At 33.2% G+C, this 110,175-nt stretch overlaps 1 non-coding gene and 2 pseudogenes across 1 annotated transcript; 1 reads left to right on the top strand and 2 right to left on the bottom strand.

Annotated features, from left to right (window-relative positions):
- Positions 1-11,533: 11,533 nt before the first annotated feature.
- Positions 11,534-73,229, bottom strand: LOC125369573 (annotated as a pseudogene).
- Positions 29,193-29,297, top strand: LOC112536214. The gene has a single exon (XR_003080264.2). It is a non-coding gene; the product is annotated as a small nucleolar RNA R71 (small nucleolar RNA).
- Positions 73,230-76,845: 3,616 nt separating the features above from the next.
- On the bottom strand, positions 76,846-107,843 carry LOC8267088 (annotated as a pseudogene).
- Between the last annotated feature and the right edge of the window lie 2,332 nt (positions 107,844-110,175).

The raw sequence follows: 110,175 nt of genomic DNA, 5'->3' as shown, positions 1-110,175 counted from the left end.
TTAATTTAATTCTCTATTAACATGTTAGTTTCTAGGATTAATTAAATTCATCTCATTATAGCTATTGATTTTATTTCTTTATAAATAAGGGTGATAGTTCCACAAATAACTTTTGGCAAACCTTATAAGTATTGATCTTGGCATGTAATCTTCTCCCATAGAAGGTTTTACATGACATGGTGCTATTGATAAATTTTATAGACATGATGGATTTGTCAAGAAAAATGTCTATGTATTCCTATGTGTTCTATGCGTGAATTGCTTGTGAGAGAGTCACATGAAGATGGTTTGATAGGACACTTTGGTGTTCAAAAGACTTTAGATGTTTTGCATGATCATTTCTATTGGCCTAAGATGAAATCATGTGAATAGATTATGTGCTAACTATATTGTATGCAAGCAAGCTAAGTCTAAGTCACAACCTAATGGGTTGTACATGCCTTTGCCCATACCTAATTCTCCTTGGATTGACATATCTATGGATTTTGTGCTTGGATTACCTAGGTCTAAGTATGGGCATGATAGTATTTTGTTGTGGTGGATAGGTTTTCAAAGATGTCATACTTTATTGCATGTAGGAAACCGATGATGCACAACATGTCGCTGAATTGTTCTTTAGAGAAATTGTAAGTTTACATGGTATGCCTAGAACTATTGTTAGTGATAGGGACACCGGTTTTTGAGCTATTTTGGAAGACCTTATGGGGTAAATTGGGAACTAGATTGCTTTTTTCTACTACATGTCATCCCTAAATCGATGGTCAAACCGAGATAGTGAATAGAACTTTGTCACAATTATTTAGGACCATGGTTAAACGAAACTTGAGAACATGGGAAGATTGTTTGCCGCATCTTGAATTTGCATATAATCGTAGTATGCATTCTTCTACTCAATTTTGCCCATTTGAGATTGTTTGTGGCTTTATTCCTTTAAGTCCTTTAGATTTGATTGCTTTACCTTTGAGTGAACAAGTGAATTTAGATGGCGCAAGGAAGGCTGAATTTATGCTAGTTGCATGAACAAGTGCGTAAACTTGAAAGGCGCAATGAACAAATCACCAAACAACGCAATAAGGGTCGCAAAAGGGTGGTGTTTGAAGTTGGTGATTGGGTTTAGATGCATTTCAGAAGGAAAGGTTTCCCAATCAAAGGAAATTAAAGTTGATGCCACGTGGTGTTGGTCCATTTCATGATAGAGCGCATTAACAAGAATGCATACAAAGTTGACTTACCCGTGAGTATAATGTTGCTACTTTCAATGTTGCTGATTTGTCTCCTTTTATTTTGATGAAGGCATTGATTCGAGGTCGAATCCTTTCAAGAGGGCAGGAATGATGCAACCAAGGATGCATCTAAGTCAACTACCATGGATCTACTAGCCTATGGAGGACCAATGACACCAAGAAGGAGTAAGAAGTTCAAGCAAGCCTTAAATTCTTACTTGGAGCATGTTTTGAAGATGTGATGAGGACCTACAAACCGATCATCAATTGGCCAAGGATGACATGAACCAGAAAGTCAAGGATCCATTAACTATGTATAAAGGTCCAATCACACGTGTTAGAACTAAAAAGATGAAAGAGGCCTTAATCTCCTTCATAGATCGGGATTTGGTGTAAACAAAATATGCATGACTTGAACAAGCCAATTTCATGGAAGCAAGAAGAGTTAAAGCCGCTCAACATACTCAAGCAAGCCAAAGTCCAGTTGATGAATAAAAGCCCAATGGAATCAAATTTTGAAAAATAAAAAGCCTAATGGAATAAGTTTGGAGGTTAAAAGTTCAATCGGCCAAGAATATTTTTATTTTGTTAAAATTAGGTTTTAATCTTATTAAGATGCATAACAAAGGATAAAGGACAAATAAGCTTTAATGGTTAAAAAAAACATACTCCTTTATTAAGGCAAAGTAGTGGGCTATCTTTTAGGAGTTATGGAGTTGTCATTTAATGTAGGAGTTACATATGTGTTAGCTAATGGCCTTCTTTGTTCTCAGCCTTTGCCTATATAAAGAAGGCTTGAATCCTTTGTAAAAAGACACCATTGATATATATAAAAGTTATTTTGAGCACTTATGAGCGTTTTATTTTTAGTTCTTGTATGAACTATAGAACTTATCAAGCTATTCCCGCTTGTATGCCTTAAAATCCAAAATCTTTGTTTTTCATTCTTTACTTATCAAACTTTCTGTTTGTGGGCGTGTTGAGAAAATCAAAGTGTTGTTCTAATTATTTTATCACCATTCAATTGATAAAGTGATTGGAATAGTTAATCCGACTTCAATCTTGAAAGATCTAGGGTCGTTTCAAACTATTGAGGGTGTTAATTTGCATTCCATATGTATCATAACTCTTTAGCTAATGGGGTGTATGGTTGCTAAATTGGTGATTTCTATCATTTTGGTATCGAGCTTGCTTCAAGTTTGAGGTTTATGATCTTTAATTTTTGTTGATTTATCTTTCCATTACTTTAAAAAAAAAACAAAAGTAAATATTTTCCTTTCCTTCAATTTCGACTCTTGCCCTTCATTCACTATATTTGGCACTATTTCAAGTATAAAAAAAAGTGTAAAAAAAATAAATTTAGCATATCCTGATATTTCTTTTTTAGACCTACCCATTTTCACTCCATTGAATTGCTACAACAATTGTTTGGTTTGAGTACCTTAGTTTATCTAAGAACCAAAGAACAAAACAAGAGAGGTAAAAGGCAAGAGAGGTGAGACCAGTATCGTGAAAAGCCATTTAAAGTGTGAAACACGAGTGGAGCGAAATCATTGATTGTGTGAAACACGTGAGGGAGTTTGTGAAGCTGTTTTACCATTTTTCTATTGCAGATTTTCATTAAAAAAATGTCTAACATAGATAAAGAAACAAGCTCTTCGTCAAATGATCCTGTAATCAAAGCAATGCAACAGCAATTTGAACGAATGTTTACCATGATGGGAGATATCAGAGAACATCTAGAAAGACATGATACAACACTTGCCCAGTTACAAGATGGATCTCAACAAAGAAGAAGACAACCAGCCTTTGCTCGTGATGCTTATGATGGCGGAGTGGAAACAGATGATGACCAAGCCACCGTTGTTAGTTTAGATGCTAATCTTAGAAGACAAAATATGAGAGGGCGATTTGATAATGTGGATCAAAATATTGGTAGCATCAAAATGAAAATTCTTCCTTTTCAAGGGAAGAACAACCCAGATGCATATTTTGAGTGGGAAAGAAAGATGGAGATGATCTTTGAATGCCATAACTATTCTGATAAGAAAAAGGTAAAACTCGGTGCTGTTGAATTTTGTGATTATGCTATTGTTTGGTGGGATCAATTGTGTAAAGACAGGCGTCGAAATGGTGAAAGACCTGTTGAGACATGGCTGGAGATGAAACGAATAATGAGAAAGAGATTTGTCCCTGACCACTATTATAGGGATATGCACCATCGATAACAGACTTTGACACAAGGATCCATGAGCGTAGAATAATATCACGAAGAGATGGAAATAGCTATGATAAGGGCTAATATCGAGGAGTATCATGAGGCCACTATGGCTCGCTTCTTAAATGGATTAAATAAGAACATACCGACCTTGTAGAATTACAAAGACTATGTGGAGATTGAAGACATGGTGAATATAGCTATGAAAATTGAAAAGCAGCTCAAAAGCAAGGTTACAAGTAAGTATGATTCTAAACCTTATTCGAGTTCTTCTACTTCTTAGAATTCAAACTAGAGTAAAAAGGATGATAAACCCATTGTTAAGCCTAAATTTGAAGAGTCTAAGAATAAAAATGAAATAGGCAAAGTAAGGGTAAAGGTGAGAATCAAACTAGAGGAATTAAGTGCTTTAAGTGTCTAGGATTTGGTCATATGGCACGTGACTATCCTAACAAAAGGGTAATGTTGATGAGAGATAGGGATGTTGAGTCTGAAAGTAAAAATGAGAATGGAGATGAAATACCACCTTTAAAAGATGTTAGTGATGTTGAATATGCTAGGGGAGATGCTTTGGTTGTATAACGCAATCTTAGCTTGCAAAGTAAAAATGATGAGTTTGGCGAACAACGTGAAAACTGTTTCATACTCATTGTTTAACCGCTAATAAGTTGTGTAATATGATTATTGATAATGGAAGTTGTACTAATGTTGCTAGTACTTTGCTAATGAAAAACTGAAATTACCTACTATTAAACATCCAAAACCTTATAAATTGCAATGGTTGAATGATAGTAGTATTGTGAAGGTGACTCAACAAGTATTAGTTTCTATTTCTACTGGTAGATATAAGGATGAGGTATGGTGTGATGTTGTACCTATGTATGCTGGTCACATGTTGTTGGGAAGACCATGGCAATACGATAGGAAGGTGATTTATGATGGATTCAAGAACCGCTACTCTTTGACAATCAATGGGCGAAGTTTCAACTTGGACCTTTACTACCAAAGACAATTTTTGAAGATCAAATGCAAATAAAACATCAATATGAAGAGTTTACATCTTCACTGAGCAAAACTTTAGGGAGGGAACCAATAAGGGAGAGAAAAGAAAATGGAGAGTCGAGTGAAAAAAAGGAGAGCAACGGAAACACAAGGAGAGAGAAAACAAGTCAGATTTGAGTGAAAGAAAATGAGTGTGTATGCAAAAATTAGTGATGTGAAGGAAGCTTTGACAATGAGACAACAAGTACTTGTACTTTTGTGCAAGGATATTTTGATTATTTTTAACGATGTAACCAAAAATTTGCCTAGTGTTGTTGTTGAACTTTACGTAAAAATGAGGATCTATTTCCGAAGATGTACCTAATGGTTTACCACCAATAAAAGGTATTGAACATCAAATTGACTTCATTCCAGTGCAAGCATTCCAAATAGACCTCGCATATAGATGCAATCCCGGAGGAAACCAAAGAGATCCAAAAGCAAGTGTGTGAGCTTATGGAGAAAGGGTATGTTTGAGAAAGCATGAGCCCATGTGGCCGCTCCTCAGACATTAGTGCCTAAAAAGGATGGAACTTGGAGAATGTGCATTGATTGTCGTGCCATCAACAAAATCACAGTTGAAGTATAGACATCCTATTCCTAGGCTAGATGATATGTTGGATTAATTGCATGGTTCTTGTGTGTTTTCAAAAATTAATTTAAAATATGGATATCATCAAATAGGAATGCATGAAGGTGATGAATGGAAAACAGCTTTTAAAACTAAGCAAGGTCTATATGAGTGGTTGGTAATGCCTTTTGGTTTAACTAATGCACCTAGTACCTTCATGAGGCGTATGAACCATGTTTTGCTAAATTTTATCGGGAAGTTTATGATTGTCTATTTTGATGATATTTTGATTTACAAAGAAGAGTTTAGATGAGCATGTACAACATTTGAAATCTGTTTTGAAGTGCTTAGAATGGAAAAGTTGTATGCTAATCTAAAGAAATGCACATTTTGCTCTAATGAAATTACATTTCTTGGTTATATTGTTAATGACAAAGGAATACATGTTGATCAAGAAAAGGTGAAAGTAATTAGGAGTGGCCAAAACCCACTAATGTTAGTAATATAAGAAGTTTCCATGGCCTTGCTAGCTTTTATAGGAGATTCATCAAGGATTTTTCTACAATTGCCGCACCACTGACCGAATGCACTAAAAGAATGTGGGATTTAAGTGGAGTAAAGAACAAGATGAGGCTTTTAACTTGCTTAAAGATAAACTTAGCTCAACACCTTCCTAACTTTTCTAAACCTTTTGAAATTGAGTGTGATGCAAGTGGCATAGATATCGGTGGAGTTTTAATGCAAGAAAGCAATCCAATTGCGTTCTTTAGTGAGAAATTGAGTGGAGCAAGTTTAAACTACCCTACATATGATAAGGAGTTCTATGCGTTGGTAAGAGTCTTGCAAACATGGCAGCACTATCTCCGCTTACAAGGAATTCATTATCCACACCGACCATGAGTCCCTAAAATATCTCAAAGGACAAGGGAAGTTAAGTAGAAGACATGCAAAATGGGTGGAATTTATTAAATCATTTCCTACATCATCAAGTACAAACAAGGTAAGGAAAATGTGGTACCGATGTCTGCTCGTAAGGTATGCTCTAATTTCTAAACTTGATGCAAAATTATTAGGTTTTGAGTACATTAAAGATTTATATAACTCCGACCTTGGTTTTGCTAATGTTTACGGAGCATGTGAAAAGGGGGTTGATAAGTTCTATAAGCATGAAGGTTTTCTTTTTAAAGAAAATAAATTATGTATTCCTCAATGTTCAAATGAGAGAATTGCTAGTAAGGGAGGGACACAGTGGTGGGTTAGTGGGGCATTTTGGAGTTAGAAAAACATTGGATGTGTTGAGTGATAATTTCTCGGCCAAAAATGAAAAGAGATGTTGAGAGATTATGTGAGAAATGCATTACTTGCAAACAAGCCAAATCCAAAGTCATGCCCCATGGGTCAGAGTACTCCTTTGCCTATATCTAGTGAACCTTGGGTTGATATATTTATGGATTTTGTTTTGGGTTTAACTAGGTCCAAAGGGGGGAGAGGTTCTATATTTGTTGTTGTTGACAGTTTAGCAAGATGGCACATTTCATTCCTTACCACAAAACTAATGATGCAACACATGTTGTGGGACTGTTCTTCAAAATTGTGAGACTACATGGAATTCCAAAGACAATTGTGAGTGATAGAGATGTGAAGTTCCTAAGCTACTTTTGGAAAACACTTTGGGGTAAGATGGGTGCAAAGTTGTTATATTCAACTACTTGTCATCCACAAACCGATGGACAAATGTAAGTGGTCAACATAACTCTTTCCACACTTTTGAAAGCAATAATTCAAAGAAATTTGAAGAATTTGGAGGATTGTTTGCCTCATGTTGAGTTTGCTTACAATCACAGTGTACATGCCACAACAAACCATTCACCATTTGAAGTTGTATATGGATTTAATCCATTGACTCCTATGGATTTGCTGCCTTTACCAATTGAGAAAGCTAACTTGGATGGCAATCAAAAGGCTGAGTTTGTCAAAGCCTTACATGAAAGGGTGCGAACTCAAATTGAAAAGAAAACACTCCAATATGAAATGTACCACAACAAGAATCGTAAGAAGGTTATCTTTGAGCCTGGAGATTGGATTTGGGTACATTTCAGGAAGGAAAGATTCCCTAGTCAAAGGAAGTCTAAACTAATGCCAAGAGGGGATGGTCCTTTTCGAATCCTTCAAAGAATCAATGACAATGTATATAAGCTAGAATTACCAAGTGAGTATGGTAATGTTAGTGTAACTTTCAATGTCTCCGATTTGTCTTTTTGATGTAGGTGATGAAGGAGCGATTCGAGGGCTAATCCTTTCGAGGAAAGGAGGAATGATCAGGACCTACAAACCGATCATCAATTGGCCAATGATGACATGAACCAGAAAGTCGAGGATCCATTAACCATGTACAAAGGTCCAATCACACGTGCTAGGACTAAAAAGATGAAAGAGGCCTTAATCTCCTTCATAGATCAGATTTGGTGTAAACAAAATATGCATGACTTGAACAAGCCAATTTCATGGAAGCAAGAAGAGTTAAAGCTGTTCAACATACTTCAAGCAAGCCAAAGTCTAGGTTGATGAATAAAAGCCCAATGGAATCAACTTGAAAAATAAAAAGCCTAATGGAATAAGTTTGGAGGTTAAAAGTTCAATGGGCCAAGAATATTTTTGTTTTGTTAAAATTAGGTTTTAATCTTATTAAGATGCATAACAAAGGACAAAGGACAAATAAGCTTTAATGGTTAAAAAAAAAACGTACTCCTTTATTAAGGCAAAGTAGTGGGCTGTTTTTTAGGGGTTATGGAGTTGTCATTTAATTTAGGAGTTACATATGTGTTAGCTAATGACCTTCTTTGTTCTCAGCCTTTGCCTATATAAAGAAGGCTTGAATCCTTTGTAAAAAGACACCATTGATATATACAAAAGTTATTTTGAGCACTCATGAGCATTTTGTTTTTAGTTCTTGTATGAACTATAGAACTTATCAAGCTATTCCGCTTGTATGCTCTAAAATCCAAAATCTTTGTTTTCATTCTTTACTTATCAAACTTTCTTGTTTGTGGCGTGTTGAGAAAATCAAAGTGCTGTTCTAATTATTTTATCACCATTCAATTGATAAAGTGATTGGAATAGTTAATCTGCCTTCAAGCTTGAAAGATCTAGGGCTGTTTCAAACTATTGGAGGGTGTTAATTTGCATTCCATATGTATCATAACTCTTTAGCTAATGGGGTGTATGGTTGCTAAATTGGTGATTTTTATCAAGATGGCTAATGATGGTGCTTTTGATGATGATAACAATGCCTTGAAGATAGTGACAGTAATTGCTATTAATGAAAATTGAGGCAGAAGCTCATCTTTAATAAGGCGTGTCCACGCCTTACAACCTGTGAGCTACGCAAAATGGGGGCAGAAGATCAGTGTCAATAAGGCGTGACCACGCCTTACAATTTATGAGCTGCTAGAACCTGCAAAAAGAGCTTCGAATTTTTCAAGATAAATTCGTAGTGGACCTATTTTTAGTTAATTTCCTTTATTTTTGGAAGTATTGGATAAAGAGAACTTTCTCCCATGAATTTAGGATTTTAATTAGGGTTAGATTACTCTTTATCTTATCCTTCCTTATAAGGATAAGATTAGCCTCATATTAAGAGTCTTTTAGGGTTTGATTTTTATTCCTTATCTCTTAGTCCTTTTTAGGGTTAGAATCATTTCAAAACCCTACAAATAGAGCTATGTATTTCGGCCAAAGGGATAAGATCAATATATCATTTTTGAATGAAGTTTATTTTCCTTGAGTTGTTAACTCTTGAATTTCTTGAGATTAAATTAACTTGTTTAGTTTAGTTTCACATCTATATGTTTGATCAATCAATTAACTTTTTATTAGTTTCTCGAGTTATTTGAACATTCTTCATCTATTTAAAACTAAAGGGCTTAGTAGTTCTATTGCTAAGTTTGTTAGTTCCATAATCAATTGCAAACTTTCAAGTTAAATCTTGGGGCTTACAATTCAACTTATTAGTAAGGGTGCTTCCTCTTAAATAGGGAGAGCGCTTATCAGTTTGAGTTTCTCATCATTGCTCATCTTGGTGTTTGAACGTATCCTGCCCAAGTTCGATCAAATAGGGTTAGCATAAATTCTAGAGTTAAATTCTTTCAAAACATTATTAGAGTTTATATGCTCAAACATGGCTTACACATTATATTCTTATCCCAAGATTGGTTTACATAGCACTCATGAAAAGAGAAAGAAAAATTATATCCACAAAAACAAACAACAACGTCAAAAATAATAATAGACGCGCAAACTTCATTTGGCAATGGATATAAAATTTTAAATTTATCCCGAGACCTTAATCCGAATTCTATAGAACTCCCTCAATAGGTTCCATATTCCAATTTCAGAACTAGTAATAATAATAATAATATATTAGCCGGATTGAAAAGAGGTCTAATAAAAGAAGCTAAAATTATAATAATGTTAAGCCAAAAGATTTGAAATGTGTAGGTATAAGTCCTTATCTTGTATCACCACAACTAGTCCACTTTTCTTTATGATAGGTCTCTTTTTACACCTTAAACAAAAGATATGCCTTGCCACTATCAATCATAAACATGATGATCTTCCTTTCTTTAATAAATTTCTTCTTAGACAGTTATTTATAAAGATAGCTAGCTAGCTAGCTAATTCTTACTCGGGCATTTTTTGGAAGATAACCCTAAGCTATAAGCCCCATGCAATCGAATTGGAATGACCATACAAAGAATTTGCTTATTTTTATGTATAAATCTAAAAGTATGATGCATATGACTATGTAAGTTCTGATGATGCTGGAATCATTAAAGAGAAAGATGAATGAATTTAAAATGTTCTTTATTTCTGGCTATATGCATATTTTCCAATATAAAAAGAAAAATACTAATTCTGAACATAACTAATAAAAATAAATACTTCATTGCTTCTTTTTTTTTTAAAGGCAGATACATTTTGATACAATAAAGACAAGAATTACAAATGATCCTTTAAGCTTTCAAGGAGGTCCAATGACAAGATCCAAGTCCAAAAGGATGCAAGAAGCTTTGTTGGGCTTAATTAAAGATATATGGAGTGTTCAAACACAACAAGGCTCAGCCCAAGATTTAGGATTGCAAAAAGGATCCAAAATCATCAATTTAGTGCAATAAGTTTGGGCTGAACTCATAGGTCCAATAAGATTCATTCAAGCCTTTTTATTGTCATTTTTATTAGGTTTTTCTTAAGTTATGGTGTGATTAGTTGTCTTTTAGAGTTACAAAATGGATGCACATAATTAGTCATAATTTGGAGTCACAAAATGGATGCACATAACTAGTTGTCATTCTGGGAGTTACAAAATGAGTGACATCAATGTAAAAACAACCACTTTTAATAAATTTTAAGGGAATTAAAGGGAAAACGTGGGAAGCTCAAAAGACATCCATTTAGATTTCTTTGTCTTGTTTTGGCTATAAATATTAAAGCCAAATCCATTTGTCAACATAGAATTTTGAATGATAATCTTTATTTGCTCTTTGTGAGTGTTTTGCTTAAGTTCTTGCATGAACTTTGAACTTATCAAACTATTTTTAGTTTGTGGCGCTCTCTAACCAAAATGATAGGAAATCATCATCTTAGCAAACACACACCCCAATAACTAATGAGTCATGATATATATGGAACGCAAGAAAACACCTCCAATCAAGATGATTCCAAAACCCAAGGATCTCCTCAAGTGAAGTTAGGAAAAACTAGTTCCAACAATGAAGCTAGTACTTGAATTCAACTCCAAACGCCACAAACCAAGTATGATTTGATAAGTTATGAATCAAACACGAGATTTTGGTTAGAGAACGCCACAAACTAAAAATAGTTTGATAAGTTCAAAGTTCATGCAAGAACTTAAGCAAAAACACTCACAAAGAGCAAACAAAGATTATCATTCATCAATTCTATGTTATAAATGGATTTGGCTTTGATATTTATAGCCAAAACAAGACAAAGAAACCTAAATGGATGTCTTTTGAGCTTCCCCACGTTTTTCCCTTTAATTCCCCTTAAAACTTATTAAAAGTGGTCGCTTTTACATCGTCACACTCATTTTGTAACTCCCAAATGACAACTAATTATGTTCATCCATTTTGTAACTCCAAATTATGACTAATTATGTGCATCCATTTTATAACTCTAAAAGATAACTAATCACACCATAACTTAAGAAAAACCTAATAAAAATGACAATAAAAGGCTTCAAATGAATCTTATTGGACCTATGAGTTCAGCCCCAAACTTATTGCACTAAATTGATGATTTTGGATCCTTTTTGCAATCCTAAATCTTGGGCTGAGCCTTGTTGTTTTTTAACACTCCAAATGTCTTTAATTAAGCCCAACAAAGCTTCTTGCATCCTTTTGGACTTGGATCTTGTCATTGGACCTCCTTGAAATCTTAAAGGATCATTCGTAATTCTTGTCTTTATTGCATCATTCTCTCTCTCCTCGTAAGGATTTGTCCTCGAATCAGCCTCATTCTCAACTTCATCACCTACATTAAATAAAGAAAGATCAGCAACATTAAAAGAAGCACTCACATTGCCATACTCACTTGGCAAATCTATCTTGTAGGCATTGTCATTAATTCTTTCAAGGACTTGGAATGGCCCATCCCCTCTTGGCATTAATTTAGACTTCCTTTGGCTTGAAAATCTTTCCTTTCTCAAATGTACCCAAACCCACCACCAGTTCAAATATAACTTTCTTTCTCCCTTTATTGTGTTGCTTTTGATATTGTTGATTTCTTTTCTCTATTTGAGCACGCACCTTCTCATGTAAGCTTTTAACAAATTCAACTTTTTGCTTGCCTTCAAAATTAGCCTTATCAATGGGTAATGGCAGTAAATCCATTGGAGTTAATGGATTGAACCCATATACAATCTCAAAAGGTGAACAATTTGTTGTACCATGAATACTCCTATTGTATGCAAACTCAACATGTGGCAAACATTCTTCCCAATTCTTCAAATTTCTTTGAATTATTGCCCTCAATAGTTGTGAGAGAGTCTTATTAACCACCTCCGTTTGTCCATCCGTTTGTGGATGACAAGTTGTTGAGAATAGAAGCTTTTTTCCCAACTTGCTCCAAAGTGTCTTCCAAAAGTGGATAAGGAACTTGACATCTCTATCACTGACAATTATCCTTGGAACCCCATGTAATCTTACAATTTCTTTGAAGAATAACCCCGTAATATGAGTTGCATCGTCTGCCCTTGTGGCATGGAATGAAATGTGCCATTTTGCTAAACCCACAACAACAACAAAATAGAATCTTTCCCTCCCCTTGACCTAGGTAATATGATGTAAACCTTCTATGGAAGAGAAGATTACATGCCAAGATCGATACTTATAAGGTTTGCCAAAAGATGTTAGCGGAACTATTACCCTTATTTATAAAGAAATAAGATCAATAGCTATAATGAGATGAACTTAATTAATTCTAGAAACTAACAAGTTAATAGAATTAAATTAAGGTAGAAGTGAAATCAAAACCTAAACAATAAGCTTTAATCTCAAGAACACTTAAAGAAACTCTTTAAGTAAAAACTCTTTAAGCAAAAATAAGGTTTTCTATTCAATCAAAGATTATATATTTGCCGAATTACATAGCTCTATTTATAGAGTTTAAAACATATTAATCCTAATCCTAGAATGACTAGGATATGTGGCCAAGATTCCTAAATAAATAAAACTATGAATTAAAAGAAAAGAAAACTCCTATTTTAACTTGGACTTGTTAAAAGAAAACTCCTAGTTTGACATTGATTTTGATTTTGAATATTCAACCTTGGACTTCGGCTTTACGTTTGGGCTTGAATTCAACATAAATCAGAGTTGATCTTCATGTCTTTACGTTGGGCTTTAATCCATGAATGAAATACAATTAATCAAAGTTGAATCTTGATCTTCTAAGTCCAACTCGCTATCCTTGTTTCTTGAATGCATCTATCTATCACGTGGACCATGAAAGAACACAAGGCAGCCTTGAATCTCTTGCTTCTAGCTCTTGTGATTGGACCCTCATACTTCAATGGATCCATTCATGGCTTGCTTGGTGGTAAAGGATCAGCCTTGATTTCATCAGGACCTAGGATGAATCTCCAACCGTAGCATAGCCTTCTGATAGGAAATCATCTTAGCAACCACACACCCCAATAACTAATGATCTAGATCAAGTTGTTAGGTAAGGCCAAATTTATGAACACAAAGGTGTAAACTTTGAAAATAAAGAGTACTTAGAAGGAAAAAATTGAAACAAGAAGTATTCGGCACAAAAAAATAAAAAGATGAGAAACTTTAATAACACACAAAACACAAAGATAAGCAAACCTCAACTTAAAGCAAGCTCTGATACCAAATGATAGGAAATCATCATCTTAGCAACCACACACCCCACTAACTAATGAGTTATGATACATATGGAATGCAAGAAAACACCCTCCAATCAAGATGATTCCAAAACCCACGGATCTCCTCAAGTGAAGTTAGGAAAACTAGTTCCAACAAAGTGAAACTAGCACTTGAATTCAACTCCAAACGCCACAAACCAAGTATGATTTGATAAGTTATGAATCAAACATGAGATTTTGGTTAGAGAACGCTACAAACTAAAAATAGTTTGATAAGTTCAAAGTTCATGCAAGAACTTAAGCAAAAACACTCACAAAGAGCAAACAAAGATTATCATTCAAAATTCTATGTTTACAAATGGATTTGGCTTTGATATTTATAGCCAAAACAAGACAAAGAAACCTAAAGGGATGTCTTTTGAGCTTCCCCACGTTTTTTCCTTTAATTCCTCTTAAAACTTATTAAAAGTGGTTGTTTTTACATTGATGTCACTCATTTTGTAACCCAAATGACAACTAATTATGTGCATCCATTTTGTAACTCCAAATTATGACTAATTATGTGCATCCATTTTGTAACTCTAAAAGACAACTAATCACACCATAACTTAAGAAAAACCTAATAAAAATGGCAATAAAAAGGCTTCAAATGAATCTTATTGGATCTATGAGTTTAGCCCAAACTTATTGCACTAAATTGATGATTTTGGATCCTTTTTGCAATCCTAAATCTTGGGCTGAGCCTTGTTGTTTTTTAACACTCCAAATGTCTTTAATTAAGCCCAACAAAGCTTCTTGCATCCTTTTGGACTTGGATCTTGTCATTGGACCTCCTTAAAAGCTTAAAGGATCATTTGTAATTCTTGTCTTTATTACATCACAAAATCTTGTGTTTGATTCATAACTTATCAAATCATACTTGGTTTGTGGCTTTTGGAGTTGAATTCAAGTGCTAGTTTCATTGTTGGAACTAGTTTTTCCTAACTTCACTTGAGGAGATCCTTGGGTTTTGGAATCATCTTGATTGAAGGGTGTTTTCTTGCATTCCATATGGATCATAACTCATTAGTTATTGGGATGTGTGGTTGCTAAGATGATGATTTCCTATCATTTGGTATCAGAGCTTGCTTCAAGTTGAGGTTTGCTTATCTTTGTGTTTTGTGTGTTATTAAAGTTTCTCATCTTCTTTATTTTTTTGTGCCGAATTCTTCTTGTTTCAATTTTTTCCTTCTAAGTACTCTTTCTTTTCAAAGTTTACACCTTTGTGCTCATAAAGTAAAACTTCGTTGTCCCTTGCTAAAAAAAAAAATTGTGTTATTCATAATTTCTTTTCACTTATGTTATTATCATTAAAAAAAGAATCAAAAGATCAAAAAAAAAGAAAGTTTGGACGACATAGAAGTCCTATTCTATTATTTTATTTTATTACTTTCTTGTGTCTAGCTACTTTACATTTGTCCTTACCTAACAACTTGATCTAGCCCAACCTTTTTTTTTTCACTCCATTGAATTGCCATAATCTGATTTGGTTTGTTTAGGTGATTAGTTCATCTAAAAACCTAAAGCAAAAGCAAGAGAGGTAAAAGGCAATAGTGGTAAGACTAGCATCGAGAAAAGCCAAAACTTTGAGTGAAACACGAGCGGTGTGACACATTAATTGAGAAAAGCACATGAACGAGTGTTTTTGTGGGGCTATACTAACTTGTTTTACAGGTTTTGCGAATGTCAAAAGAACAAGTTTCAAGTAGTGTTGGAGCATCCATTGAGCAAACTTATGATGGGAATTGTAGATTTCATCAATTAACTCCCCAATAGTAAAAATACTATGATAAGTTGAATTAGAAGAAAACTAGAAATTACCAAATTAATCCACAAATTCGGATCGTTCTAAGATTGAAGTAAGAAGATGGATGCTACTTAACCCATTTACCAACAAGGATAAAGATACTAAGATAGACTTTGAATTTCCTCTTATGCCACAAACAAGAAAGTTTGATAAATAACAAGAAAACAAAGATTTAGATTTTGACACCACAAGCTAGAATAAAGCTTGATAAGTCACAAAGTTCAAGCAAGAAATTAAAGACAGAATTCCTCACAATAAAACTCAAACAAAGTTATAATTCATATATCAAATTCAATCATGCCCCAAAAGAAAGAAAAGGAATTGTTTATATAGAGTACAAGTCCATGCACACACTACTAAAATAGACTCACACACATAGGATTACTTTTACTCTTAAATGGCCTTAGTAACCACTACCCACAGTAATAGCCATTACTTGGTATTAATTACCCTATTAAGTTGTATATGGTAGCTACATGTAACCCTAATTGTTATTAACACAAAAACAAGTTAAATATTATTCCTTGGGCCTCTATGGATGCCTTATTGGGTTGAAATTCTTGGGCTTTTCAAATGTCCCTAATTAAACCCAATATGGCTTGTTATAGCTTCTTGGATTTGGACCTTATGATTGGGCCTTCTTGTACTATTAATAGATCTTGGATCTCTTTAAACTTTGAACTTGAATTCACATCATTCCCCCTTTCTTCAAAAGGATTTGTCCACAAATCAGCTCCATCATCTTCATCACCTACAACAAACAAAGACATGTCACTAACATTGAAAGTAGCACTAACATTGCCATACTCACTTGGAAGTTCTAGCTTGTAGGCATTGTTGTTAGTGCATTGAAGCACTCCAAAAGGACCATCTTCTCTTGGCATAAGCTTTAATTTTCTTTGTTTAGGAAATATTTCCTTCCTCAATCGCACCCACACCCAATCTCCCGAAATTTCAAAAATGACTTGCTTCCTCCCTTTGTTGTGTTGCTTTTCATATTGGAGTGTCTTCTTCTCAATGTTTCCATGCACCTTCTCATGCAAAGTCTTGATGAATTCAGCTTTTTGTTTCTCCTCTAAATTAGCTTTGTCCAACGGCAATGGTAGCAAATCTAATGGAGTCAATGGATTGAATCCATACACAACTTCAAAGGGTGAGTGAGCTTATGGATAATGGGTACGTGATGTGAATCCAAGTTCAAAGCTTAAAGAGATCCAAGATCCATTAATAGTACAAGAAGGCCCAATCACAAGTCCAAATCCAAGAAGCTACAACAAGCCATATTGGGTTTAATTATGGACATTTGGAAAGCCCAAGAATTTCAACCCAATAAGGCATCCATGGAGGCCTAAGGAATAATATTTAACTTGGTTTTATGTTAATAACAATTAGAGTTACATGTAGCCACCATATACAAGTTAATGGGATAATACCAAGTAATGGCTATTAGTGTGGGTAGTGGTTACTAAGGCCATTTAAGAGTAAAAGTAATCCTATGTGTGTGAGTCTATTTTAGTAGTGTGTGCATGGACTTGTACTCTATATAAACAAGTCCTTTTCTTTCTTTTGGAGGATGATTGAATTTGATATATGAATTTTAACTTTGTTTGAGTTTTATTGTGAGGAATTTTGTCTTTAATTTCTTGCTTGAACTTTGTGATTTATCAAGCTTTATTCTAGCTTGTGGTGTCAAAATCTAAATCTTTGTTTTCTTGTTATTTATCAAACTTTCTTATTTGTAGCATAAGAGGAAATTCAAAGTCTATCTTAGTATCTTTATCCTTATTGGTAGAGGGGTTAAGTAGCATTCATCTTCTTACTTCAATCTTTGAATGATCCGAATTTGTGGATTAAATTGGTAATTTCTAGTTTTCTTCTAATTCAACTTATTGTAGTATTTTGCTATTAGGGAGTTAATTGATGAAACCTACAATTCCCATCATAAGTGGTATCAGAGCATTGGCTCAAGATTGAGGTTCATGATCCAATACTATCTTTTAATTCTCAATATCTTGTGTTCATCTTATATTTTGCACCTTTGCCATCTATTGTTCTTGTTATTATTATTCTTTTTTATCCTTATTCTTCTTATCTCAAGATTTTGTTTGCATATATCAAAAAAAAAGAAAAAAGAAATTCGTTTATAAAAAAAATTTGTTATCTTTGATATTCTTGTGTTAGATCTCAGATTACATAAAAAAAAATTGACTCATATTCCATTGAGATCTATCTTTATAATTCTATATCTTTGTGTTCTTTGATGATCTATCTTTGTTTTTCATTTCTATTAGCCTATTTGCAACAAATTGTTCATTTCTTTAATCCTACCTTATTTTTTTCTTGTTAGCCTACCTTATTTTTTTTTTATCATTGATTACTAAATTCTTGAAATTTTGTTTGATTGAGAAACTTAGTTCATCTAAGAAATCAAAAGGCAAATTTGAGAGGTAAAAGGCAAGAGTATGAGATCATTAGAAAAAAAAAGCCAAAATTGAGTGTAAACACGAGTGGTATAATCAATTTTGAGTGAAACACGTGAGGGAGTGTTGTGAGATTATTTCTTTCTATTTTCTTTTGTTAAAATTTTAGGTTTTACAATCATGTAAAAAGACACAAGTTCTTCTTCTACAAATGATCATGTGATTCAAGCTATGCAACAACAATTCAAAAGAATGTTTAATATGATGGCGGGAGTCAATGAAAAATTGGAGAGGCATGATGGCATCCTTAATCAATTACAAGGAGAGCCTAGACGAAGGAGACTTCCACCAATTGACCAAGAAGAATATGAAGGAGATGATGTTTTGAATGATGATCAAGTCACCTTGGTGGGACAACAAATAATTCCTAGGAGACAAGCTAGGAGAGGACATCCAAATGATGATGTTGATCGCAACCTTGGAAGCATCAAAATGAAGATTCCTTCATTCCAAGGAAGAAATGATCCAGATGTGTACCTTGAATGGGAGCGGAAAATGAAACTCATCTTCGAATGTCATAATTATTCGGAGGAGAAAAAGGTAAAACTTGCTGCTGTTGAGTTTAATGATTATGTAATTATTGGTAGGATCAATTTTGCAAGGAAAGACATAGAAATGGAGAAAGACCCGTGGAGTCTTGGAGGGAAATGAAGCAAATCATGAGAAAGAGGTTTGTTCCAAGCCACTACTATAGAGAGCTTCATCAAAGGTTATAAACTCTAAGTCAAGGATCCATGAGTGTGGAGGAGTATCACAAAGAAATGGAGAAGGCTATGATTAGAGCAAATGTGGTACAAGATTGTGAAGCTACCATGGCAAGGTTCTTGAGAGGGCTAAACAAAAACATTGTTGATGTTGTTGATTTGCAACATTATGTGGAGATTGAAGATATGGTGAATTTTGCCATGAAAGTGGAAAGGCAATTGAAAAGAAAGAGGTATGATTCTAAACCAAATATGGGTTTGTTGGGCTCTTTATGCAACCTACACCTAAGGCAGTGAACCTACCGATGCAACCTAGCACTAGTGAGTATCAAGGTCGTATCCCCGAGATCGGGTGAACCTAGAGTTACTACTGCTTGCTATGTTATCTAGTCTGAAATAGGGTGTGAAAGTTCTAACATACCAGCTAATGGTTATGAGTGCAATTAAGTAAATGAAGGACAACAATGGACAATTAAAAGACAATTGTAAAGAGAGAAATAAATCCAAAAGGGAGCCTAAGTGATGGAATTCTAAAGATGAATTTTATGGATTGCCGATCTTGCTTACCCGTTGCCTAAATCCCCGAATTGAATCCCGGTTCCTCTCTCGAGCTTACCGGATTCCTAAACCTGCACTAACCTAATGGAATCTCTTCCTATCAGATTACTACAAATTAGCATTAAGTATGATTTAAGACTATTAAGAGTTGTTAGTTCTTAATCCGGCGAGTAAATCAACCTCATCTCTAAGTGTTAACTACCCTTACTATTCAAAATCCAAATTTGTAACAAGCATTTCTCAATGTCAAGAAACAACCTAATAAACAATTAATCCAACGTCTCAAATTAACTGCATCAAACTTTTATTACTGAATAGCAAGAAGATTGCAAGAATGATGATTATAAAAAACTAACAATTAAGCATAATCCATCAACAAAGGTGAACCCTAATGGATTCAAAAGATCTAGCTGCTCATGTTCATAGTCAAAGCAATTAAAGAACAAAATAAGGAAAAACAAATTAAAGGTATGCACACCCTTCTCTTTCAAGCTGAATGAGAAACCCTAAATTTGCAAATTCAAAATCTCAAACCCTAGTTGCCTCTTGAATACTCCCAAAGTTTGTCTTGATCTTCAATTCGATGTTGGAATAAGTGGAATCCCCCCTTCAATTGATGAAAATTGATCTCTCCAGTCTACAATTGAGGTATAGGAAATATTTGATTAAGTGTGTGTCTTAGAATTGAGTCCAAAAATCGTCCTCTTCAATTAGAATTCAAAATCGCCTATATAGTTGATTCAAGACGCACGAGTCCACGGCCGAGTCCACTGCGGAGTCTCGCGGCCGAGCCACCACAGCCGTGTTTGGCCGACTCCTTCCAAACCGTGCCTAAGGCGGCCGATCCACCACAGTCGCGGCCGGAGGCCGTGATGACTACCAAGTCGTATTGAAATGGCACAATTGGGGATAGCCTCTTGATAATTCAGCACGAGTCCAGCCGTGCTCAACCCTCGGGGTGCTTGTTCTCACCCAATTTGATGGATTTTGCTCCGTAATCACACGTGATTTCCTCGATTACTAATGGTGTCCTTCAAAACGACCTCAAACGAAAAGGGAAACAAAAGACAGTGATTCTAGCATAAAACGGGATAATCATGCATAAAAATGTGAACAATCGGGCATGAAAACATGTGTAGTATGATGCTTATCAAATTACCCCATGCTTAAACTTTTGCTTGTCCTCAAGTAATTTACAACTCACTCCTCAAAAGATATCAAATAACTCAATCAATCGCATTGCAGGAGGTTAGCTCAAAATAAATTTCAAAACTCCGTAATGATTTTTCCCAAAATCCCCAAATCACTAAATCCTTAAGAGAAAGAGCAAACTTAATAAAGTTGCTAAAGTTAAAATGATAAACCATCTAAATTAAGAAATTGAGAATCATGCCTCACAAGATATCACTCAAAACACACAAGTGTATATAGGTGAAAGAAGATCGCCAAGCTCTCAACGCAAAAATACGGGAAAAAGTGCTTACCATAGGCTTGCTTATGGATTCAATCTCCATTACTACGAAATAATCAATAATCATGATCAAAGGGTCTTGAGCCAGTTGTAATGGGGTTAAGGTAAGGTACGTATAAATATGGAAAGTAGGCTACAAGTTGGCCGGAAGTTAAGCAAGTAATGCAAGAAAGTAATGAAGGATCAAGTGTTTGTACCAAAATGAACACTAAGTTGCTCTAAAAATAAGATGATGCTCGAAATGAACTAAATTAATACTTTCTACTTTTTTTTTGGTTTTTTTATATATAAATATATATACTATGTATATATATTACAACAGCTTATGTAGGAGTTGTTGGTTATTGACACATACAATAATTGAAGGGAGCATCTATAAAAATCTAGCAACTTAGTGAAATATATGAATGCAGATTGATCCAAAGTAAAATGCAGCATAACTTATATAATTTCCAAAGCAACAATGGTAGAAATAATGGTCAAATGAATAGAAGTGATAAGATGAGTGTCACTGTTATTATTGTCACGAAAGGAATGGCTAAGGCTCAAAATTGGTTCACTAAGGGAAAAATAGGGTTAGGCTTTTTGGCCAAATTGTGTAAATCCTAAGTGCCCAAATCATCTCACGATCATTGACAATTCATGTAATTTCAACAGATATCGTAAAGCAAGTTCTAGAAACAGAGATTCTGTAAAATGCTCACTAATGAAAGAAAAGGGAGCATAATAGTGATGCACCAATTGGCTCAAAATCTCACCATTTGAGTGATTTAAAATTGCATGAATTCTCAACCCAAAGTTTAAACAGTCAATCATAATAATAAGCAGCAATATTAACAGTGTTCTATATCTATGATAAAGTAATATGGAAGAATTAAGGATACCAGTTTTACCTAGCTGGATTGTAGTTGAGAGATTTATTCATTGCCTTCTTCTGAACAAGGTTCGATAAAAGCTATAAGGGAATCCATTCAAAGGAGAAAAAAAAGTCATCAACTACTTAATTAAAACAAAACTCAAGATAGGCACAACATCGGTAGGTCCCTACCCCACATTTTAGTATAACACTGTCCACAGTGTTAGAGAGATTTAGACTGAGGAAGCATATGATTCACACATTATGGTTATGGAAGATCATGCTGATTTTTTTTTTTAATTAAAAAGGCATAGTATTCTACTTAACATAAACAATCAAGTGCAAGGAAATAACATAAAAGTAAACAAGCTATAAGCAAGAAAGTAAAAGGAGATAACAAATTGAAAGAAAATAAATAAAATAAAATAAAATAAAGAAAAAGGATGGAGGAAAATATCACAAATTTTTTTCTTTCCGCTAGGAGTCTACTGACGGTGTATCCTCACTGGTTGGATCTGCTGGAAGTTGGGGGGCTAGGAAGTTTGCTGACGGTGGTTGCGGTGGTGGATCAGGGTCTGTGAAGCATGTCGCCAAATCGAACTCCATATCATCAATGAGCCGTTGATTTTGTGCTCCAGCCTCTTGCATCTTTTGAATCTGCACTACTATGAAGTCTGTCTGGGTGGCCTGTCTTTCTAAACCACTCAGGAACTGTTGAAGTGTACCGCTCAAATCGCCCCAATTGTGCCTTCGTTTCTTCTTGAAACCGCACAAACTCAGTGTACTGCTGCTGCTGTAGATCGCAGACTCGATCTAGACGGTCGGCCAAAGCATTGATCTGGACGCTCGATGGCTCTACCGAATGAGAGGATGAGGCTCCAGATGAAGGCATAAACACTCTAGCTGGGTTAGGAATCCTAACATCCGGAATCCCACCGACGGATGTTGGGCTCCTCTAGCCACGCCTCTCAGCTTCCCTGACTATTGTGCTCACGAGCCTATATTCAATACCATGTGGATGTCTAGTGGTCGTGATCATCTGCATGTTGATCATTTGTCTGATCCCTAGTGGTGTCATGTCACCAATATTTGAAAGCTCCGGCTGCATACCGTCCAATACATCTAGTCTCTTAGCTAACCTAGTCACATACGGACCGGAAACAACAATGCATCTTCTTCCAAGGCCTACTATAAATGAACAGACTTGGCGAGCCAATAAATATCCCAAGTCTAGCTTCTTCCGATGTTGCATAGCCCAGAGAATAAAGACATCGATCATGTGATCGCCCCAAAACTGCCCCCTCACCGAATGGTGTAAGCTAGTAGGGTATGAATGTAGCGGAGATGGTCCCAGAGGCTAGATGCCTTAGACCACCCTTGGGTAGTATGTTTCCGGCCTCATTACCAATGAATCCCACATGGCGTCATATGAAATTGGGTGGATGTAGAGACAACCCCGATACTCCTCCCCCGAGATTTCTTGTTCAGTCCATAATCCCAAATGCATTCCAAATTGTGGGACCGACATCGAGAACTCCCTTCCCCAAGCCTAAAATAAATTGCATCAGCTGATGCCGGGATCCGCTGCAGGAAGAAGGTGCCGAGGAACTCGATCGTAAGCTCACGGTAGGTTGGCTCAATGATGTCAAAGAATCTCGCATATGGCGTAGTCTCGATCGTTGTGTGCACATCTTGAGCCAATCCCACTCTCTAGGGATGTGAAGTCTATGCAACGGCCCGCCATCACTTGCTTCCATCTCATGACTTGGAATCTACTTTCATTGTCGCATTAGGGAATGTCCACAATGGATGACGGCCAGTGTGGATGGATTCACAACAGTGCTCTCCGAGGTCGGACTATTTCTTTGTGGTGGTGGAGGTGGAAGTCATGGTCTTTGGTTCGGTGCTTTGTGGAGGAAAACGTTCCTTCACCACGCGATCGCTTCGGTAGCAGCGCTTCAGTTTGCTTTCTACGAGATTTATCGCGGTCCGTCATATCACCTAATGCAACGAATTATTAGTTTTTTGTAAAAATTCAAGTTAATGAAAGAAATAATCTACCGAATCAACAGCATAATGATTATACTTCGACTAACCAAAACTTGTACAAACTAATAAACCGATATATATCAATCTAATTTATCATGAACCAAAGAATTGCAATTTAAATCTAAACATTATTCATGCTGTAGGCACATTTTATTTCCACCAAAACCCCACACTTATCAATTTCATAACCAACTACACCACAAACACAACAACTAATGTAGATTAACCTAACCAAGGTCATATAGTTACAATATAGAGCCACTAAAATATCCTAGCATGTCCTAACAAAAGTATATGTCTAAAATAGAAGTGAAATCATAATAATAAATAAAAAATATATATAATGCAACAAATGAAGGGACTTACTTGAGTTCGCTTAGGAAAGTGAGAAGGGTGAGATAGGGGTATAAGAACAACACCTTTGAGCTAAGAAAAACAAAAGGGAAGCAAAATTTTCGGAGGCCTCCACTTCTTATAGGCACGGTTTCAGCACGGGTGAGGGTAAGGCCGTCGACGACGGCTAGGACTCAGCCCGTGCTGATCCTTTAACCTTCTTTGGATGCTCCTTGGCACGGGCATTGGCACAGCCGTGCTTCCCAAAGACGGCTAGGGTTGTGTCCCGTACGCCTTCAAGCCGTGACAATTACTCTTTATCCTTCAACACGGTCTTGACTCTAGTCGTGCTCATCAGCACGGCCTGGTGATACAGCCCGTGATGGACACAGAAACCGTGATGAAACGGAGTGTTTCTGGGTTTGCCTTTTGCAGACTCGAGTCGCCTTGCCCCCATACCTATAATTAACACATATGCATGTAATTAGATCATTAAACAAGTAGATATGGTCAAACGGAAGAGTTTGTCCTCTTCGATTCTATAAGTCCGAAAAATTAAAATTAACCTAATTATTCTTTAAGCAACTATAATAAAGTCAAATGAAAATAATGAAACAATCGCAACTAATTAAAAAACATGAAAGTATAATCCAAGTCGAATGTACAGAAGTGCTTATTTGTAGAGTCTTAAGCGTGACTTATTCGGATCACCCTTTCTGTGCATACAAAGCCAGGTCAACTCGTTGCTCACTATCCAACGAGTTACAATGATATCGCTTTAGCCGATGGCCGTTCACTTTGAAGTTCCCCTTCTCTAGATGATGCAACTCTATCACTCCATATGGAAAGACTTGTCCGATCTGAAATGGTCCAGACCAACGAGTCTGTAGCTTTCCGGGAAACAGACGAAGGCGAGAGTTGTAAAGCAACACTCGATCCCCAACCTGAAATTCCTTAGGCTCACGAATCCTTTGATCATGCCATTTCTTAGTCCTTGCTTTGTAAGTTGAGGAGTTTTCGTATGCCTGCTGGCGCCACTCATCTAGCTCACTCAGCTGCCATTGTCGCTTCTTACCTGCAGAATCAATATCAAAGTTACAAGTTCTAAGGGCCCAAAGTGCCCTATGCTCTAACTCAACAGGCAAATGACATGACTTTCCATAAACAAGGCGATAGGGCGTAAAACCTATAGATGTCCTCAAAGCAGTCCTAAACGCCTATAATGCATCATCTAACTTAAGAGTCCAGTCCTTCCTACTGGTACTAACGGTTCTCTCTAAAATACGTTTAATACCCCTATTAGTTACCTCAACCTGCCCACTAGTCTGAGGGTGATAGGGAGTAGAGAACCGATGAGTAACTCCGTACCGCTTAAGTACTTTCTCTAATTGGGTGTTGCAGAAATGTGTTCCTCTATCACTAATAAGCGCCCTAGGTATGCCAAACCTAGCAAACAATCGCTTAAGGAACCTGCAGACAACCCTAGCATCATCAGTGGCTACAGCCTGAGCTTCAGGCCACTTAGAGAAATATTCAACATCAACCATAATGTACTTATTACCATATGAAGAGGGAAAGGGTCCCATAAAGTCGATGCCCCAGACATCAAAAATCTCAACGACTTGCACACTGGTTTGGGGCATCTCATCACGAGAAGAGATATTACCTGTGCGCTGGCAAGGGTCACAAACCTTAACAAATTTCCGTGCATCTTGGAAGAGCGTAGGCTAATAGAATCCTGCCTCTAGCACCTTCCTCGCAGTATGGTTTGCTGCTTGATGACCTCCAGTGGGTCCCTCATGGCATTGCTTCAATATTTGGAGAGTCTCCTCGCCATATACACAACGGCGAATCACCCCGATCCGCATACTTTAAACAAAAGGGATCTTCCCAAATATAGTATTTCAAATCAAATAAGAATTTCTTCTTTTCGACACGTCATACCCTTTGGTAGAACCCTAGCAACCAAATAGTTAGCATAATCGGGAAAACCGGGGAGTATCGTTGTATACCGAGTGACATACAAATGTTCTTCCGGAAATCGATCATCTATGGTCGTCTCATCAAGTGCATCTAAGTGAGGATTTTCCAATCTCGATAAATGGTCCGCTACCGGATTCTCCGCCCTTCTTATCCTTGATCTCGACGTCAAATTCCTCAGAATAAAAGAATCCACCGAATCAATCTCAGTTTCGCATCATTTTTAAGAATAAGTACCTCAATGCCGAGTGGTCCGTGAAGACAATGGTTTTGGAGAGAACGAGGTATGATCTAAACTTGTCGAAGGCGTAAACAACCGCCAATAACTCCTTCTCCGTGGTGGTGTAGTGTTCCTGGGCTCCTATCAAGGTCTTGCTAGCGTAGTAAATGGGTTGAAACTTCTTTTCAATCCTCCGTCCAAGCACAGCCCAACTGCATAATCACTAGCATCGCACATCAGTTTAAAGGCGGCCCCCAATCAGAGAAACCATGATTGGGGTCGTAGTTAGAAGTTTCTTAAGTAACTCAAAAGTCGCCACGCATGCATCATCAAAAATAAAAGGTACATCCTTAACTAACAATTGAGTGAGGGCCTAGCAATCTTAGAAAAATCTCTAATAAATCTCCTATAAAACCCTGCATGGCCCGGAAAACTCCTAAATTTTAAGAACTAGGAGGAGGTAGCTTAGATATTACTTCTACCTTAGCTCTATCCACCTCCATCCCGACTGAGAGATCTTATGCCCTAAAACAATCCCCTCTCTCACCATGAAATGACATTTTTTCCAGTTTAGTACCAAGTTAGCCTCAATACATCTAGCTAACATGCGCTCAAGGTTTGCCAAACAAAGAGAGAAAGAATTACCAAAAATAGAGAAGTCATCCATAAATACCTCCATAGACTCCTCAATCATGTCCTCAAAATAGCCATCATGCACCAACGGGAAATGTAGGCCGGTGCATTGCATCCGAATGGCATCCGTCTATAAGCAAACGTCCCATAAGGGCGGTGAAGGTAGTCTTCTCTTGGTCCTCAGTGCAATAGGAATCGAAAGTAACTGAAAAGCCATCAAGAAAACAATAAAACATGTGACCTGCTAAACGTTCAATCATCTGATCAATGAAAGGAAGAGGAAAGTGGTCCTTTCGAGTTGCATCATTAAGCCTACGGTAATCAATGCAAACTCGGAAGCCTGTTACCGTCCGAGTCGGGATCAGCTCATCCTTCTCATTCCTTACCACTATGATGCCTCCTTTCTTGGGTACAACCTGCACAGGACTAACCCACGAACTGTCAGAAATGGGATATATCAAACCTGCATCAAGAAGTTTAATTACCTCCTTCTTTACCACTTCTTTCATGTTCGGATTGAGTCGTCTTTGAGGCTGAATGACCGGCCTGAAACTGTCCCCCAATGAAATCTTATGAGAGCAGAAACTTGGATTTATGCCCGGGATATCGGCTATATTGAAAGCAAAGGCCTTCTTGTACTTCCTTAGAACTTCCAACAGCATGGCTTGTTCTTCGGAGTTAGATCTACCGCTATGATTACTCGGTAAGCGCTTCTCTTCATCCAGGAAGGCATAAACCAAGTGGCTCGGTAACTCCTTCAGTTCTAAAACTGGTGGGTCCTCGAATGAAGTCTTTACTTTCCTCACCCTGCATCTGGCCAAGAAAAAGATAGGGATCAGTTGACAAGCTCGGCTTAGAAGCTAATAAAACAGCGAGTTGCTCCAACACTTGCTCGTTGGACAACTCCTCCTCATCCTCAGCTAATGCTACTTGCAAAGGGTCAGAACATAAAATTTCTTGTAAATGGGACTCAACCACATCATCAATCACATCAATAGAACATACGATTATCATAGTCCGGATCGCCCCATGGAAGTGGCCAGTCAAAGGTAATGGTCTCATCATTAACTCTAAGCTTAAGCTTTCCATCGCTTACATCGATAACAGCCCTCGATGTAGCTAGGAAAGGCCTACCCAGGATAAGAGGCACAGTGCTATCACCCTCCATATCCATTACCACAAAATCTACAGGAAAGATAAATTTATCTACCTTTACAAGTACATCTTCAACAATACCTCTAGGAATTTTAACAAGTCCTATCTCGCTAATTGAACACTCATCCTAGTAGGCTTTGGCTCATGCAACCCTAATTTGGCAAATAAACTAGTGGGCATTAAGTTAATCGGCTCCTAAATCAGCCAATGCACCACTAATTGATAAATCACCAATCATATAAGGGATAGTAAAACTCCCTGGATCTCGTCGCTTGAGTGGCAGTTTGTTCTGGAGAATAGCTGAACACTCCTCATTAAGCACCACCTGACCAAGATCCTCCAACTTCCTCTTGTTGCTCAAAATCTCCTTTAAGAACTTGGCGTATTTTATCCGTGAAATTGCCTCAACAAAAGGTAAGTTAATTTTCACCGCTTAAATAAGTCAAGAAACTTATCATATTGCTTGTCCACCATATCCCTGTCTCAACCTTGCAGGGATATGGTACCGGCCGATGCTCCCGCATGGCTCTTTGCCTGTCTTCTTTCTTTCTCTCATTCTCTACCATCTCAAGGTCCGGTCCTTCCTTAGCCCGGCTCGACCGCACGATTGTATTATCCTTATCGGCCTAAAGGCGAAGAACCGGTCAAATTCTTACCTCGAACGCAAGGTGATAGCTTTGCAATGCTCCCTGGGTTTGACTCATAGTGCTAGGGAGCGATCCTGAAGGTCTCTCCGAAAGCATCTTAGAAATTTGGCCAATTTGAGTCTCCAAGTTCGAATCGAGGCCCGCCGATTCCTAAGTGCACTATCACCGGAATCTTGTTTCCGATATGTCACAAACTTCATCATGAGCTCCTCTAAATTTGACTTCTTTTCTTGGGGAAGGAGCTTGTGCAGGCCCAGCTGGTTGTTACTGTGGCTGTTGATGACGTCTTTGGAAACCTAGCGGACCCTGGGCATTATTGTTCCTCCAACTAAAATTGGGGTGATTGCGCCATCCAGGGTTGTATGTATTGCTGTAGGGGTTATTCTGCCGTCTTGGGGCATTCCCCATATAATCAACTGTTCAACATCGGGAAGATATAGTAGAATTAGATGGAAAACTAATAGAAGATGAAGCAAATATACCTCCCGCGGTCGACCGTAATGCGGGCCACCACAAAACTCGCAGCCCAACGCTCACGCGTGAACCGCATTTGGAGTTGGTCGATCTTCTTGGCTAGAAGCTCTACTTGAGCTCGCCAAGGCTGTAGAGTCCACTTGGTTGACCACTCCTTGTCTTCCTGGTCGGCTCTAGAGGATTGCCACCGATAGTTGTTCATGGCCATTTCCTCTATCAAGTTCCCGAGCTTGCTCGCCCATCGCTTAGCGCCCTACCGCAGATCCACCATCGCCTCATTCGCGAGGTTCAACCCATCAGAAGGTCCGAACTGCATCCACACCGGCAATCCGTGATGTGGGCAGATCTCAAAAGATCTTTAAATCTCTCCCATGCATCGACATGCTTTCATCATCAAACTGCACAAAAGAAGATATGTCATTTCTAAGTTTAGCGGTTTAGCGGGAGGAAAATACTTATATAAAAATTTTCGGCCAACGCCTTCCAGGTAGTGATCGTCTGTTGTGGAAGAGATTGCAACCATCTCTTTGCTCTGTCCCTCAAGGAAAATGGAAAGATTTTCAGCCGAATGGCATCATCGGTTGTTCCATTTATTTTGAATGTGTCACAAATCTCTAAAAAGTTGGAGATATGTGCATTGGGATCCTCGCTGGGCAATCCTCCAAACTGCACACTTTGTTGGATCATCTGGATAACATTGGCCTTTATCTCAAAATTGTTGGCCGCTACAGCAGGTCTGACTATACTAGTTTTCGTCCCATCCAAAGATGGTTGAGCAAACTCGTACATCGTTCTCTAATCCTCATCGGCGTGGGGGTCATGGTTTTCCATCGTGTCTAGTCTATCCACAGGTACCTCAACCTCAATCTCCTCCTCTTCTAATTGCAACCTCTTCCTTAAGAGTCTGAGGGATTGTTCTGGATCAGATAGAGGCTCTATAAGATTCGAGTTTGAGCTCCTGGTCATAAACTACCTGAAACCGAAAGTTCACACAACCACCGATCAACAAAAATAATATAATAATAAATAATAATAAAATTAAAGAATAAATGAATAAAACAAATAATGACTAAATTAACACAAAAACAATTCACTCTAGTTCACCGTTACAAGTTCCCCGGCAATGGTGCCAAAAACTTGATGGGCTCTTTATGCAACCTACACCTAAGGCAGTGAACCTACCGATGCAGCCTAGCACTAGTGAGTATCAAGGTCGTATCCCTGGAGATCGGGTGAACCTAGAGTTACTACTACTTGCTATGTTATCTAGTCTGAAATAGGGTGTGAAAGTTCTAACATACCAGCTAATGGTTATGAGTGCAATTAAGTAAATGAAGGACAACAATGGACAATTAAAAGACAATTGTAAAGAGAGAAATAAATCCAAAAGGGAGCCTAAGTGATGGAATTCTAAAGATGAATTTTATGGATTGCCGATCTTGCTTACCCGTGCCTAAATCCTGAATTGAATCTCGGTTCCTCTCTCGAGCTTACCGGATTCCTAAACCTGCACTAACCTAATGGAATCTCTTCCTATCGGACACTACAAATTAGCATTAAGTATGATTTAAGACTATTAAGAGTTGTTAGTTCTTAATCCGTGAGTAAATCAACCTCATCTCTAAGTGTTAACTACCGGTCCTTACTATTCAAAATCCAGTTGTAACAAGCATTTCTCAATGTCAAGAAACAACCTAATAAACAATTAATCCAACGTCTCAAATTAACTGCATCAAACTTTTATTACTGAATAGCAAGAAGATTGCAAGAATGATAATTATAAAAAACTAACAATTAAGCATAATCCATCAACAAAGGTGAACCCTAATGGATTCAAAAGATCTAGCTGCTCATGTTCATAGTCAAAGCAATTAAAGAACAAAATAAGGAAAAACAAATTAAAGGTATGTACACCCTTCTCTTTCAAGCTGAATGAGAAACCCTAAATTTGCAAATTCAAAATCTCAAACCCTAGTTGCCTCTTGAATGCTCCCAAAGTTTGTCTTGATCTTCAATTCGATGTTGGAATAAGTGGAATCCCCCCTTCAATTGATGAAAATTGATCTCTCCAGGTCTACAATTGAGGTATAGGAAATATTTGATTAAGTGTGTGTCTTGGAATTGAGTCCAAAAATCGTCCTCTTCAATTAGAATTCAAAATCGCCCATATAGTTGATTCAAGACCACGAGTCCACTGTGATGATTCAAGACGGCCGAGTCCAGTGTCACGAATCTGTGGAGTCTGCCAGCCGAGCCACCACAAGCCGTGCCCAAGCCGGTGCTGACTCCTTCCAAACCGTGCCCAAGGCGGTGCTGATCCACCACAGGCCGTGCTGGAGGCCGTGATGACTACGGAAGTCGTGCTGAAATGGCACAATTGGGGATAGCCTCTTGATAATTCAGCACGGCCGGAGTCCAGGCCGTGCTCAACCCTCGGGGTGCTTGTTCTCACCCAATTTGATGGATTTTGCTCCGTAATCACACGTATTTCCCTCGATTACTGATGGTGTCCTTCGAAAACGACCTGAAACGAAAAGGGAAACAAAAGACAGGTGATTCTAGCATAAAACGGGATAATCATGCATAAAAATGTGAACAATCGGGCATGAAAACATGTGTAGTATGATGCTTATCAGGGTTCTTCTTCTTCTTGGAAAAATTCTTAGGGGAAAAAGGATGATATACCTTTTACTAAGTCAAAAGTGGAAGAAACTAAACCTAAAATTGACTTGGGTAATAAGGGAAAGGGTAAGAATCAACCAACCCAAACTAGGGGAATCAAATGTTTTAAGTGTTTGAGTCATGGGCACATTGCTAGGGAATGTCCAAATAAGAAAGGATAAATTTCTTAATATGAGAAAATAACCCCGTAATACGGGGATATCTATGAATCTGAAAAAATAACTCCGTAATTGCGGTATATTTATGAGTATGAGAAAACGACCTTTGAAATGGATAATTTTATAATACGAGAAAACAACCCCATAAAATTGGTTTATTGGTTAATATAAGAAAATAACCTCATAAAAAGTGCATATTTATGAATTTAAAAAAACAACTCCATAATAGTACTAATAATTTAATATGAGAAAATAACCCCGTAAAAATAGTGTAATTGCGAGTCTGAGATAATAGCCTAGTAGAAGGGGGTGAATGTTTTAATATGAGAAAACAACCCATAAGAGAGATATATTTATAAATATTTGAAAACCACCCCGTAATGCGGGGATATTTATCAATTGGAGAAAATAACCTTGTAATTTTGGTATATTTGTGAGAATGAGAAAATAACCCCTTAAATGGATTAATTCTATAATATGAGAAAACAACCCCGTAAAAGGGGTATATTTGTCAATATAAGAAAATAACCCCGTAAAATATTTATATTTATGAATTTGAGAAAACAACCCCATAATAGTGTTAAAAATTTAATATGAGAAAACGACTCCGTAAAAGCGGTATATTTATCAATATAAAAAAATAACATCATAAAACATGTATATTTATGAATCTGAGAAAACAACCCCGTCAAAGTAGTGTAATTGGGACTCTAAGAAAATAGCGTAGAAAGGGTAAATTTTTTAATATGAGAAAACAACCCCGTAATACGGGGATATTTTTCAACCGAAGAAAATAACCCCGTAATTTTGGTATATTTGTGAGTATGAGAAAACAACCACTATTCCCCAATAAATTCTTTTACCAACTCTTTCGTCACTTTCAAATATAGAATTTAATTCATATGCTCATATGGGGAGAAAATTAAATGACAAAAAATATAACTTATTTTTCAAGGAATTTACTTAATTGATTTCTTGAAAATCAAACTAATTAGATATAGAAAAATAACTCTCTTATTTTTATCTAGCATTGAAATTCTATTTTAAATCATCCCAATTAAATTAATTAAAAATAAAGTAATATTAATTTAAATAAAAACTCATTATAAATTATTTCTAATATTATTAATATTAAAAGAAAATTCCGGGTATTATACTCTCCGTCCTCGAATTTTAAAATAAAAGGCTCACACTAGGCTGAAACTAATGAGAGTAAGAACCTCTTATCTCCAGCTCGGCTTCTCGGGGTAGTTTCCTCGATAGAATAATTCAACCACTTTGACCATCGGCAAAAGTCAAGAGCAAAGTTGATGAACTTGGGAGTCCACGTCCTGGCTAACTGCTCCTCTAAAGTCAAATCTTCACTTACTTCCACACACCGAGGTTGCAACACAAGCGAAAGATCAAAAATATACTTCCTCTACATGGATATACGAAATACCGGATTGACCTGTGAGAAAATTTGGTGGCAAGTCCATCTTGCAGGCCATCTCACCAATCCCGCCGATAATTCTAAGGGTTCCACACAATAAGGGCTAACTCGCCTTTCTTACCAAACCGCATCACTTTTTGCATGAGAGACGCCTTATGAGTACATACTTCTCTAATACAAATCTCCACGCGCTCTTGCCTTCTGAAAGCTGTCTTCAGCCGCTCGTGAGTAAAAGGAATCTTCTCTCAAATGAATGATCCGAACCAACTCTAGTTCTACCATAATTCAATTAGCCAAATTCTTTCTTAATGACGCGTCCCTTAGGCATATAGAATATCCTTAACATCCACATCACATCATCCACACCACATCATCCATCTAGTTGTGATAACTGATACAAATCCATGCCATCCTGACATAAAATTCTTCCTCGACTAGAATCTAGAAAGTCTCCTCTATAATCCAACATAGTGCCTACTGTGCCAAAGATTCATCTCACAGCAACTAAGCTTGTCATCAAGAGAATCTCAAGTTAACACAATTTACTTTGAAAGACTTATTTATTTACTTTATAATCATCACTGATAAAAATTATTATTATCTTGAAAAATGCCTTTTTAAAAGTGTCAAATCTCTAGTCATTTTTTTATATAAAATTCTACAATATCGCACACCAGGGTGATGATACCCCCTATCACCAAGGGTTGCAATGCACGATGTATGATGCATGCCCTAAAAATGAGTTATGGAATTGTGCATGCCAAACAATGAAATGCCATAATGAGCTCTCGCGAGACTAGGCGCAATATTGTATTTTAAAACACATTGTTCTACATAGAACAATAATAGTGTTCGCTTAAGTTTCTCTGGATTACGAGAGTCCGAAAAATACACCAACCACCATTTTATGCTTCTTACAACCATAAAAATCAACCACACATGCTCTGACCTTTGCTCGACATTCCACAACTAACTTCGGTTCTACTCATTAAGGCGATATTTGATGTGATGACGAGGCAATTCATGACACAGAACTACTATCTGCACTAATTCTAAACTGTGATGGCCACCACCCTAAAAGGGGTATATTTGTCAATATAAGAAAATAATTCTGTAAAACGTGTATATTTATGAATTTGATAAAACCACCCCAGAATAGTGCTAATAATTTAATACGAGAAAATGACCCCGTAAAAGTGGTATACTTATTAATATAAGAAAATAACTCCGTAAAACGTGTATATTTATGAATATGAGAAAAACCCCCGTCAAAGTAATGTAATTGCCAGTCTAACCAAACAGCCTTGTAGAAGGGGTAATGATGTGAATTCAAGTTCAAAGCTTAAAGAGATCCAAGATCCATTAATAGTACAAGAAGGCCCAATCACAAGGTCCAAATCCAAGAAACTTCAACAAGCCATATTGGGTTTAATTAGGGACATTTGGAAAGCCCAAGAACTTCAACCCAATAAGGCATCCATGGAGGCCCAAGGAATAATATTTAACTTATTTTTATGTTAATAAAAATTAGGGTTACATGTAGCCACCATACACGTTAATGTGGTAATTAATACCAAGTAATGGCTATCAATGTAGGTAGTGGTTATTAAGAGCCACCATATACAAGTTAATGGGGTAATTAATACCAAGTAATGGCTATTAGTGTGGATAGTGGTTACTAAGGCCATTTAAGAGTAAAAGTAATCCTATGTGTGTGAGTCTGTTTTAGTAGTATGTGCATGGACTTGTACTCTATATAATCAAGTCCTTTTCTCTTTCTTTTAGAGCATGATTGAATTTGATATATGAAATTTTGTTTGAGTTTTATTGTGAGGAATTTTGTCTTTAATTTCTTGCTTGAACTTTGCGACTTATCAAGCTTTATTCTAGCTTGTGGTGTCAAAATCTAAATCTTTATTTTCTTATTATTTATCAAACTTTCTTGTTTGTGGCATAAGAGGAAATTCAAAGTCTATCTTAGTATCTTTATCCTTGTTGGTAAAGGGGTTAAGTAGCATCCATCTTCTTACTTCAATCTTTGAACGATCCGAATTTGTGGATTAAATTGGTAATTTCTAGTTTTCTTCTAATTCAACTTATCATAGTATTTTTGCTATTGGGGAGTTAATTGATGAAACCTACAATTCCCATCATAAGTGGTATCAGAGCATTGACTCGAGATTGAGGTTTGCGTATCCAATACTATCTTTTAATTCTCAATATCTTGTGTTCATCTTATATTTTGCACCTTTTGCCATCTATTGTTCTTGTTATTATTATTATTTTTATCTTTATTCTTCTTATCTCAAGATTTTGTTTGCATATATCAAAAAAAAAAATCATCCTAAAAGAAAAAAATTATTATCTTTAATATTCTTGTGTTAGATCTCAGATTACATAAAAAAAAATTGACTCTTCATATTTCATTGAGATCTATCTTTATAATTCTATATCTTTGTGTTCTTTGATGATCTATCTTTGTTTTTCATTTCTATTAGCCTATTTGCTACAAATTGTTCATTTCTTTAAGCCTACCTTATTATTTTCTTGTTAGCCTACCTTATTTTTTTTTCATTGATTACTACATTCTTGAAATTTTATTTGATTGAGAAACTTAGTTCATCTAAGAAATCAAAAGGCAAATTTGAGAGGTAAAAGGCAAGAGTGTGGATCATTAGAAAAAAAAAGAAGCCAAAATTGAGTGTAAACACAAGTGGTATACATCAATTTTGAGTGAAAACACGTGAGGGAGTGTTGTGAGATTGTTTCTTTCTATTTTCTTTTATTAAAATTTTAGGTTTTACAATCATGTCAAAAGACACAAGTTCTTCTACAAATGATCATGTGATTCAAGCTATGCAACAACAATTCGAAAGAATGTTTAGTATGATGGCGGGAGTCAATGAAAAATTAGAGAAGCATGATGGCATCCTTAACCAATTACATGGAGAGCCTAGACAAAGGAGACATCCACCAATTGACCAAGAGGACTATGAAGGAGAGGATGATTTGGATGATGATCAAGTCACCTTGTTGGGACAACGAATCAATCCTAGGAGACAAGCTAGGAGAAGACATCCAAATGATGATGTTGATCACAACCTTGGAAGCATCAAAATGAAGATTCCTTCATTCCAAGGAAGAAATGATCCAGATGTGTACCTTGAATGGGAGAGGAAAGTGGAACTCATCTTCGAATGTCATAATTATTCGGAGGAAAAAAAGGTAAAACTTGCCGCTGTTGAGTTTAGTGATTATGCAATTGTTTGGTGGGATCAATTTTGCAAGGAAAAGACGTAGATATGGAGAAAGACCCGTAGAGTCTTGGAGAGAAATGAAGCAAATCATGAGAAAAAGGTTTGTTCCAAGCCACTACTACAGAGAGCTTCATCAAAGATTACAAACTCTAATTCAAGGATCCATGAGTGTGGAGGAGTATCACAAAGAAATGGAGAAGGCTATGATTAGAGCAAATGTGATAGAAGATCGTGAAGCTACCATGGCAAAGTTCTTGAGAGGGCTAAACAAAGACATTGCTGATGTTGTTGATTTGCAACATTATGTGGAGATTGAAGATATGGTGAATTTGGCCATGAAAGTGGAAAGGCAACTGAAAAGAAAGAGGTATGATTCTAAACCAAATATAGGTTCTTCTTCTTCTTGGAAAAATTCTTAGGGGAAAAAGGATGATAAACCTTTTACTAAGTCAAAAGTGGAAGAAACTAAACCTAAAATTGACTTGGGTAATAAGGGAAAGGGCGAGAATCAACCAACCCAAACTAGGGGAATCAAATGTTTTAAGTGTTTAGGTCATGGGCACATTGCTAGGGAATGTCCAAATAAGAAAGTTATGATTCTAAGGGATGGTGATATTGAGTCGGAGAGTGAGGGTGATGCAATAAAGACAAGAATTACAAATGATCCTTTAAGCTTTCAAGGAGGTCCAATGACAAGATCCAAGTCCAAAAGTATGCAAGAAGCTTTGTTGGGCTTAATTAAAGACATTTGGAGTGTTCAAACACAACAAGGCTCAGTCCAAGATTTAGGATTGCAAAAAGGATCCAAAATCATCAATTTAGTGCAATAAGTTTGGGCTGAACTCATAGGTCCAAAAAGATTCATTTGAAGCCTTTTTTTATTTTCATTTTATTAGGTTTTTCTTAAGTTATGGTGTGATTAGTTGTCTTTTAGAGTTACAAAATAGATGCACACAATTAGTCATAATTTGGAGTTACAAAATGGATGCACATAATTAGTTGTCATTTGGGAGTTACAAAAATGAGTGACATCAATGTAAAAACAGCCACTTTTAATAAGTTTTAAGGGGAATTAAAGGGAAAAACGTGGGGAAGCTCAAAGAGGCATTGAGCACCAAATTGATTTCATACCCAGAGCAAGCATTCCAAATAGACCAGCATATAGATGTAATCCGGAGGAGACCAAGGAAATCGAAAAGCAAGTGAGTGAGCTTATGGAGAAGGGTTATGTTCGTGAAAGCATGAGTCCATGTGCCGTACCCGTCTTGTTAGTGCCTAAGAAAGATGGAACTTGGAGGATGTGTGTTGATTGTCGTGCCATCAACAAAATCACGGTGAAGTATAGACATCCCATTCCTAGGCTAGATGACATATTGGATGAATTGCATGGTTCATATTTGTTTTCAAAAATTGATTTGAAATCTGGTTATCATCAAATTAGAATGAGAGAAGGTGATGAATGGAAAACAGGTTTTTAAACTAAACATGGTTTATATGAGTGGTTAGTAATGCCTTTTGGTTTAACTAATGCACCAAGCACTTTCATGAGATTGATGAATCATGTTTTAAGAGCATTCATAGGCAAATTTGTTGTTGTCTATTTTGATGATATCTTGGTTTATAGCAAAAATCTAGATGAGCATGTACAACATTTGACTTGTGTTTTTGATGTGCTTAGAGAAGAGAAGTTGTATGCTAATCTAAAGAAATGTTATTTTTGCACTAATGAAATTACTTTTCTTGGATATATTGTCAATGACAAGGGTATTCATGTTGATCAAGTAAAGGTAAAAGTAATTAGAGAATGGCCAACACCCACAAGTGTAAGTGATGTAAGAAGCTTTCATGGTTTAGCTAGCTTTTATAGAAGGTTCATTAAGAATTTTTCTACCATAGCTGCACCTTTAACTAAATGCATAAAAAAGAATGTTGGTTTTAAGTAGGGAATTGAACAAGATGAGGCTTTTAACTTGCTCAAAGACAAATTAAGTTCTGCACCCTTGTTATCTTTGCCAAATTTTACTAAACCTTTTGAGATTGAGTGTGATGCAAGTGGCATAGGTATTGGAGGAGTTTTGATGCAAGAAGGCAAGCCCATAGCATTCTTTAGCGAAAAGCTAAGTGGAGCAAGTCTAAACTACCCTACATATGACAAGGAGTTCTATGCATTAGTGAGGGTTCTAAAGACATGGCAGCATTACCTTGGCTACAAAGAATTCATAATTCACACTGACCATGAGTCCTTAAAGTATCTCAAAGGACAAGGAAAGCTCAACAAGAGACATGCAAAATGGGTGGAATTCATTGAATCCTTTCCATACATCATTAGGTACAAGCAAGGGAAAGAAAATGTGGTGGCCGATGCATTGTCAAGAAGGTATGCCTTGATCTCTAAACTTGATGCAAAATTATTAGGATTTGAATACATAAAAGATCTGTATTCTAATGATCCTGATTTTGCTAATGTTTATGGGGTATGTGAGAAAGGGGGTTTTGATAAGTTCTATAAGTTTGATGGTTTTCTTTTTCGGGAAAACAAATTGTGTGTGCCACAAAGTTCTTTGAGAGAGTTACTTGTGAGAGAGGCACATAGTGGAGGTTTAATGGGACATTTTGGGATTAAGAAAACTTTGGATATGTTGGGTGACCATTTCTTTTGGCCACACATGAAAAGGGATGTTGAGAGAATTTGTGAGAAATGCATTACTTGCAAACAAGCCAAATCTAAAGCAATGCCTCATAGTTTGTATACACCTCTTCCCATACCAAATGAACCTTGGGTAGACATTTCTATGGACTTTGTTTTAGGATTACCTAGGTTCAAGGGAGGGAGAGATTCTATTTTTATTGTTGTGGACAGGTTTAGCAAAATGGCACATTTCATTCCATGTCACAAGACAGATGATGCAACCCATATTGCGAATCTATTCTTCAAGGAGATTGTAAGGCTGCATGGAGTGCCAAGGACCATTGTGAGTGATAGGGATGTCAAATTCCTAAGTCACTTTTGGAAGACTCTTTGGGGAAAGATGGGGATAAAGCTTTTGTATTCTACAACTTGTCATCCGCAAACGGATGGACAAACAGAAGTGGTCAATAGGACACTTGCAACACTTTTGAGGGCTCTCATCCAAAGAAATCTGAAGAATTGGGAAGAATGTTTGCCACATGTGGAATTTGCTTACTATTGAAGGAGCCAAGCTAAAGCTAAAGGATTTAAGCATATTAGCAACCCAAAAGCTGAAATTGGTAAGTTGTTACTTGAGTGTTATTAATTTGTCATTAGGGTTCTTGATTACAAATTGGAAAAACTTCATTTGATGCTCTCATTGATTAATTAAAGGTCTGATTATCATGAATTAGTAGAGTATTGAATGATTGCATAGAGATTAAGCTTGATTTAAGTTTAAGTATGTCAAGATAGAAAACTGTCAAAATTCCAGCAACCTTGATGTTTTGTATTTTAGGCATAACATGGGTTATATGAGTCCAAATTAAGCTTAATTGGTGTCTATGAAAATTTTGAAGAGTCCTCTATAACTTTGTAGTTTTGTGATTTCGCTATTTTTGCCGTTTTGGTTGCTTAAATTGAGCAAACAGATTTCTGCTCGGGTACAACTAGCTGTATGACCCTTGCTAAGTAATTTGAAAATAATTAAATCTATAGAAGTCGGAATTGAGTAATTCTTCTTGGAGATGAAACTAGATGCATAAATGGATATGTCTATTTAATATGAGATTTTTTATTAAGCCAATTTTGCCCAGCAATAAATATACCTTGGTACTAAATTCTGTCTAGAAAACAGAAATGTTGGAGATTAGTTTTATGCAATTTATTGATGTTAATTTGAGTTAAATTGGTATTTAACTAGATGGGAAATGTTTATAGGATATTAAAACAGTAATTGAGAGTCTTAGAGGAAGAGTTAGACCTATGAATTAGAGAGGGGATGATCTTGTAATGCATTAGAACTCGCATTTACATGAATATTTGTAATATGCATGAAATGTGAATTGATGAATGTGTTGACAGGTACTCAAAGGCCTGGAAAGGAAGTTGTGGAGAAAGGAGGTTCTTATATGCTAAAGGAATAAGTATATTTTGAGTAAGTAAATAGTTAATATTTGCTATGTTCATATATTTAATCAAATATTCGCGAAATGGTTGCGTTTGCTTAATATTGTTTATGTTTGAATGACCGAGATGGAAATGATTGGTGTTGAGTGGAACAATTGTTATTGCTGAAATATGATATAAGTGAAATGATTGAATTGTGATGTTAAGTGCATATGTGCATGTGAATGGTGGATTCCCCTGTGAAAAAAAAATATATATATATATAAAGCCTTGGGAGGCTAAAGCCTAGAGAGGCTATAAAAGTGTACAATGTGAGATGAGGCGGAGCAGCTTACGTGTGTGATATGTGAGGATGAGGCGGAGCAGCACATTAAAGGGGATCCACAAGCCGTGAGAACTAACCATAATTGTTGAATTGTATTTCTTCTATGATGGTTGTAATGAATTGAGTAGAATGGTATGACTTTATACCTAAACTATGAATATCATGGAAAGTTATGTGATTGGGTGGAAATTGTATTAAGTGTATGTGATATAGATTATGTTGATTATTTATTTACTGAGCTGGAGGCTCACCCCTCTCTAAAATTTTTCTTTCAGGTTTGTAAATAGTAGTGCATCCGTTGGTTGTATGCGAAGTCTAGCTTTTAGCAGTTCTGTCAAGTTGGGCCAGTTTTGTGAAGTCTCCTCCTGATGCATTTTGTATGCAGTTATGTGATGTATATAGAAGTGTGCCTTGTAAGGCATAAGAAGATGTTTTGAATACTTGTTAAATGATGTTTAAGTATAATCATATGTTTATATGTTAATAACCTTGTGTCTTGATTCTTAACAATCTGCATATTGACCTATCTACATGTAGTATATAGTCTACGACGCTTGTATGTTTTCTGGCTAATGTCTATTGGTTAGCATGTAATGGGGGTGTTACACTTGTACTCTATATAAACAAGTCCTTTTCTCTTTCTTTTAGAGCATGATTGAATTTGATATATGAAATTTTGTTTGAGTTTTATTGTGAGGAATTTTGTCTTTAATTTCTTGCTTGAACTTTGCGACTTATCAAGCTTTATTCTAGCTTGTGGTGTCAAAATCTAAATCTTTGTTTTCTTATTATTTATCAAACTTTCTTGTTTGTGGCATAAGAGGAAATTCAAAGTCTATCTTAGTATCTTTATCCTTGTTAGTAAAGGGGTTAAGTAGCATCCATCTTCTTACTTCAATCTTTGAACGATCCGAATTTGTGGATTAATTGGTAATTTCTAGTTTTCTTCTAATTCAACTTATCATAGTATTTTTGCTATTGAGGAGTTAATTGATGAAACCCACAATTCCCATCAGGTAAATTTTTTAATATGAGAAAACAACCCTGTAATACGGGGATATTTATGAATCTGAGAAAATAACCTCGTAATTGTGGTATATTTGTGAGTATGAGAACACAACCCCTTAAATAGGTCAATTTTATAATATGAGAAAATAACCCTGTAAAAGTGGTATATTTGTTAATATAAGATAATAACTACGTAAATCGTGTATACTTATGAATTTGAGAAAACAACCCCATAATAGTGCTAATAATTTAATATGAGACAACGACCCTGTAAAAGTGGTATATTTATCAATATAAGAAAGTAATCCCGTAAGACGTGTATTTATGAATCTGAGAAAATAACCCTATAATAGTGCTAATAATTTACTATGAGAGAACGATCCGTAAAAATGGTGTATTTATCAATATAAAAAAATAATCCCATAAAACGTGTATATTTATGAATCTGAGAAAACAACCCCGAAAAGAAGTATAATTATGAGTCTGATAAAACAGCCTCGTAGAAGGGGTAAATTTTTTAATATGAGAAAACAACCCCGTAAGAGGAGTATATTTATAAATATTAGAAAACAACGCAGCAATAGAGGGATATTTATGAATCAGAGAAAATAACCCATAAATTTAGTATATTTGTGAGTATGAGAAAATAACCCCTTAAATGGGTTAATTTTATAGTTTGAGAAAACAACTCCGTAAAAGGGGCATATTTGTCAATATAAAAAAATGACCTCGTAAAGTGGTATATTTATATATATATAAAAATAACCCATAAAACAGGTATATTTATGAATATGACAAAACAACCCTGTAAAAGTAGTGTAATTACTAGTCTAAGAAACGAGCCTAGTAGAAGTGTTAAATTTTTATATATGAAAAAAAAAACCCCGTAATACGGGAGTATTTATCAATCGGAGAAAATAATCCCTAATTTTGGTATATTTGTGAGTATGAGAAAACAGCCCCTTAAATGGGTTAATTTTATAATATAAGAAAACAACTCAGTAAAAGAGGTATATTTGTCCATATATGAAAATAACCTCGTAAAACGTGTATATTTATAAATTTGAGAAAATAACCCCAAAATAGTGCTAATAATTTAATATGAAAAATGACCTTGTAAAAGTTGTATATTTCTCAATATAAGAAAATGACCCTGTAAAGGTGGTATATTTCTCAATATAAGAAAATAACCCCGTAAAACGTGTATATTTATGAATCTGAGAAAACAATCTAGTAAAAGTAGAGTAATTGCGAGTATGAGATAACAGCCTCGTACAATGGATAAATTTTTTAATATGAGAAAATAACCCCTTAATATGAGGATATTTATCAACCAGAGAAAATAACCCCGTAATTTTGGTCTATTTGTGAATATAGGAAAAAAATTCCTTAAATGGGTTAATTTTATAATATGAGAAAACAACCCCGTAAAAGGGGTATATTTGTCAGTATAAGAAAATAATCCTGTAAAGTGGTATATTTATATGTAAACGAAAATAACCCCGTAAAACATATATATTTATGAATACAAGAAAACAACCCCTTAAAAGTAGTGTAATTGCGAGTTTGAGAAAACAGTCTTGTAGAAATGGTAAATTTTTTTGTATAAGAAAATAACCCCGTAATGCGAGAATATTAATGTAATTGTGAGAAAAATAACCCCTTAAATGGATTAATTTTATAAAATAACCTCGTAAAACGTGTATATTTATAAATTTGGGAAAACAACCCCATAATAGTGCCAATAATTTAATATGAGAAAATGACCCCGTAATAGTGGCATATTTATCAATATAAGAAAACAACCCCGTAAAATATGTATATTTATGAATCTGAGAAAATAACCCTGTAAAAGTAGTGTAATTGCGAGTATGAGAAAACAGCCTCCTAGAAGGGATAAATTTTTTAATATGAGAAAACAACCCCCTAAAACGGAAATATTTATCAGTCGTAGAAAATAACCCTGTAATTTTGGTCTATTTGTGAGTATGAGAAAACAACCCCTTAAATGGCTTAATTTTATAATATGAGAAAACAATCTCGTAAAAGTGGTATATTTATCAATAAAAGATAATAACCCCGTAAGACGTGTGTATTTATGAATATGAGAAAACAACACTGTAAAAGTAGTGTAATTGCGTGTCTAAGAAAACAACCTCGTATAACGGGTAAAGTTTTTAATATGAGAAAACGACCACATAGAAGGGGTAAATTTTTTAATACGAGAAAACAACCCCGTAAGAGGGATATTTATAAATATTAGAAAACAACCTCGTAAGAGGGATATTTATAAATATTAGAAAACAACCCCGTAATACGGGGATATTTATGAATCAGAGAAACTAACCCCGTAATTTTGGTATATTTGAGAGTATGAGAAAACAACCCCTTAAATGGGTTAATTTTATAATATGTAAAAATAACCTCGTAAAACGTGTATATTTTTATGAATATAAGAAAATGACCCAATAAACTTGTATATTTATGAATTTGAGAAAACAACCCCATAATAGTGTTAATAATTTAATATGAGAAAACGACCCCGTAAAAGTGGTATATTTATCAATACAAGAAAATAACCACGTAAAATGTATATATTTATGAATCTGAGAAAACAACCCCATAAAAAAATAGTGTAATTGCGAGTCTGAGAAAACAGCCTCGTAGAAGGGGTAAATTTTTAATATGGGAAAACAACCTCCTAACACGGGGATATTTATCAATCGGAGAAAATAACCCCGTAATTTTGATGTATTTGTGAGCATGAGAAAACAACCCTTTAAATGAGTTAATTTTTTAATAAGAGAAAACAATCCGTAAAAGGAGTATATTTGTCTATATAAGAAAATAACCCCGTAAAAAGTATATTTATGAATATGAGAAAATAACACCGTAAAAGTAGTGTAATTGCGATTATGAGAAAACATCCTCGTAAAAGGGGTAAAATTTTAATATGAGAAAACAATCTCATAATACGGGGATATTTATCAATCGGAGAAAATAACCCCGTAATTTTGGTCTATTTGTGAGTATGACAAAATAACCTTAAATGGGTTAATTTTATAATAAGAGAACACAATCCCGTAAAAGAGGTAGATTTATCGATATAAGAAAATAATCCCTTAAACTATGTATATTTATGAATATGAGAAAACCACCCCATAAAAATAGTGTAATTGCGAGTTTGAGAAAACAGCTTCGTAAAACAAGTAAATTTTTTAATATGAGAGAACAGCCTCGTAGAAGCGGTAAATTTTTTAATATGAGAAAACAACCTCGTAAGAGGGGTATATTTATAAATATTAGAAAACAACCCCGCAATACGAGGATATTTATCAATCGGAGAAAATAACCTTGTAATTTTGGTATATTTGTGAGTATGAGAAAACAACCCCTTAAATATGTTAATTTTATAATATGAGAAAACAACCCCGTAAAAGGGGTAGATTTGTCGATATAAGAAAATAAACTCGTAAAACGCGTATCTTTATGAATTTGAGAAAATAGTCCCATAATATTGCTAATAATTTAATATGAGAAAACGACCCAGAAAAAGTGGTATATTTATCAATAAAAGAAAATAACCTCGTAAAATATGTATATTTATGAATCTGAACAAACAACCCTGTAAAAATAGTATAATTGCGAGTCTGAGAAAACAGACTCGTAGAAAGGATAAATTTTTAATATGAGAAAACAACCCTATAATACGGGGATATTTATCAATTGAAGAAAATAACTCCGTAATTTTGGTATATTTGTGAGTATGAGAAAACAACCCCTTAAATGGGTTAATTTTATAATATGAAAAAACAACCGCGTAAAAAGGGTAAATTTGTCAATATAAGAAAATAACCCTGTAATGTTGTATATTTATATATATAAGAAAATAACCCATAAAACATGTATAATTATGGATATGATAAAAACAACCCCGTAAAAGTAGTGTAATTCTGAGAAAACAGCTTCGTAGAAGGGGTAAATTTTTTAACTTGAGAAAACAACCCCATAATACGGGGATATTTATCAATCAGAGAAAATAACCCCGTAATTTTGGTATATTTGTGAGTATAAATAAACAAACCCTTAATAGTGCTAATAATCTAATTTGAGAAAATGACCCCATAAAAGTGTATATTTTTGAATCTGAGAAAATAACCCCGTAAAAAAGTGTAATTACGAATATGAGAAAACAGCCTTGTAAAAGGGATAAATCTTTAATATGAGAAAACAACCCTCTAATACGGGGATATTAATCAATCGGAGAAAATAACCGCGTAATTTTTGTGTATTTGTGAGTATGAGAAAACAACCCCTTAAATGGGTTAATTTTATAATATGAGAAAGCAATCCCGCAAAAGGGGTAGATTTATTGATATAACAAAATAACCCCGTAAAACGTGGAATTTTATGAATTTGAGAAAACAACACTGTAAAAGTAATGTAATTGCGAGTCTGAGAGAATAGCCTCGTAAAAGGGATAAATTTTTTAATATAAGAAAACAACCCCCGTTAGAGGGGTATATTTATAAATATTAGAAAAAAACCACCGTAATATGGGGATAATTGTCAATCGAACAAAATAACCCCGTAATTTTTATATATTAGTGAGTATGAGAAAACAACCCCTTAAATGTATTAATTTTATAATATGAGAAAACAATCCCGTAAAAGGGGTATATTTGTCAATATAAGAAAATAACCCTGTAAAACGTGTATATTTATGAATTTGAGAAAACAACACCATAATAGTACTAATAATTTAATATGAGAAAATGACCTCGTAAATGTGGTATATTTATCAATATAAGAAAATAACTCTGTAAAACATGTATATTTATGAATCTGAGAAAATAACCCTGTAAAAATAGTGTAATTGCGAGTCTTATGAGAAAACAACCCTGTAATACGGGGATATTTATCAATCGGAGAAAATGACCCCGTAATTTTGGTATATTTGTGAGTATGAGAAAACAACCCCTTAAATGAGTTAATTTTATAATATGAGAAAAAAATATAGTAATAGGGGTATATTTATCAGTATAAGAAAATAAGCCCGTAAAGTAGTATATTTATTTATATAATAAAATAACAGCGTAAAACGTGTATATTTATGAGTATGAGAAAACAACCCCGTAAAAGTTGTGTAATTGCGAATCTTAGAAAATAGCCTCGTAGAAGGGGTAAATTTTTTTATAAAAGAAAACAACCCCGTGATACGGGGATATTTATCAATCAGAGAAAATGACCCCGTAATTTTGGTATATTTGTGAGTATGAGAAAACAACCCCTTAAATCGGTTAATTTTATAATATGAGAAAGCAACCCCGTAAAAGAGGTATATTTGTCTATATAAGAAAATAACCCCGTACAATGTGTATATTTATAAATTTGAGAAAAACAATCCAAGAATAGTGCTAATAATTTAATACGAAAAAATGACTCTGTAAAAAAGTGGTGTATTTCTCAGTATAAGAAAATGACCCCGTAAAAGTAATATATTTCTCAATATAAGAAAATAATCACGTAAAACATGTATATTTATGAGTATGAGAAAACAACAGCATAAAAGTAGTATAATTGCGAGTATGAGAAAACAGCCCAGTAGAAAGGGTAAATTTTTTAATATGAGAAAACAACCCTGTAAGAGGGGTATATTTATAAATATTAAATAACAACCCCGCAATACGGGGATATTTATGAATCGGAGAAAATAACCCCATAATTTTGGTATATTTGTGAGTATGAGAAAAAAACCCCTTAAATATGTTAATTTTATAATTTGAGAAAACAACCCCGTAAAAGGAGTATATTTATCGATATAAGAAAAATAACCCGTAAAATGTGTTATTTATGAATTTGAGAAAACAACCCCATAATAGTGCTAATAATTTAATATGAGAAAACGACCCCGTAAAACTGGTATATTTATCAATATAAGAAAATGACCCCGTAAAACGTGTATATTTACGAATCTGAGAAAATAACCTCGTAAAAATAGTGTAATTGTGAGTCTGAAGAAACAGCCTCGTAGAGGTGGTAAATTTTTTAATATGAGAAATCAACCCCGTAATACGGGGATATTTATCAATCGGAAAAAATAACCCCCTAATTTTGGTATACTTGTTAGCATGAGAAAACGACCCTTTAAATGGGTTAATTTTATAATATTATAAAACAACCCCGTAAAAGGGGTATATTTGTCAATATAAAAAAATAACCCTGTAAAACATGTATACTTATTAATGTAAGAAAATAACTCCCTAAAACGTGTATATTTATGAATTTGAGAAAACAACCCCATAATAGTGCTAATAATTTAATATAAGAAAACGACCCTGTAAAAGTGGTATATTTATCAATATAAGAAAATAAACCCTATAAAAGTAGTGTAATTGCGAGTCTGAGAAAACAACCTCGTAGAAGGGGTAAATTTTTAATATGAGAAAATAAACCCCTAATACGGGGATATTTATCAATCGGAGAAAATAACCCCATAATTTTGGAGTATTTGTGAGTATGAGAAAACAACCCCTTAAATAGGTTAATTTTATAATATGAGAAAACAATCCCGTAAAAGAGGTAGATTTGTCGATATAAGAAAATAACCCCGTAAAATGTGTATATTTATGAATATGAGAAAACAACATCGTAAAAGGGGTAAATTTTTTAATATGAGAAAACAACCCTATTAGAGGGATATATTTATAAAATGAAATCAACCTCGTAATACGGGGATAATTATCAATCGGAGAAAATAACCCCATAATTTTGGTACATTTGTGTGTATAAGAAAACAACCCCTTAAATGTGTTAATTTTATAATTTGAGAAAATAACCCCGTAAAAGAGGTATATTTGTCGATATAAGAAAATGATCCCGTAAAACGTGTATATTTATGAATTTGAGAAAATAACCCCATAATAGTCCTAATAAATTAATATGTGAAAACGACCATGTAAAATTAATATATTTATCAATATAAAAAAATAACCCCATAAAGCGTGTATATTTATGAATCTTAGAAAATAACCCCGTAAAAGTAGTGTAATTACGTGTTTGAGGAAAAGTAGAGGGGGTAAATTTTTTAATATGAGAAAACAATCCCATAATACGAAGATATTTATCAATCGGAGAAAATAACTCCGTAATTTTTGTGTATTTGTGAGTATGAGAAAACAACACCTTAAATTGGTTAATTTTATTATATGAGAAAACAACCCTGTAAAAGAGGTATATTTGTCAATATAGAATAATAACCCTGTAAAAAGTGTATATTTATTAATATAAGAAAATAACTCCATAAAACATGTATATTTATGAATTTGAGAAAACAACCTCATAATAGTGCTAATAATTTAATTTGAGAAAAAAACACCGTAAAAGTAGTATATTTATCAATATTTTTCTCATATTCATAAAAATACACATTTTACGGGGATATTTATCAATCAGAAAAATAACTCTGTGATTTTGGTGTATTTGTGAGTATGAGAAAATAATCTCTTAAATGGGATAATTTTATAATATAAGAAAACAACCTCGTAAAAGTGGTATATTTATCAATAAAAGATAATAAGGCATCCATAGAGGCCCAAGGAATAATATTTAACTTGTTTTTGTGTTAATAACAATTAGGGTTACATGTAGCCACCATATACAAGTTAATAGGGTAATTAATACCAAGTAATGGCTATCAATGTGGGTAGTGGTTATTAAGAGCCACCATATACAAGTTAATGGGGTAATTAATACCAAGTAATGACTATTAGTGTGGGTAGTGGTTACTAATGCCATTTAAGAGTAAAAGTAATCCTATGTGTGTGAGTCTATTTTAGTAGTGTGTGTATGGACTTGTACTCTATATAAACAAGTCCTTTTCTTTCTTTTGGGGCATAATTGTATTTGATATATGAATTATAACTTTGTTTGAGTTTTATTATGAGGAATTTTGTCTTTAATTTCTCGCTTGAACTTTGTGACTTATCAAGCTTTATTCTAACTTGTGGTGTCAAAATCTAAATCTTTATTTTCTTGTTATTTATCAAACTTTCTTGTTTGTGGCATAAGAGGAAATTCAAAGTCTATCTTAATATCTTTATCCTTGTTGGTAAAGGGGTTAAGTAGTATCCATCTTCTTACTTCAATCTTTGAACGATCCGAATTTGTGGATTAAATTGGTAATTTCTAGTTTTCTTCTAATTCAACTTATCATAGTATTCTTGCTATTGGGGAGTTAATTGATGAAATCTACAATTCCCATCATAAGTGGTATCAGAGCATTGGCTCAAGATTGAGGTTTGCGTATCCAATACTATCTTTTAATTCTCAATATATTGTGTTCATCTTATATTTTGCACCTTTTGCTATCTATTGTTCTTGTTATTATCTTTTTTTATCTTTATTCTTCTTATCTCAAGATTTTGTTTGCATATATCAAAAAAAAATTCGTCCTAAAAAAAAATGGTTATCTTTGATATTCTTGTGTTAGATCTCAGATTACATAAAAAATAGAAAAAAAGAAATTGACTCTTCATATTCCATTGAGATCTATCTTTATAATTCTATATCTTTGTTTTTCATTTTTATTAGCCTATTTGCTACAAATTGTTCATTTTTTAAGCCTACCTTATTATTTTCTTGTTAGCCTACCTTATTTTTTTTATCATTGATTACTACATTCTTAAAATTTTGTTTGATTGAGAAACTTAGTTCATCTAAGAAATGAAAAGGCAAATTTGAGAGGTAAAAGGCAAGAGTGTGAGATCATTAGAAAAAAAAAAGCCAAAATTGAGTGTAAACAGGAATGGTATACATCAATTTTGAGTGAAACACGTGAGGGAGTGTTGTGAGATTGTTTCTTTCTATTTTCTTTTGTTAAAATTTTAGGTTTTACAATCATGTCAAAAGACAAAAGTTTTTCTTCTACAAATGATCATGTGATTCAAGCTATGCAACAACAATTCGAAAGAATGTTTAATATGATGGCGGGAGTCAATGAAAAATTAGAGAGGCATGATGGCATCCTTAAATAATTACAAGGAGAGCCTAGACGAAGGAGACGTCCACCAATTGACCAAGAGGAATATGAAGGAGAGGATGTTTTGGATGATGATCAAGTCACCTTGGTGGGACAACAAATCAATCCTAGGAGACAAGCTAGGAGAGGACATCCAAATGATGATGTTGATCGCAACCTTAGAAGCATCAAAATGAAGATTCCTTCATTCCAAGGAAGAAATGATCCAGATGTGTACCTTGAATGGGAGTGGAAAATGGAACTCATCTTCGAATGTCATAATTATTCGGAAGAAAAAAAGGTAAAACTTACTGCTGTTGAGTTTAGTGATTATGCAATTATTTGGTGGGATCAACTTTGCAAGGAAAGACGTAGAAATGGAGAAAGACCCGTGGAGTCTTGGAGGGAAATGAAGCAAATCATGAGAAAGAGGTTTGTTCCAAGCCACTACTATAGAGAGCTTCATCAAAGGTTACAAACTCTAAATCAAGGATCCATGAGTATGGAGGAGTATCACAAATAAATGGAGAAGGCTATGATTAGAGCAAATGTGGTAGAAGATTGTGAAGCTACTATGGTAAGGTTCTTGAGAGGGCTAAACAAAAACATTGCTGATATTATTGATTTGCAACATTATGTGGAGATTGAAGATATGGTGAATTTGGCCATGAAAGTGGAAAGGCAATTGAAAAGAAAGAGGTATGATTCTAAACCAAATATGGGTTCTTCTTCTTCTTGGAAAAATTCTTGGGGGAAAAAGGATGATAAACCTTTTACTAAGTCAAAAGTGGAAGAAACTAAACCTAAAATTGACTTGGGTAATAAGGGAAAGGGTGAGAATCCACCAACCCAAACTAGAGGAATCAAATGTTTTAAGTGTTTGGGTCATGGGCACATTGCTAGGGAATGTCCAAATAAGAAAGCTATGATTCTAAGGGATCGTGATATTGAGTCAGAGAGTGAGGGGGATAGTGATGATGATATGCCTTCTTTAGAAGATTGTAGTGATGTTGAATGTGCTAAGGGAGATAATCTTGTTGTTCAAAGAACATTGAGTTTGCAAAATAAACATGATGTCCATAGGGAGCAAAGGGAAAATTTGTTTCATACTATTGTTTGATTTCTAACAAGTTGTGCAACATGATTGTGGATAGTGGAAGTTGTACCTATGTAGTAAGCACTTTGCTAGTGGAGAAATTGAAGTTGCCTACTACCAAGCACCCAAGACCATACAAGTTGCAATGGCTTAATGAAAGTGGAATTGTAAAGGTGAATAAGCAAGTTTTAGTTTCTTTTCAAATTGGTAGATATAAGGATGAGGTGTTGTGTGATGTGTTACCAATATTGGCCGGACATATGTTGTTGGAGAGACCTTGGCAATATGATAGAAGGGCTAGTCATGATGGATTCAAGAATATGTATACTTTGACTATGAATGGAAAAAGGTTTAACCTTGGACCATTAACTCCAAAACAGATTTTTTGAAGACCAAATGCGCATCAAGCAACAATATGAAGAAATGGGTTCTTCATTGGGAAATTCTTTGGGAAGGGAAACCTTTGAGAGTAAAGAAAAAGGTGAGATGAGTGAACCTAAAAATTCCAATTCTCTTGACCAAAATGGAAAACACATGGTGAGAGAAAACAAGGAAGGTTCAAATGAAAGAAAAAAAAGTGTTTATGCAAAAATGAGTGATGTAAAGGAAGCTATGCTTTTGAGACAACACATACTTGTACTTATGTAAAAGGAGATTTTGTATATTTCTAACTAAATAACCAATTGTTTGCCTAGTGTTATTGTTGATCTTTTGCAGGTTTATGAAGATTTATTTCCGGAATAAATTCCAAATGGTTTGCCACCTAAAAGAGGCATTGAGCACCAAATTGATTTCATACCAGGAGCGAGCATTCCAAATAGACTAGTATATAGATGTAATCCGCAGGAGACCAAGTAAATCAAAAAGCAAAGTGAGTGAGCTTATGGAGAAGGGTTATATTCGTGAAAGCATGAGTCCATGTGCCGTACCCGTCTTGTTAGTGCCTAAGAAAGATGGAACTTGAAGGATGTGTGTTGATTGTCGTGCCATCAACAAAATCACAATGAAGTATAGACATCCCATTCCTAGGCTAGATGACATGTTGGATGAATTGCATAGTTCATATTTGTTTTCAAAGATTGATTTAAAATCTGGTTATCATCAAATTAGAATGAGAGAAGGTGATGAATGGAAAACAAGTTTTAAAACTAAACATAATTTATATGAGTGGTTAGTAATGCCTTTTGGTTTAACTAATGCACCAAGCACTTTTATGAGATTGATGAATCATGTTTTAAAAGCATTCATAGGCAAATTTGTTGTTGTCTATTTTGATGATATCTTGGTTTATAACAAAAATTTAGATGAGCATGTACAACATTTGACTTGTGTTTTTTATGTGCTTAGAGAAGAGAAGTTGTATGCTAATCTAAAAAAATGTTGTTTCTGCACTAATGAAATTACTTTTCTTGGATATATTGTCAATGATAAGGGCATTCATGTTGATCAAGTAAAGGTAAAAGTGATTAGAGAATGGCCAACACCTACAAGTGTAAGTGATGTAAGAAGCTTTAATGGTTTAGCTAGCTTTTATAGAAGGTTCATTAAGAATTTTTCTACCATAACTGCACCTTTAACTGAATGCATAAAAAAGAATGTTGGTTTTAAGTGGGGAATTAAACAAGATGAGGCTTTTAACTTGCTAAAAGATAAATTAAGTTCTGCACCCTTGTTATCTTTGCTCAATTTTACTAAACCTTTTGACATTGAGTGTGATGCAAGTGGCATAGGTATTGGAGGAGTTTTGATGCAAGAAGGCAAGCCTATAGCATTCTTTAGCGAAAAGCTAAGTGGAGCAAGTCTAAACTACCCTACATATGACAAGGAGTTCTATGCATTGGTGAGGGTTCTAAAGACATGGCAGCATTACCTTGGCTACAAAGAATTCATAATTCACACTGACCATGAGTCCTTGAAGTATCTCAAAGGACAAGGAAAGCTCAATAAGAGACATGCAAAATGGGTGGAATTCATTGAATCCTTTCCGTACATCATTAAGTACAAGCAAGGGAAAGAAAATGTGGTGGCTGATGCATTGTCAAGAAGGTATGCCTTGATCTCTAAACTTGATGCAAAATTATTAGGATTTAAATATATAAAAGATCTTTATTCTAATGATCCTAATTTTGCTAATGTTTATGGGGTATGTGAGAAAGAGAGTTTTGATAAGTTCTATAAGTTTGATGGTTTTCTTTTTCGGGAAAACAAATTGTGTGTGCCATAAAGTTCTTTGAGAGAGAGGCACATAGTGGAGGTTTAATGGGACATTTTGGGATTAAGAAAACTTTGGATGTGTTGGGTGACCATTTCTTTTGGCCACACATGAAAAGGGATGTTGAGAGAATTTATGAGAAATGCATTACTTGCAAACAAGCCAAATCCAAAGAAATGCCTCATGGTTTATATACACCTCTTCCCATACCAAATGAACCTTGGGTAGACATTTCTATGGACTTTGTTTTAGGATTACCTAGGTCTAAGGGAGGGAGAGATTCTATTTTTATTGTTCTGGACAGGTTTAGCAAAATGGCACATTTCATTCCATGTCACAAGACGGATGATGCAACCCATATTGCCAATCTAGAGGGGAAACAAAAAGCTGAATTCATCAAGACTTTGCATGAGAAGGTGCATGCAAACATTGAGAAGAAGACACTCCTATATGAAAAGCAACACAACAAAGGGAGGAAGCAAGTCATTTTTGAGCCCGGAGATTGGGTGTGGGTGCACTTGAGGAAGGAAAGATTTCCTAACCAAAGGAAATCAAAGCTTATGCCAAGAGGAGATGGTCCTTTTAGAGTGCTTCAACGCATCAACAACAATGCCTACAAGCTAGAACTTCCAAGTAAGTATGGCAATGTTAGTGCTACTTTCAATGTTAGTGACTTGTCTTTATTTGATGTAGGTGATGAAGATGATAGAGCTGATTTGTGGACAAATCCTTTTGAAGAAAGGGGGAATGATGTGAATTCAAGTTCAAAGCTTAAAGAGATCCAAGATCCATTAATAGTACAAGAAGGCCCAATCACAAGGTCCAAATCCAAGAAGCTTCAACAAGCCATATTGGGTTTAATTAGAGACATTTGGAAAGCCCAAGAATTTCTACCCAATAAGGCATCCATGGAGGCCCAAGGAATAATATTTAACTTGTTTTTGTGTTAATAACAATTAGGGTTACATGTAGCCACCATATACAATTTAATGGGGTAATTAATACCAAGTAATGGCTATCAATGTGGGTAGTGGTTATTAAGAGTCACCATATACAAGTTAATGGGGTAATTAATACCAAGTAATGGCTATTAGTGTGGGTAGTGGTTACTAAGGCCATTTAAGAGTAAAAGTAATCCTATGTGTGTGAGTCTATTTTAGTAGTGTGTGCATGGACTTGTACTCTATATAAACAAGTCATTTTCTTTCTTTTTGGGCATGATTGAATTTGATATATGAATTATAACTTTGTTTGAGTTTTATTGTGAGGAATTTTGTTTTTAATTTCTTGCTTAAAGTTTGTGACTTATCAAGCTTTATTCTAGCTTGTGGTGTCAAAATCTAAATCTTTGTTTTTTTGTTATTTATCAAACTTTCTTGTTTGTGGTATAAGAGAAAATTCAAAGTCTATCTTAGTATCTTTATCCTTGTTGGTAAAGGGGTTAAATAGTATCCATCTTCTTACTTCAATCTTTGAACGATCCGAACTTGTGGATTAAATTGGTAATTTCTAGTTTTCTTCTAATTCAACTTATCATAGTATTTTTGCTATTGGGGAGTTAATTGATGAAACCTACAATTCCCATCAACCTCGTAAGAATTATATATTTATAAATATTAGAAAACAACCTCGTAATACGGGGATATTTATCAATTAGAGAAAATAACCTGTAATTTTAGTATATATGTGAGTATGAGAAAACAACTCCTTAAATGGGTTAATTTAATAATATGAGAAAATAACCCCGTAAAAGGAGTATATTTGTCAATATAAGAAAATAGTCCCGTAAAACGTGTATATTTATCAATATAAGAAAATAACCCTATAAAACGTGTATATTTATGAATTTTAAAAAACAACCCCATAATAGTGCTAATAATTTAATATGAGAAAATAACCCTGTAAAAGTAATATATTTATCAATATAAGAAATTAACCTCATAGAATGTGTATATTTACGAATCTGAGAAAAGTACCCCGTAAAAGTAGTGTAATTGCGATTCTGAGAAAACAGCCTCGTGGAAGTGGTAAATTTTTAAAATGAGAAAACAACCCCCTAATACGTGTATATTTATCAATATAAAAGAATAACCCCGTAAAATATTTACATTTATAAATTTGCGAAAACAACCCTAGAATAAATGAGTCTACGATCTCAGTGATGAGACTATATCTGATGTAATGTACTCATTTTGCATGGTCTTTGAAACTAAATCTTTTGTTCAAAGGAGCTTACTTAATTTTTAACTAACAAACTTGGTTGCTCCTGCTTAATTTTCTTTTCTTGGACATGACTTTACTCATTAAAATTTTTTTGTAGGTATATGTGGATACATTGGTAAAAAAAGCATATGACAGTTGGAATGAGGTTATGGAGTATGATGGCAAGTCTCTTCTGAACTTTAAGCAAAGTAAGAGGTCAAACACTTACCGAGATGAACCTCAGATAGGCCAAATAGGTTACCCTAGTGCTTCAAACCTCCAAATTCAATTGTCGAGGCTACCAGCTTCAGTTACTACTGAGTAGGCTTCTATGCATTCAGGCCTCCAAGTTGGAGGTAAGCCCTTATAGATATTCAGTAAGTAGTTAATAGGGGTACATTAATTTTAATATTTTCATCTTATTTGGGTTTTCTTGTCTTGTGTCAAGGTATAATGATAGTATGGGAGCAGGATTCTCGGCCCAATCCCAGCTTGTGAATCCAAATTCAAGTACCTAGTTTGACAGCACCTCAATCACAGTACACGAACCTTTGATCAACAACTCTCACCATACTCAAGGGATGAGAAATGATAACAATGTTGGCTAACTTTGGTCCTTTTTAGTCATTTCTAGCTCAGGGTTTCAAGCTCTTGGCTCTTCCATGCAACCATCTAGTCTCATAAGGAGGCATGCCATTGTAAATATACCTGAAGATGGATTCGCATTCCTACCTTATATGGCAACATCAGCAATGACAAACTATGACGGGAACGGCGTGCGTCCTAGTAAAGCTGTTGTTGGCTAGCTGAAGATCAAGGCGGCAATGAGATGGAGGTTCTTTATCAGGAAGAAAGCAACTGAAAGGCGAGCACAACTTGTTGAATTGGATGATGAATAGAAGTTGGAAGTTGTTGTTGTCAAAAGACTATTTACAGCATCAAAAAAGGTTGGTGAAGATGCCAAATGTCTTTCCTGGGCCAGCTATATATTCTTGGAGGACTTGGGACTACATGAAATTGTTTGTTTTGAAAGTCTCAAAAGACCTCTGTCACGACCCCACCCGTGGGCCCGTGACCGGCACTAGGGAATGGGTAGGCTTAAGGCCACCGAAATCCGTAGTAAGCCTGACACTCACTGATTTAAACAAATCTCATCTCAAATTAATATTATTAAAACCACAAATTATCTTAATAGTTACACTTTACAAAATTACTTCGGTCTACCAGAAAAAAACTAGGCGAGACCCGAAGCTCAGAAAATTTACAACTGATACATTTATTATTACTACTGCGGAGAATCTAAGATTTACCAATTTATATACCAAATCAAATACATCACCCGATGATGAAGGAGTCGGGTTACTGAATAAGAGTCGCGAGAGAACTAACACGAATCAAAATAAATATGAGATCCGGTCTCGAGAGTGAGTTAAAATCAAATAATCTAGAGACTATTGCTTATTCTCAGAAAACATAGATTATTCAAATCAGTATATCAAACCATACTATAATTATACCCTACTATTTCCTTCACATAAAAATATTAATCATTCGAATCAAAATATCAACCATGCACGTAAATACAATCCATATTATAATCATACCATAATAAATAAATAAATGAATAAATAAAAATATATTTTTACTTTTACGGGACGAGTGGCTCGGTAGAACCCTAAACCCCAAAATCTAACAGCCATTTTGGCTCTCTTAATCCAATAAGACTGGCGCCCAGAGAGCAAGCTCGATCAGGGTCCTTACCTCCAGCCTGAACACTTGAATTCCAAATAAGCCGGCGCCCAGAGAGCATCGCTCGATCAGGGATCTTAACTCCGACAATCAACTGAACTCAGCCCAGAGAGCAAGCTCGATCAGGGCAAACAAATCCATAATAACCTTATGTCCATGATCATTACCGGTGCATGCATGTTCTACAAGCCACATTTCCCAAATCGCAATCACCACATTTAATAAATATCATTGTATAATGAAATCATTCAACCATATCCAAATAACAATTAACAATTAAGAGTATGACATCAGGCAACTCATGTGAAAAACTGATAATATTCGGTATTATCATAACATTACTATAATAATACTTATATTATCTTCAATAATTAATAATTCAGTAAAATTAATTACGTTGAGATATTAATAACCATGTTATGCATGAACTTTCAAATTAGCATATTAAATCAGACTTAGCAATAGTGCAATGATTAAATGACTTTAACTCACAGAATTGGAGACCTCCTAGCTCTGCTCCGGTGCCTCGGTAGGAGCGAGCCGAACGAACTAACAATCTAATCACGGAAAATAATTTATCAATACGCTGAGACAATCCATCATTAATCCTAGGTCTAGACTCCCAGGACTGACTGTCTAAGAATCTCGACTCGGGAACTACCGAAAATTCGGCAGAACCTCCCCTACAACACGAACATTACCCCCCGTAAAAACGGGTCCAGGACCTGCCAGAAAAACACTCCAAATACTTAACGATTCAAACAATAGGAGTCGGGTCCCCAAACTTCACTATTTCCCGACTCCGCCACACAGCACAAAATACGAGGCAGGCAAACTGACAGACAATTATTTTTTACTCACAAAAATCATCAAATACTCAATATAATCCAATAGACACAATTAAACCAAGAATTTCTAAAATTAACGGGCCAAAGATAATTACCGAGACGCTCGATCGCTCGGTCGACTCGCCTCCAGCCGCCGGAGTCCGATCGACGATCCGAACACACCATCGAACTCACAACGACGCGCCGACGATGATTCCCGCTTCTGATTTTCCGATCTGACACCCGATCATCCGGAGAGATTTGCGGACGATCTCGACCGTCGATTTGCCAACGAAGCCCGATCGCCACGAAACCAGTGCCATCGCGAAGCTTGAGCAGAGGAGAGTCGGGATATGTCCTCCGATCATCCATCCTCCGCCGGAGCTCGCCGGAAAAGCCCAAAAACGCCAGCTGCCACCATTATCTCTCTCCACCGGATCTTCCGTCTCCCGGCCACCACAGCGCCGCCGGCCGCTAAAAGAAAGCTCTCGTCGAGAGGAGCCGATCGCCACCCAACTCGGCCAACACGAAACACGCCTGAAGCCGCCACAAGCGCGATTCTCGCTTCACGCTATCATTGGCCGCCATGCTCGCCCGGAGCTTCACCGACGCCGCCGCCGCCTTCCTCCCCTTCTTCTTCGGCCATCGCCCTCTCTCTCTCTCTCCCGATCTCCTTTCTCTCTCCCCGATTCCATTTCTTTCAATATCGACATTAGGCCCCCGAACTTTTTCTTATTACAATTTGGTCCCTCAACTTCCTTAATTACTTACAATTTCATCCTGCAGAATTCCAATTTGACCCCCAAACTTCTTTTTAGACTTTCAATTAAGCCCCTAACTATTTAATTTGGGCCAAAACCGAATTATTGAAAATACACAATTACAAAAATACCCCTGACCGACATATTTATTTACGAAAATACCAAACTCACAAATTTCCATTAAAACCCCATAAAAATAACATTATAATTTCAATCCTTATTCCAAAATAAATTTCCAATTTAGTCCTAACACAATTAAATTAAATAATCAAATTCCAACTTAAAATTTAATACTACTAATCAATTATAATACCAATTTTCCCAAAATTCTTTTATAAAACATCCTTTATAATTTCTTCCAAAATTTTTCAATATATAATTTTACTTATATAAATATGCATTTGGGAAAATTTTGAATAACCAAAATATAATCATTTCTCAAATAATTTACTTGAATAATTTCTTAAAATTTCAAACTAATTGGGTATAGAAAATAACTCATTTATTAAATATATAAAAAATAAAAAATTCCGGGTGTTACAACCTCTTAGTGTTTTGGGCATTTAAGTATCAAAAAAATCTCTTCTTGTACAGCTGTATAGTATGCTGTTCCTTCCTGTAGCTACTTTTTCTTAGAACTTAGCAAGAAGCTTCTCTTTAATTACTTCTATCATCGTTGGGGTGTATTTATAATAATCTATTTGAAAGATTTTTAAGGGATGAATTTGTCTTTCAGTTGATACTCCTCTCATTCTTGTTGACTGATTAGGGGAACCTTTTTCTAACAATTTCTAACAATAGCCAATAGATATCAACATGCAGGAAAACAAGTCTTCTTACCAAGAATACCATTGTCTCAGCAAAAAATGAAGGGTACCCAGTCCATTTTAAAAGAAAGCAATTCCCAATATGACTGTGTTTCGCAATGACAATTAACAAAGTTCAAGGAGAGAATTCCTAATGTTGGAGTATATTTACCACAAAATGTAATCTCTCATTGACAATTGTATGTGGCGCTATCACGGGGAATTTCAACTACTGTAACAAAAGTATTGATTAAAAGAGATGAGCCAAAAGTGCAAGAACAACCTTAATAAAAAATGTAGCGTACAAAGAACATGTGCATATATTATTAATAGTACATTCCAAGTAATGTATGCATAACTAATATATTTTTTTATAAATTTATGTAAGGAATAAATCTTTTGATATACGGATATATTGAACATTCGAGAGACTCAATATTTTTCAGATATCATTTAGTAGTAATAATACAGGAAAGAGAGTTTAGAACAAGTCTTATAGTTTTAAATTTTTTTCAAAAACAATACGACTATGTATTGAACATTTTGCATATTTTATAAATTTTCCTGGTGATTAATTGTTAATTAATGTACGATAATATTTCTATTAGCTTTGAATATTTATTATATGAAAAAAAATAAACTATATCTAAAATAGCAATTGTATAAAAAATGAAAATTAATCAAAGAAGTAATTATAAACATATACAATTACTTTAATTAAATTTTAAGAGCAAATTTCCAAAGACAATAAAAAATAGCAAATTATGTAAAACTAAAAAAATAATTTAAGATTTAAAATAAAATAAAATAAAATTTTATTAATAATAATGAGTCAAAAAACATATAATCACGAGCAATAAACATGAATAAAAAAACTAGTTGATTTAAGTCAGAATTTTCTTTATGCAGAGCTCTCGGAAACAATGCAAAAGATAAATTTTTTTGAGACTATTCTAAAAATAATTTTATTTTTATAAAATTTTAATTTTTGATAAATTTGATAGTCAATAATAGTTTAAGGATCAAATTAAATTTTTCCTCAATTAAATCCTTAGGCTAAAGTAGCTAATAAAAAAAGCAGATAAAAGAGGATAATGATTGATTGAAACAAACATTGACTAGTTATTTATTTACTTTAGACCTAAATTAATGTCTACCATAAAGCGGGTTATTTTAACAATAATAAAAAATCATATTATTATAAGTAAAAATATTAACTTTAAAATAACAACAAAATATTAAAATATTATCATCACTTTTGAATACAATCATTCTCAATAATCATTAATGAAATTGTTTTAATTATTATAAAAGTAAAAAAATATGAGATAAAATAAAATAAGAGCCAAAGAATGAATGATAATAAATATATGATCAATAAAAATAAAAAAATAATTATTTAATTGATAAGATAATTAATTCCTATGAGAATAGAAAAATTAGAAATAAAATTATAATAAAGAGTTTGAAAATAAAGAGGAAGATAAAAAGTTGTGCTTTAAAATGGCACTAAATATGATATTAAGTGTCATATGATCCTCATACAAATAAAAACGTTTTGAAAAGAATATAACAAAAGACTTTAAAAGGAGAACGAATATAAAAAATTTGTGCTTTCAAATAGCACTAAATAGGCTATTAAATTTAATTACTCTTATGAGTATAAATGTGATGATTAAAAAGAAAAAAATCATAAGTTAATAAGATAATTATTTCATGTATGCATCTATGTATGTATATATATGTATGTATGTATGTATATTTCAACAAATAATATTTTCATAAAAAATTTCACAAATCTTAGTATATTGGACTAAGAAGAAAGAAGAATAAGAGTGGAATAAAAAGAAAAAAAAAAGAAAACTTAATAATATCAACAATTAAATCCATATCAACAAAATAAAAATAGAGGAACAAAGAAATAAAGAAAACGAAAAACGCAATGAGATTCAAGATTTGACAAGAAAAAGGAAGAGAGTGACTTTAGTAATTTATGGGAAAAAAGAATCAACAGTTATTATCAAATTCTTAAAACAACAATTTAGTGGTATAGAAAGTGGAACTCTAACAATTTAGAGAATAGTGTCAAAAATCATATAATAATGCAAAATAAGAAAAAGAAAACAAGTGTTAAGACATTATTTTCATATATAGATGGATGTGTTCTTTCACTTGTTAAGAAATATGATTTGAGATGTAAATATAAGGTTAATAAACAACTGAAACCCACAAATAGAGGAAAAGAAACTTGTAACACCCAGAATTTTTATATATTTAATAATGAGTTTTTATTTAAGTTAATTTTAGCTTCATTATTATTGGGTTTAATTTGAAATGATTTAATGAAAAATTTAATATTAATCAAATAAATGAGTTATTTTCTATACCCAATTAGTTTGAAATTTTAAGAAATTATTCAAGTAAATTATTTGAGAAATGATTATATTTTGGTTATTCAAAATTTTCCCAAATGCATATTTATATAAGTAAAATTATATATTGAAAAATTTTGGAAGAAATTATAAAGGATGTTTTTATAAAAAAATTTTGGGAAAATTGATATTATAATTGATTAGTAGTATTAAATTTTGAGTTGGAAATTGATTATTTAATTTAATTGTGTATTTTCAATAATTTGGTTTTGGCCCAAATTAAATAGTTAGGGCTTAATTGAAAGGCTAAAAAGAAGTTTGGGGGTTAAATTGGAATTCTGCGGGATGAAATTGTAAGTAATTAAGAAAGTTGAGGGACCAAATTGCAATAAGGAAACGTTCGGGGGCCTAATGTCGATATTGAAAGGAATGGAAGTCGGGGAAGAAGAAGGGAGGAAGAGAGATGTCGGGGGAGAGAGAGGAGCGCGCGGAGGAAGGAGCTGCGGCGTCGGGGCCGTCTGTCGGCCGGCGACGGCAGCCTCGCGAGGAGGAAGATGGTCGAAGCTTCCTTGCCGCGCTTCCGGCCGATGGTCACGATCTTGGTGCCGATCGACTCCTCTCGGCCTCGGCTTTGTTTTGGCGGCGGCGGTGTCGACAGTGGTGGCCGGAAACGGAAGATCCGGTGGAGAGAGAAAATGGTGGCAGCCGGCGTTTTTGGATTTTTTCGGCGAGATCCGGCGGAGGATGGATGATCGGAGGACGTATCCCGATTTTCCTCAGCTCAAGCTTCGCGATGGCACTGGTTTCGTGGCGATCGGGCTTCGTTTGTGAATCGATGGTCGAGATCGTCCGCAAATCTCTCCGGATGATCGGGTGTCAGATCGGAAAATCGGAAGCGGAGATCGTCTTCAGCGCGTCGTTATGAGTTCGATGGTATGTTCGGATCGTCGATCGGACTCCGGCGGCCGGAGGCGAGTCGACCGAGCGATCGAGCGTCTCGGTAATTTTCTTTGGCCCGTTAATTTTAGAATTCTTGGTTTAATTGTGTCTATTGGATTATATTGAGTATTTGATGATATTTGTGAGTCAAAAATAATTGTCAGTTTGCTTGCCATAGTCGTATTTTGTGCTGTGTGGCGGAGTCGGGAAATAGTGAAGTTTGGGACCCGACTCCCGTTGTTTAAATTGTTGGATATTTGAAGTGTTCTTCTGGCAGGTCCTGGACCCGTTTTTACGGGGGGTAATGTTCATGTTGTAGGGGAGGTTCTGCCGGATTTTCGGTAGAATTCTCCCGAGTCGAGATTCTTAGAGTCTAGACCTAGGATTAATGATCGATTGTTTCAGCGTTTTGATAAATTGTTTTCCGTGATTAGATGATCTGTCTGTTCGGCTCGCTCCAACTGAGGCACCGGAGCAGAGCTAGGAGGTCGCCCAATTCTGTGAGTTAAAGTCATATATCGCTTATGCACGTGTCATGCATAAAATTTGATTTGCTACTGTGATTATTCATTTTCAATTTTAATTTTTCATTTAATTATTATCATTATTTTCATGATGCTTTTAATTACTATTTAAATATGTTTTTCCTTTATCACCAATTTTAATATTGCATGATGACTCAGGATGGGACGGCAGTAGAACATAGAAGTTGGATGAGTGTTCCAATATAATATGAGAGAGATAGGAAAAGGGTAAAGAGGTAAAAATTTTGAGAAAGAAAGATTAGGACCTGCCCTGGTCGAGCATCGCTCTCTAGGCTTAGTAGAGTGTGGTTGCCGGAGTAAAGGTCCCTGGTCGAGCATTGCTCTCTGGGCGCCGGCTTATTTGGAAATTTAAGTGACCAGACTGGAGGTAAGGTCCCTGGTCGAGCTATGCTCTCTGGGCGCCAGTCTTATTGGATAAGAGAGCCGAAAAGCTAAGGCTGAGAGTTAAGTGACCGGACTGGAGGTAAGGTCCCTGGTCGAGCTTTGCTCTCTGGGCGCCAGTCCTGTTGGAATGAGAGGTTTGAGATGTTAGAGTTGAGGTTAGTTGAGACATAAGTGTTGAAATAAATCGAGATGTTAGAGTTGGGATTAGGGTTATACTGAAGTACTCCGTCCTGTTGCATGTGGAATAATTTTTGTTTAAGCATGGCATGACACATATGTCTTAACATGACACGTATGGTTCGCGTGATTTATTAATTATTTTTAAAATTAAATAAATGTGATATTGAAATGTTTGAAACTGTTTTAGATATATGATTTTAGCTCACTCTCGAGACTGACAGTCTCATTTTTACTGTTTTTCAGATTCGTGACTGTTAGTCCTCTCGCGACTCTTATTCAGTAACCCGACTCCTTCATCATCGGGTGATGTATTTGATTTGGTATGTAAATTGGTAAATCTTAGATTCTCCGCAGTAGTAATAGTAGATGCATCAGTTGTAAATTTTCTGAGTTTCAGGTCTCGCCTAGTTTTTCTGGCAGACCGAAGTATTTATGTAGAATGTAGCTATTAAGATAATTTGAGATGAGATTTGTTTAAATCAGTGAGTGTCAGGCTTACTATGGGTTTCGGTGGCCTTAAGCCTACCCATTCCCTAGTGCCGGTCACGGGCCCACGGGTGGGGTCGTGACAAAACTGAAGAGCATAGAACAACAAATGTATATATTAGAACTCTAAAAGAAAATGAGAAGAAAAGTGAAACATCCAATATAAATCCGTCTTCACGAAGCCTCTCTTTGAATGATCAAACATTGGGTCAAAGAACAAAGAAAATAGAAATTTTATTTTATGCTTGTCGCTTCTTCTTCTTCTTCGATCGGTACTATAAGGAGAATAAAAAAGAAAAAGATGATGGAGGAGCTCAAGTGCTAAAGAGAATCCTCTCTCCAAGTTTCGTCAAAGACACTTGAACTCCTATGATTTATTTGTTTGATACTAATTTGTTTTTCAAATAATTGTATGGTGATGCATGTGTTGATCTAAGTCTAATATGTGATTTAAAAGAAAAGAAAACTGGAAGGACTTTTTTAAAATGGTTATTTTACTTTGAATTAAAAGCTAAATGCATGTGTTGACGTAAGTCTAATATTTGATTTTAGAAAGAAAAAAAACTGAAGGGACTCTTTTACTTTGAAAGATGGATGTCTTACTCTACATTAAATACTAGATACAAATAGAAAGTATTAAAAAGGAAAAGAATATAACAAAAAAACTAAAATATAAAAAAATAATTTTTGATTTAAGAAAAAAAAGGAACTGAAAGAACTCTTTTAAGATGGTGTCTTACTTTACATTAAAAGTTAATGCTTGTGTGATCTAAGCCTAATGTATGATTTAAAAAAAAAAACTGAAATGGCTCTTTTACTTTAAAAGATTGATTTTTACTTTATATTAAATGCTAGACACAAATAAAAAGCATTAAAAAGAAAAAATATAACAAAAATATCAAAATCCAAAGAAATAATTTCTGATTTAAAATAAAAAGAACTAAAACGACTTTTTTTAAGATGGTTGTTTTACAAAAAGATTGATTTTTACTTTATATTAAATGTTGGATACAAATAGAAAGCATAAAAAAGTAAAAAATATAACAGAAATATAAAAATACAAAGAAATAATTTCTTATTTAAAAAAGAAAACTAGAAAGGCTCTTTTAAGGTGGTTGTTTTACTTCACATTAAAAGCTAATGCATTTATTCTCTTAAGTCTAATATCTGATTGAAAAAAAAATATAGAAATTGCTCTTTTACTTTAAAAAATAAATATTTTACTTTACATTAAACGCTATATACAAATAGAAAGTATAAAACATTAAAGAATATAATAGAAATACCATAATATTAAAAAAAATAACTTTAAACAATTGAGTGATGCCACTTATTAAAAAAAGAAGCTATATGCCAAAACACTCTTTATATATATATATATATATATAGTGAAAATTATAAATTATGATAATATCAAAAAGTCACAGTAATTTCTCCTTTCTCTAAATGCAAAAATATAAGCTTAAAGGCACCATTAACAACCTTAACATGTATACCAACAAGTCTAAATGTCATAATCATAATATATATATATATATATATATATAAATGTGTGAAGGAGGGAGGACAGACAGATTTACTAAAATGGTTTTATTGATTATTTTAATTAATTAGGTTAATTATTAAATAATTTTATTAATAAAAATATTAATTTTTTATTAAATATAAGTCTAATTCTAGAAGTCTAACTCAGTTAAAATTATCAACATATTCATTTAATTGAATCATGACATATATATAAATGTGTGAAGGGGGAGGACAAAAAAATTTACTAAAATAGCCTTATTGATTATTTAATTAATTAGATCATTTATTAAATAATTTTATTATTAAAAATATTAATAATTTATTAAATATAAGTCTAATTGTAGAAGTTTAACTCTACTAAAATAAATTAACACATTCATTTAATTGAATATAATTCAACTTATAGTCATATGTGATTAGATATCTATTAATGAGTAACTAATAAAAAAAAAAATTTAAACCGATAAGTTAAAGCTTATGATTGTCACACCATACAAAGTGATCATGTTCTAACTTGAAGCTATTCTCCATCATTTTTGGTTCAAACTCCTGCACAATATCATATGCATAAATTTGAGTCTATATAAATAATATTTAAAACAATCTGGTTACTATGATTTTTTATTTTTTTAAAAAAAATAGATGATGAGTTTATCACTATATAGAGCCGATTTGGTTATACGTACAGCCAATCGACTCTGTGTACAGCCGAATCGACTCAATATATTTAAAATATATATACAAATATTATTATATAGAGAAATATTTTATTTTAAGATCGGACTTGATTCAAGTGATGATTAATGGCTAAAATAAAAACTAAGTAATTAGTTAATGTATAATTTAAGTTAAATTAATAAATAATTAAATGAAAATAACAAATTTGCAATATATATTCTAATTAAAAATTAATATTAAATATTTATTTCTTTCAAAAAAAAAAGTAAAAGAAGACTCATTGACCTCTTTTTTTCAAAGTGAATGAATTCCTAATATAACTCTAATTTTAAAATCCAACTTGTTAAGAACCTCCAAGGATTAGAACCACGAACCCTAATGATTATGAACCCGTGAATTACTATCTTAGAAACCCAAGAACAAATTGAGTTTCAAAACCCAAGAACCGCTTAAATCAGATTGCAAGGTATGGTTGATCAAGATCAGAACCTAAAGAAAACTAAGTTCTTTAAACCCTAACCCTTAACACGCCACAAGGATAGATCAATTCCTTGATAAGTGGTTTATGCATTCAACAAGAATTCAAGAATTCAAGCAAATATGCAAAGGAAACAACTACTATAATTTTATCAAAATTCAAATCCCCAAAATACAACTTAAGGGGCGTTTTTATAGCCACCTAACATAATAAACCCTAGTAAAACTATTAACCCTAGCTGCCACATAAGAAAAATAGGCAATAACATTGTTCTGAACTTAAAGAAGAGATTTCAACCCAAATATTAGCCCACATTAGTCTTCATGTATTTGGACTTGCAAAACATTAAATAAAGCCCATTCAGATGTGTCTTTACTTGGGCCTATCCTAGCATGACCAATTGGACTTCCTTGACTAGCCCGATCTTGCATATAGCCAATTAAGGCTTCTTGTAGCTTATTGGACCTTGACCTTGTAATTGGGCCTTGTAGCATGCTCAATGGATCCTTAGCTTTATCTTTGGTTTTCTTGTTGTCCTCTCCATCAAGTCCATCTTTAAGCTTGGCCATGTCCATATCATTCCCTCCTTCTTTAGGATGATTCGTCCTCGAATCAAGTTCATCACCTACATCAAAAGGACTCAAATCAGCTACATTAAATGTACCACTCACATTATACTCACCTTTCAAATCAATCTTGTAGGCATTGCCATTGATCCTCTCAAGGACTTGAAATGGACCATCACCCCTTGGACTTAGTTTAGACTTTCTTTGATTTGGGAACCTTTCTTTGCAAAAATGCACCCAAACCCAATCTTCAAGTTGGAATACCATTGGAATTCGTCCTTTATTAACCCTCTCGGCCACTTTTGCATTTTGCTTCTCAATTCTCTCTTTAACTTGTTTGTGTAGCTTTTTAACCAAATCTGCCTTAGAAGAACCTTCAACACTAACAAGCTTGTTAAGAGGTAAAGGAATCAAATCAATAGGAGTTAAAGGATTAAAACCATATACAATTTCAAATGGTGAAGTGTGTGTAGTGCTATGAACAGCTCTATTATATGCAAATTCAACATATGGCAACAAATCCTCCCAAGATTTTAAACTCCTAGAAATCAAAGCACGAAGCAATTGAATCAAAGTCCTATTCACAACTTCAGTTTGTCCATCTGTATGTGGATGGCAAGTAGTAGAATAAAGTAATTTAGTTCCTAACTTACCCCATAGCACACGCCAAAAGTGACTTAGAAATTTAACATCTCTATCACTAACAATGGTCTTAGGTACTCCATGCAAACGCACAACTTCTCTAAGAAACAAATCAGCAATATGGACAGCATCATCACTTTTATGGCAAGGGATAAAGTGAGCCATTTTACTAAACCTATCCACAACAACAAATATACTATCTCTACCTTTCCTAGATCTCGGCAAACCAAGCACAAAGTCCATAGACAAATCTGTCCAAGGAACATCAGGAATAGGTAAAGGTGTATATAACCCATGGGGTTGCAATTTGGACTTAGCTTTCAAACACACAATGCATTGACCACAAATTTTATGCACATCACGTTTCATGCATGGCCAATAAAAATGCTCAATCAGAATATCATAAGTCTTTTGCACCCCAAAATGACCCATTAAACCGCCCCCATGTGCTTCCCTAACCAATACAACAAAGAACAATTAGGAATACAAAAGCGATTTTTCTTGAAAGAAATCCCTCAAACACATAAAAATCAGCGAAGCCCCATTAGCACAAGTTGTAAACATGCCACGAAATCATTATCACTCACATACAACTCTTTTATGAACTCGAAGCCCAACAATTTAGAATCAAGAGTAGTAAGTAAAGCATACCTTGAGATAGTGCATCAAAGCAACCACATTCTCCTTACCTTTCTTGTATTTGATCACATATGGGAATGTCTCAATGAACTCCATCCACTTAGCATGTCTTCGGTTCAGTTTGTCTTGCCCCTTGAGATGCTTCAAACTCTCATGATCCGTGTGGATGACAAATTCTTTGGGCCATAAATAGTGTTGCCATGTTTGCAAGGCCCGAACCAAAGCATAGAGTTCTTTGTCATAGGTTGGGTACCGAAGGGCTGCTCCATTTAGTTTTTCACTAAAATAGCATATAGGTCTGCCTTATTGCATCAAAACAGCCCCAATCCCAATGCCTCTAGCATCACACTCAATCTCAAAGGTTTTGTCAAAGTTAGGTAAAACCAACAAAGGAGCAGCACACAACTTATCTTTAAGCATATTAAAAGCGTGTTCTTGTGCATCACCCCAAGTAAACCCAACGTTTTTCTTGACAATTTCATTCAAAGGTGCAGCTATACTACTAAAGTCCTTAATGAACCTCCTATAGAAACTAGCCAAGCCATGAAAACTCCTAACTTGGCTAATGTTTTTAGGTGTTGGCCACTCCCTAATTGCTTTCACTTTCTCCACATCAACCTCGAGCCCCTTTGAACTAACAACAAAACCAAGGAAATTTACTTTATTCATGCAAAAGGCACACTTTTTTAAATTGGCATACAATTTTTCTACCCTAAGAATGTCTAGAACCCTATGCACATGCATGACATGATCATCAATGGACTTGGAATAAACTAAGATATCATCAAAATACACAACCATAAATTTACCAAGACACTCACGCAAGACATGGTTCATCAACCTCATAAAAGTACTAGGTGCATTTGTAAGCCCAAACGGCATAACTAACCACTCATATAGACCATATTTAGTCTTAAAAGCCGTTTTCCACTCATCACCAGTTTTCATGCAAATTTGATAATAACCAGAACGCAAATCAATCTTAGTAAACAAACATGCACCATGCAACTCATCAAGCATATCATCTAACCTAGGAATGGGATGACGATACTTTACCGTTATTTTATTGATTGCACGGCAGTCCACACACATTCTCCATGTGCCATCCTTCTTTGGAACCAAAATCACTGGAACCGCACAAGGACTTAAGCTCTCACGCACATACCCTTTTGACATCAGTTCTTCCACTTGCCTTTGAAGCTCCTTTGTCTCCTCTGGATTACTTCTATAGGCTGGTCTATTTGGTATGGAAGCCCCGGGTATGAAGTCTATTTGATGTTCTATCCCTCTTTGAGGAGGTAATCCACTTGGCATTTCCTCGGAAAGACATCAGCAAATTCTAAAAGATTAGCAAACACACTCGGCAAGGAAAGATCAAGTTCGGTGAGTGTTCAAATATACATCTTTATAAGTAACAACAAATAACATCTGACTTGAATGAAATGCATGCCTAACTTCACTTTCCCTAGCCAAAAAACTACCCTTTGCCTTTGTTTTCTCTTTAGGCTGAATCTCACCCTTTGGGTTTTCATGCTCCTTTTTGTTATTTTCAGCCTCACGCCTCTCTCTTTCTAACTTACATTGGTCATCATACACTTCCTTAGGAGAAAGAGGTGTCAAAGTAACTTTTCTCCCATCCTTCACAAATGAGTACCTATTTAGAAAGCCATCATGGAAGGCCCTTGTATCAAATTCCCATGGCCTACCTAACAAGATATGGCCAGCATGCATTGGCACTACATCACATAGCGCCTCATCTGAATATCTACCAATTGTGAAAGGTACAACAACTTGCTTATTCACTTTGATCTCACCACAATTATTTAACCATAATAATTTATAAGGTCTAGGATGTGGAATTAGATTTAAACCCAATTTTTCAACCATTAAAGTGCTAGCAACATTTGTACAACTACCACCATCAATAATAACAAGACAAGTCTTACCTTGTACATGGCATCTTGTGTGGAAAATGTTGTCTCTTTGCTGCTCCAAGGTATCATCTTCCTTCATTTGAACACTTAGTGTGCGCCTAGCCACCAAGAGCTCACCTCCCATAGGACCCTCAATGCAATCATCACTGCCGTCTTCCAATTGTGGTATCTCATCATCATTATCACTCTCTTCACTTGTTGTTTCAATCTCCCCATGGTCTCTAGCCACCATTGCCCGCTTGTTTGGACATTGTGAAGCAATATGGCCACGCCCCAAGCATTTGAAACACTTGATGTCTCTATTCTTTTCTTTGTTAATTTCGGGTTTAGATGTGTCTTTGTTGCCTGAAATGCTTTTCCCTTTGTTGTCATTGGGAATAACCTTATCATCACCTTTCTTACCTCCTTTCCAAGAATTAGACCAATGTGGCCTCCCACTCGAAGTGCCCTTATATTCAAACCTTGCTGTCCCTCTAGGTTTTAGTTGCTTTTCCACCTTAATTGCAAGGTGAACTAACTCCTCAAGCTCCACATAATGTTACAACTCTACCCTATCAGCAATCTCCTTATTAAGCCCACCAATGAATCGTGCCATGGTAGCTTCTCTATCCTCATCCAAATCAGCCCTAGTCATGAGCGTTTCCATCTCCTTATAAAAATCCTCAACACTCCTTGTACCTTGCCTCAAAGATTGGAGTCTTTGATGTAACTCCCTATGGTAATGTTTGGGTACAAAACGCTTTCTCATGATAGTTTTGAGTGCAATCCAACTACCAATAGGCTCTTCCATGTTCCTCCTCCTACTAACCACCAACTGATCCCACCAAACTATAGCATAGTCACTAAATTGGGTAACCACCAATTTCACCTTTTTCTCCTCTGAAAAGTTATGGCAATCAAAGATAAGGTCAACTCGCTTTTCCCACTCCAAATATGCCTCCGGATCAGTTTTTCCCAAGAAGGTAGGAATACTAAGTTTGATACTACCTAAGTTCCTATCAACATCATCATAGTTCCCATAACCACCAAACTCACTACCAAAGTGTCCTCTACCTCTACCAAGATTTTGGTATCTCCTAGCTCCTCTACCCAGGCCTCTACCAACCCCACCATAGGTTGCATTATCATACTCCTCAAAACCCTCATCAAAGTCATCCTCATTCACCCCAATTGGCTGCCCATGATTACCTTGCACATTCCCCCCTTCATCAAGCCTATTTCCCAGACCTCGGGCAAGTGCATTAATTTGGTCCATAATGGCTTGTTGATTGGTTGCCATTTCCCTTCGTTGGGCTGCCATGTCAAGTTGCAACCTCTCCATTTGCTCATTCATATTTCTTATGCTTCGTTGCACCCTCTCATTTTCATGCATTTGTGCTGTGGGTATGTCGGTAGTTGGCACATTATTACCTCCACTAGAACCACTTGACATGCTGCAATAAGAGTTAGTATGCAATAAAAAAAAATCGAAGGAAATTAAGGACCTCACCAACACTCCCTCACGTGTTTACTCTCAATTAATGGGGATGGTCACTCGTGTTTCGCACAATCAAGAATGATCACACAAGGCTGAAAACTCACACCACTCAGCTTGTTTTCAAGGATTCTTATGTGAATCAATAACCACACAACAAGTTATTTCACTATGCTTGCAATGCACCAAGAATTATGATCTAAAAAGCTTAGTTAAGGCAAAACGCAAAAGTCAAGAAAATTAAACAATTAGTCACGCTTTCAATAAAATTAGGACTACAAACAAGCGAAAACTTCAAATGGATGCAAATGACATATGAAGAAACAATCTAGATGTAAGAAACAAGAAAGATGCAGTTCAGCTTGAAATAGGAAAAGAAGGAAAGGATTTAGGAAGCAAAAATCACAAAGAAGGTTGATCAAGAAGGAAGGTTACCTCTTTATGCTTTAAATGTGTCAAATCTGCCCAAACTCAAAAGACACACAAAGAGGAGAATAAATGAAGGACAAAAACGAATTTAGAGCTGAATCAATTCAAATAAGATGGTATGTATAGGGCTCAGGTCATTGGAATTTAATGTCCCTTTGAATCTTCCCAAACAGCCACCAAATCCTTATTTATGTAGGATTGTGAAAATCTCCCTAAACCTATTAACAACCCTAATATCTATGTAATCACCCCAAGAACAATGATTTCAACACCAAATACGTTTTTTTCCACTAACAAAGACAATCAAACCAATCAGACCTATTCCTTTTTTTTTTTTTGCTAATTCGGATATGATATTTTTCTTTTCTTGTTTCGTTTTTTTTTTTGAATCAGAATCAAAAACTACAAGAATCAAGAACTAAACAATGTAGATCTCAAGAATACCAAGAATACTTCAAGAACAATATCAAGAACTCAAGGAAAACAAACAATAACTTAAAGAAAAGGGATAAATAACCTGATTTAAGAGCCAAAGCTCTGATACCAAATGTTAAGAACCTCCAAGGATTAGAACCACGAACCCTAATGATTATAAACCCGTGAATTACTATCTTAGAAACCCAAGAACAAATTGAGTTTCAAAACCCAAGAACCGCTTAAATCAGATTGCAAGGTATGGTTGATCAAGATCAGAACCTAAAGAAAACTAAGTTCTTTAAACCCTAACCCTTAACACGCCACAAGGATAGATCAATTCCTTGATAAGTGGTTTATGCATTCAACAAGAATTCAAGAATTCAAGCAAATATGCAAAGGAAACAACTACTATAATTTTACCAAAATTCGAATCCCCAAAACACAACTTAAGGGGCGTTTTTATAGCCACCTAACATAATAAACCCTAGTAAAACTATTAACCCTAGCTGCCACATAAGAAAAATAGGGAATAACATTGTTCTGAACTTAAAGAAGAGATTTCAGCCCAAATATTAGCCCACATTAGTCTTCATGTATTTGGACTTGCAAAACATTAAATAAAGCCCATTCAGATGTGTCTTTACTTGGGCATATCCTAGCATGACCAATTAGGCTTCCTTGACTAGCCCGATCTTGCATATAGCCAATTAAGGCTTCTTGTAGCTTCTTGGACCTTGACCTTGTAATTGGGCCTTGTAGCATGTTCAATGGATCCTTAGCTTTATCTTTGATTTTCTTGTTGTCCTCTCCATCAAGTCCATCTTTAAGCTTGGCCATGTCCATATCACAACTTTATTAAAATTTTAAATCGATAATAATTCAAATTTAAGATATATTTATAATATTATATTAACTAATAAAATTATATTAGTTAATATAATCTAAATTTATGATTTAATCTTAAAAAATAGTATATCAATTATATATTTAATATTAATTATATTTATTTTATATTAATTTATTAAATAAATGATCAAATTAACTACTATTTTAAAATTATTTTATCTTTTATTATACAAATATATTATATTGTAAGAAAAGAATTATATTTAGTTATTATTTTATTTTAATAAACACTTAATATTATTATTTTATTTAATAACTTTAATATTTAATGATTATAAAAAGATAATAAATATGTAATAAATATATAGTAAATTAGTAGCATTATATAATTTTTAATGCTTTTATTATATTTAGTTATCATTTTATTTTAATAAATATTTAATAATATCATTTTATTTTATTAATATATAATAACATAATAAATTATTATATAACCACATCAAAGGTATATATTTTTGAAATTCTATATTATGTGACTTTATAATATATTATTAGGTGGAGTCTCATGAAAAATTTGATCTAATTTTTATATATATACTAGTAGTCTATCCATACATTACACGACCGTCATTATTATTTTAATTATAAAATCAGGTTGATAAATACAATTTGATAAAATTCTGAATGTTTATTATTAATTTATAAAATAATTACAAACTAATTACAAAATAATTATAAAAATTAGTATTTTTACTATTGAATACAAAAATTTAATTAGTGATTTTGCAACTCAAAAAAAGGCAAGAAAAATTATTTTAGATAATTTCTATAAAATATTTTTAGTATTGAAGAACCATCAAATAAACCCCTACTTATTGCCACAGATACTGTTTACCCTGAGATAGATTAGCATTAAACATTAGATCCAACTATATTACTTCAGCAAGTAGAAAGAAACCTTCTCCGTATAATGCATAAGGTGTAGACAATTTCTCAATACCTAACAACAAAATCCAAATTGACTCATAAAAAATGCAGCAGACACCAAAATAAATCCAGTATCCTTGACAGTGATAACAATATTTCAATAAACACTTATCTTTCCACATTTCAAGAACAAATGAATTCAACTTAACACACAAAAACGTAATTAAATACTCAAAATAGTACAATATAACACTACTCAACAATCAAACTTTGCACAACCAATTATAACAATTTATAGAACAGTATACTTATTCTGCTTTTTGTTTTTGGAAGAAGGAGGTGAAAAGAGATGTTAGGGCAGCATATTCCATCACCATTGCTCATAATATGCAATTTAGCTTGGAACCATGGGAACTAGGAAATCAAATAAGAACCTAATCCAAGAAATTTAGATTTTTCATATTAAAAAGAAAAAAAATATATAGAGAAGCTATCGCTTCTAGTTCTAGCTAATTGAGGAAGTTTCAAACCAATTTACTTTTGAATAGATATGTCAAATATTTTGATATGAACTGATGTACCATGAGAAGCAGATCTTACAACAAATTAATGAACCAAGGTATCATCGGAATATAAGATCTCAATTTTCACTAAAAAAATGAACATGCTAATAGTAGTAAACATAATATTACTTTGCAATGATTTGATCTTCCCTCTTTTTTCTCCCATTTATATTGGAGACAGAGTACATGCTTTCACTTTCTTAGTTATTGTGAAAATCAGCAGACAAACGTTCACTTTAGCCAAACCTTTTGGTTCTTAAAAAAGAAATCAATTAATATGGATATTAGAACTGTGGCATCTGGTGGTCAACAGTCAACTATATTATGTAGATGATGGATGACTACCTGCAAGAAAGAAACAAAAATTAAAAATATAATTTCCACATACCTCCCTAAGGATTCTTCGCTTCGAAATGATATTAGGGTTTGTGCTGGGATCTTTGAACCATTTAATGGATTTGGCGGCTGTTGTGCATCCCGTAGCATGAGCAGAGTAGGAGTGTCCATGCAAAAGGGCATTGAGCTACAACCAGAATCAAATGAATATTTTAAGTACATTTTTTATGCTTCAGGGATAAAAAATCAATTGCACCTCCAATAATCACGTTACATATTTGATGTAAAAAATCAAGTAACATAGTATAAGAGTATGTAAAAAGTGGATCCTGATCATGAATTTCTCTAAGAAACTATCTGAACACTGTGAGATATAATAGCATATGTAATACCAAATACTAATGATTCCCTTGCCTGGTTCTATAAGTAAAGTTCCAATATGGGCAATTCCTTTTAATCTTGAATATTGTGATAACAGTTGTGATATATATGATGAATAAAACCCATAAAGATCTGAGGAGTCCATGTTCCTATCAAAAAGTTCATCACGCGAGCCAAACGCTGTAGAAATCAGAAGATAGGAAACTATAGTGACAATAAAGATAGTAGCCAGAGTCAAAAGAAAGAATAGAAGACTTCATGTTTACTAACCCATGACTTTATTAGTTGCAGTTTCAGAATGCATTGCATCAGGTAAGGTTAGATTCCATATGCTGTTGCACATAAAGATTGTAGGAGGATCTAGAAAAAGGCCTCTTCTAGTGTACCTGTCAAATTACAGAGGGCAAATGATTGATCAAATTAAACCACTGATGGCTTCATTATTTTTCTACTACTAAAAATTGTACGCAACTAAATTTTGCATTAGTGCCAAATGTCATTCTGTATGACAAGAACATTACATTTTTAGGAATCAATAAAAATAAAACCATTTAATTTCCAAGTTAAAAAGCGTGTAAGAGCCAACACATTGACTGGCCTATAAGAATGCGCATACCATGCTAAACTGAAGAAGCTGTAAACCCTAGACTAAAAAATTTAAAACAGCAAAATTTTACATATGGACCTTATTTTACCTAATTTAACTTCAAGTAATACTTACTCTAGTTACCCCTTCGAGCAAACTAGATTGTTTCCAGTTTCGATCCAGCTAAATAAGCATGAAAAATGATAACATATTTTGATCCAAAAAGAGGTTGGGTTGTAAATGTTCCAACATGCAGTCACATTGCTGCAAAAATGGACTAGTACAGATCTTATGTAACAATCATGACCGCCACACACGTTTCAACTAGTGAATTAAATCTCTCACATTTTCTAGGATTCAACCTTAATGTTGAAATGCTAATGCTTTCAATGAGTTTGACAATTTCTAGTGGAATTAGTAAATTGTAAATCTTTCACTTATCATTGCCATATGACTTTCAACCAATATCATATCCTTTGCATTTGGAATGTATGTAATAAAGACTAAAATTAAATAAATACAATTAATAACATTGTGCAAGAGTGGTGAGCAATAGTTTTAGAAAGTTTTTCAAATAAAACTTTAAACCATGGGGTTGCACATTAGCCATCTCAATGCTGTACTAAGCACAAACACTTACAAGACAGTGTTACATATTCAAACTGACTTGATGTTCTAGCTTTAGTAATAAAAAATTATGCTTCTAGGACTAAAATAAGAATCCATACCATGGTTGCTGAAGGAAGCCTGTATGAGATGATGGCGCTTGTGCTTCCATAGCTCCTAATGTATCACCATGGTAAGACCCTTTAAGAGCTAATACCTGAAAGTAAACCACACCCAAGTCACCAGCAGTCAATAAAGATGCTCCATCACGGCTACATGAGCCTTTGCACTTTTAATCATAATACAAAGAAGAATGTGTAGAAGACATGCAAGCAACATTCAAGCCACTTCAACAATGTGGACCTGGTGCAGCCTAGGCATTGTCCACTCCCCTGTCTAGACAAGCCAACTGTACTTCTTAGCTACTACCTAGATTAACGGGTGTTTTATTTTGTATGAAACATTTTGATAATGAAGTAAAGACTAAATATTAGAGGGCATGGAATAAGAATATATTGGAATGTTAAAATAAACAGATATGAGATATAGCATTTAAGTGCACAATTGAAACTTAATTAGCAAGTCTACCATTAACCTAGCTCTATAATATGCAAGAACATGAATTTTTTGTCAAGTAGACTGCACAAAAATATTATGCAGTGTGATTATAACACTAGAAATCCTAAATAAATAAATGGTCCTATAAAAGAATTTCACTTATTCAATTGTCTCCACTTCTTTTAAGATTTTTGATATCATATGTGAACTTTAAGATCAATGATTCCAGTCACTCTGATTTCTCTCTTTAATTTTATGCCTTGTTGATATGGCCTGTTCATGTGGATTAATTTAATAACTTTTGAGCTAACCATGACAAAACTAAAGCTATTACGAATTTCTTGGAAACAACAAAAGATTTATTGATAAAACAAAGAATAAGTCCTTATATATAGAGTAACTAGACAACTATAAAACCAAGTAGAGTAATGCGCTGCAATCAAATTGGAAAAGAGTAAAAGAAACTACCTAAAAGCTCCAGAAGCCAAAAATTACTAACTTGTCTTGCAACAAACTAAAGGACAGACCTTGATTTTTGAAGACATGAGCATTTTTCTCCGTCCAAAGACTCCATGAATTTATAAAACAATTTCCTCTATATTTTAAGAATTTAAATTTGGCATTGGTATTTCATTTATCCTTTTTTTTTCAATTTGGATATAAGTCCAGATTGAAACTAAATTTATAGCACTACTTAGGAGACAATACCTGAGAGGTGCATAATCAAAGATAAACCTTTAAATCGATGCACCGTTCATTTGTATTGTTATTGGCTGAATCTAAAAGGATTTTATTATGAACAAAATATTTACGAAACGCCATCTTCAGGGCAATTTCAATCTTTGTTGACCCAATATCTGAAAAGTATCTCCTAGAAGCCCAGCCTGTCAAAGAAGAAATATGTACTCATAGTTCATAACCAACATAAATCAATAAAAGTCAGAAAAATGCTGAGACAATGTAACATGATGTACTAAAAGATTTAGTTTATGCAAGAATGATAAGTTCTTTATCACATTAGTTCGTAAAAGAGAAACAAAAGGAGCATCAGAAGATTATGATTTCACAGATCAAAGCATGTGTAACACCTTTTTACAATTGTTGATATTGCTTAGAAATGTGTAAGAAAATTATCAAAATATTTGTTGGACTAGATAACTAACCTCTGCCAACACCCTCAAGCAAAAGCTCTGCACATTCTAAAGCTGGTTCATAAACATTCTCAGGAAACATTACATGGCCAAATCTTCCTGCAGCATAGCCCATATATCTTTAGCAAGCTCAGTCTGAAGCCATCTAAGCAAAATAACCACATTAAAGATATTTAGATGTGATCGCTGTAGTGCAGAACACATGAACTTTGTCATAAGGGCAAAACAAATAGAGATGCTTGGAGAAGAGGGGAACACAAGGATTGTACCAAAGCCCAACAACATGAAATTTTTTTAGCATTCTAGGATACACTTGTTATAGATAACTTCATGTGGTCTGACATTTTTCTCATTATCTTATGACATTTTCTTGAGTAGTAAACCTTTTTCATTTGTAGGTATGACATGGCAAATCCATAGATTTTAAAATGTATTGTAATGAAATAATTACAATAATAATCTTAAGCAAATGCATGCACAAAATGACACTCAAGCATTGATTTTAGTATTTAGCAGATAGAGTTCATGTTTATATCATTCATGGTGCCATATACATTCCAGCACCAGTAAGATTAAGTAAAACAATTGAATGAACGGAGACGAAAAAATTAAAAGGCCATACATTGAAATTTGAAACAAAATAGATAGTAAAATAGAAAATAAAGCACACCATCTAAGATAGTAAAATAGTATCTATCTGACCATCAGATAGCATTACAGAGAGCATAGAGAAACATTAACATGTAACAGCAAGGACCTGTAGAGTAGCATTAGGCCCTTGGGTCCACCAAATAGCACATGCATCAAACTGTTCAGTTATGGACTTATTTTGAGCATGTAATTGAAAGACAATGAAATTAGCTTGAGATGTTAGAGAAATAAGTGCTTTACATTGGAACTTCTCACACAATCGACAACAAGCATGAAAAACATAAATAATTTTTCTATAAACCTAGACAAAACAATAAATACAGCTCACTTTATCAATTGATCAACATTAATAAAAGTTGAAAACAGGTTTGTAAACAGTGATTCATTTGTTTGTTACAACACTAACCTTGTATAGTGCAAAATTCTCTCCACACCTTGAATTAATAACAGTAATAGTTTCTTCTATTACAAGTCTATGCTGAGTAAATGGCCACCATAAGACATCTCTTGCTTTCTTCGGCATCTCATTCAATCTTTCTGTTCTCTTTTAAAAATTAGATACCATTATGTCCTTCAAGGAATTAAAAATCTTCTCATAATCCGCAAACCATTCCAACAGGTCATTTGACATATCCTTTGGAACAGGTGGCAGTAATATCACAGGCACCCTAGCAAAATACAAAACATTAAAAGAATTAAAAAGATTTGACTCATAAAGGCAAACTGACCTAGTTTGGAATGATTATGTGCAAGAATTCAAATCAACTGAATTCTTGCAAAATGATGTAGTTTATTGTATGATTTCATTTCTTTCAAAATGCCTTATTTTCTTGAGTTGATAGAATTGTATTCTAAAAAATAAGAGATTTCCAAACATGAGAATATATTAAATAGAATTCAATTCATTTGAATTCTTGCAATCTTTGACTTACCGAAACACTATAAAAGTGATTCCTAATAAGACCTATAATATAGAAGAAAGTACTAATTGAGCAAAGAATTGCTTCAAAATTACTACCTATTATGCAAATATGAGAGTAGTGGGACCTTATTAACAAGGCCATGATATTCAAAAACAACAGCAACAATATCATAACCTCGAAGTTTTAAACTTTCATAAGCAGAAATTGTTCCCGAATACCACCTAGCCTCCCATCTCCCATAAGTACACCAGGGAACCGAAAAGGCCTGTTAAGATGTTTTAAAACAAAACAAATTATTAATAAAACAATTCAAATCATACTGTAAAGTACCAGAAGGACCGGGACTACCAATACCACCAGCAGTCTCAACAATATAAAAAGAATCGAATTTTCCATTTTTATCTTTGTTAATTACTTCCAGCTCATTTTTTAAACTTTCTAAAATAGCAGCATCCTCCACAACTCCATTCTCTCTCTCCGCGGCTAAATGTGGAAAAACGACGTCATTTCATGAAAATAAGGTTTTACAAATTAACTCCGAATTATCAGCTCCTCCTCCGTCGTTACTTAACGCCTTGTTCTCCTCACTGAAGTTCAAATCGTACATTCCAAATTTAAATTTTAATTGATTGGTGTCGAAATCAAGAGAAAGGTGAGATTTGGCAACGGGAAGCAAGATTTGAGGATGGAATTCGAGGAGAAGAGAGAGAAAGGGAGAGAAGTACGACAGGAAGCGAGACAGAAAATGAGAGTCAGAATCAGAGGGGAAACTGGTTTAAGGTAGAGGAATTTACGAGTGCCGGGAGAGGAGAGGAGGAAGGAGGAGGCGAGGCCGGTGGAGATAAGAGTTTTACCGAGGGAAGTGTTGGAGCCCCAAATTAAAAAGGTTGGATAAGAGAGTGGAAACGATAATGGTGATGGATCTGAAGTTGAGGTTGTGGAGAAGAGTTTGCGGTGGTGGATGAGGAGCACTCAGCGGGAGCGACGGTGGAGGTGGCGGAGGAGGAGAGGGAGGCATGGTGGTGAGACGTAGAAATCCTAGAGGTAGGTAGTAGTGAGCGAGTCTATTAGAGAGGGAAGTTGAAGTTTGGCAGTAGGAAAATTTGAAAATGGTGAAGAGTAAAGGTTGTGGGGCGGCAATTTCTGGTTGAAGAATTTATGACTTTTGGGTTCTCATTTGGTACGAGAAACGTCACACGTGTATTACGAATATACACATTTTACGGAGTTATTTTTTTATTTCGATAAATATATCTCATTTATGGAATTATTTTCTCATATTGTAAAATTAACTAATTTAAGGAATTATTTTCTCATACTCACAAATATATCAAAATTATGGGATTATTTTCTTTGATTGACAAATATTCCCGGATTACGGGGTTATTTTTTCATATTAAAAAACTTACTCCTTCTACGAGGCTGTTTTCTTAGACTCCCAATTACACTACTTTTATGAGGTTATTTTCTCAAATTCATAGATATACACGTTTTATAGTGTTATTTTCTTATATTGATAAATATAGCACTTTTATAGGATGGTTTTCTCATCTTAAATTATTAACACTATTATGAGGTTGTTTTCTCAAATTCATAAATATATATATTTTATGGGGTTATTTTTTTATATCAACAAATATACTCTTTTTACGGGTTATTTTCTCATATTATAAAATTAACCCATTTGAGGGGTTATTTTCTCATACTCATGAATATACCAGAATTACGGGGTTATTTTCTCCGATTGATAAATATCTTTGTATTGCAGGGTTGTTTTCTAATATTTATAAATATACCGCTCTTACAGAGTTGTTTTCTACGAGGCTATTTTCTCAGACTCGCAATTACACTACTTTTCAGAGTTATTTTCTCAGATTCATAAATATATACATTTTATAGAATTGTTTTCTTGTATTGATAAATATACCACTTTTACGGGGTTGTTCTCTCATATTAAATTATTAGCATTATTGTGGGGTTGTTTTCTCAAATTCATAAATATAGACATTTTACGAGGTTATTTTCTTATATCAATAAATATAACCCTTTTACGAGATTTTTTTCTCATATTATAAAATTAACCCATTGAAGGGGTTGTTTTCTCATACTCATAAATATGCCATAATTACAGGGTTATTTTCTCAGATTCATAAATATCATCGTATTACGGGGTTGTTTTTTAATATTTATAAATATACCCCATAATCATATTAAGAAATTTACCCTTCTATGAGTTTGCTTTCTCAGACTCGCAATTACACTACTTTTTCGGGGTTGTTTTTTCAGATTCATAAATATACACATTTTACAGGCTTATTTTCTAATATTGATAAATATACCACTTTTATGGAGTCATTTTCTTATATTAAATTATTAGCACTATTATGGAGTTTATGAATTTGAGAAAATAACCCCATAATAGTGCTAATAATTTAATATGAAAAAACGACCCCGTAAAAGTGACATATTTATTAATATAAGAAAATAACCCAGTAAAACATGTATATTTATGAATTTCAGAAAATAACCCCGTAAAAATAGTGTAATTGCGAGTCTAATAAAATATTCTCGTAAAATGGGTAAATTTTTTAATATGAGAAAACAACCTCATAGAAGGGGTAAATTTTTTTAATATATGAAAACAACCCTGTAATACGAAGATATTTATGAATCTGAGTAAATAACCCCATAACTGTGGTATATTTGTGAGTATGATAAAACAACCCCTTGAATGGGTTAATTTTATAATATGATAAAATAACCCCGTAAAAGAGGTATATTGGTCGATATAAGAAAATAACTTCGTAAAACGTGTATTTTTATATGTTTGAACAACCCCATAATAGTGCTAATAGTTTAATATAAAAAAATGACCCCGTAAAAGTGGTATATTTATCAATATAAGAAAATAACCCCGTAAAACGTGTATAGTTATGAATCTGAGAAAACAACCCCGTAAAAGTAGTGTAATTGCAAGTCTGAGAAAACAACCTCGTAGAAGGGGTCAATTTTTTAATATGAAAAAAACTACCCCGTAAGAGGGGTATATTTATAAATATGAGAAAAAAAAACCCCATAATACGGGGATATTTACCAATCAGAGAAAATAACCCTGTAATTTTGGTGTATTTGTGAGTATGAGAAAACAACCCCTTAAATGGGTTAATTTTATAATATGAGAAAACAAGGCCGTAAAAGGGGTATATTTATCGATATAAGAAAATAATCCCGTAAAACATGTATATTTATGAATCTGAGAAAATAAACCTTAAAAGTAGTGTAATTATGAGTCTGAGAAAACAGCCTCGTAGAAGGGGTAAATTTTTTTAATATAAGAAAACAACCCCATAAGAGGAGTATTTTTATAAGTGTTAGAAAAAAAACCCCGTAATACGGGGATATTTATCAATCGGAGAAAATAACCCCGTAATTTTGACTTATATTTATGAGTATGAGAAAACAGTTAAATATTTTAATTTTATAATATGAGAAAATAGCCCAGTAAAAGGGGTATATTTATCGATGTAAGAAAATAATTTCGTAAAACGTGTTTATTTATGAGTTTGAGAAAACAAACCATAATAAAATAGTTTAATATGAGAAAACGACCCCGTAAAGGTGGTATATTTATCAATATAAGAAAATAACCCCGTAAAAAATATGTATAGTTATGAATCTGAGAAAACAACCCCGTAAAAATAGTATAATTGCGAGTCTGAGAAAACAACCTCGTGAAAGGTGTCAATTTTTTAATATGAAAACATCACCTCATAAGAGGGGTATATTTGTAAATATTAGAAAACAACCCTGTAATACGGGGATATTTATCAGTCGAAGAAAATTACCCGGTAATTTTGGTATATTTGTGAGTATGAGAGAACAACCCCTTAAATGGGTTAATTTTATAATATGAGAAAATAACCCTGTAAAAGAGGTATATTTATGAATATAAGAAAATAACCCCGTAAAAAAGGTGTATATTTATGAATTTGAGAAAACAACACCATAATAGTGCTAATAATTTAGTATGAGAAGATGACCCCGTAAAAGTGGTATATTTATCAATATAAAAAAATAATCCCGTAAAATTTGTATATTTATGAATTTGAGAAAACAACCCTGTAAAATTAGTGTAATTGCGAGTCTAAGAAAATAGCCTCGTAGAACGAATAAATTTTTTAATATGAGAAACCAGCCTCGTAGAAGGGGTAAACTTTTTAATATGTGAAAACAACCCCGTAATACGTGGATATTTATGAATCATGAGAAAATAACCTCGTAATTGTAGTATATTTATGAGTATTAGAAAATAACCCTTTAAATAGGTTAATTTTATAATATGAGAAAACAACCACGTAAAAGGGGTATATTTGTTGAATATAAGAAAATAACCTCGTAAAACGTGTATATTTATGAATTTGAAAAAACAACCCAATAATAGTACTAACAATTTAATATGGAAAACGACCACGTAAAAGTGGTATATTTATCAATATAAGAAAATAACCCCGTAGAACGTGTATATTTATGAACCTGAGTAAAATAATCTCGTAAAAGTAATGTAATTGCGAGTATGAGAAAACAACCTCGTAGAACGAGTAAATTTTTTAATATGAGAAAACAACACCATAATACGAGAATATTTATCAATCAAAGAAAATATAACCCCCTAATTTTGGTGTATTTGTGAGTATGAGGAAACAACCTCTTAAATCGGTTAATTTTATAATATGAGAAAACAACCACGTAAAAGGGGTATATTTGTCGAATATAAGAAAATAACCTCATAAAACGTGTATATTTATGAATTTAAAAAAACAACCCGATAATAGTGCTAACAATTTAATATGAGTAAACGACCACGTAAAAGTGGTATATTTATCAATATAAGAAAATAACCCCGTAGAACGTGTATATTTATGAACCTGAGTAAAATAACCTTGTAAAAGTAATGTAATTGCAAGTATGAGAAAACAGCCTCGTAGAACGAGTAAATTTTTTAATATGAGAAAACAACACCATAATACGAGAATATTTATCAATCAATGAAAATATAATCCCCTAATTTTGGTGTATTTGTGAGTATGAGAAAACAACCTCTTAAATCGGTTACTTTTATAATATGAGAAAACAACCCCGTAAAAGGGATATATTTATCGATATAAGAAAATAAGCCCGTAAAAATGTTTATATTTATGAATATGAGAAAACAACCCCGTAAAAGTAGTGTAATTGCAAGTAGGGCTGAGCACGGATTAGTCCAATTCGGTTATTTGTAAATCACCAGGTCGGTTATTTTAAAATTGAAGGTACCAGTACCGTACCAAATGTAAAAGGAACCAATATCGTATTTTACCAATTTTACGGTTCAATACAGTTCGGTACAGTGCTATTTTCGATTCTAAAGAATTTAAAAAACACAACTTTAATCTCATCTTTAATCAAATACATTTAGAGAAAATATAATTACCAACCTAAAAAAAGTAGCATGAAAATCTGAATTAAAATTGCAATCATATTTTTGAACAACCTGTTTCGCAATTCAATCACTTGCAAATACAATAATTCATTCAATATTCAAATACAAACCATTAAAATATATATTACTGCTAGCATAAAAATATTTTACAGATGACAATCATTAAAATAAATAAATTTACAAACTTTATATAACACTAAAATACATGTCCAAAATTAGCAAAGGAATGTTATTATCTCCCCTCAAAATTAGCACTCCACATTTAATCTTGGCATAAGGGACTCACCAATCTCAGGATCTTGAATAATTTCTACAATAAAAGTAAAAAATTACGTCAATAAGACTTAACAGCATTAACAATAAACAAACATATGTAAGAAGTAAAGAAATGTTACCTGACTCTATGCTTTCAATATCCTCTATTGATTCTTCTAATTGGATAGGTTTATTTGAACTTCTAAGCCAATCTTGACAACAAATGAGGAGCTCCGATGTTGTAGGAAGTAAAGAACTTCTATATTGTTAAAAGATGTTTTGACAATTTTTTCTCAAATTTTGTTTGTTCCTTTTCAAAAAATAAATAAATTTATAAATATAACTTAATATTTTTTTATATTGTAATATTTATTTATAATATTTTAAAAGTTAATAAATTAATTATTTCTAAATATTTAATTTTTTAAGTTTTATTAGTATAATAATATAAAAATTATTTTTAAAATATTTATTTCTTAATTTTAATATTTATATAAATTAATACTTTTAGTATAATTAATATTATTATTCTTAAAATAAAAATATTATATAATTAAAAATTAATTTATTAATAAATATAGTGTAAATAATATTATATTTATATAATAATATCTTTTATAATTTTACTAATTTATATAACTTTTTATTAAATTAAGTAATTTTTTAATTAACTTGTCAAAAATTTCTAGATAGTAAATAAATTTTAAATCTAGTATTATAGTATGTATACTAGATTACTAGTATCAATATACTATGTGACATATTAATATATATAACTTATATTTTTTATAGAGTATAAAGTATATTATAATATTATAGTTATTTTTAATATGTATTATTTTTTATATTTCGATAACAATTGCTTGAATTATATAAATGATAAATATAAAATAATTTTTATAGAGTATATGTATTATTTTTTTAATATACGTATTATTTATATAATATAAATAATTATTTATAAATATATGTAAAAAATCGGTTCTACAGTTTGGTCTGAATCAGTACAAGACGGATCGGTTCTAGTACGGTTACGGTAGGGTTTTAACTAAAGAACCAGTACCATACTGTAATAGTAAAAAAATTTGAATCGGTTTTTTCGGTTATGGTACTTTTCGGTACAGTTATTCAGTTCGGGTGGGAATCACCGAGATCCATGCTCAGCCCTAATGGCAAGTCTGAGAAAACAGCCTCGTAGAAGGGGTAAAATTTTTAATATGAGAAAACCCCATAATACGGGGATATTTATTAATCAAAGAAAATAACACTATAATTTTAGTATATTTATGGGTATGAGAAAACAGTTAAATATGTTAATTTTATAATATGAGAAAACAACCCAGTAAAAGGAGTATATTTGTCGATGTAAGAAAATAACTCTGTAAACATATATATTTCTGAATTTGAGAAAAATAACCCCATAATAGTGCTAATAGTTTAATGTGAGAAAACAAACCCGTAAAAGTGGTATATTTATCAATATAAAAAAATAACCCCATAAAACGTGTATATTTATGAATTTGAGAAAACAACCCCGTAATAGTAGTGTAATTGCTAGCCTAAGAAAAAAACCTCGTAGAATGGTTAAATTTTTTAATATGAGAAAACAGTCTCGTAGAAGGGGTAATTTTTTTAATATGTAAAAATAACCCCGTAATTGTGGTATATTTGTGAGTATGAGAAAACAAAAATGGATTAATTTTATAATATGAGAAAACAACCCCGTAAAAGGATATATTTATCAATATAAGAAAATAATCTCGTAAAAGTAGTATTTTTATCAATATAAAAAAAATAACCCCGTAAAACGTGTATATTTATGAATATGAGAAAGCAACCCCATAAAAGTAGTGTAATTGCAAGTCTGAGAAACTAGCCTCATAGAACGGGTAAATTTTTTAATATGAGAAAATAGCCTTGTAGAAGGGTAACTTTTTTAATATGACAAAATAACCCCATAATGCGTGGATATTTATCAATCGGAGAAAATAACTCCGTTATTTTGGTATATTTGTGAGTAATAGAAAACAACCCCTTAAATGTGTTAATTTTATAATATGAGAAAACAACCCCGTAAAAGGGGTATATTTGTCGACATAAGAAAATAATTCCGTAAAACGTGTATATTTATGAATTTCAGAAAACAACCCCATAATAGTGCTAATAATTTAATATGAGAAAACGACCCCGTAAAAGTAGTGTAATTGCGAGTCTGAGAAGATAGCCTCGTAGAACAGTTAAATATTTCAATATGGAAAAACAATCTCATCGAAGAGGTAAATTTTTTAATGTGTTTGAAAACAATCCCGTAATATGAGGATATTTATTAATCGGAGAAAATAACTGCATAATTTTGGTATATTTGTGAGTATGAGAAAACAACCCATTAAATGGGTTAATTTTATAATATGAGAAAACAACCCCGTAAAAGGGGTATATTTATGAATATAAGAAAATAACAACGTAAAAGTAGTATATTTATCAATATAAGAAAATAACCCATTAAAACGTGTATATTATGAATATGACAAAATAACCCCGTAGATTGAGAGTTTGAGAAAATAGCATCGTAAACGGGATAAATTTTTTAATATGAGAAAACAACTCCATAATACGGATATATTTATCAGTCGGAGAAAATAACGCCATAATTTTGGTATATTTGTGAGTATGAGAAAATAACCTCTTAAATGGGTTAATTTGATAATATGAGAAAACAACCCCGTAAAACGGGTATATTTGTCAATATAAGAAGATAACCCCGCAAATAGTGTATATTTATGAACTTCAGAAAACAATCCCATAATAGTGCTAATAATTTAATATGAGAAATTGACCCTGTAAAAGTGGTATATTTATCAATATAAGAAAATAACTCCGTAAAACAAGTATATTTATGAATCTGATAAAACAACCCCGAAAAAGTAGTGTAATTGCGAATTTGAGAAAACAGCCTCGTAGAAGGGTTTAAATTTTTTAATATGAAAAAACAGCCTCATAGAAGGGGTAAATTTTTTAATATGAGAAAATAATCCCGTAATACAAGAATATTTATAAATCGGAGAAAATAACCCCGTAATTTCGGTATATTTGTGAGTATGAGAAAACAACCTTTTAAATGGGTTAATTTTTATAATATGAGAAAACAACCCCGTGAAAGGGGTATATTTGTCAATATAAGAAAATAACCATGTAAAAGTGGTATATTTATCAATATAAGAAAATAACCTTGTAAAACGTTTATATTTATGAATATGAGAAAATAACCTCGTAAAAGTGGTGTAATTGCGAGTCTGAGAAAATAGTTTCGTAGAAGTGGGTAAATTTTTTAATATGAGAAAACAACCCCATAATACGGAAATATTTCTCAATCGGAGAAAATAACCCCAAAATTTTGGTATATTTGTGAGTATGAGAAAACAACCTCATAAATTGGTTAATTTTATAATATCAGAGAACAACCCCGTAAAAGAGGTATATTTGTCCATACAAGAAAATAACCCCATAAAACATGTATATTTATAAATTTGAGAAAACAACCCCAGAATAATGCTAATAATTTAATATGAGAAAATGACACCATAAAAGAGGTATATTTATCAATATAAGAAAATAACCCCGTAGAATGCACGTGTTTATGAAATTGACAAAACAACAATGTAAAAGTAGTATAATTGCGAGTTTGAGAAAACAACCTCGTGGAAGGGGTAAACCTTTTAATATGAGAAAACAACCCCGTAACAGGGGTATATTTATAAATATTATAAAACAACCCTGTAATACGGAGATATTTATCAATCGGAGAAAATAACGCCGTAATTTTGATATATTTGTGAGTATGAGAAAAAAACCCCTTAAATAGGTTAATTTTATAATATTAGAAAACAATCCCTTAAAGGGGATATATTTATCAATTTAAGAAAATAAACTCGTAAAACGTGTATATTTGTAATTTTGAGAAAACAACCCCATAATAGTGCTAATAATTTAATATGAGAAAATGACACCGTAAAAGTGGTATATTTATCAATATAAGAAAATAACTTCGTACAACGTGTATGTTTGTGAATCTGAGAAAACAACCCCGTAAAAGCAGTATAATAGCGAGTTTGAGAAAACAACATCGTAGAAAGGGTTAGTTTTTTAATACGAGGAAACAACCCTGTAAGAGGGGTATATATATAAATATTAGAAAACAACCATGTAATACGAGGATATTTATCAATCGGAGAAAATAACCCTGTAATTTTGGTATATTTGTGAGTATGAGAAAACAACCCTTTAAATGGCTAATTTTATAATATGAGAAAACAACCCATAAAAGCAATGTAATTGCAAGTCTAAGAAAATAGCCTCGTAGAAAGGGTAAATTTTTTAATATGAGAAAACAACCCCGTAAGAGGGATATATTTATAAATATTAGGAGACAACCAGTAATACGAGAATATTTATCAATCGGAGAAAAGAACCCCATAATTTTAGTATATTTGTGAGTATGAGAAAACAGCCCCTTAAATGGGTTAATTTCATAATGTGAGAAAACAACCTCGTAAAAGGTGTTTGTTTGTCAATATAAAAAAAATCCTATAAAACGTGTATATTTATGAATTTGAGAAAACAACAACATAATAGTGCTAATAATTTAGTATGAGAAAATTACCCCATAAAAGTGGTATATTTATCAATATAAGAACATAACCCCGTAAAGCGTGTATATTTATGAATCTAAGAAAAAAACCCGTAAAAGTAGTGTAATTGCGAGTCTAAGAAATTAATCTCGTAGAAGGGATAAATTTTTTAATATGAGAAAACAACCCCGTAAGAGGGGTATAATTATAAATATTAGAAAAAAATCCCATAATACATGGATATTTATCAATCGGAGAAATAACCCCGTAATTTTGGTTTATGTGTGAGTATGAGAAAACAACCCCTTAAATGGGTTAATTTTATAATATTAGAAAAGAACCCGTAAAAGGAGTATATTTGTCAATATAAGAAAATAATCACGTAAAAGTAGTATATTTATCAATATAAGAAAAAACCTCGTAAAACGTATATATTAATGAATATGATAAAACAACCCCGTAAAAGTAGTGTAGTTGCGAGTTTGAGAAAACAGCCTCATAACAGGGGTAAATTTTTTAATATGAGAAAACAACCCCGTAATACGGAGATATTTATCAGTCGGAGAAAATAACCCCATAATTTTAGTATATTTGTGAGTATGAGAAAACAACCCCTTAAATGAGTTAATTTTATAATATGAGAAAATAACCCTCGTAAAATGAGTATATTTGTCCATATAAGAAAATAATTTCGTAAAACGTGTATATTTTTAAATTTGAGAAATCAACCCCAGAATAGTGCTAATAATTTAATATGAGAAAATGACCCCGTAAAACTGGTATATTTCTCAATATTAGAAAATAACCCTGTAAAATGTGTATATTTATGAATACGAGAAAACAACCCCGTAAAAGTAGTGTAATTGCAAAGTCTGAGAAAACAGCCTCGTAGAAGAGGTAAATTTTTTTTATATGAGTAAATAACCCCATAAGAGGGGTATATTTATAAATATTAGAAAATAACTCCGAAATATGGAGATATTTATCAATAAGAGAAAATAACCCCGTAATTGTGGTATATTTGTGAGTATGAGAGAAGAATCCCTTAAATGGATTAATTTTATAATATGAAAAAAAACCCCGTAAAAGGGGTATATTTGTCGATATAAGAAAACGTGTATATTTATGAATTTGAAAAAACAACTCCATAATGGTGCTAATATATTAATATAAGAAAATAACCCCGTGAAAGTTGTATATTTATTAATATAAGAAAATAACTCCATAAAACGTGTATATTTATACATATGAAAAAATAACCTTGAAAAATAGTGTAATTGCGAGTCTAAGAAAACAACCTCATAGAAGGGGTAAATATTTTCATATGATTATAGAGTATATTTATAAATATTAGAAAACAATGTCGTGATACGAGGATATTTATAAATCTGAGGAAATAACCCCATAATTATAGTATATCTGTGAGTATGAGAAAACAATCCCTTCAATGGGTTAATTTTATAATATGAGAAAATAATCCGGTAAAAGGAGTATATTTGTCGATATAAGAAAATAACCTCGTAAAACGTGTATATTTATGAATTTGAGAAAGCTTCTCCATAATAGTGCTAATAATTTAGTATAAGAAAATAACTCTGTAAAAGTGGTATGTTTATCAATTTAAGAAAATAACTCCGTAAAACGTGTATATTTATGAATATGAGAAAACAACTCCTTAAAAGTAGTGTAATTGCTAGTCTAAGAAAACAGCCTCATAGAAGGCGTAAATTTTTTAATATGAGAAAACAACCCCGTAATACGGGGATATTTATCAACCGGAGAAAATAACCCCGTTATTTTGGTATATTTGTGAGTACAAGAAAATAACCCCTTAAATGGGTTAATTTGATAATATGAGAAAACAATCCCGTAAAAGGGGTATATTGGTTAATATAAGAAAATAACCCCGTAAAACGTGTGCATCTATAAAATTGAGAAAACAACCCCGTAAAAGCAGTGTAATTGTGAATCTCAGAAAGCAACCTTGTAGAAGGGTTAAACTTTTTAATATGAAAAAATAACCTCATAAAAAGGGTAAATCTCTTAATATGAGAAAACAATTTCGTAATACAAGGATATTTATTAATCGGAGAAAATAACCCCAAAACTTGTTTATTTATGAATCTAAGAAGACAACTTCGTAAAAGTAGTGTAATTATGAGTCTCAAAAAACAACATCATAGAAGGGGTAAATTTTTTAATATGAGATAACAACCGAGTAAGAGGGGTATATTTATAAATATTAGAAAATAACCCCGTAAAACGAGAATATTTATCAATCGGAGAAAATAACCCTATAATTTTGGTATATTTGTGAGTATGCAGAAACAATGCCATAAATTGATAAATTTTATAATATGAGAAAACAACCTCGTAAAAGGGGTATATATATAACCCTTTAAAAATGTGTATATTTATGAATTTGAGAAAACTTCCACATAATAGTGCTAATAATTTAATATAAGAAAATAACCCCGTAAAAGTGTTATGTTTATCAATATAAGAAAATAACTCCGTAAAACGTATATATTTATGAATATGAGAAAACAACCTGGTAAAAAGTAGTGTAATTGCGAGTATAAGAAAACAGCCCCATAGAAGGCGTAAATTTTTTAACATGAGAAAACAACCCCGTAATACGAGAATATTTATCAACCAGAGAAAATAACCCTGTAATTTTGGTATATTTGTGAGTATAAGAAAACAACCCTTTAAATGGGTTAATTTGATAATATGAGAAAAAAACCCCGTACAAGGGGTATATTTGTCAATATAAGAAAATAACCCCGTAAAACATGTATATTTGTAAAATTGAGAAAACAACCCTGTAAAAGCAGTGTAATTATGAGTCTTAGAAAATAGCCTCGTAGAAAAGTTAAATTTTTTAATATGAAAAAATAACCTCATAAAAAGGGTAAATTTTTTAATATAAGAAAATAATTCCGTAATACGTGGATATTTATTAATCGGAGAAAATAACCTCGTAATTTTGGTATATTGTTGAGTATGAGAAAATAATCCATTAATTGGTTAATTTTATAATATGAGAAAACAACCCCGTAAAAGGGATATATTTATCAATATAAGAAAATAACCTCGTAAAAATGTGTATATTTATGAATTTGAGAAAACAACCGCTTAATAGTACTAATAACTTAACATGAGAAAATGACCCCGTAAAAGTGGTATATTTATCAATATAACAAAATAACCCCATAAAACGTGTATATTTATGAATCTAAGAAAACAACTTCGTAAAAGTAGTGTAATTGCGAGTCTAAGAAAATAGCCTCGTAGAACGGATAAATTTTTTAATATCAGAAAACAACCATTTAGAAGGGGTTAATTTTTTAATATATGAAAACAACCGTGTAAGAGGGGTATATTTATAAATATTAGAAAATCACACCGTAATACGAGGATATTTATCAATCGGAGAAAATAACCCCGTAATTTTAGTATATTTGTGAGTATGAGAAAGCAACTGCCTAAATGGATTAATATTATAAAATGAGAAAACAACCCCGTAAAGGGGTATATTTGTCAATATAAGAAAATAACCTCGTAAAAACGTGTATATTTATGAATTTGAGAAAACAACCGCATAATAGTGCTAATAACTTAATATAAGAAAACGACCCCGTAAAAGTGGTATATTTATCAATATAAGAAAATAATCCCGTAAAACGTATATATTTATGAATCTAAGAAAACAACTTCGTAAAAGTAGTGTAATTGGAGTAGGAGTAAATTTTACAATATGAGAGAAAAACCCGGTAAGAAGGGTATATTTATAAATATTAGAAAACTATCATGTAAAGCGGAAATATTTATCAATCGGAGAAAATAACCCCGTTATTTTGGAATATTTGTGAGTATGCAAAACAATACCTTAAATTGGTTAATTTTATAATATGAGAAAACAACCCCATAAAATGGGTATATTTATAACCCTTTAAAAATGTGTATATTTATGAATTTGAGAAAACATCCCCATAATAGTGCTAATAATTTAATATAAGAAAATAACCCCGTAAGAGTGGCATATTTATCAATATAAGAAAATAACTCCAAAAAAATTGTATATTTATGAATATGAGAAAACAATCCCGTAAAAGTAGTGTAATTGCTAGTCTAAGAAAACAGCCTCATAGAAGGCGTAAATTTTTTAATATGAGAAAACAACCCCATAATACGGGGATATTTATCAACCAGAGAAAAGAACCTCGTAATTTTAGTATATTTGTGCGTATGAGAAAACAACTTCTTAAATGGGTTAATTTGATAATATGAGAAAACAACCCCGTAGAAGGGGTATATTTGTCAATATAAGAAATAACTCTGTAAAATGTGTATATTTATAAAATTGAGAAAATAACCCCGTAAAAGCAGTGTAATTGCGAGTCTGATAAAACAATCTTATAAAAGGGTTAAATTTTTTAATATGAAAAAAAACAACCTCATAATAGGGTAAATTTTTTAGTATAAGTAAATAATTCCGTAATACGGGGATATTTATTAATCGAAGAAAATAACTCCGTAATTTTGGTATATTTGTGAGTATGAGAAAACAACCCCATAACAGGGGTATATTTGTCAATATAAGAAAATAACCCTGTAAAAGTGGTATATTTATCAATATAAGAAATAACTCCATAAAACGTGTATATTTATGAATATGAGAAAATAACCCTGTAAAAGTAGTGTATTTGCGAGTCTCAGAAAATAGCCTTGTAGAAGGGGTAAATTTTTTAATATGAGAAAACAACCCCATAATATGGGAATATTTATCAGTCGAAAAAAATAACCCCGTAATTTTGGTATATTTGTGAGTATGAGAAAACAACACCTTAAATGGGTTAATTTTATAATATGAGAAAATAACCCCGTAAAATGGGTATATTTGTCCATAAAAGAAAATAACCCTGTAAAACGTGTGAATTTGAAAAAACAACCCCATAACAGTGTTACAAATATAATATGAGAAAACAACTCCGAGAAAGTGGTATATTTATCAATATAAGAAAATAACCCCGTAAAACATGTATAATTATGAATCTGAAAAAATAATCCTAAAAAAGCAGTGTAATTACGATTCTAGAAAAACAACCTTATAGAAGGGGTAAAATTTTTAATATGATTACAGGGTATATCTGTAAATATTAGAAAATAACCCTGTAATACGAGGATATTTATGAATCTGAGAAAATAATCCCATAATTGTGGTATATTTGTGAGTATGAGGAAACAACCCCTTCAACGGGTTAATTTTATAATATGGGAAAATAAACCCATAAAAGGGATATATTTGTCGATATAAGAAAATAACTCCATAAAACATTTATATTTATGAATTTGAAAAAACAACCCCATAATAGTGCTAATAATTTAATATGAGAGAACGACCCCGTAAAAGTGGTATATTTATCAATATAAGAAAATAATCCCGTAAAACATGTATATTTATGAATCTGAGAAAACAACCCCGAAAAGTAATGTAATTGCGAGTCTGAGAAAACAGCCTCGTAGAAGAAGTAAATTTTTTAATATGAGAAAACAACCTTGTAAGAGGAGTATATTTATAAATATTAGAAAATAACGTTGCAATACATGGATATTTATCAATCGAATAAAATAAACCTGTAATTTTGGTATATTTGTGAGTATGAGAAAATAACCCCTTAAAAGGATTAATTTTATAATATGAGAAAACAACCCCATAAAGAGGGTACATTTGTCGACATAAGAAAATAACCCCGTAAAACGTGTATATTTATGAATTTGAGAAAACAACCCCATAATAGTGCTAATAATTTAATATGAGAAAACGACCCCGTAAAAGTGTTATATTTATCAATATAAGAAAATAACCCCATAAAATCTGTATATTTATGAATATTAGAAAATAACTTCGTAAAAGTATTGTAATTGCGAGTCTAAGAAAATAGCCTCGTAGAACGGATAAATTTTTTAATATGAGAAAACAGCCATTTAGAAGGGGTAAATTTTTTATGAAAAAACAAATGTGTAAGAGGGGTATATTTATAAATATTATAAAATTACCCCGTAATACGGGGATATTTATTAATCGGAGAAAATAACCCCGTAATTTTAGTATATTTGTGAGTATAAGAAAACAACTGCTTAAATGGGTTCATATTATAATATGAAAGACAACCCCGTAAAAGGGGTATATTTGTCAATATAAGAAAATAACTATGTAAAAACGTGTATATTTATGAATTTGAGAAAACAACCGCATAATAGTGCTAATAACTTAATATGAGAAAACGACCCCATAAAATCGGTATATTAATCAATAGAAGAAAATAACCTTGTAAAACGTATATATTTATGAATCTAAGAAAACAACTTTGTAAAAGTAGTGTAATTGCAAGTCCAAGAACACAACGTCGTAGAAGGAGTAAATTCTTTAATATGAAAAAATAACCTCGTAAGAGGGGTATATTTATAAATATTAGAAAATAATCTCGTAAAACGGGGATATTTATCAATCGGAGAAAATAACCCCGTAATTTTAGTATATTTGTAAGTATGCGGAAACAATATCTTAAATTGGATAATTTTATAATATGAGAAAACAACCTGTAAAAGGGTTATATTTATAACCCTGTAAAAATGTTTATATTTATGAATTTGAGAAAGCATCCTCATAACAGTGCTAATAATTTAATATAAGAATATATTCCCGTAAAAGTGGTATATTTATCAATATAAGAAAATAACTCCATAAAACGTGTATATTTATGAATATGAGAAAACAACTCCGTAAAAGTAGTGTAATTGCGAGTCTAAGAAAAATGCCTCATAGAAGGCGTAAATTTTTTAATATGAGAAAACATCACGTAATACAAAGATATTTATCAACCGGAGAAAATAACCCTGTAATTTTTGTATATTTGTAAGTATAAGAAAACAACCCCGTAAAAGGGGTATATTTGTCAATATAAGAAAATAAAACGTGTATATGTATAAATTTGAGAAAACAACCCCGTAAAAGTAGTGTAATTGCGAGTCTGACAAAACAACCTCGTAGAAGAGTAAAATTTTTAATATGAGTAAACAACCTCAAAGAAGGGGTAAATTTTTTAATATGAGAAAACAACCCGTAATACAAAGATATTTATTTTTTGGAGAAAATTACCTCGTAATTTTGTTATATTTGTGAGTAAGGAAAGACAACCCCTTAAAGAGTTAATTTTATAATATGAGAAACAACTCGTAAAAGGTGTTTATTTATTAATATAAGAAAATAACACCGTGAAAGTGGTATATTTATTAGTATAAGAAAATAACCCTGTAAAACGTGTATATTTATGAATATGAGAAAACAATCCCGTAAAAGTAGTGTAATTGCGAGTCTGAGAAAATAGCCTCGTAGAAGGGGCAAATTTTTTAATATGAAAAAATAACTCCATAATACGAGAATATTTATCAATCAGAGAAAAAAACCACATAATTTTGGTATATTGATGAGTATGAGTTAACAACTCCTTAAATGAGTTAGTTTTATAATATGAGAAAGCAATACCGTAAAAGGGCTATATTTGTCCATATAAGAAAATAACCCCGTAAAACGCGTATTTTTATGCATTTGAGCAAACAACCTCATAATAGTTCTAATAATTTAATATGAGAAAATAACCAAGTAAAATGTGTATATTTATAAATCTGAGAGAACAACAACGTAAAAATAGTGTAATTGAAAGTATAAGAATACAGCCTCGTAGAACGGGTAAATTTTTTTAATATGAGAAAAGCACCGCTTAAATGGGTTAATTTTATAATATAAGAAAATAACCCCGTAAAAGGGGTATATTTGTCAATATAAGAAAATGATCTCGTAAAAATGTGTATATTTATGAATTTGAGAAAACAACCGCATAATAGTGCTAATAACTTAATATGAGAAAACAACCCCTTAAAAGGGGTATATTTGTCAATATAAGAAAATAATCCTGTAAAACGTGTATATTTATGAATTTGATAAAACCACTCCAAAATAGTGCTAATAATTTAATACGAGAAAATAACCCCGTAAAAGTGGTATACTTATCAATATAAGAAAATATTTTTGTAAAACGTGTATATTTATGAATATAAGAAAATACCCCCGTCAAAGTAATGTAATTACTAGTTTAAGAAAACAGCCTTGTAGAATGAGTAAATTTTTAATATGAGAAAACAACCCCGTAATACGGGGATATTTATGAATCTCATAAAATAACCACATAATTTTGGTATAGTTATGAGTATGAGTTAACAACCCCTTAAATGGGTTAGTTTTATAAAATGAGAAAGTAATCCCGTAAAAGGGCTATATTTGTCTATATAAGAAAGTAATCTCGTAAAACGTGTATTTTTATGCATTTGAGAAAACAATCCCATAATAGTTCTAATAATTTAATATGAGAAAACAACACCGTAAAAGTGCTATTTTTATCAATATAAAAAAATAACCTCGTAAAATGTATATATTCATAAATCTAAAAAACCACAATGTAAAAGTGTAATTGAGAGTCTAAGAATATAAGCTCGTAGAACAGGTAAATTTTTTTAATATGAGAAAACCACAACTTAAATGAGTTAAATTTTATAATATGAGAAAACAACCTCGTAAAAGGGGTATATCTGTCAATATAAGAAAATAATATCGTAAAAATGTGTATACTTATGAATTTAAGAAAATAACCGCATAATAGTGCTAATAACTTAATAGGAGAAAACAAACCCGTAAAAGGGGTATAGTTGTCAATATAAGAAAACAACCCCGTAAAACGTGTACATTTATGAATTTGACAAAACAACCCCATAATAATTCTAATAATTTAACATGAGAAAACAACCCTGTAAAAGTGGTATATTTATCAATATCAGAAAATAACCTCGTAAAATATGTATATTTATAAATTTGAGAAAACAACAATGTAAAAATAGTGTAATTGCGAGTCTGAGAAAACAGGCTCGTAAAAGGGGTGTATTTGTCAATATAAGAAAATAACCCTGTAAAACGTGTATATTTATAAATTTGATAAAACCACTCCATAATAGTGCTAATAATTTAATATGAGAAAACGACCCCATAAAAATGGTATACTTATCAATATAAGAAAATAACCCCGTAAAACGTGTATATTTATGAATATGAGAAAACACCCCGTCAAAGTAATGTAATTGCTAGTCTAAGAAAACAACCTTGTAGAAGGAGTAAATTTTTTAATATGATAAAACAACCCCGTAATACGAGGATATTTATGAATCTGAGAAAATAACCCCGTAATAGGTTAATTTTATAATATGAGAAAACAATCGAGTAAAAGTGGTATATTTGTTAATATAAGATAATAACTACATAAACTGTGTATATTTATGAAGTTGAGAAAACAATCCCATAATAGTGCTAATAATTTAATATGAGATAACGACCCTGTAAAAGTGGTATATTTATCAATATAAAAAAATAATCCCGTAAAATATGTGTATTTATTAATCTGAGAAAATAACCCCGTAAAAGTAGTTTAATTGGGAGTCTAAAAAAACAGCATTGTAGAAGGGGTAAATTTTTTAATATGAGAAAACAATCCCGTAAGAGGAGTATATTTATAAATATTAGAAAATAACCCTGTAACACAGTGAAATTTATGAATTTGAGAAAACAACCCCATAATAGTGCTAATAATTTAATATGAGAAAACAGCCCCCTTGATTTTGGTATATTTGTGAGTATGAAAAAAGAATCTCTTAAATGGGTTAATTTTATAATATGAGAAAATAACCCCGTAAAAGGGGTATATTTCTAAATAAAAGAAAATAACTCCATAAAACTTGTATATTTATAAATCTGAGAAAACCACCCCATAATAGTGCTAATAATTTAATATTAGAAAATAACCCTGTAAAAGTGGTATATTTTTCAATATTAAGAATATAACTCCATAAAATGTGTATATTTATGAATCTAAGAAAACAACTGCGTAAAAGTAGTGCAATTGCGAGTTTAAGAAATCAGCCTCGTAGAAGGGGTAAATTTTTTAATATGAGAAAATAACCCTATAAGAGGAGTTTATTTATAAATATTAGAAAACAACCCTGTAAAAGTGGTATATTTTTCAATATTAAGAATATAACTCCATAAAACGTGTATATTTATGAATCTAAGAAAATAACTGCGTAAAAGTAGTGCAATTGCGAGTTTAAGAAAACAGCCTCGTAGAAGGGGTAAATTATTTAATATGAGAAAATAACCCTATAAGAGGAGTTTATTTATAAATATTAGAAAACAACCCTGTAATACGGGGATATTTATCAATCAAAGAAAATAACTGCGTAATTTTGGTATATTTGTGAGTATGAGAAAACAACCCCTTAAATGGGTTAATTTTACAATATGAGAAAACAACCCCATAAAAGAGGTATATTTGTCGGTATAAGAAAATAACCTCTTAAAATGTGTATATTCATAAATCTGAGAAAATAACCCCATAAAAGTAGTGTAATTGTGAGTATTAGAAAACAATCTCGTAGAAGAGGTAAATTTTTTAATATGAGAAACCAATCCCGTAAGAGGGGTATATTTATAAATCTTAGAAAACAACCCCATAATACAGGAATATTTATAACCCCGTAGTTTTGGTAGATTTGTGAGTATGAGAAAACAACCCCTTAAAGGGGTTAATTTTATAATATGAGAAAACAACCTTGTAAAAGGGGTATATTTGTCGATATAAGAAAACAACCAAGTAAGAGGGGTATATTTATAGATATTAGAAAACAACCCCAAAATACTGGAATATTTATCAATCGGAAAAAATAACCCCATAATTTTGGTATATTTTTTAGTAAGAGAAAACAACCTCTTAAAGGGGTTAATTTTATAATATGAGAAAACAACCCCGTAAAAGTAGTATATTTATCAATATAATAAAATAACCCTGTAAAACGTGTATATTTATGAATATGAGGAATCAACCTCGTAAAAGTTGCGTAATTGCGAGTTTTAGAAAACAGCCTCGTGGAAGGGGTAAAGTTTTTAATATGAGAAAACAACCCCATAATACGGGAATATTTATCAATCGGACAAAATAACTCTGTAATTTTGGTGTATTTATGATGAGTAAACTTCTCCTTAAATGGGTTAATTTTATAATATGAGAGAACAACCCCGTAAAAGGTGTATATTTGCCAATATAAGAAAATAACTCCGTAAAACGTGTATATTTATGAATTTGAGAAAACATTACTATAATTGTGCTAGTAATTTAGTATGAAAAAATGACCCCATAAAAGTATATTTATCAATATAAGAAAATAAATCCGTAAAACGCGTATATTTATGAATCTAAAAAAACAACCCCGTAAAAGTAGTGTAATTGCGATTCTCAGTAAACTGTCTCGTAGAACGAGTAAAGTTTTTAAGATGAGAAAACAACCCCATAACACGGGAATATGAGAAAATAACTCCTAAAACGTGTATATTTATGAATCTGAGAAAACAATCTTGTAAAAGTAGTGTAATTGCGAGTCTGAGAAAACAGCCTCGTAGAAGGGGTAAAGTTTTTAATATGAGAAGAAAACTCCATAATACGGGGATGTTTATCAATTGGAGAAAATAACCCCGTAATTTTGATATATTTGTGAGTATGAGAAAACAACCGCTTAAATGGGTTAATTTTATAATATGAGAAAACAACCCCGTAAAAGGGGTATGTTTGTTAATATAAGAAAATAATCCCGTAAAAAGTGTATATCTATGAATTTGAGAAAACAACACCACCATAATAATGCTAATAATTTAGTATGTGAAAATGAACCCATAAAAGTGGTATATTTATCAATATAAGAAAATAATCCCGTAAAACATGTATATTTATGAATCTCATAAAATAACCCATAAAAGTAGTGTAATTACGAGTCTAAGAAAACAGCCTCGTAGAAGGGGTAAATTTTTTAATATGAGAAAATAACCACGCAAAATGGGAATATTTATCAATCGGGGAAAATAATCCCGTAATTCGGGTATATTTATGAGTATGAGAAAACAACCCCTTAAATGTGTTAATTTTATAATATGAGAAAACAACCTCGTAAAAGTTGTATATTTGTTTATATAAGATAATAACCCCGTAAAATATTTATATTTATGAGTTTGAGAAAACAACTCCGCAAAAGTATTATAATTGCGAGTCTAAGAAAACAGCCTCGTAGAAGGGGTAAATTTTTTAATACGAAAAATTCAACCGCCTAAGAGGGGTATATTTATAAATATTAGAACACGACCGCGTAAATACAATGATATATATCAGTCGGAGAAATTAACCCCGTAATTTTGGTATATTTATGGATATGAGAAAATAACCCCTTAAATGGGTTAATTTTATAATATGAGAAAATAACACCGTAAAAGAGGTATATTTGTCAATATAAGAAAATAACCTCGTAAAACGTGTATATTTATAAATTTGAGAAAACAACACCATAATAGTATTAATAATTTAGTATGAGAAAATGACCCCATAAAAGTGGTATATTTATCAAAATAAGAAAATAACTCCGTAAAACGTTTATTTAAGAATATGAGAAAACAACTCCGTAAAAGTAGTATAATTGCGAGTCTAAAAAACAGCCTCGTAGTACGGACAAATTTTTTAGTATGAGAAAACAGTCTCGTAGAAATGGTAAATTTTTTAATATCTGAAAACTACAATTATATTTATGAATCTGCGGAAATAACCTCGTAATTGTTGTATATTTGTGAGTATGAAAAAAGAGCCTTGTAGAACGGATAAATTTTTTAATATGAGGAAATAGCCTCGTAGAAGGGGTAAACTTTTTAATATGTGAAAACAATCCCGTAATACGGGAATATTTATAAATCTGAGCAAATAACCCTGTAATCATGATATATTTGTGAGTATGAGAAATCAACCCCTTAAATGGATTAATTTTATAATATGAGAAAACAACCCCATAAAAGGGGTATATTTATCGAAATAAGAGAATAACCCCGTAAAACGTATATATTTATGAATTTAAGAGAACAACTCCATAATAGCGCTAATAATTTAATATGAGAAAACGACCCCGTAAAAGTGGTATATGTATCAATATAAGAAAATAACCCCGTAAAACGTGTATATTTATGATTCTGAGAAAACAACCCCGTAAAAGTAGTGTAATTGCGAGTCTGAGAAAATAGCCTCGTAGAAGGGATAAATATTTTAATATGAGAAAACAACCCCACATACGGGATATTTATCAATCGAAGAAAACAACCCGGTGATTTTGGTGTAATTATGAGTATGAAAAAACTTCCCCTTAAATGGGTTAATTTTATAATATGAGAAAACAACCTCGTAAAAGTGGTATATTTATCAATATAAGAAAATAACCCCGTAAAATATGTATATTTATAAATCTGAGAAAACAACCGCGTCAAAGTAGTGTAATTACCAGTTTAAGAAAACAGCCTCGTAGAAGGGCTAAATTTTTTAATATGAGAACGCAACCTCGTAAGAGGGGTATATTTATAAATATTAGAAAATAGCCCTGTAATACAGTGAAATTTATGAACCTGAGAAAATAACCCTGTAATTTTGGTATATTTATGTGTATGAGAAAACAACCCCTTAAATGGGTTAATTTTATAATATGAGAAAACAACCCCGTAAAAGGGGTATATGTCACGACCCCACCCGTGGGCCCGTGACCGGCACTAGGGAATGGGTAGGCTTAAGGCCACCGAAACCCGTAGTAAGCCTGACACTCACTGATTTAAACAAATCTCATCTCAAATTAATATTATTAAAACCACAAATTATCTTAATAGCTGCATTCTACATAAATACTTACCCCGCCAGGAAAAACTAGGCGAGACTGAAGCTCGGAAAATTTACAACCGATACATTTACTATTACTACTCATGAGAATCTAAGATTTACCAATTTACATACCAAATCAAATACATCACCCGATGATGAAGGAGTCGGGTTACTGAATAAGAGTCATGAGAACTAACAACACGAATCAAAAAATATAAATGGAGACTGCCGGTCTCGAGAGTGAGTTAAAATCAAATAATCTAGGGACTATTGCTTCTTCTCGTAAAACATAGATTATTCAAATCGATATCAAACCATACTATAATCATACCCTACTATTTCCTTCACATAAAATATTAATCATTCGAATCAAAATATCAACCATGCACGTGAAATACAAATCACATTATAATCAAATACCATAATAAATAAATAAATAAAAATATATATTTACTTTTACGGGACGAGTGGCTCAAGAGAACCCTAACCCCAAATTCTAATAGCCTTTCGGCTCTCTTAATCCAACAGTCCGGCGCCTAGAGAGCAAGCTCGATCAGGTCCTTACCTCCGAACACTTGAATTCCAAATAAGCCTACCAGAGAGCATCGCTCGATCGGGGACCTTAACTCCCAGAATCAATCAATCCCCACCAGAGCAAGCTCGATCGTATGCATAAATCCATAATAACCTTATATCCATGATCACTACCGGCAGACGCCGTCCCGATGTAACCCATCGAGCGGCATGTTCTACAAGCCACGTTTCCCAAGACACAATCATCCATTTAATAAATATCATTGTATAATGAAGTCATTCAACCATATCAAATTAATGATTAACAATTAAGAGTAAAACATCAAACAGTGGAAAATCGATGATATTTGGAATTATTATAACATTACTATAATAATACTCATATTATCTTCAATAATTAATAATCCAGTGAAATTAATTACGTTGAGATATTAGTAACCATGTTAAACATAAACTTCCAAAATAGCATATTAAAATCGGACTTAGCAATAGTGCAATGATTAAATGACTTTAACTCACAGTGGATTGGGCGACCTTCTACCGCCTCCTAAGGCTCCTGCTTGGAGCGGTTTACGCATGATCATCTAATCACGGAAAACAATTTATCAATACCGAGACAATCCATCATTAATCCTAGGTCTAGACTCCTAGGACTGACTCTCTAAGAATCTCTACTCGGGAGAATTCTACCGAAAATCCGGCAGAACCTCCCCTACAACATGAACATTACCCCCCGTAAAAACGGGTCCAGGACCTGCCAGAAGAACACTTCAAATACTTAACGATTCAAACAATAGGAGTCGGGTCCCCAAACTTCACTATTTCCGACCTCGCCATACAAAGACAAAATACGAGGCGTAACCCATGTACAATATTTATGACTCACAAATATCATCAAGTACTCAATATAATCCAATAGACACAAATTAAACTAAGAATTTCTAAAATTAACGGGCCAAAGAAAATTATCGACGCCGATCACGGCCGACTCGGCTTCAGCCGAGTCCGATCGACGATCCGGTGACGATCCCCGCCCGATTTTCCGATCCGACACCCGATCATCCGGAGATTTACGGACGATCTCATCACGATTCGCAAACAAAACCCGATCGCCATAATGAATCGGGCAAGGTCATGGGGTTGAGCAGAGGAGAGTCGGGATACATCCTCCGATCGTCCATCCTCCACCCGAGTTTCACGGAAAAGTCGAAAATGCCACGCCACCATTTTCTCTCCACCGAGAATCTCTCGATCACACCACTGCCGACACCGCTGGCCACCAAAACAAAGCCGAGGGCCGAGAGGAGTCGATCGCACTAAGATCGGCCGACCACCGACGCCGGAACGCTCAAGACGGCAAGAAAGAAGCTTCATCTTCCTCCTCACAGAGACGCTGTCATCACTGGGTGTCATGGCCGCTGGGCTACCGACGCTTAGCTGGCCACTCTGCTACCGGACAGACGGCCTGACTGGCAGCCTCCTTCCTCCGCTACCTCTATTTCCCCCGACATCTCTCTTCCTCTTCCCCGATTTTCTTTCCTTTCAATATCGACATTTGACCCCTGAACTTTTCCTTATTACAACTTGGTCCCTCAACTTTCTTAATTACTTACAATTCCATCCTGCAGAATTCCAATTTGACCCCCTAAACTTCTTTTAACCTTTCAATTAAGCCCCTAACTATTTAATTTGGGCCAAATTAGAATTACTGAAAATACACAATTACAAAAATACCCCTGACCGACATATTTATTTACGAAAATACCAAACTCACAAATTTCCATTAAAACCCCATAAAAATAACATTATACTTTCAATCCTTATTCCAAAATAAATTTCCAATTTAGTCCTAACACACAATTAAATTAAATAATCAATTTTCCCAAAATTCTTTTATAAACACATCCTTTACAATTCTACCATAATTTTCCAATATATAATTTTACTTATATAAATATGCATTTGGGAAAATTTTGAATAACCAAAATATAATCATTTCTCAAATAGTTTACTTGAATAAAAAATAAAGCTAAAATTAACTTAAATAAAAACTCACTATTAAATATATATTAAAAAAAATTCCGGGTGTTACAGTATATTTGTCAAAATAAGAAAATAACCTCGTAAAATATGTATATTTATGAATCTGAGAGAACAAGCCCATAATAGTTCTAATAATTTAATATAAGAAAATGACCCCGTAAAAATGGTATATTTATCAATATATGAAAATAACCCCCTAAAACGTGTATATTTATAAATATAAGAAAACAACCGCGTAAAAGTAGTATAATTGCGAGTTTAAGAAAATAACCTCATAGAAGGGGTAAATCTTTTAATATGAGAAAACAACCCCGTAAGAGGAGTATATTTATAAATATTAGTAAACAACCCCGTAATTTTGGTATATTTATGAGTATGAGAAAACAGTTAAATATGTTAATTTTATAATATGAGAAAACAACCTGGTAAAAGAGGTATATTTGTCGATGTAAGAAAATAACTCCGTAAAACGTGTATATTTATGAGTTTAAGAAAACAATCCCACAATAGAATAGTTTAATATGAAAAAACGACCCCGTAAAAGTGGTATATTTATCAATATAAGAAAATAACCCCGTAAAACATGTAAAGTTATGAATCTGAGAAAACAAGCCCATAAAAGTAGTGTAATTACGAGTCTAAAAAAACAGCCTCGTAAAAGGGGTTAATTTTTTAATAGGAAAAAATCACCCCATAAGAGGGGTATATTTGTAAATATTAGAAAATAGTCCCATAATACGGGGATATTTATCAGTCGGAGAAAATTACCCCGTAATTTTAGTATATTTATGAGTATTAGAAAACAACCCCTTAAATGGGTTAATTTTATAATATAAGAAAACAACCCTGTAAAAGGGGTATATGTGTGAATATAAGAAAATAACCCCGTAAAAAATGTATATATTTATGAATTTGTGAAAACAACACCATAATAGTGCTAATATTTTAGTATGAGAAGATGACCCCGTAAAAATGGTATATTTATCAATATAAGAAAATAACCCCGTAAAACTTGTATATTTATGAATTTGAGAAAATAACCCTGTAAAAGTAGTGTAATTGCGAGTCTAAGAAAACAGCCTCGTAGAACAAATAAATATTTTAATATGAGAAACTAGCCTCGTAGAAGGGGTAAACTTTTAAATATGTGAAAACAACCCCGTAATACATGGATATTTATGAATCTCAGAAAGTAATGCCGTAATTGTAGTATATTTGTGAGTATGAGAAAATACACCTTTAGATAAGTTAATTTTATAATATGAGAAAACAATCCCGTAAAAGGAGTATATTTATCGATATATGAAAATAATCCCGTAGAACGTGTATATTTATGAATTTGAGAAAACAACCCGATAATAGTGCTAATAATTTAATATAAAAAACGACTACGTAAAAGTGCTATATTTATAAATATAAGAAAATAACCCCATAAAATGTATATATTTATGAATGTGAGTAAATAACGTCACAAAAGTAGTGTAATTGCAAGTATGAGAAAACAACCTCGTAGAACGGATAAATTTTTTAATATGAAAAAACAGCCCTATAATATGAGAATATTTATCAATCAGAGAAAATAACTCCGTAATTTTGGTATATTTGTGAGTATGAGAAAACAACCCCTTAAATGGGTTAATTTTATAATATGAGAAAACAACCCGGGTAGCGGGTATATATTTATCAATTTAAGAAAATAACC

This window comes from Ricinus communis, chromosome 3 (assembly GCF_019578655.1).
Source record: "Ricinus communis isolate WT05 ecotype wild-type chromosome 3, ASM1957865v1, whole genome shotgun sequence".
NCBI classification, from domain to species: Eukaryota; Viridiplantae; Streptophyta; class Magnoliopsida; order Malpighiales; family Euphorbiaceae; genus Ricinus; species Ricinus communis.
The sequence above is the reverse complement of the archived record's forward strand: the minus strand, read 5'-3'. Positions and strand labels throughout refer to the sequence as shown.